The following is a 144,179-nucleotide window of genomic DNA, read 5'->3' as shown; positions in this document are numbered from 1 at the left end:
GATAAGTTGAGAACTCTCAAAGAGCATTTTTAAATGCATGATATTGACAACGCTTCTAATAACATAGCATTTGTTTGTCGAAATTTGCCCGTGACACACATGCGCGTGCGTGCGCGTGCGCGCACACACACACACATGCATGCATGCACGCATACACACATGCACGTGCATGCACATGCACACGCACACGCACATGCATACACAAATGCACACGCACACGCACATGCACATGCACATGCATACACAAACGCACACGCACGTGCACACACTTTACACACACATTCTGTACTACCTAAGTCCATGTTGGTACATAGACAACATACTCCCAAATCCATCTTATTACCCATCCTCGGGTTATGGCTTATTGTGATCACGTACCTGGGTTACCATGCGTGCAGTTTAGTGGTTGTGGAACTTGTGTCGTGTTAGTCGCTCTTGTTGTAAAGCCTTGGCACCATACAATTTTTCCTCAGTTTCAAGGTAGCCTGTATCCACCATTTGTTCAAACAGAGATATGTGGCTTGCTTCTAAGAAGATCACTCCTTGATAGAGTCGGCTTGTAATTTGAGCATCGACCCATTCATTGGGATTGAAACTGAGTGGAGGCAAATGGGTATCGAGGTAACATGGGACCTTGCTCATGTTGCTGACTTGCTTAAATCATTGTGCCTTGGATATTCCATTCTATACCAGAGTATGGCTCGATCATTGGCCAATTAATGGTGCGATCTTCATCGAAAGTGTGTATGTTGGCTTTCCATTTTTTACGTTGTGGAACTGCATAGAACTTGGGATGTGTTCTGAGACATGGAGGTGCACGTAGGTACTCTTTCAAGAATAGAGCTTGGGACGGCACTTCAAGTGTACGAGAAATTTGCTATGTTATTTGACTCTCGTATTAATGCTAGTAAAACAAACCTACTGTGGTTGTCTTGGGATCCTATTCCTTCTTGGCTATGCTTTTATGGTTTCTCCATTATTTGTCCAGGCAATGTTATTCGCTACTTTGGTTTTTTGATTGGTTTTGGTATCACACTCAAACAATGGTTTGATTGGCTTTTCCAAAGGATCGAAGGGTAGTACCACAAGTGGAGGTATAAAAGATTGTCTTTGTTGGGAAGGGTCACAGTTCTGAAGCATTTCTTATTACCTACATTGGTTTTTGTATGTTCGGTGCTACCGTTCTCTACTGCCTCTCTTGAGAAGTTTGATCGGCTGGCTAGGGATTTTTTGTGGTATGGCTGATGGCATTCCTTTTCGTGGTCCTTTGCAACTACTTCACATTTACAAGGAGGTTTGGGTCTGCCTACTGCGCATGCCTAATGTCATCGCCTTTGTTGTAAGTGGGTCCTCCGATTACATTCCCAACAACCTTGGGCCATTGTACAAATTTTTGGTGCTTTTGGGTTTAGAGGTCATTGACAGGAATTGATTTTCTGCCCCTTTCCAATCAAGGTCAAATGTTCAGCTCTTCTTAGTACAATTGAGGTTTAGAAGCATGGTTTACACCATTGTAGATGGCAGGGCGCTTCAACAATTACCGATGACTTCTCTCTTTCGCTCAGTGTTTGGATTCACAGATTTCCCTTTGACTTTTATGCTGCCTGTCACAGTAAGTCTGAAGATGTCCAAAAGGCTTTATTAGTGTGGTATGGTTACTTGGAGTGATTGGGATGTGAGTAGACAGAATTGGTTGCCTATTCACATTCTCACAGAATTGCTTGCAGCTTGCTCCTTGTGAATCTTCTTTTATGTGTTCATTCTTTGCTGCCGTTAGGGATGACTGGCCCTCCAGCTCTTCTTATAGGGTTGTTTTTTAACTTCTTTTTTGGGTTAATGACAAAGGTAAATCTGTTCATAGCTTTCTTCTTACGGATTTCCAATATCATAATCAGGCCTCTCTTGCTCTAGATGTTCGGAGAACCTTCGTCCCTAGGGATATTGTAGTTATTTGGGAGATGCGCCTACACAAAATTTGGGACTTTACGTCTTTGAATATTTTGAATTTCTCTTTGTGGTGGCTTCATGTGGGCAAGTTCCCAACGCGTGATTGGATCTCCAAATGGCGCTCGGATGTCTCGCCTCTTTGCCCACTTTGTCAAGTATTTGTGGAGTCCCACTTTCTTATGTTTTGGAGCTGTCACGTCATCCAACCTCTTTGGAGAACCTTTTTTAAGTGGTTCGCTGCTCGACAAATTTTTGTCAAACCACACTGGAAGATTGCTTTGTTGGGGGATTGTGGTCGCATGACGGAGGTTAACATGCTGTTTGGAATGTCGCTCGTGCAGTTATCATAACGCATATATGGAGGGTTCAGAATTCTATAGTTTTTGATTGTCAGCCATGCTGCCTATTTCTATCTCACTGATTGTAGAGCTCAAGTTAGAATTTTGTAGGGTGCTTACAGTTTGTAATAACAAGTATATTGACTTGCGTCTGGTGGCTTCTCTCTTCAGTGATATCTAGTATGTTGCACAATACGCTGCATTTACTTTTCTTTTTAATTTAAATATTCACTTTTTTGCTTGCAAAAAGAAACAAGGTGAATGATATTTAATCATTCATAACGCCTGCCTAAGATTTAAAAAAATTAACAAAAAGGAATCCACTGGAAATGGTGTGGAGGAAGACTGTAAGAGATAAAGGAGAGAGAGAGATGGTGTGGAGGAAGACTCTAAGAGATAAAGGGGAGAGAGAGAGAGGGAGGGGGAGAGAGAGAGAGAGGGAGAGGGGAGGGGGGGGTTTGGGGGAGGGGGAGGGAGAAAAATGGAGATGGGATGTAGGAAAACTTGAGGAGCCTGTCGTAGGAGTAGGTCTTAGTGGAGGTACCGGCCCACAAACCAAAATTATTTTCGAGAGTTTTTTTGTTGTGCCCTTTTACTACGTGTGTATCCGTGTCCATCCACATGTGTGGCTCAGGCTCCCCCTCTAGTTAAAACGCACAATTGAGAGATTTCATTGCTCAGAGCGTGCATGGCTCTCCAAGCGTTGCATGCGGGCACCTCTACGAAAGCTAGTCCTGTGGAAGATGGTTCAGAACCCCCATTTGCATACCAGTGTCTTGTCAGGGGCACAAAGTTGCAATGCGACGCTATATGCGTCAGTGAGTCCCTATTTTTATCGTCGACTCTTCCCTTCCAGATGAGCACATCGGGTTGTGACAAAGGCTGTGTTGCCCAACGTCCACTTGGTTGCATGGAAGTTGAGCTCCTCCACCATTTTGTGCCTCCTCGTAGCGATGGGCTTCGATGACAGCAGCTGCCAAACCTGCAATTTTACAAGAGAGAATTCATTTTTCCTTGGAAGATTGCATCGAACAGGTTACCACAGCAAAGAGGAAGCCCCCGTGCCCGTATGGTTCCTTCCCAATCAGGAGAGAAAAATTTCCTACCGAATGGCTATGCATCCAACAAGACTCAGATGTCCGATGGAGACGACCCCAAGGTGGAGGAGATGCATGAGAATGGCCCTTGGACATTGAATCCAAAAAAATTCCAACTGGAAATGTATGTAGCATTGGTGCTTGGAATTCTTGTTGCCCTGGTCATGATTCTGTATGGCATGTAGATGCTTTTGGAGGATTATCGAAAGCCTATTCAATGGGCGGTCCTCTGCTCTATGCCATTGAGGGAAGTTCATAGAGCAATGGTGGGGTTTTGGGAGAGACCTCTCAAGCAAGGAATGGTGCAGACCGTGTGGGCAATACCTGCTATGTTGTTCTGACATGTAAGATTAGGACTCTATTGGATGCACAATTGGGTATGCGTTACTTGCAAGGGCATGGTTCTTCTAAGCTTCGATAGAGGGTAGAATTCTCCACACTCATGCAATGGCTGGTCTCGTTTGGGAAAAATCTTTTGGCGAGCTTTTTAATGTGAGCTTTTTTACCATTTCCTTTGTTTTTGCGAGCTTTTTTTAGAAATCCATACATGTTTTTGTTATAAGAAAGCTGAGGAGTTTAGAAAGAGGGGGAGAGGATATAGGATATGTTCATTTTCATAGCATGTGGAAGGGGTGGAAGAGTGTATACTATGCACAAGGGGGGGACAGATATGAGTGGCAGTAGGAGGCAAAAAATTATGGAAGATATGTCCATATTCAAAGTAGAAGGGAGGAACTATGGGAGATATGTTCATTTTAAAAGTGTATAATTTGAAACTTTTCACCTCATATTTGGATTCCTCGTCGAATTCCGGTCATTTTGAGTACCAACATGACCATATTCCGATAAAAATTGGAAAAATGGTGTTTTTGTCATTTTGGCCTGTTTTGGGCCTATTTTGAGTCTGTGTCCCAAAACAGGCCAAAATGAGCGCAGACTCAAAATAGGCCCAAAACAGGCCAAAATGACAAAAACACCATTTTTCCAATTTTTACCGGAATATGGTCATGTTGGTACTCAAAATGACCGGAATTCGACGAGGAATCCAAATATGAGGTCAAATCTATCAAATTATACACTTTGAAAATGAATAAATTTCCCATATGCTCTCCCTTCCCCTTTACATTTAGGAGATGAACATAAGTTTCACGTTCCTCATGCTCTCTCTCCTCTTTGCATACCTTATAAGTTCCGCCTCTAACTATGATCCAACTCTCCTCCCCTCCCTTCTCCATGCCACTTTACCCATGCGACCATCCCTCCCCTTTTCCTTTATCTCCCCTCTCCCCCCTCTCTCCTCTTAACTGCAACCATAACCCAAACTTTCCACCCACCTTACTCCATGAAACCCCCCCTCCCCCTCTCTCTCTCTCTCTCTCTTGAATGAAAAGCTCACAATATTCATGAAAATTGAAAAAAAGCTCGTGACAAAAAGCTCACCAAAAAATCACACCCGTCTCGTTTGCATTTTTAATCGTTGGATTCAAAATCTTGGGCCTAACTTCGCTACCTACCGCTGCCTTCGTCGACGCGTTTCCTGATTCGCTGTCATGCACCGCATGCTTTCTTTCCAGTCTTCCCATTTTTGCAGGCCTCTACGTCTCTCTCCTTGCATATGTAGTATGAGCATGGGCACGAGGTTCGTTAACTTCTACTTTTTTACTGGACAACGCCCATACGAGTACATGCTAAGCTCGTCTTTGCCTACAAAATACCCCGTGTTGCAGCAGTCAACGTATTGTATTTGCACGTTCACCCTGTCGTAAACTCGTTCTCTCAATGCCATGTGTAGCTTTGATGATGTGCAGCCTGGATCTGATGACTCCATGGACACTAGCAGTGGTGAATTTGAGAAGGGTACTCGTGCTTCTCCTGCTCTGATTTCGTCCATGTTTGTGTTGTACGTATTCTGATTCCGTCCAGGTTTCCTAATTCGTTCTTTCAAACTTTTGAATAATTTTGCTTGTCTGCATAATGGCTTCGTGTTATCAGGCAGGAATGATGAGTATCGTAGAGTCCCGCCTAGGATGCGCACAGGAAGCAACTTCCCGTTGCCAAGGTCATCCTAGTTCTTCGCTCTCTGCGTTCGCTTGTGTTCCCTGAGACGCTATTCCTAACGAGTACTGGACATTTGCGTATCCTCTTACAAACATGACCCAAAATTCAGGCAACGAGTCAAAAACCAAATCTATCGCCACGACGGAAAGCAGAAGATCACGGACGATTTAGGCAGAGCGGAAGCACCAAACAACGAAGGTCCTCTCTGTTATTCACATCCGAGGACCGTGTGGATGGCTTGCCTGTCTGCGTAGTTTTGTTTAGGACCCATCTATTATTCGACTGAGCTTGAGATCACGACCATCTCTATAGGGATTTCGGGGACCCACGTCCCAAAAAGAGACTGAATCTTTAGAGCAAAGCCGGTTTATAATTGAAGCGTCTTTCTTCCTACTGCTCTTACTTTTGTCCGCAAACTTCATTACGTTCAACACTTCTGCTCTCACACAGCCGGAGCTGATCCATATATCATTGCACACTTACAACGTCCCAAAAAGAGATTGAATCTTTAGAGCAAAGCCGGTTTATAATTGGAGCGTCTTTCTTCCCACTACTCTTACTTTTGTCCGCAAACTTCATTACGTTCAACACTTCCCATGTCCCAAAAAGAGACTGAATCTTTAGAGCAAAGCCGGTTTATAATTGGAGCGTCTTTCTTCCCACTGCTCTTACTTTTGTCCGCAAACTTCATTACGTTCAACATTTCTGCTCTCACACAGCCGGTGCTGATCCATATATCATTGCACACTTACAACGTCTTACAAAGTTGTAACCATATTAGCATGCTGCTCCGATATTTCAGCAGTTCCTAGATCGCATGAATTACTTGCAAACCAAGGCTCACCTGTAGACATCTTTCCTTCTAAACTGTTTGCATTGAGCTTCACAATGATCAATCGGTTTTCCCTTCTACAGTGGTGGTCAACGAAAACATCCGTGCTCTTGCTAGCCAAGGATTCGTTTTGATCTCTGGCAGTTGTTTATTAAAAACGATAGCACCCAAGCCGTCCCCCACCGTCGACATACCTATTTTATTCACAGTAGCAAAAGAGTTTGTCAAGGATGGCTCCTCTTGAAGCATTCCAACATCAAGAAGAGCAGCAAGAAAACTCTTAAAACAGCCTTCCATGTGGCCGCGGAACAAGCCTACGCTGAAGGTAAATGCTCATTTGACGCAACAACATTCAGTCTACCATACTCAAGGTTTGATGGCTAAGTCTCTGCAACTTTACTCGTCCAGTCAAGAAATAGGTGCGCAAGCAAGGTTGCCTATTGAAGATGCGTCATTGCAGGATCGAGTTGGACATCGAGCCCCGTTCGAAGACGAAAGTGATTCGGAGAACACAATGAGCCACGATAGCTCCACAGTAGAAAGCTAGCTAATTCAATTTCTCGGCGAATTGACATAGTTAGTGCACGCCAGGACATTAACCATCCAATAGGACAACCCTTTTTCTTAATGCATGTTAGTCGGCCGCATTGTGAACAAAAATATTCCCTTGCTTTTGTCTGGGTATTGCTGTTCTCGCAAAGTTTTAATACAAGCACGCATTTGCATTAAACTCATACGGCTTAGGGTTTTCTCATGCAACCATACGTACAAAACAACGCATATGCACCTGCCTCGTATGGCTCCAACTTTTCTCATACGAGTATAATTTTTCGTTTTCCAGCAAGCTCCACCATTTCGTACAAGCTAGTCAAAAGCAATGAAAATCAGCAACCGGGCCATTGAACAATGCAAACGCTGAAGCCCACCAACTTGGAGCAATAGTGCCAGCAGAGCCAGCCTTGCCTTGCTCTGGTGCTCTCCCGACTCTGCTCATAAACTCGTTGTCAGAGTATGTGCCATACCGTTTTGCCTTCGAGGGCAAGGTGTTGTCAAAGTATGGAAAGTTCAAGGCACGGGACGTGTCATACCCTATCTTCATGCACGTTGACATGACAGACGTGGAATGTTGTGAGACCATAACCTTGCACGTCCCACATGCGTACGTGGTACAATTAAAAGATGTTATGCAGGTCGATGGCTTCTTTTGGGTAGAGGGCCCAGCCATTGCCAAGCGAGCACCGAGCGAAGGAGGCCCTTCTTTCTTGTCTTTGCGAGTGGATGCCACAATAGCAATAATCAAAGCTCAATCAAAGGCAAGCCGTTTGGAGGCATCATATCATATGCTTCCGAGAAGCCTATAAGAATCTATGCACCGTGGGCAATGAACCAAGTGGAGATAAGCAAGACCTCGTTCGTGTCGTTGATGGCAACCATAGCTTTTGTCATTGTAAAGGTGGACCTAGACGGACCTCCATCAGACCAAATCATTATTGTGGAGGGCCCAAATGCAGAAGACCGAGCCAAGTAAGCACCAAATTTTCTAGATGGTCAAACTCAATCAATCCTTGCTGCAAGTTTTCCTGAACAATAATCTCTTTTCTTGCAGCTAACTTTTGTGGCAAAGAGGAGGCACAAACTCACACGGTTGGTCCAAGAGTTCATAGACGAAGGCATTGTCATGTACATTGCGAAGAACATATCCTTTATGCACGCAAGGCACGCTCTTACCGTGTTTGACTTTACTATCTTAGCAACAATACCAGAGGGAAGTCTCCTTGCGGCACTGCAAGAAACTTTCATAAGCCAAGTATCTCAATTGGGCTACGGCAAAAAGGTGAGGTGCAACCTTTGCATTGAATATTCTTAAAGTAACACCATGCTGACAACGTGCTTGCCTGTTTGCTAGATCGTTGGAGTGCTGCACTTTATCGGCCTCAATGGCCCACTCCAATGTGGAGGTTATAGCGACCCACGCATGAGCAGAGATCCAGCGTGTCCTTTTTGCTACACCTGTGATTTTGTTCAGACAATCTTGCACATTCCCTCCTTGAAAGGATGCGTTGTAGACCGTGATGGCTCTCAAGTTGCCATACAAATCCACAGGAACCATGTCGATGATGTGTTGAAGCAGAATCCCTTCGTAGAGTTTCACAACCATAGTGTTGTGGCCACATGGAACATGTTGTTCGACAAGAAGCCTTCAGGGGAGTTCACTGTGAACAATGCTAGCTTTGTGACAAGTTTCGCAATGGGTGCTTGACAACTCTCCCTCAATCGTTCCATTGTAAATAGCTCTCAAGTTTTTTGCAAGCATTTTGAGTTTCTCATTTCCAAGCACTCTTCCTAGGGGACTCTGCCCTCCTTCCAACATTGGAAATTCCCATTGTAAATCTTGCTACCACACAAAATTGTACATGCCAACCAAATAAACGAGACCTACTTTCTTGGTGTAACTTCTCTTTTTGTTGTTGTGTTTGATTTAGTTTAGTGCATTATGTGGGCTCTCGGGCTTGATTTGGAGAAGACTACCATTTTATTGGGTAGCTATACGGAAATACCTTCTTGCCTTCTCTAAGTAGGTTGACACAGTGCACAAGCGATAGCAACGTACCCAAACAAAACACTTAGAAAACCAACCAACGCCCCCACAACCCTTTTTAAAAAAAAGAGAGGTCCCAACAGCAACAAGCCATGGACATACATGCCACTCTTGCACCGTACAATGTCCGTCTCGATGATGGTTTCATTGCTTCCAACCTGGGCAACACAAACATTCTTCTTTGTGTGCTAGCTCTACGCCCAATAAGCAGATACGATATACTATAGTCCATAATGGAAAATCACAACATGTGTGTTAGCGCATCTACAGAGCAAAAAAACAGTGTGGTTGGTATCAACGAATCAAGTGCCGCTGCACGACGCGAGAGATAGTGATCAGCACCCTAAGGGTTGTCCAACTTTTTTTAGGCGCCTCCTTTAGATTGTTGATGCACAATGGTAGGGAGATATTTGAAGAGTTTGTCGTTGGGTAGGAAAATGATAAAGGGGGGCATGCACTAATGTTGGATGAAACGACATCACTGACGACTATCGTCCCCGCTACTTCCCTTCAAGCAAAAGTGTCTCTACAAAACTTGGACAGCAACAGAGGATGAAGCAATACTATACAGGTGATGCAACTACATCCACGATAGCTAGCTAGAACTATTGCGGACGCTTTCGAAGAAAGAGTGGGCCATGGGACACTGGAAAAAGTGTTTCCGGCAAGATTTATAGAACATGGTCAGGCATGATCGTCACACATAGCAACGACCCAAAAAAGTTGCACGTTAACGCTGTGGATGCAGGTCATGCGGGTGTGCTACAATCCTACCCTGGCAGTAATAGGAAACGCACGCACCCTACCATGGGATCAACAAAAAAGCAAACCAATTACATGACCAAAGTCAAAGACACGCCAAGTTTTGAGTGTGTGAGTTGCCGGTGCCTCACATTCAGAACAAAGATGAAGCTCGTGAAGGACATCCACAAAGAATTCATGAACAATAATAATCTTTGGGAGCAAACTGGAACAACCGAGGAAGCATACATGTGCTCTCTTTGCTACAACCGCATCAATGCCAATACAACCTTGAAATTCTGTTGCCTCACAACAAAGCTAGCACCTAAAATAAGCATCACAGCAACTCTGAACAAGGTCGAGGAGCGCCTCATCTCTGTGAGACTACCTTTGGCTTAGATTAGGCAATTAACATATAAGGGTCAGCTTGGGCTGCACGGAAGCATTGTCAACGTGTTTGTCGATGTCAATAGGGCCCAAAAAATACTTTCGCGCTTCATCGACGATAGCGCTACAGTGGTCGTATCAATTAAGTGACGATTACAATACAGCCACAACTACGCTTGCGGGTTGGTCCGCCCAAACATTACCATGCGCGCACTGTATGAATTGCTAGGCACCCCCTTGTACAGAGAGAATAACATCCAGGTCAACACAATGTGGACACATCATATCAAAAAATTGCAAGAGAATGAGACAAGCGCAGGACTATCTGTGCCTGACAATGAAAATGAGGAGACAAATCAAATCGAGGGGATAGACACACTTGTGCATGGCATCTACACAGCACAACAAGTGGTAGATTTTGAAGACAAAACCATAAATGTTGCTCCGTCGGAGGGGTTTTCACCACCAGGGCTTCTATACGACAAGCATTGCGAGGAGCTAGGGTTCCCTACCCTTTTCTATGGGTAGAAGAGAGACTACGAACCAATGCCAACAAGAACATACCAAGGCATTGTCAAGTGGGAGCTTAGACACAAGAACCGACGGTTTGCGCTATGCATTGAGAGCTTGTTCTTTAAAACCATGAAAGTCGTGGTCCAGCAAATAGTTTCCTCGAGTTGGGTTAGAATGCGCAAGGGATAGCTCCAAGGAATATGTTTGAAAGTGTAGGCAGTGCTTGTTAATACAAAATATAGAGTAGTTGTTGCAGTCAAAAATTGGTTACCGGGACTTCGTTTGCCTGCGCACATCAGCCGATTACAAGCGATGAAACAAAACGTGTTCACGATGCTTAGGCAACGATGCTTAGGCAATTGGTTCCACCGACATTCTTTGTGACGTTCTTTGCTACAGAGAAACGTTGAGAGCCCCTAGTGTCTTGCCTGCGCAAGCTTCGTGACAGTATGGAGAACGGGGAGCACACAGAGACCACAGATGATGTTCATTCAAAACCTGGTCCGGTCAAACCCTGTCACGATCGCACAATACTATGCGCATAAATTCCAGGCCATGAAGACTTTGCTGAGGCAAGATGACATCATACCAAGCCTTGTAGATGGGTGTTTTTTCGTCACTGAATTCTAGAACAGAGGAAGCCAGCATGACGACGAACTTATATGGGTAAGAGGTGCGCCCACCTACAATGGTGACAACACAGAGGCCATCGAAAAATCTGTGGAGGACCACATTTCCACAGAGACGCCTCCCGACTACCACTTCATTTGAGAGATATTCAGACACACAAGCATAGGAAAACATGCACTAAAACAAACAAGAAGTGCCGATTTGGCTTCCCTCGTCCACCTCTTAGGGAGACACATGGGCTCCTCCCTCTACGGAGCAAGAATCATGAAGGGTGGCACAGGAAAAACTCAAAGAACATTTTCGCAATGCTAGAAAACCCCAACACGCAAGCACTCAGCCTTGACGATTTTTTGACGAAGCTAGGAATGACGGAGGATGAATACATACTGGCGCTGCGAAGTACCATTTCATAATCCTCCCTGTTTCTGCGAAGGCAACCAAAAGACATATATATACCCAAACAACTTCAATCCCATAATCTCGTCATTATGGGAAGCAAACACAGATGTGCAATTTGTAATGAACCCACATGGGGCGGCCTCCTACTGTACATCCTATATAACCACGATCGACAAAGAAACAAACAACGTTGTCAAGGAAGCAATCAAGCAAAGTGTTGAAAACAACTTGCCAACAAACGAGCGCATACGGAAAGTTGAAAATGCCATACTTGACACGCAACATATTAGCGCACAATAAGCCGTTTACCTATGCCTTTCACTACCACTCACAAGCGCCACGAGATAATTCATCTACATAAACACAAGCGCAGCGGAGGAGCAAACACTTTTACTGAAGAGACAATCCCAACTTGAGAGACTGGAGCCCGATAGCACGGACGCGTTCCTTGATGACATCATCAACAAGTACATCAAACGGTCAGATACCTTGGAAAACCTATGCCTTGCAACATTTGCAAGCGAATTCGACACAATGAAAGGGCGAGAGCGGAGAAGGAAGTGTAGCAAGATAATACGCTTCAACAAGAACACTTACACGGCATTTCAATGAGTACTAGGGTCTTAGTCATCACTCAAGAGGAATGGTAAATCACTTTAGAAGAAATAAGATCTTGGAGCTTCTTCACTTTTGGCGCTCACATTTTCTGAGTCTTGCATTGGACTTGTTATTGCTTGTGTGCAAGCGGCTTTCAGTTCGCCAACACCCCTCTTGGGCAACATCTTTCTTCATTCTGCGCCTCGCATTGCAGAGAGCAATTTTTCAATGTCGTCACTCAGCGGTGCTCCCGTAGATCGAATTGGGCACGTACCTGCTTCAGCTCGACAAGACGATCAAGGTATTTGTCTTCCCTTGTGGAATTTCGCGGGCTTGTAGACGGGGCAGAAGTTCTGCTTGTTTTATTCTTACGAGGAAGGGAGGTGCCAGCGACTAATTGCGCTAATCAACGAATTAAACGTTTGTCAAGGTACTCACGCCGGTACTGAACAATCCGTAGCGAGCAGTCGTGTTGCTAAGATTCTATAGATGCATTTTTTACCAATTACATTGTTCATTACCTTGGGCAGTCACACAAAAGGACGGACGGAACCAAAACAGTGCTTACGCGAGAGATTCCGATGGGCCAGCCATCACAGACCCCGTTGAACAGGTGAAGCTCCCTTCACCCTCGCTTGTACAGCAACAGAATAAACGCTTCGTGCGCCCTAATGTGAACATTGGCGAGGTTGTAGAGGAAAACTGTCAGGCATCATGTGAAGCAGCTTCTATGGCATCCCCTTGCAGTGGGGCTGATGTTGCAAAGGGGGGGCAACATTTAGGATCGTATGATTTGATATCTGCTGGAGCAGTTGGGTCAAACAGCGGTATTGTAGGAAGTGAGGAATTAGGAACGGGTTATGAAGAAGATTCTGAAGCTTCTGTTTGATAATATCTCGGGCTGGAGTTGCTGAAGGGAGAGGGTTCTAAGGCACATTGTGCAGATGAAATTCTCTCTCTCTCTCTCTCTCTCTTATGAATACGTCAATATGGTGCAGGATACAGAAGTGAGTAAAGTGAAAGCACCTAGTCTTTTGCAAAGGGCAAAGGAGGAAGTTGAAGCTGTATCTGAGGCAGTGCTGGAGTGTGTACGCTTGAAACATGAGCCTTAGTAATACGCCTCGGTGTATTAAGTCAGGCCTCATTTTTGTTACAGCTCAACTCTTTTTAGACAGGGATTGCTACTGTACTGAATTATTTTTCTTCTGCTTTACCTTTTATTTTGAGCGGAGAGTAGTGTGTATCCTCTAGAGTTTGAGCAAAGCTTTTACACGGTGATTGGATTTTAAAAAGAAAAAATAATTAAGCTAGGAATGAATCAATATCTTTTGTATCGTATGACTTATCATTCACTCCTTTTTATAGTCATGGATGTAAATGGTAGCTCTACATGATAAAGATAGAGAATCTCAATAGGTCCCCCAATTGAAAAGAATTAAAAAATGATAGTAATTAGTGGAAAAATAAGAAGAGGGGGTAAAGAGACAAAATAATGCACCAAGTTTGTCCAATAATGCACCAAGTTTGTGGACAAGAACAAGAGAGCACTCTACATCATTGCCTTCATTATTCAATTTTTATTAAGTGTTGGAGTATATTGATCCAGGAGGAGGATGGACATCGGACCCCTTCCCCTTCAAAACCCTTATTTTCTCAATTAGAAAAAGCTAACTTATATCAACAAGTGGTCCACTCTAAAAAGAAGATCTCAATTCAAATTGTGGCTAATGACAATGGGCCACGACACCCATAGCTCACAATGCACTGGAGTGGGATTATTTCCAAAAGAGAGAGAGACAAACATCAACAAGGCAAGAGCTTGTCAATGAGTCCTTTGCCTAAGTGATAATAATGAAATCTTGGATCATCTCTTTCAATATTGATAATAAGTCTAGTTTCAAATACTAAATAGTTTCTCACCCTCAAAATGCCACGACTGACTGTTTTGAAGAATTTAAAACCCTTTTACTATATCTTTATGAAGCTTATGATAAGACCTCGTGAGTGGATAATGGATGTCATGAGTTCAAGTCCTCCCTTTGCATGAAAATTTGAAGCTATCCCCTTGACCTTAGCTTAGTTGGGAACTCCATCTTTTCACTTAAGAAATCAATAGAATTTCTCAATTGAAAAATAAAGCCCCTATCAATTACCTTTCTTCTTAAGATAAGTTATATGCATAGAGTCATTTGTTGAGATTAAGAGCCTTTAGAATAGGTAGAGGGAAGTATAAATGACTAAACTAATGGAGGAATTAGGTGAGAGCCATTAGGGGCACATTATCATAGAATTTGCAAGATTTAGTAGAAACATTGGCTTGATTACGTTGTTTTCATCTTTCTTTAGAACAAAATGGGAAGAGTGGATCATAAAGTACTAGAAACCTCTCTCTCTCTCTCTCTCTCTCACACACACACACACACATGCGCGCCCGCGTGCGCGCACGCACGCATTTTTTGTGTGGTAATACTATATATTAATGAGTGGGAAATCTCAAACCAGGTGAAAACCCACCATGAAATACAAGAGTGTGAAGGAGCAACTCACACCTCTTCAAAAAGACAGGAGCTCAAGAATATTAAATTACACGCCAGCAGGTGGTGACATAAATATAATATCCTCCAGCGCAAGCCCCTGTCGTACTAGAAAACCATGAAGCGAAGTGGTGGTACCATCAATAAAGTGCAATTTCTTTTACCCTTGTGGTTCTTGATATGAGCACGAAGACGAAACTTTCGAATGACATGGTTAAAAACACATAGGAAGCATATTCTCAAGAGAAAAATTACCATTTGGTTCATGAGAAGGCACCTGTAGATCTAACTCTCAAAAATCCACATTTGTATCCTCATTATCAACATTAAATGTATCAGAAGGAGATATATCCACCGATAGTTGAAATAAATGTGAAGTTAGAGATGACTCCGTTCCAAGAAAATGAGACGGTTGAATCGATGAAGGCTTGCACGGACCAGAAACGTCAACACTTGAATATGTAGAGGCAGAGGAGGAAGATGGAACATTAGGAGTAGCCATTGGGGAGATCTGTGGTCTAGGTGCAGGCATACGGATATCCTTGAATGAAAGAGCCTAAAATGGATTTGACAAGGTCACTGGAGACACTGCAATAGAATATTTCTCTTGAGGATGCACCCGTCTCCATTCTTATTAATGCTTAGGATGCTCCAACTTGTCAGAATGGAGAGGAGGAGAAGCCAAAGGGAGAGATAAAGAGTCCTTCACAGTATGAGTTGGATGTGCGGGTGAAGGGCAATATCGAGCAAAATGACCAATTTGTTTACATTTGTAATACACATTGGGGAAAGAAGCAAATTGTAGGAGAATGTGAAAAGGATGCGGAAAACCATAACCAATGTGTAAACATGAAGGTATGGGCTATGCCATATCCCACAAGATGCAAACTCGGATGTCTTTGCTCAAAACTAAGAAATCTTGTTTAGGGAGATGTAGCACTCTTCCCAACAAAGATGCAATAGAAGAAATATGTGGTAGAAGAGGTGTCGGCAAGGCCTTCAGAGTAACCCAAACTAGACACGTATTCATAAGACGCCTAGCTAGTTCAAAAAGAGGATCCCAACTTCCAAGGCATAACATACAGAAAAAAACGTGCACCATGGACGCCGGTCATAATCACCAACATGTACAAAATGTCCACATTAGCACATTGCGCATAGTAAAAACCTTTGCCAAGAAAGAAAAAGGATTGAATATGATTAGTGCCAACTGCTGCAGACATCCACGCATGCAATGATGATTGACTCAAAATCTTTCCCATGAAGTATAAGCAAACTCCAAGTTGTTGCGTTCGAGAGATGCTCTGAAGAAGAGATTTTGAAGGGAGAGCCTGACACAATGGTGTCCCCAAATCTTGAACCTCGGAGATAGAATCTGCACATAAACGTTTGAGAAGCTCACGCTGCAACGTTAGGGACGAAAAATTCTCAAAATTTACTGAGAAGGCAAAAAAAAGAGAAGCCCGTTTTTTTGTGTAGAAGCTGTTGTGCTAGCAAGTGGAGCCTTAGCCGATTGGAAACAAACGGAACAAGAGATAAGTAGTAGATGAAATCAAGGACGACTGCGGCACAACGATAGAAGTCTACAACTTGGCCTCAGACGGATTGACAATAGGCTGTTGTGAATCAACGAAGGATTCCAATGGAACATTGGGCGAAGGTGGCAATGGAACGTTAAGGGAAGGTGGAAACGGAACAGACGAAGGAGGGACTAGAACCTCCAAAGGCAACGAGGAAGGAAAGCTAGAGGATGGACCGTCGAGTTACATCTCGACGCTACACCATACACAATCTCTCTCTCTCTCTTACACACACACACACACACACACACGTGCGCGCATGCTTTTTTTTTTGTTGGTAATTCCCCCAGTCATAATATTACTGTTTCAATATTTTACAAAAGAATCTCATGCACATAAAAAACACAAGAAAACTATCTCCATGCAAGAGCTATGAAGATCACCCTCCTGATAGGCATCATAAACAGATAGCCTCAAGGAGGCTCTGAAGAACTGATATGGCTGAGTAAACTGTTTGTGCAAATACGCCATGTTATGTTCAATCCACAAAGTCTAAAGAGCCCAATATCTAATCCAAAAAAGGAGCAAAGAGCCCAATATCACACACACACACTTTTTGGTGAAATCACACACACACACGGTCCATCTCGAAGCCACACCACCCTCTCTCTCTCTCTCTCTCACACACACACACACACACACACACATGCACTTTTTTTTGGGGTGAAATCACACACACACACACACGGTCCATCTCGAAGCTACACTGCTCTCTCTCTCTCTCTCTCTCTCTCTCTCTCTCTCCCAGACACACACACGCACGCACGCACGCACGCATGCACATACACTTTTTTTAGTGGAACACACACACACACACACCTACCTCTGCTTGCTTAGAAATGTAGCAATTCATTGTTATTCAAATAATCACTGACTCCCAATACACCTCTCTCAAGTAGAACAGTCATCTTTGTCTCTCTTTAATGCATGCCACAACATTATTATGGTATAAATTTTTGCTTTACTAAGAATGTCAACTATAGATATGATAATCAATCAAGAGGTGCATGCCTTGGCGTGACATAGTTGCTTTTTTACTTAAACTAGTATAGTTTTAAAAGAGCAACGACATACTTGTAAGTATGTTGAATAATATATGAGCATGTACTTCTAGTTGAAGTTATAGCTTGTGGTACAATGTTCCTAGCTTGTGCTACCGTGTTAGATTATGTAGCAAAACCTTAGACTCTGAATCTTACTTGGGATAGATAGCAAGATATGGAAACTAGAATTATCCAAGAGATAGGATCTTAAATAGATACAATGGGTGCAATCACAAACTACACTACGTGGACACCAAAGTGATATCCACTAGAGCTAGAACTAAGGCCACAAAATGTTGCTCTAAGCAGTTACTCACTCCCACTACGCACCTCTCAACGAGGTCTTCAATGGCTATGGGAGGAGCCTAAGACTCTCAATCTTTCAGCACCCTTTCTACCCTATGTAATCTGCTCATTGGGTGAGCTCTTCTCAATCGCTAAGGAGGGTTGGATCTGTTGGTGCTATTGCCTAGCATGTGCAACCAACCAAAAATGGCTAGAGGCTAGACAAAAATCTGGGAGTACCTTGTCTAAGATGTTACTCCATCCAATGTATGTGCCATGAAAGGGTCCAAGAGGAGGCCATTAACACACACACACAAGAGGCAATTAACACACTTTTTGTGGTGAAATCGATTTGTATTATATTACAAGAAATTGTGAAAACTATCCCCCAAAAAAGAGGGGACAATTACAACATCAAAAGATCTCTCACACACACACATCAAACCATTAGGATGTGACGACAAGAATATTGAAAGTTTTAAATAATGAAAAAATGTTGCTCGTTTCCCTAAAAAACGCCTTGCCTTAACTCCCTATAATCCATTCTTCAAGTAGTGGAATAGTACCATATAGATTCTTCATCACACATCATGGCATTCACTTACGCCATCATGAAATATCCTCATTGTGCGCACTTTGCTGCCACCCCCCCCCCCCAGCGCCCAAAACACACACATATGTATACATGTATATTGGCCAAGTGGCTATTTTTATGTCCAAGAAGAGGCTTTAGATGTAGGCCTACGGCACTAGAACATATTGAATGATACAAAACCAAGAATGTAAGTCCAAGACCTACGCGAAAGTAATATAAAGGTGTACAAGCGATAGTTAAAGAATCTCTCTATCCAAAGGATAGAGCTTAAGTAGAGAATCAAAATGATTTTGAATCACGTACTGTTGGTAAACAATTAAGGACACTTTCATGGTATAGCTCAAGTAGAGAATCAAAATTATTTTTAATCAAGTACAACTGGTAAACAATTAAGGACACATTTTATTTATTTATTTATTTTAAATAATTACACTTAAATGGTATTGTTGCAATTTGAATTCAGAAATTATAATGTTCTCTATATGCATAACCTTCATGATAGTAAATTGGGTTGCATGTAGCATTACTTTATCGAAGGGTTTTTACGTATGGCGTGTCCATGCAATTCACAGTCAAGACTTAATATTACTACCATGCTAAATTACAGCAAAACCAATACAATATTATGAACCATATGACCAACATGTTAAATTACGGCAAAACCATACTCAGCGCATTTTCAAAGATTCAAAATAGTGTGCATGCAACAAGTTTCTTTCAAATGAGAGGCACACATTTTTACCTACCATTTTCCCTACACATCTACCATTTCTTTAACTAGGTTGTGGTAGGCAACCTTTCCGTCATGGCTCCAACTCCAAATTGGACTTGAATCCTCACTATTATCCAATTGGAGTTTCAATAGCAAGGTCGTGAGCTTTTTCCAATAATTACACAATCAAGTGATGGCAAGAAAGAAAATATGCAATTATCTCCCTCGCTATATAATAGATTTGTGGGAAGAATGAATAAAAAAGTATGCTTTTGGGTCAAATTTGGAAGGAGTGTTTTAGTCCTTTAGATCAATCTAAAATCAAGGGCCTAAAATTGTACAAGTGGCTTAAGGAGAGGTCACAAAAGTTTTGCTTTTCTAAAAAGCTCGTTTCAAACCCTTGGATCTTCATAAAGATCAACGCCTATAATCACGCCACATGGCTTAACGAGGGCTTAGAAAAGGAAAATTTCCTTCTAGGCTGCCTACCCTAACCAGTTTTTAGTTTTTCCTGCTCTCCGACCTTGACGACAATTTAAAAAATTTCTCCAATAAGCTTTTTCATGTCTGCAGTGTTTTTTAAAAATTCTTCACTAATTTTACAATAGATTGCAGCTTTGATGCACCTCCACCAGAACTTCACTTGAGTCAAAGATTGATCCGGAAGTTTCCTTTACGCCTATCATAACCTGGCAATAGTACTCCCTGTAAACATCCTCACCAATCGCTTTAAAGATCACTTCACACAGATCTCCCAAGTTCACATCCATTACTGTATTACTCTTAGCATCTATTACACTTTTCACCTCCACAAGTGAAAAATTGATCTCCTCTACCTGGAATACTCCTTAAATGTCCAGACTAACAGAACGCTAATTTGTTTTCCCGACTCCCAGCCTATGATAGCTACATTATATCTTGCTGGCCCTTATCAGCCCAACTCGAAATCACCCTTTCTTCTGTCCAAAAACTGTCTTTTTATGCTTCTACATCTAATAGTTGGAAATCTGTCGATGCTGCAGTTTGTTCAAGCTCCAACTGCCCGAGGGCTTGAAAATAATCAAGTACAGGGTTACATACTAATTTTCCATCCTCAAGTGGCATGGGCACAACAAGGTTCTGCAAACAATATTTTCTTCCTCCTATCAAGCTGCACCAATTGTGCTTACTGCCTTATAGTCACAGCTTACTGCTAATTTAATGCTTGCTACAGCTTGTCATAGTACCTCAATACTATTGCCAGCAATGGTTTATTATTTGTTCAGTAGTAAGCCAGCATCAAAGAGCAGTGATTTTTTGCATATGGAAAACGCATTCCAGGTTGCTTCTTTACAAATGATAGATTGAGCATTATCTGCGGCTATATTCTCGAGAGGATTGATATCTTAAGTGTCAAATGTCCCATACATTGTACCGAAGAATATTAAGTATTCAGTTCATACTAATTTACAAATAAGTACCATAATCCAATCTAAACTCGTTCGGGTTAAGGGATGTTTGGATTTTAAATAGTTTCTCTACATTTTAGTCTCAATTCGTGATAGAATCTTTTTCCCTCTTTTTATTTATTTATTTATTTTTGGTCAGGACTTCACTTGCTGTTTTCTAATATATGGTTAGTCTCTACTATCAGGTTAGCTTGTCACGGGCATCTCTCAATCCGTGGCCATCTGATACATCACTGCAGGTGTCCAGCAGACCCTACAGCAGCCAGGATCCACCCAGGAGGCCATGCAAGCTGCAGGCAGCCATACGGAGCTGCCATGTTATCAGAACAGCAGGCAGAACCTGCAAACAACAACATAGCAGCACCCAACGTGGCAGGCCAGGGCTGCTCCAGGCAGATCAGAGGGTCCAGAGACCCAGCTATGTCCCCAGCAGACCCTACAGCAGCCAGGATCCACTCAGGGACCATGCAAGCTGCACACAGCCATATGGAGCTGCCACGTCATCAGAACTGCAAACATAGCAGCACCAACCTGACAGGTCAGGGCTGCTTCAAATCGGGTCCCTCCGGCAGATAGGTCAGGGTCAGCCAGACTCAGGATCAGTCGGCCAGCATCCAGGGATGGACAAAACCTATAAAAGGAAACCATTCCTCCCTCATTTCGTCATCAGCTTATTTGCCCTTCCTCCCTCATTTCGTCACCAGGAATGGCCTTTCCCTTATTAGCAAATAAGTCATCAGCCCCTCAGCCTTCAGCTCCAGCAGCCCTAGCAGGTTCAGCAGTAGCCTCAGCAGCCCATTCAGTAACCATAACCTCTCCTTACCCCATCCTACCATGTGCACAGCTCCCCACAGTTAGCCACACACCAGAGCAGCCAGCATCCTACCATGTGCACAGCTCCCCACAGTTAGCCCCTCAGCCTTCAGCTCCAGCAGCCCTAGCAGGTTCAGCAGGAGCCTCAGCAGCCCATTCAGTCACCATAACCTCTCCTTACCCCATCCTACCATGTGCACAGCTCCCCACAGTTAGCCACATACCAGAGCAGCCAGTATCGTTTAAGCCTTAGGGATCTAAGCCAAGATGAAGCATATCAGCCCTCTTGAGTGAGGACCAACAGTTGTATGGGTATCTGGTGATTGCCAGGCCCAAACATATGAATCTTTAAGATAGCAGTTACTCATCAAACTTCTATCTATATTGGAATAGTAGGGTCAATACCCCATTTGTGAGCCCCTACATGAGAGCATATCGGCTTAACATCGGTTGGAGCCTTCCATTAAGATGGGTAATCGTATTGTTGCCTTTTCACAAGCTGTCCCAAAAGTATTACGACACATGCTTTGCTTACCATTTCATCATGTCGACGCTGTTTTATAAGGATACAGTTGTTTGTTTTGAGCAAAATGCATGGCATGAACGTCCCTGTGTAAGGGCTCTCCAACTTAAATCCATAGTTTTGGACGATACTTTTGGGAATGATGTTGCTTCAAGTGAGAGCCTATTCTCATTATGTTGAGGCACCTTGATAGGGATGACCCTTGCGTTGGACAGAATGATTGAGAAAATTCAGAGTGTAGATGATTTGTACCCTTGGAGGAAGGAGGTTGAGGGTGTTGCAACAACTCTATGGATCTTGAATTTTATGGGGAAAGGGCAAGAAATAGGTGCAAATATGGGAGAGAATATAGAGAGGACTTGTCTCAAACATGGATAACTGAACGTAGATGCAAGAAGCGCTCTCATATTACATGCCAAAAAAAGGGTTGTTTAATTTAAAGAATGCATAGGAAGACAGGCTCAAGAATTCCTCCGCTCGTCAGTGGGAGGACTACGGGGCAAATGCTCAATTGCTGCAGAGATTGGCCATTCGCATACTCAACCAAGGCACCAACTCCTCACCATGCATTCGTTTGTGGGGCAATTCTAGAAACATTGCATCCAAAAAGAGAAACATACTTGGGGTTCAAAGGGAAAATGACCTTGGTATTTGTTAATGCCAACTTACGTTGGCTAAACAAGTTCAACACAAACACCCAAAGAAAATGACAGCGATGCGCAACATTGGATGATTCTAAGCATCAAGATGATGAGGCCTAGGAGGAGGGAGAGGCCTCTACACGATGCCACCTTCAAGGTTTGACTTAAGGGTTCATGGATGATGGATCATGGGCCATGGCTGATGGCAAATGCCTCTAGTTTTGTTATTTTTTGTACTCTCTTTGTTTCCAAACATGAAGTACTTGACTCTTGAGTTTTGCCTATTTTGTATTGAGGGCTGAGTGCCCGAGGCACTTATTTGTGTCAATATATTGCATGGGCTATTACATACGGGGGTTGACCTGCTCTTTTTGTGTATTGCATATTTATATGCCATATGATCTACAAAACATAATACATCATCCATGGTGTAATGCATTTCAATTTTCTATGGGTTTTTGTGTGTTTTTCTCAAAGTTTAAAGCTGTTCGGAGCTGTAAAAATTCAATTTCTCATATATTTCTGTCATACGATGAAACGTTTCATGATGTGGTGTTCTTGTTTGGGTTCCACATTCCCCCTTCTCGGAACGTTCTGTTTCCTCATAACTATGAGACTTGGCCAGCCAACTTCGATGTTCCACTAATGCACAGAACGTGTTCTTCTATGCACAATTCTTCAATCATCAAATCAGATTTCTCTAAAGCACAACTCCGCAGTCCCTCAAGCTCACACATCAGCCTCAACGCCCATAGCAAAATCTGCCTATCTTGACTGTCACTCTCCGTAACGAATTGATCCCTTGGGATAACAACAAAGAACCTCACCCTACCTACAATAACCCTTGGAATAACTACAAAGAACCTCACCCCACCTACAATTCCCCTTGGTTTTCCGTTCCAAGAACTAACAAAAGTGAACATGTACCACCTAGTTCTGCACATTCACATCCACATTCAATCATCGCCTATATCTTGGTAAGACGTACTCAAGGCCTTACAGCAGCAAATACTCTCTTCCAACTTATCCACAATTACCGTGAGATGATCGTCCGTAACATCCATGTTCATGTGATTACTATAATAACGCAGGCCGTTTGGAATAAAGACAATAAAGCTCAGCAGAATACAAAAGATGGCAGCACACCTGCAAGAGTGTACTCTGACAGGTGTGCGTCAGAATACGTGGCAAATTTCAAAGAGCCTCCATTAAGGGTCAGATTCCCAGTGGTTGCATTCATCCATGAGATGCAGTACCCGATCTGGTAAGATTCAAATACTGAACGTTAAGAAATACTTCCTTATTTTTCAATACAAAAAAGAAATACTTCCTTATTGCCGACCGAGCCCACTAAAACTTTGTTTTCAATACTCCATTCGTCCTCGGAGCCCCTTTCGGCTGTCCAATCCCTTCCAGCACGCTGTACTCCTTCCACAGTGGTATCACCCCTTCCAGATACTGCATAAACTTCCACAACCCAACCCTCATCTCCACATTCCCATACCTATCCGTCTTCTGCTCCGGGTACCCAATCCCGCATCCGAACAGACCTGGTGCGATAATACCACAGTGAGCGTTGTAGGAATGATGAGGGGGCAGTCCCTCTATCCCCCGTGCGATCTCTCTCCTGTCAAACCCTGTTGCATAGATGACTTTAGTGCAGAGGGGGAGGTAATGAGCGATGGATTCGTCATCAGAGAAGGAGCGCACGAGGCGGTCAGGTAATTCTCCGTGCAGATTCTCTCGACTCCACCTCGCTGTATCACCCTTCAACCCGGTATCATCAAACAGTATCCAATCGTCCATATACAATGCATACCGAAGAGGTTCTCTATACAGGTTGATCACCTTCTTCACAGGGGTGCTCTCTAACAGGCTTCTTATGAGGATGATGGCAGTGTGCGAGGAGCCAAAGATGGCGACGGTGTCGGAGGAATTGACGGAGGAGGAGAGTAGGGAGGGGTTGAGGGCGGTGGTGATAGGGATCACTTGAATGGAGGGGAGGGAACGGTGGAAGGGGAGGGAACGAGGGACAGCACCTGTGGCTAGGATCACGTTGGAGGCGACGAAGGAGGAGGAAGAGATGATGCATTCCCATTTAGCATCCTTCTCTCTCAGTTGTTCCACCTCTCCTTCCACACTCACCACCTTTTTCCTCAGCGTTTGCGTGATGTCCCGCAAAGGCTCTGCTGCCACATCCAACAAGCACGTCTCCTTGTCACCCATGCCCTCTATGGTATACCTTCTCCTGCTGCTCGCCTCCGGATCCTTGCCAAACTCGAAGGATCGACACTGTCGATAGAAGCGGAGGAAGAGGCCAACGGTGGTGTTGGAGGAGACGAATTTCCAATTAGTGCCGAAGTCGCCGACAGAGAAGGAGGGGTCGATCCAGAGGACGGAGGAGGGGGGGATGGAGGAGTCGAGGAGAAGGCCGACAGCGGCGATGCCGGCAGGGCCGGCGCCCAGCACACACCATTGGTACGACGACGAAGCAGCAGGGGGGGCCATGGCGGAGGAGGAGGAGCTTGTGTTGTGGGAGAGGAGGGTGCCTCGCAGGAGGGACGTCCACCTCGCTCTCATTTTGAACCTCCTCCTCACTCCCTGGTCAAAGTTCGGTCGTCTCAGGTGGAACGTGGAAGTAGAGCACTCACATAGTTGCTCACATAGAATGCGGGAAGTGTAAGGCTGTAGTGCATGATTAAAGAAGCACCACATGATTAAAGTAGTTTTTTCTTGCATCGCATAATATAAGGCATCAACACTCTATCAAAAGTCCACCAAAGGACAACCATGAATGCAAAGCACAAAGCACGATATATAGAATACTAATTAACAAACTATGGTGGCAAGAGCATCCAAGGTTTTCTTTTCTTTCTTTCTTTTTTGAGGGGGGGAGACTTGGTGGTACCCTACCCAAAGAAACAAAATTACATTCCAGTTAACAAAAATGGGCACAAAGGCTAACTTGAGCTACAAGGAGGCAAGTATAGTATAGATATGCCCATGTAGTTGAGTGTTTGCACTAAGTATCTACAGACTACAAGGTACTCTAGAATGTGGAGAAGAATACGGAATACATCTAAAAAACAATGGAGAATGGAAAGCCAAATTTATCTCTAGCATGCCTGAAGAAGAGGTGGGCAACTTGAGCTATAGTACAATAGCTAGGCAATGGGCAATCTTCATGCCCATCTTGGAAAATCTATAACGCCACAGGTATATTCAATCATGCCCACTCTTTGTTGTTGTTAGGAAAGAGATGGTTCAATGAAATGAGCTCCCAAAGCCTTGATGGGAAAGGATAAGGATGGTTGGTCATGCAATTGACAAGATATGGATTCCACTCGCCCAAAGAAGGTCGATAAGGCTATCAAATATCCTTACTCCCACCAAGATAAACAACTCTGGAGTTTCCTACAAGGGATACTACATGCGTTTCTTGGAGATCATGCTCCTTGAGCTATCCCTCTCATAGAATTCACTTTACCAAATGTTCCCCTTGAGTGGAGAGAGTTGGGCAACCTAAGGCATTTAACTAGAGGAAGTGAGATTCACGAGATGCCCCAAAATTGTTATCTCTTAATAGTGAGAACCCTTACTATGTATTTTGCATGGAAGGAGCTTGGACCTTGGCATTATGTCTTGGAAGAGACATATGGTATAACATCTAAATGCGATGGAGATACAGTTCAAGCACACAAGTCAAGAGCATTGGTGTCTGATCGACTTCAAAGCTATTGTCTTCAAGATTTCCCTTTCCAAGATATTAAATTACTCTCAAGGAAACTCAGTAGTTGACTTTATAGATCAAGATTCAAGAGAAATGGGTTCAATAGGTAATGAGTCTCAAAAGTGAGAAACAAAATAAAGTATGTGAAGGTTAAGAGGCAACAAATGATGGCACCGATTGCAAAACCCAAGAGACATGTAATGCTATCTAAGGTGAATATGAAAATGACTCTTATGCAGATTTATTGTAAGAAACTTTTTGCAGCTTTGTTGTAAGAAACTTTGCATTAGAAAAGTTATGAACGACGATTATGAGGCCATATGCCTAGTATTTGGAGTAAGACATTGCCTAATAGGAACAACCGCATTCATCAAATGTTTTCTTGGTTCCTTTGACAAGCTCAAGACTTGAATACAAGACTTTGTAAAGCTCAATTTATTCCCATGGTTAATGGGATAACCATCGATGATATCATTGTTGTGATGAATGGATTGTTTACATGAACATGATAGTAACCAAATCCATCATGAAGGCAAAATGAGAGCTCAAAGATGCAGGTCGATGTTAACCTTGGATCTTGCATATACACACTAATAAATGCTAGTTAAAAAACAAGAATAGATACATATTTGATTTGTGCTCTATGCTGGTTGGTTTTAAAAATATTGGAAGAAGTGGAAGATGGTTTTCTTCATGTAGGCTACAAACATGAAGGCATAGACCAAATATTCAATGTTATTCATGGAGAGTTAAGTCAAGGAATGTTTTGACTATGGACGATATGTTAGGTTGAACTGGATAAAAAACTAGAGGTTCTCAAAAGGAAGAATTAGAATTGGCTATCAACAGATGATGGTAGATTGGAGAGCATTTGTACATTTGCATATTAAAGAGGAGGTGGTGCACTAATATGGCAAACAAATCTTCACTACTTTTGGTTTAATATCTAGGACAACATTTTACTTATTCAATGGAAGTGCTATTTAGAGCTGGAAAGATCATTTATGGAGTGAGACATATGCTGTATTAGAATGAATAGATGTACTCGAGGAAACCGCATCTATTCTTGTGCTTTGCCATAGTAAAAGATGAAGATACATAGAAGTTCAACAGTGACCATGTAGATATACAAGTAAGTCCTCATATGAGGCCTCGCATCTCCAACAACATGTGGTGATACACGCCCTAGTGCATTTAGCTTCTCAAGTGATAGGATGCGATGCCTTGTTAGTTTTTCAAGCCCGTTCAATAGAGCATAGTATCATACTTGCACCTTTGGCTCCTGCTTTTCAAGCCCGTTCAATAGAGCATAGTATCATACTTGCACCTTCGGCTCTTGCTTTTATGACTATGTGTTCTTCTGCATCTTATTATAGATACTACTCTACTATAGCATACCTTAGGCAAAGTAGCCCTATTTGTCACAACCTTGTTTGGTGACACCCTTGTTTGTAACAACCTTCGGGATTGCATCCTCTCGCATGTACCAATTAGCATCACACCTGGATGCATATTCTACACATCAGCTTCACAATCCACAATGATTGATGACATGTTCTTTGACACGTTCAGTAATTACTTAGCCAACTACAATACATAGTCATATACTCAATCATTCACACAGTCATCGATTGATGGACCAGAATTTGATCTAAATGAACTTCCCTCTTTTTGGCATGTTTCCCTCTTCCCTTTGGCCTATTTTTTGGATTTTTATCCAAATGACAAAGGATGATCTACAACTTAAGAGGAGGAACTAAAGGTTAAGTTGTTCATGATACACACAATGTAAGGACTTTGTAGTATACACACAATGTAAGGACTTTGTAGTATAGTCACTTTGCTCACACATGCAACATTCATTACATTGTGTATATCACTTTGCATTTGTGAGCAGAATGACTATACAACAAAAGTCCTTACGCTGTATTTCCATTAGACTATAGTTTCCTTGAAATATATATTGATTTCATGCCCCGAGGTAGGAAAGTATATATTACATTCAATCACCTGGTTCAAAGAAATGTTATTGTTACCCTTTCGATCCAATGCTTGTGATTGTTGTTGATTCACATCCATCCCCATCCTCATTCTCATCATCATGTCCACTCATGTCCCTACCCTCTTCTTTAGCCTCTCTACATCATCATTCATGTGCTCAACTGAGGTGCTTGGTCGCAACAAATGCTAACACTTGAAAGTCATGGCAATAAGGTCATAATAGATTGCACCTAGAGGCTTAGTCTTTAACTCATAATATTAGGTAGAATGACTATACAAAAATGTCGCATGCCATATATGTTCAAGGGGCAATAAATATACCCTGCTGAAATATAGTTTTTCAAAAAACTTTACATGAGAAATATTGAAATGTTTTCCAAAGCAAGTTCCAAAACCTGAGCTTACATAATGAAATGTGGCATTTTAAAATCTCTATTGTTGAATGCATGTTCTAGGGTTACGTAACAAAATGTGGCATTTTAAAATCCCTATTGTTGAATGCATATCCTAGGGTTACATATTTTGTAATGAACCCCCAAGCTCTTAATCAAATGTTGGACTGTTACTAACCACTTCATAACATAGTTGAGGATCGATAAATCATAACTTAGTCAATAAAAGTCAAAATCTTCCCCATGACATGAGACAACACCTTAAAACCCTAAAAGATGTGTTGAAACTATGACTAGGAAGCTTCACTTAGTGTTGGAGTAATGTTTCTCAACCAACAACACCCTTTGACTCAAATACATGATTGGGTGGTGTTTGCATCAACCTTCCCCTATCCGAGAGAGACAAAATGCCAAGGTCCAAGCTCCTTCCTTAGATAACACATAAGTAAGGGGTGTTTACATCAATCTTCCCATATTTGGGAGGGATATAATGCCAAGATGCAAGCTCCTTCTAGAGTACCTAGCAAGGTTTATCATGATTATAAGGTTTTTATATCAATCTTCCCCTACTTTTAAAATTTAAACAACAAGTTTAGTTTCATTCCAAGGCACTTCTTGAGTAATAATTTACATGCAACACAACATAGAGACAACCTATTGCTTGGGCAAAAGTTGGTTTGCACGCAACCTCTTACTTGAATGAAGAGATTTGTTAATGTAAGCAACAAGATTAATTTCACTTCAAGGTGTTACTTGAGTAAGAGGTTCCATGAAATGTGCACAAACCTATTGCTTGAGCAACAAGGTGGTTTGCAACACAACCACTTGCTCAAATCAAGTGATTTTATTGATTTAAGAACAAGTGTAATTTCAATCCAAGGTGTTGCTTGAGCAACAGGTTGCATGAAACACAACATACAACTATTTCTCAAGCAATAGGTTGGAGTGCAACACAACCTCTTGCTCGAATCAAGAGATTTTATTGATTTAAGCAAAAAGTTGAGTTTCACTCAAGGTTTCACTCAAGGCATTTCTTAAGCAACACGTTGCATGCAGTAAAACCTCAAAAATACATAGAAACAACCTACTGCTTGAGCAACAAGTTGGGGTGCAAACAACCTCTCGCTTTGATTAAGATATTCTATTGATTTAAGCAACAAGTATTATTAAAATCCAAGGTGATTCTTGAGCAATAGGTTGCATGCAACACAAAGTAAAGATGATATGTTGCATAAGCAATAAATTGGTACAATATACACTTTTTCTTGAACCAATAGAATTTCTTGATTTGACTTTTTCAACAAGACATTGTGTTGCACCCCAAGCAACAGGTTGGGGAAAGAATTTCAAGATCATTAAAAAAAAATGCACGATTATACTTCTTCTCTTAAGATGGTTCCATTAAAAGAAAATCATAAGAATACTTATTATTAGATGGGATAGTAACTTTATAGAAGTTGTACTCGAGAGATGAGTGATGATGTCATCTAGCCATGTTCCTTTACCATTGTATGACTATTGAGATTTGCATTAACCATAAAAGATGCATAAGTTCCAAGACTATGTCCTAAAATATGTTAGCTATTCCCCTCATCTCAATCAACCTGGCATTAAGAGGCTTTATTTAGCCCATAGACCAAGTCAGTCTATAACCTTGAAAGAAAAATATACAGTGGAAATCAACTCAGATATTGCATAAAATTCTTCAAAAAGAGATACAAATCTTGTAATTTAAATAAAACTACCAATTCATATTAAGAGGTAGTCCAACTGTAAAAAAGACCTCATTAGCTGAAGAATTATAGAATTTGACTATAGTAGAAAATACATATTCTACGTATACATGAGCAATGGATTCTCTAACACTACACTTGCAGTTAAGATTTCAGCAAAACGAATCCAAGAATTTGAATGCAGTAAAGAATATCCAGGCTTTATAAACACATAAGTAGTGAGATATACCTCTTTGTTCTTGGTAAAGCTATACTTTAGCATTGGACTAATTAGTAGAGGTGATTGAAAACATACTTCTCATACTTTAGTCAAGTAGTAATCTTGAATATGGTACAAGGCAAACAAATTTTATTAGCTAAACAAAAGCATGTATTTTCATAGTCGTAAGGCTTAGAATCACAAGGAAGAATGAAACTTCATGTTAAAAAAGGGACACATTATAGTATAGGTTATACCAATAGATTTCCTCTACTGAACTAAGAATATGTACATCTTGCACATCCCAGTCCAAGTGTCCACGTTCGTCATGTACTAATTGGTTAGAGTTCACAGATCAAAATGTAGAGCCACATATATATTCTACTATCATTTATGACAACCATAGTGAAAAGAAAATTTAAAGCATAACACATTGTACACCTACTTCTGCTAGTATTTTCACCAGCAAAATAATGAGAATTTGGAAAAGGAAACCCTCTTTCCTTACGCTTTCATAGAGTGCCATATGAATAATCACACTGAAGGCAACAATCAAGACAAAAACAAACTCTTTTCATGAGCTAGTGATAGATTTGCTCTATCACATCCCATCTTAGTCAGCTAAGGAGAAAAGGCTGAGAACTATACCATGTAGGACTGTGAACTTAAAAATACATGCTATGCTAGCATTTTCAGCTAATAATCATGGTGGACAAAATGAAATGATAAACATTGCTTCAAGATAAACCACTAGGTAATATAAATAGTTTGTATACTAACTAGAGTTGTGATAGGCAGCCTTTCTATCCTCAAGCATGTAGCTACTAACTCAAAATTGAACTTGAATTCTAGCATTTTATCACATTTTTAAATGAAATAAAAGAATAAGTAAAAATATGAACATGAGACATGACACAAGGTCCATTAGGACCCAATCCTCCTTGCAAAAGTCAAGGCTGGTGATTTATTATTGACTTTGTGATGTCCATATTTTCAAAGCTGAATCCCAACAAATACATGGATAAGGTGATGCTCACAAGAGCTCAAAGCTAATCCTCATTGTAGTCTATACAATATTGTCACATGGACTACAACCATATGAATAACGGTTGGATAAATTAGAGGAAAAGAGGGGAGAGAAAATAGATGAGAGAAAGAGAGAAAAACAGACAGAGAGAGTAAAAGAGAGGAGAGTTCCTACACCCATCACTGCAGCTAGAGCTTAAGGCACTAGCTACAAGCCAATGTATGCATGAAAAGAAAAATAGGAAAGAGAGAAAGCACATTATTACCTCGAAAGAACGTGTCCTAGCACTGGATGATCCTACTTAAAAGAGGAGGTGTTTTGTGTTTATTGCCCTATAAAAGAGATGTAGACATATGTGAACACATTGATACATAAAAGACCTAGCAATTGTTTGAATCATTTACCTTTATTCTCTAACATCGCAAAATTCTTATTCAAAGGGGAGATATCATACCTCTTCTTCAAAGGAGAGATAATATTAGTAGGAGACCCTAAAGTAGGGACAATTTATGCACATGATGGGATACTTGATTGGAGAATGCCATTCTAAGGTGCACCTTGCTAAAATAACATATGATTTTATCTTGGAATATGCATGAATAGTGTGGGTGATTTGTACAAATATGGTAGTGTCCAATGGGTTGATCATATTCAACTCCCTAAGAAGTTGATTCCTCTAGGTATCCCACCTTTGTATTACATAATGCTCATTTGTATAGATAAATCATGTCGATTCAACATAGATCATACTTTTGAATGATATAAAAGATGATCATATGGACATGGAGGACAAAAGAGGAAGATTCATTACAATGCCAGTATTCTAAAAAGATCATGATATTGAAGATTGCATATTCATACTATGTCTAGGTGCATAGACATAAACATTATCCTAGGCATAAACATAATTTGTTATTTTCTCCATCTATAGATTAAGCCATCCAGCTATTTTGCAAAATCCAATGCAACACACTTTAGAATAGATGGATTTAAGGCCCTTTATACACAAGCACTCCCCTCTATCTAATGGGGTCTTGTAGATAGGATAAGTGCTAAGCCTCTCTCCATGGGTCACCACCCATTGATTCCCAACGTTTTGTTCCTTATTTCCCAAAACATTTCCCCTTGTAATTGTTACACATCCACTAGCTTGTGGAAACACATGAATGCTACTAGGTAGCTATAACTATAAAGCCCTATATAGGCAATGGAATAAGGGCATCATCCCTATATGGATAGGCATTACAAAATAAGGATTTCAATTGCCATAAGGGATGGTCGTTTCCATAAGTGCATTAGCGAAGTAGGGATTGGCATTATCATGAGCCATTTTTCATAGTCCATTTGCCCATTTGCAGGATTGGCATATAGGCATTAGCCATATAGGGTTAGGGTTTAGGGTTTAGGCTCCATAGGGAGTTATCAATGTAGGGATTGCTATTACCATGATCCTATGCACCATTGAGCCATTTGCGAAGGGATTGGCATATAGGGCATTACTCACATAGGGATAGAAGGGTTTAGGGTTTAGAGGGATAGGCATAAGGTGATTGGAATAAAGAGATTTGCATATGGGGCTAAGCATTAACAAATAGAATTGAAACAATTGATTGGATTTTAAAGATAGGCATTTGGGATAGGTATTATTGGTGTAAGGGAATTTTGTATAGGTTTTTGCATTAAGGATTTGCATATATGGATAGAAAAATAGGGATTCACATAATGGATTTAAATATCGGGATTGGCATATAGGAATACACATTATGGATTGCATATAGGCATAGGCACTAACTTATGGGGATTCACATGTACACATTAGGGATTTGCATATAGGGATAGGAACTAGTGATTTGCATATAGGGATATGCATTAACTTATACGGAGAGGCATTACCATAGGGAATAGAATTACCATAGGGAGTAGCATAACCTTAGGGAATGGCATAAGGGCATTATCCATATGGGGATAGGCGATACCATCAAGAATGGTATAAGGTCATTAGTCATATATGGATAGGCATTACCATATAGGGACTTTGCATTGTTGTATAGGAATTGACATTACCACAAGGGAGAGTATTTGTATTACTATGAGCTAGGGCATATCAAGATTAGTATTATCCATTTGCAAAGGAGTTGGCATATAGGGCATTAGCCATATAGGGATACACATTGGCACATTGGCATCACTGCACATTGATAGATATGCAGTTGACACAGGTGCATAGGCCATGGAAAAAGTGCACACAAGCAATACAAAACATTGAGAAATCAACACATTAGGCAATAGCGTAAGACAACATGCATAAACACTAGTTACTAATATTATATACATTAGCTTTAGTACAAGGCATTAGGAATTAGTAGAAGCATTTAAACATTAGCATTAGTACAAGGAATTAGGCATCAAAATTAGGAATTCAAATAATGCATTAGGCAATAGCATAATCTATTGGATAATAGCATTAGGAATTGAGATAATGCATTAGTCAATAGCATAATCCATTAGGTAATAGCATAACGCAATAAGCAAAAATCTTAGGCAATAGCGTTATGCAATAGGCAATAAATAGTTGCATAAGGCAATAGGAACAAACATGAGGCAATAACAATAGGCATTGTACAATAGCATTACATATTAGCACAAGGCATCAGGAAATAATGTTTGTACACAATAGGCAATAGCACCATTCATTAGAATAAGGCATTCAGAATTGGAATAGGATTGGAACAGGCCACTAGGCAATAGCATAAATATTAGGTAGTAGTGTTATGTGATAGGAATAGGCAATTGCATCAGTGTTTTGCATGTCATGATCACGTGGTAATGTAAACACATGATCATGAATGGTAATCATGTTCCCAAAACCTGTAATCACATAAACATTCATTTTGACAAGATGACTTGCTCGATAGTAAACATGGGTTAATCGGTAGTAAATATAACATACCATTGGTATAAGAAATAGGATTGTATGAGGAAGCTCAATTGTAAGTTAATTTAGGGCCTATTCCCACTACTAGTTTTATGAGGCACTAGTTAAGGTTCTTAATGGATGTTTACATAAGTGTGCATTCCCATTGGCATTTTAAAGAGTCTAGTTAACTTAAATCTCTTAAGATCTTGTTAAACATGCTTGTAAACTTAACCCCAAAAAAGAGGTACTTTAATGACTTCTATGAAGAGAAAAGTTAGAATGTACAAACTTAATCGTTAAGGGTGAGTTGTGGGATGCCACTTTAAGTAAGATTCTTGTTAAGAAATATTTATATAGACAAGATTAATTCAGAACTATATAATATGCATAAATGTAAGTTCATTACTCAATACAATCTATAGGTACCTGGCAACTAACGATCCTATGAGGAATTAGCAGGTTTTAGAAGCTAGAGCTTTTGAGCTTGTGTAGTCTCGATGGTGACTCACGTGTCATGGGGATCTTGAAGGAATTCCGATGGAGCCTCCACTTCTAGTTACTCCTTGTGGGAGCAATGCAAGGCACAAGCCATCTGCATGTGTCACTCAAGCGACTTCTGGATTGTTGCAGTGTGTTTCCATGACAGAAAGAGGGAAGAACGAGAAGGGAGAAGAGAGGGGAGAAGGGAGGGAGAAGGAGAAGGGAAGAGGAGAGTGAAGGGGGATGGAGTGGAAACACAAAGGCACTACAAAGGAAACAAGAGAACACCCAAAGACATGTTGAGAGTTTAGGTGCCATGAGCACATGATCAGAGGCTAAGGTATGGTATAGGAAAGAATCAAAGTAGCCACCCTAGGATGTGGACTACATGATGTGGAGATGTGGATTGAGGATATCCACAAAGAGAGATGTGGATCAGAGGATCCCACATGTGTTGACTATTCAAAGGGCTCTCTCTATATAAGAAGCCTATTATGTATTGTTGATGATATAGATTGCAATACATTGAGTGTTTGCTACCCTATGTCTCTCTCATCCTCCTTGATCCCTCACTTTCACATGTTATCAGAGCATGGTTGTACCTTTAGTTAAGGAGCCATCCTTCGTAAGAAAGATTGAGAGTGTGAGAGATTGAGAGTTTAGTCCTGAGTGATCTTCACTTCCATTCTTCACTTCCATCGAGAGGAATTTCCATTCATTTTAGTTCATCTCTTTTGAGTGTTTGGGAGAGTTCTTTGTGTGTGTGAGAGAGAGAAATCCATCCTATTCTCCTTCCTGTTTTTGAGAGATGTAGAGAGGTTTTCTATTCTGAGAGAGAGAGAGAGAGGTTTTCTATTCTATACGACTCCTCTACCATGCAACTAGCCTCTACGCGCATGACTAGCCTAGCCTATCTACAATGCAAGCAGCACCTACAATGACTCTATCTACAAGCAGCTACAAAGTCCTGAGCACAACTCACTAGCTTAGCAGTGCTACAGTGTAGCAGACTAGAAGACATCGCAATGGACCTTTATGCTGAAAGAGAAGCTCGAGCTATGGAGCTATGGCGAGCTTAGATTTGATAGCTTCGGAAGCCTTCGACTGTCAAAAACTCTCAGCGAAGAGCTTGGATGAGAAAAAAAGGTGACCTCTAGCGTTTAATCAAGAGCAACTACAACGAGCTCTATCGGGCGGCCATATCTAGACTCGACAGTAGCAGTAGCTACCACACACATACGAAAAACCCGACCTTCTGCTCCTCTTTGCAAGCGCACTCAACGCCTCTCTGCAAGCTCTAAACAAAGCCTTCAAGCCTCCTACTACTTGCTGGCACGGGCATCTTCATTGCATCAGCCTCATAAAAGAGGCGATGCCTCCAGTGCAACAGCTTCGACTCCTAGGCCCTCCATAACCAGGCAGCCATCAAAGCTCACTAACCAGCAGTAGTAGCAAGGCAATGCCAGCGCCTTGCACACAGCAATGACCTGATCCAACGATGGATTCTTCTCTAGCAAAAGCGCCTATCTCTCCCATAGCCCTCAGAGCCATAGCTCCCTGCACCAACTCCTCAAATGAATAGCGCGCTCTATCTCTAATCTACTCCTTCAGCATTGCCCAAGCCCAACCCTCCAAAGCTCTCTCTCAGTAATGCGGCTATTTCTTGCTCATAGAATTCGTGGCTCTCCATCGACCAGATCTCAAAGCTTTCCTTCCCAAGGCTTAACCTTAGGCCACATGGAAATGCCACGTGGTAGATAAGGTGGTTAGACTTACCACTGTGGTAAAGGTTCAGGTTCACCATGGTTAGGGTCAAAGTTGACTGTGGTTAGGCTCATCTACCTGGGTTAGTTGAACCATGGTAAAATTTGTGTAAACTTGGGTTAACCAAGCTAGGTTAAAAGGTCACCATACTGCCACCTAAGCACATAGTACCCTGCTAAGCACTGGTTTGTAAGCAGCATGTGACTCTCTGTGCCACCTCATCATGCCCCCTCTTAGCCACAGAATCTTCGACAAGGCAAAACTTGCAATCCAGGAGGAATTCGCACATGCTCCAAAAAGGAAAAATAACCAGTTTCTCAAGTGCTACGTGCTTGTCAACTCAAATTTTTTGTATGCAGTTAGAGACTGCCAAATTTGAAAGTATCTTCGACTGGTAAGACCTTTGCAATGGCAATACGCACCCCAACTATTGAGAAGTTCACCGGGGAAGGATTTCACACCTGGTCTACACAAATGAGGTATCTCTTCATACATCAAAAGCTTTGGAAGACTATTAAAGAAGACATGCCCAATACACAAAATGATGCCTAGAAGGACAAAGACGAAGCAACATTATCACTCATTGGTTTGCACTTGAGTCCAAACATAATTCATCATATAGACTCCAAGGATCATGCCAAGGATGCATGGGATGAGTTGAACACAGTGTTTGGTGAAAAAGCTAAAAACTAAGAAATCCATCTTAAGATTGAATTCTATGGTATGCACATGGTCTTCAATGAATCCATTGCACAATTTGTCAACAAAATCAAAAGCATTATGACCCAACTAGAGGGCATAAATGCAAAAGTCGGGGAAAAGATGCACTTGCAAATCTCCTTAAAAGCATACTTGCAGAGTACAATGCACTGACAACCACTTTAAAGAATTTGCCAGATGCAAAGTTTGAGGAATGTGTATACTCTCTTCTTGAAAAAGAAAGAGAGTTGAAGGCATCAACATCAACATCAACATGCAACAACTATAATGAAAAACAAGCACTATTCAGTAAAACATCAACAAAGTGCTACCATTGCGGAAGGATGGGTCACTATCAAAGTGACTACAGATTGAAGAACAAACCAAAGTGTCACCATTGCAAGAAGCTGGGACACAAGGAAGAAGATTGCAGATTGAAGAACCAGCAAGTCAACTACATGGAGTCATAGTCAAGCCATGAGCAGAATGACAGGAACAACATGTATTGAGAAGCAACATTCTTGCCGCCTTCAACCCATATGTTTGTAAATCAAACCTAACCACCTGAGAGTAGCCATGTAAGCACCCATGGGAGGATTTGATCTTGTAACTCACCTCTGACCACCGTGCAGTAGCCAAAGGATCATGGCGCTAAGGGGAGGTGTTGAGAGTTGTGGTGCAATGAGCACATGATTAGAGGCTAATGTATGGTATAGGAAAGAATCAAAGTAGCCACCCTAGGATGTGGACCACATGATGTGGAGATGTGGATTGAGGATATCCACAAAGAGAGATGTGGATCAGAGGATCCCACATGTGTTGACTATTCAAAGGGCTCTCTCTATATAAGAAGCCTATTATGTATTGTTGATGATATAGATTGCAATAGATTGAGTGTTTGCTACCCTATGTCTCTCTCGCGGTGCTTTGATCCTCCTTGATCCCTCACTTTCACATGTTATCAGAGCATGGTTGTACCTTTAGTTAAGGAGCCATCCTTCATAAGAAAGTTCAAGAATGTGAGAGATTAAGAGTTTATTCTTGAGTGATCTTCACTTCCGTTGAGAGGAATTTTTATTCATTTTAGTTCATCTCTTTTGAGTGTTTGGGAGAGCTCTTTGTGTGTGTGAGAGAGAGAAATCCATCCTATTCTCCTTCCTATTTTTGAGAGATGTAGAGAGGTTTTCTATTCTGAGAGACAGAGAGGTTTTCTATTCTATACGACTCCTCTACCATGCAACTAGCCTCTATGCACATGACTAGCCTAGCCTATCTACAATGCAAGCAACACCTACAATGACTCTATCTACAAGTAGCTACAGCAGCCCTGAGTGCAACGCACTAGCTTAGCAGTGCTACAGCATAGCAGACTAGAAGACATTGCAATGGACCTTCATGCCGGAAAAGAAGCTCGAGCTATTGAGCTATGGCGAGCTTAGACTTGATTGCTTCGGAAGCTTTCAATTGTCAGAAACTCTCAGCCAAAAGCTTGTATGAGAAAAAAAGGTGACTCTCCAATGTTCAATCAAGAGCAGCTCCAACGAGCTCTATCAAGTGGCCATATCTACACCCGATAGTAGCAGTAGCTACCACACATATACGAAACACCGACCTTCTGCTCCTCTTTGCAAGTGCGCTCAACGCCTCTCTGCAAGCTCTAAACAAAGCCTTCAAGCCTCCTACTAGCTGTTTGCATGGGCATCTCCATTGCATGAGCCTCATAAAAGAGGTGACCCCTCCAGCACAATAGCTTTGACTCCTAGGCCCTCCATAACCAGGCAGCCATTAAAGCTCACTGACTAGCAGCAACAACAAGGCAATGCCAGTGCCTTGCACACAGCAATGACCTACTCCAACGATGGATTCTTCTCCAACGAAAGTGTCTATCTCTCCCATAGCCCTCAGAGCCATAGCTTCCTGCACTAACTCCTTAAATGAACAACGCGCTCTATCTCCAGTCGACTCCTTCAATGACCTGCAACATCTCCATTGACTAGATCTCAAAGCTTTCCTTCCCAAGGCTTAACCTTAGGCCACATGGAAATGCCACAAGTGGTTAGACTTACCACTATGGTAAAGGTTTAGGTTCACCATGGTTATGGTCAAAGTTAACTATGGTTAGGCTCATCTACCTAGGTTAGTTGAACCATGGTAAAATCTATGTAAACTTGGGTTAACCAAGCTAGGATAAAAGGTCACCATAGTGCCACCTAAGCACATAGTACCGTGCTAAGCACTAGTTTGTAAGTAGCATGTGACTCTTTGTGCCACCTCATCATGCCCCCTCTTAGCCATAGAATATTCGACAAGGCAAAACTTGCAATCGAGGAAAAATTTGCACACGCTCCAAAAAGAAAAAATAACCAGTTTTCCAAGCTCTACACGCTTGTTAACTCAAATTTTTTGTATGCAATTAGACACTGCCACATTTGAAAGTATCTTTAACTAGTAAGACCTTTGCAATGGCAATATGCACCCCAATTGTTGAGAAGTTCACCGGGGAAGGATTTCACACCTAGTCTACACAAATGAGGTATCTCCTGATGCATCAAAAGCTTTGGAAGACTGTAAAATAAGACATAGCCACTACACAAAATGATGCCTGGAAGGCAAAAGACGAAGTAGCACTCTCACTCATTGGTTTGCACTTGGGTCCAAACATAATTCATCATATAGACTCCAAGGATCATGCCAAGGATGCATGGGATGACTTGAACACAGTGTTTGGTGCAAAAGCCAAAAACTAAGAAATCCATCTTAATATTGAATTCTATGGTATGCACATGGGCTTCAATGAATCCATGGCACAATTTGTCAACAAAATCAAAAGCATTATGACCGAACTAGAGGGCATAAATGCAAAAGTCGAGGAAAAGATGCACTTGCAAATCTCCTTAAAAGCATGCCTGCAGAGTACAGTGCACTGACAACCACTTTAAAAAATTTGCCAAATCCAAAGTTTGAGGAATGTGTATCCTCTCTTCTTGAAAAAGAAAGAGAGTTGAAGGCATCAACATCGACATCGACATCAACCTCAACATGCAACAACTATAATGAAGAACAACCACTATTCAGTAAAACATCAACAAAGTGCTATCATTGTGGAAGGATGGGTCACTATCAAAGTGACTGCAGATTGAAGAGAACAAACCAAAGTGTCACCATTGCAAGAAGCTGGGACACGAGGAAGAAGATTGCAGATCGAAGAACTAGCAAGTCAACTACATGGAGTCACAATCAAGCCATGAGCAGAATGACAGGAACAACATGTATTGAGAAGCAACATTCTTGCCACCTTCAACCCATATGTTTTTAAATCAAACCTAACCACTTGAGAGTAGCCATGTAAGCACCCATGGGAGGATTTGATCTTATAACTCACATCTGACCACCTTGTAGTAGCCAAAGGATCATGGCACCAAGGGAAGTGGTTGAGAGTTATGGTGCCATGAGCACATGATTAGAGGCTAAGTTATGGTATAGGAAAGAATCAACGTAGCCACCCTAGGATGTGGACCACATGATGTGGAGATGTGTATTAAGGATATCCACAAAGAGAGATGTGGATCAAAGGATCCCACATGTTGACTATTCAAAGGGCTCTCTCTATATAAGAAGCCTATTATGTATTCTTGATGATATAGATTGCAATAGATTGAGTGTCTGCTACCCTATGTCTCTCTCATGGTGCTTTGGTCCTCCTTGATCCCTCCCTTTCACATGTTATTAGAGCATGGTTGTATCTTTAGTTAAGGAGCCATCCTTCATGAGAAAGATCGAGAGTGTGAGAGATTGGGAGTTTATTCTTGTGTGATCTTCATTTCTATCAAGAGGAATTTCCATTCATTTTAGTTCATATCTTTTGAGTGTTTGGGAGAGCTCTTTGTGTGTGTGTGTGAGAGAGAGAAATCCATCCTATTCTCCTTCCTGTTTCGAGAGATGTAGAGAGGTTTTCCTTTCTGAGAGAGAGAGAAGTTTTCTATTCTATATGACTCCTCTACCATGCAACTAGCCTCATGCAACTAGCCTCTATGCGCATGACTAGCCTAGCCTATCCACAATGCAAGCAACACCTACAATGACTCTATCTACAAGTAGCTACAGCAGCCCTGAGCGCAACTCACTAGCTTAGCAGTGCTACAGCGTAGCAGACTAGAAGACATCGAAATAGACCTTCATGTTGAAAGAGAAGCTCAAGCTATGGAGCTATGGCAAGCTTAGATTTGATAGCTTCGGAAGCTTTTGACTATTAGAAACTCTCAGCAAAGAGCTTGGATGAGAAAAAAAGGCGACTCTCTAGCATTCAATCAAGAGCAGCTCCAACGAGCTCTATCGGGTGGCCATATCTACACCCGACAGTAGCAGTAGCTGCCACACACATATGAAACACCCGACCTTCTGCTCCTCTTTGCAAGTGCGGTCAACGCCTCTCTACAAGCTCCAAACAAAGCCTTCAAGCCTCCTACTAGCTACTGGCACAGGTGTCTCCATTTCATGAGCCTCATAAAAGAGGCGATGCCTCCAGCACAATAGCTTCAACTCCTAGGCCCTCCATAACCACGAGGCCATCAAAGCTCACTGACTAGCAGCAGTAACAAGGCAATGCTAGTGCCTTGCACACAGCAACGACCTACTCCAACATTGGATTCTTCTCTAGCAAAAGCACCTATCTCTCCCACAGCCCTCAGAGCCATAGCTCCCTGCACCAACTCCTCAAATGAACAACGTGCTCTATCTCCAGTCGACTGCTTCAGCGACCTGCAACATCTCCGTCGACCAAATCTCAAAGCTTTCCTTCCCAAGGCTTAACCTTAGGCCACATGGAAATGCCATGTGGTAGATAAGGTGGTTAGACTTACCACTATGGTAAAGGTTTAGGTTCACCATGGTTAGGGTCAAAGTTAACTGTGGTTAGGCTCATCTACCTAGGTTAGTTGAACCATGGTAAAATCTATGTAAACTTGGGTTAACCAAGCTAGGTTAAAAGGTCACCATAGTGCCACCTAAGCACATAGTACCCTGCTAAGCACTGGTTTGTAAGCAGCATGTGACTCTCTATGCCACCTCATCATGCCCCCTCTTAGCCACAGAATCTTCGACAAGGCATAACTTGCAATCCAAGAGGAATTTGCACACGCTCCAAAAAGGAAAAATAAACAATTTTTCAAGTTCTACATGCTTGTCAACTCAAATTTTCTATATGTAATTAGACACTGCTAGATTTGAAAGTATCTTCAATTGGTAAGACCTTTGCAATGGCAATACACACCCCAACTATTGAGAAGTTCACTAGGGAAGGATTTCACAGCTGGTCTACACAAATGAGGTATCTCTTGATGCATCAAAAGCTTTGGAAGACTGTAAAATAAGACAAACCCACTACACAAAATGATGCCTGGAAGACAAAAGACGAAGCAGCACTCTCACTCATTGGTTTGCACTTGGGTCCAAACATAATTCATCATATAGACTCCAAGGATCATGCCAAGGATGCATGGGATGACTTGAACACAGTGTTTGGTACAAATGCCAAAAATCAAGAAATCCATCTTAAGATTGAATTCTATGGTATGCACATGGGCTTCAATGAATCCATGGCACAATTTGTCAACAAAATCAAAAGCATTATGACCCAACTAGAGGGCATAAATGCAAAAGTCGGGGAAAATATGCACTTACAAATCTCGTTAAAAGCATGCCTGCAGAGTACAGTGCACTGACAACCACTTTAAAGAATTTGCCAGATCCAAAGTTTGAGGAATGTGTATCCTCTCTTCTTGAAAAAGAAAGAGAGTTGAAGGCATCAACATCGACATCAACATCAACATGCAAGAACTATAATGAAGAACAAGCACTATCCAGTAAAACATCAACAAAGTGCTATCATTGCGGAAGGATGGGTCACTATCAAAGTGACTGCAGATTGAAGAACAAACCAAAGTGTCACCATTACAAGAAGTTGGGACACAAGGAAGAAGACTGCAGATTGAAGAACTAGTAAGTCAACTACATGGAGTCATAATCAAGCCATGAGCAGAATGACAGGAACAACATGTACTGAGAAGCAACATTCTTGCCACCTTTAGCCCATATGTTTGTAAATCAAACCTAACCACTTGAGAGTAAGCCATGTAAGCACCCAGGGGAGGATTTGATCCTGTAACTCACATCTGACCACCTTGCAGTAGCCAAAGGATCATGGCACCAATGGGAGGTGTTGAGAGTTGTGGTGCCATGAGCACATGATTAGAGGCTAAGGTATGGTATAGGAAAGAATCAAAGTAGCCACCCTAGGATGTGGACTACATGATGTGGAGATGTGGATTGAGGATATCCACAAAGAGAGATGTGGATCAGAGGATCCCACATGTGTTGACTATTCAGAGGGCTCTCTCTATATAGGAAGCCTATTATGTATTGCTGATGATATAGATTGCAATGGATTAAGTGTTTGCTACCCTATGTTTCTCTCGTGATGCTTTGATCCTCCTTGATCCCTCACTTTCACAAGACACTCTTGAAGAGAAAAGAGAGCTTGTATTTAAAACTTGTGCATACAACAATGAAGACAAAAGTAAATCATTTGGTCTTTTAGACAAGTCACCTTTTGAAGGGAGGTCCAACCCTTTTCCTTTTAGCACTCTCTCTTTCTTTACATTTAAAAGGCTCTTGGGCCTATAGGGTGCCAAGGCATCTTTGCTGTCCTTTCCATCTCTCTTCTACTGTTCCACTCCGATGTGTTGGAAATAGCACTTGTGTTAGCCTCGTGTCTCTGAGGCTGAAGCTAGTTGGGGCTCGAACCCCTTGAGGCCCGTAGCCACTTGAGATATTTGTGGCAATTTGCGCCTTAAGCCTGTAATCACTTAATATATTTGAGGCTCAAAACCCCTGAGATCTGTAACCGCTTGAGTTATTTGCGGTTCAAACCTCGTGAATCTTGCATTGTACTCCTTCCATGGCTGCAACCATTGAAGTAAATCATGAAGCCTAAATGCCTCTAATCAATCATTACCCTGCATTCTGTGACTATACCCTGTGGATGTTAACATGCCCCCCTTCTTATTGCTGAGCCACCCTCAATCAGCCGCATCGGAGATGGTGGGTGGAGAGGACTATCTAGAGGACTGTGTATTGATCCAGTTGGCAAGGAGTGAGCCGAGTCAGGTACGAGCAAAACTTCCAAAAATGGGTGGTGTGCATGTCCTTGTACTTGCGGATGTGAGGGCCATGGAGATTGCAGACGCGGAGGTCCTGAAACTGAGTGGCATTGATGTCGAGGTTGAACACAATCTGATTATTTAGATTGTGGAGCCTATTGTCAATAGGCCGAGTGTGGGTGGGGAGATTGTGGAGGAGTAAGAGGGGAAGGCGGTTGAAATGTACCACTGCCACTATAGTTGGATTGGGGACAGAGCCATACGTGTCATTGAAGGGCTGGAAGCGAAACAAAATCCCTCCTGTGTCAAGTCTTTTGGGAAGTTGTACTTAGGAAAATTGTACAACATGTTAGGGTCCTGTTTGTTGGAGCTCACAAAATTTGGCCCACGTCCATCAACATTTTATGGGCATGTGCAAGGGGTGGATGCAGTAATCGACGTGGGCAATGCAGTAGCAATGCCAAAATTGCTCCTTTTTTAGGAAGGGGATGCACCAGCAAGGCTGTAGATCGGTGTCGGCATCAGTCAAGGGAACTAGAGCATTGGGGGCAAGGTCATAACCTCCTCATGTGCACTTTGGATGTGCGTGCCAACAGTGGTTGAAGGACTGGATGATGAATTGCATAAGGGGGCACACCTCCAGGATTTCATAGAGGTGGAGGTGGGAGCCTTTGAGCTGCTACTTCGAGTGGTGCATAAGGGCACTATCCGATAGTTGCTAGAACGATTGCAGGTCGAGTCTCCACTATACATCTTTTGGCGGGAAGGAGGGAGGAGTTTGAGGAACTTCATCATCTTTGATTGGCATTGGTTCCTCCTCTGCTATCTCTATTGGTGCCATGTCAACAGCAGGCATATGTACAAAATTGGTTGACTTAAGCAACATATTAAGGGCCTCTTCCAGGAGGTCAACCAAAGCAGTAGATGAGATGGGTCTCGTGCTGTGTGGTGTTGGTGTTAGAGGCATTGGATGAGTACTCAGGAAGAGTGGTACGAGGAAGGGGGGGTGGGGGGGGTTGGGTGGCTTGTTGGGTGGGCTGGGTAGGATCAATGGGAGGCAATTGTGGAATCTCAGCAAGTGGGGCAAAAGAATTGAATACTGTTATAGCTTCTTGGCCCTCCTCCTCAACTTCCTCAGGGTATGCTACGTGAATTGTTTAAAAATTGCTAACCAAGGGCTCAAGTGAGACTTCGAGAGCTTGTAGCACCCGATTATAGAGTATTATTATGCCAAGGGGATGGTAGGCGGTGGATTGGTAGGCCACAAGATGCCCTTACATTTGTATTGCGGAGGCATGACTGTAGGTTTGCATCCAATTGATGTCAGCTTATAGACTATCTAGAGTGCAGACCCATGGGCTGTAGAGGTAAAGGTAGAGGTGTACCATTGAGTCATTAAAGCTAACTTGATAGAGGTGCACGTGCAAATGGATGAGGGAAAGTAGCACATGTATCCATTTAGTTAAGCCTAGATATAGAATTGGTTTTTCATAGAGTATTGATGCCATGGTCTATTTTTGTAGAGCTATCATAAAACTTTGATTTTTTTAAAAATTAGTGACACCTCCATCCCTCACAATAGGTGGTTCACCTAGCAAGGTAGTGGCAAGCATGATGTGGGCAGACTTTCCCACATCAACCCTAGTTGATTGTCTCACTGGAAAGGAATTTCTAAATTGGAACATACTGTAGGTCACTCTTATGGATGCTATACCGGCCTTCGCATTCCAAGTGGTGGAAGATGGGGGGTGGTAGTGGCTAATTACCACATGCTTGCTGGACCATATGTATTATGTGTAGCAAGGGGCAATGGACAATGGATTCACACTATATTGCACCCCAGGGAGAAGGAAGAGAAAACCATTTAAGCATAAATACAATTTGAAAGAATGTTTTAGCCATGTTTGAGCACCAAGGAAGCAATGTGCCCTTCAATCGGAGATTAGCAGATAAATAACATGGGCAAGTGATTCATACGAGTGACTCAAACTAGATAAGGGATTCTCCATTCAACACCTTCAAAGTCACAAGGGATGGGTGAAGATTCTACGGGGGTGGTGTGGAGTGACAACTAGACTTGAGTAGGTGATTGTAACCAGTTCTGGTGCCTTGTGTTTCTTGCAAGCCAATAAAAACAAAATTTACAGCCCACACACATTGCTCCATAATAATAAATGTAAGCGGTCATAAGATCCACAATAATAATGATAAGTATAAGTGGTCATAAGTCTCCACAATAATAAATGCTGTGGGTCATAAGGTCCACATATATTGCACCACAACAATAAATGTAAGTGGTTAGAAGCTCCACTGACTACAAGAGTTCAAAAAAACAAAGCTCCCTTCATAGTCTCAATCCCTCTTTTTGGCATTTGGGTGAGGGTTCCCCAAAGGCTTCAAGCAAGCAGACAACATGGCATCATCTCTTTCAAGAGAGACACAATCTCTCCCTAGCTCTGCACACGCACGGGCCATGTTGCCTGTGCATGCAAATGCATCAATCACCACATCCCCCTCCCTTGTGAAGGTGTGCAAGAGAAACCTATAATGAAGAAAGACTTGTTAACTAACCATCAATAGAGTTCTAGCTCTCCAATCAATTTGGCAATTCATGGCATAGCACCAGGTCCTTTCCAATATCATCTGTTTGTCGCATATCTTTGTGGGGAGAACATAAATATGAATCTCTACCTCCTAGCAGACAACGATTAGTTTCAAGTCTACATACCCTAATGTACTTAAGAGTTGACCGTTGATTGCCCAAACTAAAGCAACACAAGTAAGGGTTAGGGGTACCTGTAGTGCTTCTCATACTTTGCTAGAGATGAAATTATGGCTCACTCCCAAATCCATGAGTGCCTCGATGCGCGCACTTGGACATTGCAATCAGACACTCAACTTAGCCAGGTTTATTATTTGTTCCTCGATCGGCCCTAGGTGTTCTACTATTGCCTTAAACAAGGTCATTTGCTTTCATTGTTTGAATTTGGCATTACATGCTTTGGCTTCTTTGATGGCTTGGCATTTCATTCGGGCTACCTCGGCCTTGAGCTCCTTTTCCCTATCTATGGCTTGGAGAATTTCTAGAGTGAGGCGGCCATAGTATCTTTTCAATTTGTTACCATTAAGATAGTCATCTATCTCCACTCCATCTAGCGTACGTATTTGCCACACGCCTTGCCGAGTAATCCAGGCACATAAAGGTTCACTAGCCAAACTTTGATCCAAATGGGTGGCTAATTGATTCGTCTACCACCCTCAAGTGCCTTCTTTGACAATATAAAAGGAGGCTCTTGTCCCCTCTACTCCAATTGAATAAATCCTTCATAGAGGCATGCAAGTGTAGAGAATAGCAACAAGTAGCCTTCACAAACTTCCTCAAATTGAGTAGATCTATGCCAGCAAAGTCTGCCATGTTTTGGCCTCCATCTGGAGCCTATTTTTCCACACTTTGTGGACAAATTTACTGAGTATTATTTGGTACAAATGTGTTGCTCTTTATCTATTTTTATTATGTTGTACATTAGTTTCCTCTTGTTGGATCTTTGAGCCATTGATGATAGCTAGTAGATGGCAGCTGAACCATTTTTTACACCTTGCCTTCTCCACTCGAAGGCAATAGGCTGCACACAATCTCATTTCATCTAGTTGTTCAAGATCGATTAAGCGCTCTGCCAAGGCATTTTTGGTAAGCCTTTCCTTGACCGTGATGTGAAGGCTAGGTACTACATATGCCATTGGCATAACTGCCTCCACCCCAAAGGCTAAGCTGAAGGGAGTGGAGCTCGTTGCCACCTTGTAAAACGTTTGATAGGCCCACAATGCTACGATGAGCTTATGCTCCCATCGGTACGACTACTTTGATTGTGCATGTCATAATCTTATAGCATGTACATCCGCCACACATGAAATGCCTTTGAAGGAGAGAAAATAAGAATGTCTGGGTTCTTGTATTATTGGTGGAAGAAATGTAAGGATGAGTTGGTTTCTTTTGTTCCCATGTTTTGTTGATTTTATTTGCTGATTGTATACAATTGAGGAAAACAAAGATAACATATACTTGCAACAGCTTAGAACCAGACTGGTTGTGTGAATTATTTGGCAAAAGATGGAGGGTGCCGGAGTGCGCTTCCTTGACATCTTTGAGGGGGACATGCCTGTTGTTGTAGGCATCTCTTGGGTAGCCAGTTACATTGAGACATCTTCCTCCGCTTACAAATCTTTAGCTAGGAACTCGGAGGGCGTCATGGCTGAGGGCATGCTCTATGAGTCGGAGGGATTGGGGGCTTGCGGGATAGGGGGTTAGGAGTGGAGGCCAAGCTCCATCTCAAACTCGAAAAACTTGTTCTCCGGGTCCATAGGGGAAAAAGATGGCAACTGAGTGTTGCCTTCAAACTTGGAGGGAGGTGCTTGTGTAACTCCCTGCATTATAGGGGTTAGTTCTTGTGTTGCTCCCTTGCTGTCTTGGGCAATCCTCATGTTGTCTTATTCATGGTACTAGGGCATGTTCGAGACTCTGGGGCTTGGTTGTCACAGTCGGTTTGATGGTAGGTTCTTGCGATACTGCATCTAGGATTGACATAGGTTCTTGTTTTTCTACCTTTGAAACCCCTGCGATTTGGGATTCGAACTTCGGTACCCATACGACCTGCTTGCCTTTGTAACTATCTTGGTCTTCCAAGAGCTTGGTGGTGACCTAGTGCTTGGGGGGATGCTGCGGTTGGGGGGGTGGATTGGGGCTTGGGAGCCGAGACGATGGATGGTATGGTGTCCTTCTCCTAGGGAGGGTTGCCTTTGGTAGAGTCACCCCTTGAGTGTTTAGGGAGTGATACCCCGCTTGGATCTTTTTGGGTCATCGATTGTTGTTGAAGTAGTGTTGAGCACAGAGAATAGCTTCTTGTACCTACTTTTCATGACCTTCCTGAGTGGAAGACATCAGTGGTAGAGTAATGGACAATTGAGGGTGCAAAAATTGTGGGCCCTGGGTCCACAAAGGTGGTTTCAATCCCTGTCTGCAATTCGGGTGCTGGTTGTTGCTGACCTTCCCTTTCCACATACATGCTGGCAAACGGGTTCTCCATGTCTGCTGAATCTATTTGGCCTAAACGTCCAAACATGTTGGTGAATGTACCTCTTAACCTAGATGCTATAGAAGGAGTAGGAGAGTTGGGGGAGCCACACTAGTGAAGGGGGCTTCGGACACCCTTGGACCTATGGGGTCTTGCATCTCCTTGTTCAAGCTCTTCGTCTCATTGGAGCTAGATGGATCCTCCTATCGGGGTCCTATTACAAAGTGGGAGCTAGGAATCAAGCTTCTGGTTTGGACCAACTGGGGCGAAAGGTGGGCTGAGCGTAGCTCAAAGCACTGTCCTCAGGCGTGGGCTCCTTGGACAAAATTCTACACAGATCGCAAGTGCATGTATAAGACCTCTAAAAGGGCACACTCTGGCTGAAACTTTGATTCTATATTTTCTGGACTACCCCAGAGTATCCCAACGGGCATGGGGAGAGGGCTATGGCAACAGTTGTAGGGATAGGCTTAGTGTGCCAGTCGATAGGATACAAGTATGGCGATGGGTGTGGGGATAGACTAAGGCATTGGTCGACAAGATGCATAGTGCCATGTGTCAATCGGATAGGACACAAGTGGTATCCCCACGGTCGTGGGGGTGAGCTAAGACTAAGGTCCGAGGGATGATGGGGTCAGCAGGATAATGGTATGGCGATGGGCATGGGGAAAGCTTAAGGTACCAGTCAGCAAGATATCTAGATTGATGAGATACTGTATGACAACGGTCGCAAGGGGTAAGCTTAAGACGTCGGTCTCGATGGGATATGAGTATGGAGATGGGCATGGGGATAAGATTATGGTGCTAGTTAGCAGGTTATGAATATGGCAACAGGCGTGGGGATGAGACGATGGTGACGATCATGGGGATAGTGCTAAGGCCGCAAGTCAACGACTACCAGTCCGATAGGATACCTGATTCTGGCACGTGGCAGGATAGCACTAAGATGTCGATCCATGGGGATAGGAATGCACTATGTCACCGACATATTTTGGTGATTCTTGACAGATTAGGAGTTTTTGTTCAAGGTTTTTTGTGATGGGGGGATGCTAAACTATCTAGTCTACCTAGTCAATGCAAAAAACAAGAAAGAAAAACAACGTTTAAGTGCAAAAGTGAGAGATTTCTTGAGGGGCGACTGTCAACACACAAAACAACTTCGATTTTCAGCTTGATTCTTCATTCTTGGTTGTTTTTTGTAAGATTTAACATCATACACACCTTACCAATCTGAGAAACTACCTTCTTATCAATTCAAAACATTGACAAACCTCAAAAACAAGCTTCCTAAACTCAAAAATGCTTTTCAACATGAAATGACAATTTTCCTTCTCCTTTCCATCCAACTCACACTTCCTTCCTCATTCCTCTACTAAAACTCCACTAACAAAGCTTCAAGTTAAGCTTGAAGCCATGTGCAATAGGTAGATTACAAAAGAAAGCAAATACAATGCAAAAGCATGCCTTGAACTCCTTGCCAGTGGTGCTAAAAATGTGTAGTCTTGACGGTGACTCACATGTCATGGGGATCTTGACGGAATGCCGATGGAGCCTCCACTCCTAGCTACTCCTTGTGGGAGCAATGCAAGGCACAAAACATCTACATGTGTCACTCAAGCGGCTTCCGGATTGTTGCAGTGTGTTTCCACAAGAGAAAGAGGAAAGGGGGAGAAGGGAGAAGAGAGGGAAGAAGGGAGGGAGAAGGAGAAGGGAAGAGGAGAGTGAAGGGGGATGGAGTGGCAAACACAAAGGCACTACAAAGGAAACAAGAAAACACCCAAAGACACTCTTAAGGAGAAGAGGGAGCTTGTATTCCAAACTTGTGCATACAACAATGAAGACCAAAGTCAATCATTTGGTCTTTTATACAAGTCAGCTTTTGAAGGGAGGGCCAACCCTTTTCCTTTTAGCACTCTCTCTTTCTTTACATTTAAAATGCTCTTGGACCCATAGGGTGCCAAGGCATCTTTGCTATCCTTTCCATCTCTCTTTTACCGTTCCACTCTGGTGTGTCAAAAATAGCACTTGTGTTAACCATATAAGAGTGCCAAATAGCACTTGTGTTAGCCTCACGCCTCCGAGGCCGAAGCTATTTGGGGCTAAAACCCCCTGAGGCCCGTAGCCACTTGAGATATTTGTGGCAATTTGAACCTTAAGCCTGTAATCACTTGGGATATTTGGGACTCAAACCCCCCTAAGACCTATAACCGCTTGAGTTATTTGCGGTTCAAACCCCGTGAATCTTGCACTGTACTCCGTCCATGGCTACAACCGTTGAAGTAAATCATGAAGCCTAATCACCTCTAATCACTAAGTACTCTGCATTCTGTGACTGTACCTTGTGTATGTTAATAGAGCTCAAGGAGTCAAAAAATCTTCTAGCTTCTATTGTTATTGTATTGGGCTTGAATCCCATAGAGTCAGCATCAAGAGTTGGTGAACAAAGGGAACAACAATCGGTGCCTAGGGAGCTATCATAGCCTAGACCTTCAAGCTCAAGCACACCAATGGTGGTGATCAATCTAGACAATATGATCCTTTGATCCTCCTCCAATGGTTCCAAAGATAAGAAGACTTCATCAAAGTAGGGATTTGATCAAATGTCTATACCAATGTTCAAGCATGAATTCCCATCTCCATCTAGGTTCCAAAGGGAGGAAGAGCCATTGTCTCTAGCCCCATGGCCATCACAGCAGGGGGAATCTAGATCAAATGTCTCATAATAATTAGCCCATTATGTGTGCATAATCTTTTGCTAGTTGCCTTGCCTTTGTCAAATTGACCTTCTACTATGAGTTTAGCCTTGATCAAGGCTAATTTTGGTAGAAGCACAACTATTTAAGAGAAATTATGTATTTGTCCCATAAAGATGTGTGGAGAAATTACAGAAGCGTTAATGGTCCATTCATTGTATGATGTCGCTTTTCTTGATAACCATAGAAGATTTTTAAGTTTATCTCTAGAAAAAAAGGATAAAGTATTAGGAAACTCAAAGAATCTAAAGAGGCAGTGAAAGATCAAGGTAGAAAAAGTTAGAGATGCTAGATCTAATGGAAGTAACAATATACATCATCTACATGTTTTGTATACTTTAGATTTTTTGCAAGGAACATGAAGTTTTCAAAAGACAATTCAAATTGATAATGCATCTCAACAAAATGCAATTGTAGAAGTGAGAATAGAAATTGACTAGGAAGTAATAGAACTATGTTGAATGAAAAGGATTTAACATTAATGTATTGGGCTTGAGCCATCAACACAACCAATTATCTATTGGATAGGTTATAAACAAAATTGATGCAACGTATGATACCATCTAAGGGTCTTTAAAGCTTCACATTTTCAAACCCAAGATTGAATGTCTCTTTAATTTTGTTAGATAGCATGTGCACACAGTTATGACGGTCTATAAGGAAGTTAGACATGAAGTCAAGGAATGTACAATGGATACAATGAGTAGAGAAGTGACTTGTGATTCAATTATTGAATGAAGAACAATGTTAATACTTAATTTCCATTCAATGAAAGTATTGTCATTTGCCAACAAAAGAAATAAGCAATGGACAAATTCAAAACCATGAGGATCAACTTGAGAAAGAATACAACCTCAAAGATTGACATATGTTTGAAAAAGTAAAGCAATTCAAGTTGAAAGCACAAGTTTGGTTTTGATGGCAATGATCGTGATTCGATCATATGTTTGGATTCTTTGGCAAGATCAATAGATGGATTATGTAACCAACTTGATTTCAAGAGCACATTTCTCAATGGAGATCTTGATGAAGAAGTTTACATGCACCACAAGGATATATTGAAAAAGGGAAAGAGAAAGAGATTTGCAAGTCGAAGGAAAGCTTGTATGGTTTTAAAGAAAGATTGTGACTAACAAAGAGAACGATTTAGAGATTTTCACAAAACCACTTAGAAATTAGCTGAAAACATCAACAAGCTATTTGTTTGACAAAGAGGCAAGGCATTCCCATTAGGGGGAGTGATAATTCTATAATGCTCAATCCTTCTTCAAATCCCTTGAGGAACAACATGTCTTCTATTATGGAATTGTTCATAAACTATAGACTTGAGTTTACAAAGGGACAAAATGGCACCTTATCCCCTCAAGGGGTGTATATAAGCCCAAGTCTTTGTTAATACAAGTTACTATATAGTTAGCCAACACATATGAGCTCTTCTCCACCTTATCTTTCCATAGTAGCTTGTGTGTGTGGTCCTTTCATTTACACTCCCAAACATCACACTTGATTTGATCACAACTTTAACATTAGTAGAAGAGAATATTCCTAATTCCAATAATCTGCCCAAACCTAGTGCAAATCAATTAGGTACAATAATAGAAAATGAATATGTCTAATTCCAATAGTATGCCCAAACCTAGTGCAAATCAATAAGGTACAATAATGCCACTAACAAGCCAAAGGAATCTTTATCTTTCAACCAAATAATCTTGATACAGAAGCTTCAACCACTAGCTGTGTTGCCAACCAACGAACTTTGCCAAAGGATCAAGGATGCTTGAGTCAACTATGTGGCCACCTACCAAGGAAAGTAAAGAAATATTGCACATCTTGACATGTGGAGAGTTTTTAAAATAATGTAACATCTTTCAAATTTCAATTACAAGTATAATTTAGTGGACAAGATGTTTTGTCCCAAGACCCCCCTATTACATACTAATCAATGACTTTAGAAAGTCAAACTAGGGGTTAATTAAATTTTCTAGGAATCAAAGCTAAGCTAGAGGTCTCATATTCAACTCAAATTCCCTCATGCTTGTATTCTATACCAACAGCAAGCACATAGAATGCAAACAATGACCAAGCAAATGCCCATGTCAACTAAATCTTACCATACCCTAAGAGTCTCAAGTTTACAAATAGACTTTGTAAATCTCACCTATTATCACTAAGGGCCAACCAAGCTACTAAAGAATCATAGTATATTACACTAGTTTGGATAGGCCTTGCATTATAATTAGAATGTTACTATAATAATATAGTGGAGTGTGTTCGCTATAATCTCTATATGAAAATGTTGACTCTCTATATGACTCTTGAGCCTAGTTAGAGCACTAAAATGCAATAGCCAAGTGCCATCCTACATGCTCTCTCTCTCTCTCTCTCTCTCTCTCTCTCTCTCTCTCTCTCTCTTTGTGATGATGGTTTGAGTTTCCTAAAAGACAAAGAAAACACCTTCAATTGTCAAAATTCTATTGGGCACAAACAATTGTAACTAAAAGGAAAATAGCTCTAGCTAGCAACACCACATTTGAGATCCACCTTGCCATGTCAAATGGGTTTGAGTTCTTTCAAAAGGCAAGCTATATATGAGCCAAAGCCCTCTCTACCTTGTATCAAGATTTAATTGCTTCAAAACTTCCCTTCCCCACCCTACAAGCATTGAACCCTTCCGCACTATATTCTAGCTTTTTTGAAAAAAAAACTATATTCCAGTTTTAACTGCTTGACTATTGATTGCTCTACTATTGATTGCTCTTACCTCTAATTTAAACTCTCTTGGTTCCCTCCTGCATGATCTCCGTACTACTTCCCTCTCACACTTTATCCCCTTCTGGCCTTTCTTTTCGTCCCTTGTTTGTCTCCATTGCAAGAAAGAACAAGGAAAAATAGAACCTGTAACCAACTCCAGCTGTTTGTGGCAGAGGGGCGAGCTCCTTCCTCGCACCTATCCTCTGTCCAGGCTCCCCGTAGGGTGCAGGTGTCTTCCAGCAATCAGGAGAAGAGAGAAATGAAGGTAGAGAGTGGAGGGTGAACAAAAAATATCTGTAGAGGAAAGATGGTCCATAGATAAATGACTGCCTCAGGATCTATGTTTGAGTCCTTTTAAGAGAGGGTGCCAAAAGTAGCAGAGAAAGTTCCTCCTAAAGCCTGCACTGGTCCAAAACAGCTCTAGAATAGCTCTAGAAGTCACCACGCAACCAGAAACATGTGCACAAGGGTCTAGCAAAGCAAAAGACAACCCTGGGCACCTGGTGGAGGCAGTTAAACATGTCTGTATAGATTTTGTACAGACGTATGGACGTCCATACTGTCTATACGAAAATTTTTAAAAAGTTCAGAAATGACTTTTGGCACTTCATTTAAGTGTGTACTAGCCTTGGAATAGTCAAAACAGACTTAAAACGGCTTAAAACAGTTGAAAACAGGCTTGAAACTACTCAAATAGCTCAAAAACTGCACAAGAACAACTGGAAACGTCCCAACACCCCTGGGAGAGTGAGGGGGGAGAGATGGAAGGTGGGGGAAGGGCATGCATACACATGCATGACAAATGGCACCTCCTCCTTGCCATTTGTCCCTTCATTAAAGTACTAACCCCCATACCAAGGACAACGTTGGTTGTCCTTGGGTCCAACTTTTAGACCCCTCTTTTAAAGCCTTTGCCTTGCCCCTAGGACCTAGTGGTGCACCTAGACTTTGCCCTTAGGAACTTCTAGGAAGTGTGCACTTCCTCTAGCCAGTCCCTCACAGCCAAACCATTACAACACTTAACCATGGTTAATCTCGGGTTAAGCGTAGGTTGAGTTACGAAGATACTTTACATCACTTTTCACGTCCTTGTGACATACCCTTCTCTTCAAATAGCAAACTACTTAGGTTGCTACTGAAAAAGTATAAATAGACAGAAATAGCCCATATTAGAATATACATCATCTATAAGATGCAACCTGCAATGATAATATGGGCTAGGAGAGCTTGAGAGTCCATCCATACATCAATGCATTCTCTATGTCGAGTGTCGCGAACACCCATTATCTCATGGCAGAAATACTGTCAGCAAGCAGCATCTCAGGTGAGACAATCGATGCCACCAAGCGATCTCCAGATATATGAGCAGTCTAAATCAAGGAAGGGGAGGTGCTACCCTCCTCTTGAGCACTCCTCTTGAGCACTAGGCAATGCTCCAGATCTCTGCTCTGCTTAACCTGTAGGAGCCTGTACCGTAGTTGGCGCAAGCTGAAACGCGTCGAGGTAGAGCTGCAAAATCTGAGGTGAGTTTGCTAGGTCATCCTCGACGCGTTTCGGCCAAACCATTACAACACTTAACCATGGTTAACCTCGAGTTAAGCGTAGGTTGAGTTACGAATATACTTTACATCACTTTTCACGTCCTCGTGACAACTCCACCTACCACCATCACTTCATCACCTTCCTTCAATCTCCTGCTTTGCATCCCTTCACCTCCCCTCTATGTTTCTCAAATTTTCTCTACGTCCCATCACCTCCCCTCTTCGTGCCTTTCTCTTCCTGTCGCATTCTCAGCTCTGCACCCATTTCTTTGGGCAGGCCCTTTGAATATCATTCACCTTGTTAATTTTGCAAAGGAATAAATATTACCTAAAATTAAAGATTGGATACCTATCATTAGTATTGTAGAGGAACAAATACAACCTTTTCAAAAAGACCTCATACTTGTCAGCTAAGTACAATCATATTCAAGATTGAAAGACGTGAAGATCTTTGCTTCAGATGACTCCTGCATGTATAGTTTCAAAGGCGGTCTTGTATTCCTTAAGAAATAGGGATCTAGTACTAACACCAAATTCAATTTGAACATGTCGTTCCTACATGGACTTACTGCTTAAGGAAAATGCTTGCTATCACAATCAAGGATAACAAAGGAAAGCCTCTTCATTGGCATTGTGTAATGAGGAATGAACATATTTGGGGATGGGAACAGTGTCAGATCAAAAGTGAATGCCTGAGTATGCCTTACCAGTGGGAATTCTAGTGGTGCACTTGGATTAGATGCCTTGAAGACGAGTAGAGGATTTGTAGAGAGGAAAAATGCAGGGTTGAACCCTTGTTGTAAAGCATTTCCATTCAGAAGCATTAAATAAATACTATAAGGGGCGCTAAGCCATTTGGGCCCAGTGGGTGCAGTGTGTACTATTTTCATTGAGCAGGGGCATTCTCGCCTCACATTTGTTGTTGTTGAAGCTTGTTTCTAAGTTGTGCTAAGTAATTGAAGTGACTGAAGCTTGCATTATGGCCATTTATGAAGTTTATGACTGAGTAGAAGAAGATCACTGCCCTTTTGTTTATCGAAGGCCGGTTTCAGTGGTTCCATTGCCGAGATCGTCACCATCTTCCTATAGAGGTGAGCCCTGGTAGTGTTGGGTGAAGGACACCTTCAGTGCAATTGTTGCTATAGCCATCAATCTTAGCAAGCCTGTCACACCATGAGAGGTCATTGACCATTTCAGAGCAGGAGGGGCAGGACGAAGACAAAGCATCAGAGAGCTTTGAAGAGGAGCACAAGACTAGCGAGGGTGATGACCAATAGGACAATGGGGCACATCCAGTCTCTCTTGAGCATGCCACGGAGGACTCATAGGATGAGGTAGATGAGGCAGAGGAGCTTGATCCCAATGCACTTTTTCAGCTACGAAAGCAAAGTGTAGCGAGAGCCCTGTCGCAATTGCAACATGCTATCATGGAGATTATGCAAGCTCCTGCCCCTATGGTTGCTTCCCCTGGAAGCAAAAAGTCATTTTAAAAGAAACATAAGAAGCATAAGAAGACTCCCAGGCATGTTTTGGACAGTCGTAAGAGAAGCCCTCAATCACCCGTGTAGCAGGTAATGCTATGGCGGGTAATGCCAATAACTTTCATTCAGTCAATCAAGGATAGCAAGCCCTCTTCCTCGGCCCATGATGCATCCAAGATATTTGAAGGGGGATCACTTTTTCAGGCAATGGTGGCACCATCCGCAGAGGCACCTGAAATGCTAGGTAGCTTTATGGGCAGCACGCAGCCGGGAATGTAGAATTTCCAGCAACCTATGATGGGTGGAATGGGTGCCCCCTACAAATGCCAATATGATGTACTCAAACATTGGGATGCAACTTAGAATGTAGACATGAATGCCTGGGACAATGGGCAATACTTGGAATATGCCACGATGCAGGGAGTGGGACCTGGAATGCCAAACCCCACCATGGGTACAGTTGGAATGGCTCAAAATGTGGGAGCAGTGATGCCCCCACCGTTTTTACAGCCCCCCATTTATGACAATCTCACCCCTAAAGGCAAGTTGAAAGATTACAAGGAGGGAGGGGCAATTGTCAAGTTTGAGACTTTCAATGGGATGTAGGACAGTTTGAAGGCTTTAACATTCGTGCAACAGTTTGATGCTACCTACTCAGGTGGACACTTCACAGAATCCTCCAAAGTCCGAAAGGCAGCCACATTTTTGAAGGGCAATGCGCCCCAATGGTGGACCAACCTCCTCTTGCAAGGCAGAGCACCTACCACTTGGGTCGAATTCAAGTAGGTCTTCTCAGCAGCATGGCTCACTACCACTTTTGAGGTGGATATCATGACCACCTGGTATAGGTTGGATGCTGCAAATTGCAAAAAATTGGAGGACTACAATAAGAAGTTTTGGGAAGCCCTACTGCCAGTGAATTCTTACAGACATGTATCGCTGTCCGAGCAAATTGAAAGATATTGTTGCGGGTTGCTAAAGGAGATTCGAGACTACTGCACGAAGACAAGGGTTTCCAATATGTCTCAGTTGGTTGAGAATGCCACTACAACTTATGCACTAATGCAAGGGAAAGTTTCTGGGTTCAAAGGAAGCTCACAGGTGACATTAAGCTCAAAGGGCAGCAAGATGGAATCCCCTAAGAAGTTCTGAAAGTTTTCGCAACCCATTAAGGCAAAGTTTGTTGGAGGACAGAGGCGAGTACCGCCGACCCGCATGTCTGATGAGGAAAAGCAAATTCTTTATGATGCCAACAAGTGTTATATTTGCAAGGAGGAAGGCCACAGGGCTTTTGAATGCCCACATAAGAAGCGGAAGTTCCCTCCTTTTGAGCAGGGTGAGCACAAGGAGGAAAGGAGGACTGATTAGAAGAATAAAAAGCCCAAGCCCATTGTTGGTCTTTTGCCAGACTTGATTGGGGCTATTCAGAATACAGATGCTACAGAGTTATGCCAGGCATGGGGCAAGATAAGAGACCAGAGAGCTCTGATGTTTTTTGATCCGAGAGCCAAGGCCAATTTCATCTCTCCAGAGCTAGCTGGAAAGTTAGGAATAAGGGCAGAAGATATGGGTCCTTTGTGAGATGCAGATATGGCTTGTCTGGGACTTAGCCAATCAGTTACTCCGGTGATAGGCAAGCTGTGGATGCATATTCAGAGCTACATGGACACATAAGAGTTCTATATTATGCCGTTGAATGGTTGTGATGTGTTACTGGGGATACCTTGGCACTTTCGTGTTGGGGCTGTTTTGGATACAAAGAATAAAACAACCACAATCACTCACCATGGCAAGACCCACGTTCTGGATGCTAAATTGAAGGGAGAATCCATATCTGTTGTATCTGCTTCTGCCATTGGCAATGCAATGAAAAAGCATCTTTCAACGTACTTAGTGTTTGCATCTGAAAAGAAGTCAGTAGTAGAAGAAGAGTCTCATTTTTCTAAGCTGGAAAAACAACGGATAAATTTTCTTTTTCAATTTAGGGACTATTTTTTTGACTCACTTCCACAGGAGTTGCCCCTTGAAAGGCCAGAAGACCACACGATAGATATAATCCCTAGTAGCAGTCCTCCTAACCAACCTCCTTACAGGGTCAGTGTAGCCCAGCAAGAGGAAATTATGAACCAAGTCAAGCACCTACTGGAGAAGGGGTTGATTCAGCCTAGCTCTTCACCTTACTGCTCACTCGTGCTCTTGGTCAAGAAGAAGGGTGGATCCTAGCGGATGTGCATTGACTATAGAGCCCTCAATAAGATTACTATTAAGAACAGATTCCTTTTACCTCAAATAGATGATATTTTGGATAGGTTGTAGGGGTCTGGAATGTTCAGCCGCATTGATCTAAAGAGTGGTTATCACCGAATCTAAATTTAGCTAGAGGATATTCAAAAAGCACGACTCAGGAAGATGAAAGGCAAGATGAAAGTGTACACAAAGCTGAAGATGCGGTATTATGGTCCTTTTCAAGTTTTTGAATGCATTAATGATGTAGCTTACAGGCTGAAGCTACCTGCCACTTGGACTATACACAATGCCTTTCATGTGAGTTTATTGAAGCCTTTCCAAGGTGATGTGCCTACTAACCTGCTGCATGAGGATTAGCCCGAGGTGGAAGAATTGGATAAAATCTTGGTTCCGAAACAGATTTTTACACATACGGAAAGAAAAGTAAAAGGTAGAGTTTCCCGTCTCTACCTGAATTATCCTACATTGGAGGTGGATGGAGGAGGATGACCTAGCAAACTTACCTCAGATTTTGCAGCTCTACCTCGACGCGTTTCAGCTTGCGCCAACTACGGTACAGGCTCCTACAGGTTCAGCAAAGCAAAGATCTGGAGCATTGCCTAGTGCTCAAGAGGAGGGTAGCACCTCCCCTTCCTTGATTTAGACTGCTCATATATCTGGAGATCTCTTGGTGGCACCGATTATCTCACTCGAGATGCTGCTTGCTGACAATATTTCTGCCATGAGGTCTCCATAATGGGTGTTCGCGACACTCGACATAGAGAATGCATTGATGTATGGATGGACTCTCAAGCTCTCCTAGCCCATATTATCATTGCAGGTATCATTGCAGGTTGCATCTTATAGATGATGTATATTCTAGTATGGGCTATTTCTGCCTATTTGTACTTTTTTAGCAGCAACCTAAGTAGTTTACTGTTTTAAGAGAAGGGTATGTCACAAGGACGTGAAAAGTGATGTAAAGTATCTTCGTAACTCAACCTACGCTTAACCCGAGATTAACCATGGTTAAGTGTTGTAATGGTTTGGCCGTGAGGGATTGGCTAGAGGAAGTGCACACTTCCTAGAAGTTCCTAAGGGCAAAGTCTAGGTGCACCACTAGGTCCTAGGGGCAAGGCAAAGGCTTTAAAAGAGGGGTCTAAAAGTTGGACCCAAGGACAACCAATGTTGTCCTTGGTATGGGGGTTAGGACTTTAATGAAGGGACAAATGGCAAGGAGGAGGTGCCATTTATTATGCATGTGTATGCATGCCCTTCCCCCACCTTCCATCTCTCTCCCCTCTCTCCCAGGAGTGTTGGACGTTCTCTCTCTCTCTCTCTCTCTCTCTCTCTCTCTCTCTCCTCCAATTAAAATGGTTCCAGTTCAATTTTCCCCTCCCTAGAATCTAAGCATCCATGAATTATAAGAGAGAGCTAGGGGGGAGTGCACATTCACATGTTTATATGTGTACAAATGTGTGTGTGCACACATACACACAGGCACATATACATGTAATAGATCTAAATAGGTAGTGTGCAAAGATTATAAATGTATGTATATTTACATTTCTGTGTGAATGCAAGAGCCATGCGAGATGTGTGAATGCGACAGCCACACACATACATAATTGAATGCCCTCACACACACACACACACACACGTGTGCGTAATTGAATCTCTCTCAATCCTCTCTCTCTCTCTCTCTCTCTCTCTCTCTCAAATGACCACATACAAAGATTCTTTAAAATGCCCTCACAAACACACATCCACCCATACATATATAATCTCTCTCTCTCTCTCTCTCTCTCTCTCTCTCTCTCTCTCTCTCTCTCTCTCTCTCACCTCCAATTAACATGGTTCCTAGTTCAGTTTTTGCCTCCCAAGAATCTAACCATCCACAAATTATAAGAGAGAGCTAGGGGGAGGTGCACATTCACATGTTTATGTGTGTACAAATGTGTGTGCGCACACATAACACATGCATAGATACATATAATTGATCTGAATAGATAGTGTGCGAAGATTATAAACATATGTATATTTACATTTCTGTGTGAATGCAAGAGCCATGCAAGATGTGTGAATGTGAGAGCCACACACACACACACACACACACGCACACGCACGTATGTAATTGAATCTCTCTCAACCCTCTCTCTCTCCTCTCTCTCTCTCAAAATGGACCACATACAAAAATTCTATAAAATGCCCACACACACACACACACACAATCTCTCTCTCTCTCTCTCTCTCTCTCTCTCTCTCTTAAAAATGCGCTCACAGTATATACGTTGGTATGTCTACTCCAATATTGTCAATCCATTCAATAAATGTTAATCATGAATTAGGTTCTATAGATTCTATTTGTGTAGTAATGATTTTGTACGTTCGTTTGTAACAATGTATGTTGTTTTGTTCCAGAGGTTCTAATATCAACGTTTGATGCAATGGAGGCTTTGGGTAGTGGAATCTTTAGGTATTGTTGTTTTTCTTATTGCATGTGGATGTGTGTTTGGATGTCTATAATATTTTTTGAGAGTAGGTCCCTATCGCATGTTATGTATTTGTCGATGAAGGAGATGGCTTGTTCAGTTTCATGAATACCATATATGGGTGCATATTCTATCCACAAAATCCCATGTTCATGTTGGCTTCCTCTATTTTGAAACTCTATGATGATGAAGTAATCCATTACATTTCCAAGTAATTCTTTGCCTTTCATCATCAAAGTTAGGAATTGTTGGAGTTTGTGCATATAATACCTTGCACATATTGGTGGATTGTCTCTTATTAGTTCTCTTACTTTCATGCTTTATTTTTGTTTTGGACGTGTTTTTCATTGTTTGAAAATGTATGTTGTAAACATTTTGTCAAAGGTATCCATAGTCTCTCTGCACATGATAGTGTTGTAAAAAAGGTTGGACACCCTAATTGTCTTGTCATCGCAAACATGTCTTTCCCTAAGTTTCTCTTTATAACATCAAATTCCAAAGATAAAAACTTCAAACATAAAAAAAGGCATTTGTAACTTACAATGTCAACACCTCACAATGGGAAGGTTAGTCTCTCTTCCATTAATTTCAGTGGCGCATATATGAGAGTCTATGTATGTACAAAATGTCACACAATTGAGCAAAGTTACACTTCACACATCAAACTGTTAATTGTATAAGTGCATGTGCATACTCATAAACTCGAAAAACCCTAATGCCCTTGGAGTTTTGTAGTACCAAGGCTTCGTTATGGGCTCACTTCTTCTTTTCCTGTGCTTTGTTGCCTCCTTTCTACCTTCAATGGAGTTTGGAGTAAGAGGATTCATTAGAAAAGGAGATTTTGCGAGGCATTTTCACAGGCAACTTTGAAACACTAGAATTTGCTTCAAATTATTGATGTAGAAGCCCTAAGTTGTTAAGGTCATGTGAGTCACTGAAGGAGTTGCTCATTCACCACACTCTTACAAAGCTTGAATATATGTAACTGCATGACAATGCGCAACTATTATTACATAAATGCTATCACTAGGGTGTAATGAGTCTCTCATTCAATGCCAACACAATGTATATGAAGTAGCTATTGTTTGCATACTCCATTTCTTATGTGAATTCTATGATTGCTAAGTGTCATTTACCATGTAAGACAAGCACGAGCTACACGCAATCAATTGAAGTTTTTCATGAATGGAAATTGGCATGGATCTATGTGCAACATAGGAATCAACCACTGACAAATCTGAAATCGAAAACATTTGAGTTACATCCTAATCGTGGGAATGCCCTATTGATAAAAGACGTACTAATAAGTTAGGTTTACCATGCCGAGCAACCGTTCCAGGTGAAAAAAAGAGGGTAAATAGATGTACACCAATGCCTACTTACTGCAACCTGCCATCTGTCAAGGAAGGGGAGTTCCATGTCCCAAGAAAAGAAGAGTACCAAGGATTTTAGGAGGCAAAAAGAGTTTTTTTAACCTTTTTTTGGAGCACTATAGAAATTTGAAATTCTTAGAAAATATAATTAGGTACCTATAGTTCATATATGAATACCATGGAGTTTATATACATATTTTTATCTCCCATTCTTTGTGTGCGCGCGTGTGCACACACAAAAATCTATATCTATGGTTGCAAATTTTCTTAAAATTCCTCAAGTTGAGATTTATAAATGAGACCTTAAATTTCTATGATCACATCTTTGAGACCCAGTGGAGTGAGTCTCTGGCCCATCTCGTAGACGGGTCAGGTTACTCGTGGTAGCAATTCGCCAAAGATAATCTGCCATAACATGCTTATTTTTTGGCCCAGCAAAGGGTCTTAGGAAAGGTTTGTGTTTTAAGGCCTTGGGATGGGGTTTCAGTTTTTGGTGAGTTTTTGGTCAATTTGATCAGGTTAGGGAAGGTTGGACTGGTAAGTGTTGGACCATCGTTAGATGAGGCTGAGATCGATGGTTGGGATTTGATCACGAAAGGCCGCCACATGTCCGGATGTAGGAGCTTAGGGATGCATGGCACGTATTAGGATTAGGCTAGGGTTCTCCAGCGTTGAGGTTAGGTTTCTCCATGCCCTTTCTGTAAACCATTTGTCGTGCTGTCGTTTGTGGTGGTTGTCATCTCTTCAGCGTCATGTGTTGGTGGTGTTTGCTTCATGCATGCTATCTTCTGTACATTCTCCTGTGTTGGTGGTTGCTTCGTCCATGCTACCTTCATCGATGTGCTTGCTAGGCGTTCTGAGCGGCGTGCATGCTATCGTGTGTAAATGATTTGTTGGGTCTCTCCAGAAGGAAACATCACGGTTCTTCTTCTTTGTAGTGCAGGTGCCCTTGAAGCTAGCAGCAAGTTCGAATGCCGCTTGTTGCAGCCCAGGGCATTTCTAGTAGAGGTCATGCCAAATGTGGGAGCTGCATGTCGATGCATGAAGTGTGCTCAAAAGAGTGTCGAATGTATGGTCATTCATGGTTTTGCAAAAGTGTTTGAACATAGCAAATGCTATGTTGATTGTCTATGCACGATTCCTTGTCCTTCATTGCATTATATAAGCAGGAGCAACACAGGTTGCTGTATAGCAATCACTTTGAGCTCCTTTGGCCATTCGTGTCGTTTGTTCTTAGCTAGCAATGAACGTTGCGGATGTGGATATATTCGATATGGGAGGTGATGTGCTTCTCGTATTTGGTTTCTGCTATGAAATGTTTTGTTTCAATGGTTCAAACTCTGTGTTGCGCATACAGAAATCCCCGACAGATTTCCCCAAAATTTCATTGCGTAAACAAGAAAAAACGAGTATGCTCTACGTGTACTTCTCGATATGGAATACTTTGTTATAGGTGGTTTCAGTATTTTGTGGCTTATCGGAGCTTGATTTCGAAAATCCCCTTAACCATGTCTCTTGTCTCACGACGATGTCTACTAAAATAGGAGTTGCTTGGTCTGATTTGAAATGCATGCTGAGTTTCCAAGAGTTCATTGAGTTTCATTCCCAAGCTTGAATAGCCCAAATAACTTGAAGTAGCTTGAAGCATTTAATGGAAGCGTGCAAACGTTGAAGGGAGAGCTAATTGGCTGGCTCACCCATCAAGCTCTATACCTCTTGAAAACATTCCCACCCGAGTCTCATTGGCTGGAGCTGAAACAAAGCGGGAGGTCACGTGCGCAATATGAACTCTCGATTGTCGTGCACATCCACAAAACGGAGCGTGCGTGTGCACTGAGCCCCACAGCCACCTCTTCAAAGTTCACATGAGTTCCTCCCTGCTCAGCGCTGTTGAGCTGAGGTGCCAGAGTCCAGTCATGTTGTCAACTACAGCTACCTCGCCTGTCACATTAGCAGCTGGACATCCAAAACCATATGTCTATCGTCCTAACCAAGACGGGTCCTGCAGGACAGCAATAGAAAGAGCAGCAGAAGCAAACGCAGTAGAAGAGGCAGGAAGAGGAGGGGGATGGACATCCCGTCGGCTTGCTGTACCCTTATTCCAACATCCTTATTCATGGCCACTTGTCTCGAACTGGGAGTGGAGTAATTGCCCGCCAGGTCGTGACGTTTCTGGTCGTCCATCAGGTGGTCAGTGGCAAATGAGTCAATTGGTCCAAGATTCTTCTGCTTCCCCTTTGCGAAGGGCCTTAATGTGTCCGAGCTCAGGTATGCTGCTTTGGGACGGCCAGACAGGCCTTCTCTTTCCTTCAATCATCGATTCAGCTGCGAGCAGGTTTTCATTGCGTTCCTCCTGGCAGATATGAAGTGCGATATACGTGCTGGGTGGATGGAGTACTTCGATGATCCCTCTGAGGGCTGTGACAAGGTAAAGAATGGCGTATGGCTCGGCAGAAAATGCTGTGGCATACGTGAAGCTATAGAATTATTTGAACATCATGGTGTCACACTACAATTGAATAGTTTGTCTAACAACTTATGGTGAGTTCTAGCAGACACGGCCAAAGGCTCCAGATTTCATCCATAAAAGTACTAACGAGGCGACAGACGAATGGTACAAACCAGGTCGGATGAAAGACATGCTTGACAAGGAGGAAAGCCAGGGAGCCAATGGGGGCAAAGCATCTGCTTGGCATGCAAAGCCAAAACAGGTGCGCTCAAAATTTTGGGACCCTGGCTTGGCAGAGGAGGTAGCAGGGTCCCGCCAGATTTGCAAGGCTAGTTTTATGCCTGGAGTGCAGGTGGGTGATCCACAGCCACTAGAGGATGGTAAGTGGCCAACCCTGAGTGTAGAGAAGGCACTCAGCATTTTGGACCGGAAGAATGAGCTACCTTCAGTTGATAACATTATCTATGTCGTGCAAAAGTGCAGGAAAGAAAAAGTTCTTGCTTATGCCAAGCGTGTGAATGCTCACATCTGCAACAATGGCCTGGAATCTTTTAAAGCTGCTGGGAATTACATTGTGCCAATGTTTGTGGAATGTGGAGGTGTGTCCAATGCTCAGCAGGCTTTTGACAGGTTGATAGATAAGAATGAGCATTCATGGACTTGCCTAATATTAGGATATACCAAGTGTGGGCAGGCGCAGCATGCCCTCAACCTATATCAGAAAATGCTAGGGCACAGTGTACGTCCTACTAGCTATACTCTTACAGCCCTACTAAAAGCTTGTGCTAGTATGAAAGATAGGGAAAGAGGCCGAGATATTCATGCTGAAATCATCCAAAAGGGATTTGAAAGAGATGTTTTTGTTGGCAGCACTTTGATCCACATGTATGCCAAATGTGCCTCACTTTCAGAGGCACGAGAAGTCTTTTACAACCTGCCTGTTCAAAATGTTGTGACATGGAATGCACTAATTGCAGGATATGCTGAACATGGATATGGTTTGGAAGCCTTGGGGTGTTATGAACGGATGCAACTAGAGTGCCTTGCTCCCGATCATATCACTTTTGCTTCCATCGTGAAAGCTTGTGGCAGCATGGGAGCCATAGGCAAGGGTCGAGAAATACATGCTGAGATCTTACAAAGGGGGTTTGAAAGAGATCTTTTGATTGGCAGCTCTTTGGTTGATATGTATTCCAAATGTAGCTCACTGTCAGAGGCCCGCGAAGTGTTTGACAAGCTGCCGATTCGAGATGTTGTGTCATGGACCTCACTGATTGCGGGATATGCAGAATATGGACCTGCACAGAAAGCACTGAAAGGTTTTGAACAGATGAAACTTGAGGGCACCTCTCCCAATGCTGTAACATACGTTTGTGTTTTAAAAGTTTGTGGCGGCATTGGAGCGATAGGCAGGGGCCGGGAAATACATGCTGAAATGGCACTAAAGGGATTTGTAAGAGATCTTTCTGTGGGCAACAGTTTGGTTGTCATGTATGCCAAATGTGGCTCAATTTTAGAGGCAAGGGCAGCCTTTGACAAGCTGCCAGTTCGAGATATATTGTCATGGACTGTCCTAATTGCAGCATATGCTGAACATGGACCTGCTCAAGAAGCGCTGGAATGCTTTGAACAGATGCAACTGGAGGGCCTGTGTCCGAATGCTATGACATGTGCTTGTGCCTTAAAAGCTTGTAGTAGCATGGGGGTGATAGACAAGGGCCAGAAAATACATGTTGAGATTGCACGAATGGGTTTTGAAAGAGACCTTATTGTCAGCAGCACTTTGGTCAGCATGTATGGCAAATGTGGTTCTCTTTCAGAGGCGTATGAAACCTTTGAGAAGCTGCCAGTTCGAAATGTGGTGTCCTGGAATGCACTAATTGCAGGATGCACTGCACATGGACAGGGTCAGGAAGCACTGAAAGGCTTTGGACAGATGCAATGGGAGGGTGTCTCTCCAGATGCTATCACATATGCTTGCGTCTTAAAAGCTTGTGGCAGCATGGGGGTCATAAACAAAGGGCGAGCCATACATGCTGAAATCACTCAAAAGGGTTTTGGAAGAGATCTTTCTGTGTGCAACACTTTGGTCGACATGTATGCCAAATGCGGCTCACTTTCGGATGCACAGGAAGTCTTTGACAAGCTGCCAGATCGAGATGTCGTGTCATGGAGTGCACTAATTGCAGGATTTTCTGACCATGGCCACGGTCAGGAAGCATTGAAATGCTTTGAACAGATGCAATGGGATTTTGTCTCTCCAAATGCTGTGACACTCGTTTGTGCCTTGAAAGCTTGTGGCAGTGTGGGAGCCATAGGCAAAGGCCATGAAATTCATGCCAAGATCTCACAGATGGACATGGCAAGACATCTTTTTGTTGGCAATGCCTTGGTTGACATGTATGCCAAATGTGGCTCACTTTTAGAAGCTCAGGAAGTCTTTGACAGGCTGCCAGTTCAAAATGCTGTGTCGTGGAATTCAGTCATTGCGGGATATGCTGAACATGGATATGGTCTTCAAGCGCTGAAATGCTTCAAACTGATGGACGTGGAGGGTGTCTCTCCAGATGTTATCACTTTTGTTTGCATCTTGAAGGCTTGTGGCAGCATTGGAGCCATAGGCAAGGGCCGTGAAATACATACTGAGATCGCACGAAAGGGGTGGGGAAGAGATCAATTTGTTGGCAGCACATTGGTAGACATGTATTTTAAATGTGACCACCTTTTAGAGGCACAGGAAGTCTTTGAGAAATTGCCAGTTCGAGATGTCGTGTCATGGAATGTACTAATTACAGGATATGCTGAGCATGGACTTTTGCAAGAAGTGATGGATTGCTTTGAAGAGATGCAACTAGAGGGTGTCTGTTCGAATTCTGCTACCTTTGTTTGTATTCTGAAACTTTGTGGCAGCATAGGAGCCCTAGGCATTGGCCGTGAAATACACTTGCAGATCTCAAAGAAAGGATTTGAACGAGATAAATTTATTGGCAACACTTTGGTTGACATGTATGTCAAATGCGGTGCACTTTCAGAGGCACGACAAGCTTTTAATAAGCTGGCAGTTCGGGATGTTGTTTCCTGGACTGTGCTGATTGCTGGATATGCTGAACATGGACCTGGTCAGGAAACACTGAAATGTTTCGAAGAAATGCTACTGGAGAGTGTCAATCCAAATGCTGTCACGTTAATTTGCGTCTTGAAAGCTTGTGGTGGCATGGGAGCCCTAAGCAAGGGCAAAGAAATACACGCTGAGATCACACAGAAGGGGTTCGGAGGAGATCTTAAAGTTGGCAATACTTTGATTGACATGTATGCCAAATGTGGCTCACTTTCAGAGGCACAGGAAGTGTTTGACAAGCTGCCAGTTCGAGATGTTGTGTCGTGGACTGCATTAATTGCAGGGTATGCGGATCACGGACCTGGTCTGGAAGCGCTGAAGTGTTTTGAGCAGATGCAACTGGAGGGGGTCTCTCCAAATGCAGCCACCTTTGTTTCTGTTCTGAAAGTTTGTCGCAGCAGGGGAGCCCTAACTTATGGTCAAGAAATACATGCTGACATTGCCCAAATGGGATTGGGAAGAAATCTCCCTCTTGGCAACACTTTGGTGGATATGTATGCCAAATGTGGTTCAATTTTAGAGGCACAGGAAGTTTTTGACAGGCTTCCAGTTCGAGATGTTGTGTCATGGACTGCAAGGATAAAAGGACATGGCATGAGCTATGAGGGCAATATGGTTGCACAGTGCTATGAGGACATGCAAGCACAAGGTGTGAAGCCGGATGCAATTACATTCACATCGCTTCTTACTGCATGCAGCCATATCAATCTGGTGGTCAAAGGTCACATGTATTTCAAAGGGATGCAAAAAGATTATGGGATTGCACCGACATTGGAGCACTGTACTTGCATGGCTGATCTTCTTGCACGATCTGGACATTCGAATGAGGCAGAGGAATTTTTGGAAATAATGTGGTATCCACCATCTGAAGGAATCTGGACAGCTTTGCTTAGTGCCTGCAAAATATATGGGGAAGTAGGACGAGGGCTGAGATGTTTTGAGCAGCTTGTCCATACAAATCCAGAATCTGCTGCTTCATATGTGCTTATGGCAAACATTTATGCAAGTGCTGGCAGGTGGGACGATGCATACAAAATAGATGAGCTAGGAAATATGCAAGGGCAAAAGAAAGGCATGCAAGCCCTTCGATAGAGGTCAAAAAGAAGGGATGACAAAATTATCAAGGTTTCAGCAATACAGACTTGTGGGGCAGGCCCAGATTTCATGAGAATTTTCAATAGGAGGGTGAAAGCGCCAAGAGTGTAATGTACGAGAACATCAAAGCTGTGCCGCTTAGCCACCCTGGACCGTCTCTTTACACCGTGCACAAAAGAGCCCATGCCAGAAGTCAAGTGAGATCACTACAGCTGTGCCATCTAGTCACCACTGGACCATCTGTTCACCCAGTGCACTAAAGGGCTCGAGAGGTTGGAGAGAGGTCAAAAGCATTGGGCCGTGATCTTATACTCAATTTGTACGTGCGCCGTATTCACTCAGCACCTATACACGTGGCAGCCACGCGCTGACCCAAGACCTTGTTTAGCACTCTCGTTTGCAGGTGTATGAGGGGTGAAAGGCACCACTCCTAGAACCCCCTCTTGGATGAAGGCCAGCTACCTCTCAAGAGCTGCCACATGATTCTCTAAATTGATAGTGTGTCCAGTCTCTGGGTCATCTACCCACTGCAGGTACCATTTAAAGCATGTCACATGCAGTTGACCGCCAGCCCAAGGAATGCCCATGGGCCCCAACCCTCACATCATCATCATGGGTGATCTACGTGAGAGGATTTGTGAAATCATGCGTCATCAAGTGCAGCCGCAGAGCTGCCATAGTTTACCAAAGAGGCAAAACTGTCCATCAGCCACTGGCTAGCGCGGGCTCTGATGAGAGTGCCACATTGAGCATGCCGGAGTCGTGGCTGTCGGATTCCCTAGACATCCTGGACCTTTCTGCATCCAATATGCAAAAGGGCCTGAGGGGTTGGAAAGAGATCAAGGCATTAGCCCTCGTATACTATCTTATTTAGATAGTCAATTGGTATCCATTAACTGCCTGTCCCATAGCAGCTACATGCTGCCGGCAGCCGAAGGCCTCTTCTAGCCACCTAATTGCATGTGTGCTAGGGGTGTAGGCCAGACCTCCAACAACGGGCATGCTCAGAAATGGCATTTGGGCTTTTTGGCCTGCCCTCTGGGTAGCCTTAGCATCAATTCATTTTCTGCAAAGCAGAAATTCCCAATTTTTTAAATAAATTTTTTTGGCTATTTTTTTATTGGTGAAGTACTACTGCTGTCAACCCTTTTGGCAGCTCTGACTACCTCCAACAAGCCTCTACCTTAAACCGCCGTCACAGCTCCCGAAACCGGCCTTCGATAAACAAAAGGGCAGTGATCTTCTTCTACTCAGTCATAAACTATATAAATGGCCACAATGCAAGCTTCAGTCACTTCAATCACTTAGCACAACTTAGAAACAAGCTTCAACAACAACAAAGGTGAGGCTAGAATGCCCTGCTCAATGAAAATAGTACATAGTGCACCCACTGGCCCCACGCCCCTTGCGGTATTTATTTAATGCTTCTAAATGGAAATGCTTTACAACAAGGGTTCAACCTTGCCTGTTCCTCTCTGCAAATCCTCTACTTGTCTTCAAGGCATCTAATCCAAGTGCACCACTAGAAGTTCCACTGGCAAGGCATACTCATCGGCTTTGTCGGCTCAAGGAAGGTGTTGAGATGGTTATCATGATAAGGTAGACGAGGAGGTTTAGTACCCACAATGCTTAAAAGATGATTTTTCATGACCGTTGCAATACCCCAATCATCAGTTACCTCAACACCATGAGGGTCCAGCAACACTGAGATACACTCCTGTGACCTCTTTTGACAAAATTTATCAAAGAAAAATTGAGAGGGTCGATCACCTAGACCTACTTGTATACGTGCTACAGCCAGACAAGAATGCTCGAAAATGCGAATATGTAATTCAATCGCCTTGAGCAAAGGTGGAACATGAGGGTCATGAGGTGAGAGTTGAATTGCTTCCAGTAAGCTACCTTGAATAACAGCGTATCTCACCTGAAAGGTCCCGTCAGGAGTTAGTGCGTTGATGCCCAAAATTCTTGCATGCAACAGTGACATTGGCTAGGGCTAGTTCCCATCTTTTGGAAGGGGAAGACTTGCTACTCGTAAAGGGCCTTTACCCTTTAAGAATATGGTTCTATATCTTGAAACAATGGTTCTATATCTTGCTTGCTTGGATTCTATAAAGTTTTCTAAGGTCTTCATTTTGAGCATGTAACTCTTGCATCTCGTGCAAACTTATCACCATTTTTCACCAATTCGGGGTCCCTATTTCTTCTTGGTAACCAATAAAACTCTTCTTTTACTCAATTCATCAATCACTCTGTTTGTGACTTTTTGTTTACTCTTAAATATATATGAGTATTCTTGTAGAAAACTCTAGTACATTGCATGCATTGCTTGTGATGCCTATGCTAAAGGTAAGCATATGTAGATACAAGGCAGAAAACTTCAGAGATGCATCATATGTAGCTTCATAGAAATGCATAGTTTGTTGGTTTTATGCCCAAGCCTAGATAAGAATTGCAAGGGTGGGAGGCTTGAAAAATGTTATCGCCATTGTCATAGACAATGCGTCAAGTTAAACTACCAGCCAAAATCATGGAGGAGAAGCATAGTAAGATTACTATAGTCTTAGGATACTATAGTCTTGGACACTATGGAAGTGTACTCCATGGAAACTATTGCTTAGGATACTATAGTCTTGGAGACTATGGAAGTGTACTCCATGGAAATGCACCATACACAATGGGGTTTGTTGTTCCAAACTTTCAATGACAATATACATTTTGTCTACTAAATTAACACCATAAGTTTGACCTCATTGATTTTGCATAGTGACTAGACTTTGTCCATGAAAGTTTCCCCTATCTTTGAGATTTCTTGTGCTAGTATATTGACAATCTTAATCATATTGCTTCTTTCTACAATCTCTTTCATAATGCATAAACTTATACTAGTTTCATTGTATGCTTGACACATTTCTTGATGAACTTCCTCTAGCTTGGAATCTCTTTTGGTTGAGAACTTTTACCTCTGTTTTCAAAACTAAACCTTGAAAATTGAGTTAGTGATTGCCTTGATTTCAATTTTGTTATTGATGCTAATTATGTTGTTGATGGTGATGTTGATGTCCACTCCTCTATTTGTTGATCTACCTCTTTCTCTACCTCTATTAGAGGCTATGAAAGCTTGTTCACTTGATTGTCCACTTTCTCTATCTCTATTAGACACGGTGAAAGCTTGTCCACCTACCTTCTTGAGTTATTACTTCTTTCTTGAATTTCAAAGGGCTTGTTTTAAAGTGTAATTCTCAAACTTTAGTAAAGCACTTCCTCGAATAGCTTTACATCTTGAAAGCATAAAGGCTACTTCACTCACTTTCTTCTAGTAGCTTTCAAGCATCTTGTATCTTGAGAGTGTTTCTCAAACACTTCAAATAGCTTTAAAGCATTCTCTAGTGCTTTAAAGGTCTACTATCCCCAACCTGTATGGATTTAAAGTGATTTTCGGAGGGTGCATAGGACATATAGATTTAAACTGCTCATGTTAGCTTTAAAATGAGTTGCGGGGTAACACTGTAAAGCATGTTCCCAATATATTTAAAGCACTCTCTAAATCTTTAAAGTCTGTGCATGCTGTCTTTGGAGTTTCTCCAAGATAGCTTTAAAGTGCTCCAAAACCTTGAAGTGGCATCTGATAGCAGTACAATTCTCCCGAAATTGCTCCTTAAATCTACAAGTGTTTTTAATCTCCACAAAGTTTCAAAGTATTCTCTTTATATTTAACGTCTCCCCTTTTTGCATGCTATTTGATGCTGTCAACAACATTGATGCAATTGGTCTGTATAATGGGAGATGACTCAATGAATTCATGTGGTATATGACGCTTATTTGAAGAGCTACATCTACATGTCAGAATCTTTCTAAGAAGCTTTGAAGGTCTAAAGCCATACTTCTTACAAAGGATGAAGGACCAGTACACATGTCATTGCATTGCACCCATGCAAATGATTTTCTTAACGGATTTAATGAATCTTGTCCAGCATCCACGATTTGCTCTTCATGGCCCTTCATGGGCATGTACTTGTTCAGTATGTGTCACTGATAAAGTGGTAGCTGCTTGCACCTCATCCCAGCATGTATGCAAGAGTGTGACAAACATGGGGGATTATGTACTTTGTGCAAAGGTGGATGGAAAAACGTATCACAAATTTGCATGCCTGCTTGGGAATGTGTCCAAGATTCAGTGTGCAAAAATTGGCACCTTGTCCAGTAGAGGCAGTTGATAATAACTTGCTAGTGGCTATCAAGGTCTTTGAGGACATAGAAATGGCTATCTATGAGGGAGGAAAGAAGAAGAGAAGAAAAAACTAAGTGCAAAAGAAGACGCCTTGTAGGGATTTACTCAATATGATGAAATAGCATCTTGCCTTCTTGGTCAAACACAACTTCATTTATAGGTGGCAGGTTGAACAATCCAAATTATGTGTCTCCCTCTTTTCCAATAATGTCATTATTTCAATCATCAATTTTGCTAAAAATTATGCTTATGCTTTCAAGAAGCAGAACAAGATTCAATCAATGGTGCTCCAGCTAGGTTACTATTTCATGCATATTAGTTGCTATTTCTCTTCTTCAAACAAAATGAAGAACATTACTAACTACTATATAGCAGATGATAAATTATTTGTCTAGCATTTCTTTTCTTTTTCACGATGCATAGTTGAAAGATGGGGGCATCAAATATAGTTGTCATGGGTCTAATCTGATGGGCCACCTTGCAATTTAAGGCTACATGGGTAGGGGAAGCTATCAAGGGAGCTCATGCAAGAGCAATTGAAGTTGGTTGGATTTAACTTGAAGTGTGTGGCTGACGTATTGCCTTTCTAAGATGTAAGTTTTGTGAATCTACCAAATCTGAATTCTTCTCAAAATTCAAGGTTGCAGATGTGCAACAAACATATAAATGGGAGTTGTAAGCCTATTTTGAATGCATGCTCCATGAATTTGTGGATGGATATTTAGCAAATGATTAGTTCCCCTTGATCTTACAGAAGGTTGATATTTAGCATTGTCATCCTTGATTCATGCATGTGGGAGAAATGGAGATGATGTAAAAACTAGTCACATACATAGAGTTGGCAATATCTCATGATAGCTCCAATGCATGAATCTGGTGCTGAGGATGACTCTAAGGATGATGAAGATGAGGAAGAAGGGGTATTTCATTGTGTTAATGGACCTGCATATGTAGAGACATCATGATGCTATTTGTAATTCTCTTTTTGTAGAAGATGATTTTGTTGTAAACTGTGAGGACTTTGTAGAAGATAACTTTGTTGTAAACTGTGAGGATGACAATGCAAAAAGCCAGGACTTTTACATTCTCCAATGTGGAGGCACCAAGGAGGTGAACTCCAAGGGAAATCAATTATGGCTAGATCTTATGTAGTCAGGGGCTATTGGTATAAATTTTCAAAATAGGATATGTATTCCTTAAAAATTGTGAGGATGACAATGCAAAAGGCTAGGACTTTTACATTCTCTAATGTGGAGGCACCAAGGAGGGGAACTCCAAGGCACAATAAGATGCATGGGGGAAATCAATTATGGCTAGATCTTATGTAGTCAAGGGCTATTGGTATAAATTTTCAAAATAGGATATGTATTCCTTACTTCCATCCCAGCTCGTTGTTCTGTTATATTCACATCTAGTATGGGCCACCAAGTTTGCAATGGAACTACTCATAGGTGCAGGGCTCATGAGTCATAGGTGCAAGCCATTACATTTTCCAATGGAAGGTCTCATAGGTGCAAGCCCTTAAGTTTCTAATGGAAGGGCTCATAGGTGCAGGCAATTGAATTTCCAATGGAAGGGCTCATAGGTTTAAGAAACAAATTCATTCTCTTGCTAGAAGTCCTTGAGCTCATTTTCAATAGTACTATGCCATTTTGAAACAAACTATGTACTATCAAAGGTATGGATTATCTTGAAGTGTTCCTCCTTTCTAGCCACTCAGCCTCGGCTACGACAATAGAGGGAACACCACTCCCATCAAAGGTATAGGTTATCTTGAAGTGTTCCTCCTTTCTAGCCACTCAGCCTTGACTATGACAATAGAGAGAACACCACACCTATCAATTCATTCATCGATGTCTAGCTCTAGCATAGCCCCCCTTTTTGCAATTGGTTCACCCCCCTTCCCCATGTTCCCTTCTATCAAGTTTGCATTAATAATCTTGAATTTGTTAGTGCTTCTAGCATCATCAGATATATTGAGTGGTGGCAATGTGAGTGATTGTTCATGTTTAAAACCAACCACTATGACCGTCAAAACTAGCCACATCAACCATGACAATGGTTGAACCTACCCATGTCCAATGCTAAGATGGCTAAAACCATTGCAAATATTTTGTCCTATCACAATTCCACTATTTCTTTTCTCTTGAATACTAGATTTGACACTAAAAGGAGAAAATTTTCATGCATTCTATGTATAACAAAAATTTATAGATTTGGTCTTTTTTTAGTGTCAAATGTACTATTCAAGAGAAAACCAATAGCCGAATCAAGACACACCAAACTAATCTATTACAATGCAAAAATTTATTTTTTAAGGTAGCTTTAGCCTAAAGAAAAATCTTTATAGATGATCCCTACGTTTGAGAAAAGAGAAAAGTGTATTACTAATACACTCTACTCTCATCTCGACAATGATTTTTTATGTTGTATTTTTATTTTTTTGAGATGGAATGAGGGCTTGGGATAGACCACCTCATGAAGGTTTTGGGGTTTTGTTGTGGAGGCTTGGATGGAGACTACTCTCCCACTTCTACTATATTGCTGGTGTTGAATGGAATATATTATGGTTTTTCTTTAAAGTCTTTCTAGTTTTCCTAAGATGTAGTGAGGCCTTGGGATCGGTTTTATCTCCCACATCATGTTTTTTTTGTGGAGGCTAGGGAGGAGGCTACTCTTCCACCTTTGCTATATTGCTAGTGTTGAATGGAATAATGTTTTTCTTTAAAGCTATGTAAAAGTAAAAGCTATAGAATGTAACAATCCTACTTAAATATTTTTCCAAACTATAAAAGTTAACAACATTGATCTTGCTAGTGTATTGTGTATGGGTATGCAATGAAGGATATACAAAGGTCAAAAGAAAATCGTAAAAACTAGTTAGGCTCGCTTTATCCAATTTTGTGATAATATTTTGAAGTAGATCTTGTATACGATCAAAAGATAGTAGCCATTGCCACATCCACACAAGTAGTGTAATGGTGGGGTACTCCCTCACCTCATGAGGGCATTGATTTTCAAGTTTTAACACTATGAAGTAGCAATTCCTTAGGTTTCCTAAAGCCATTGCGCAGAGTGTCATTGATGTTCTCTCTTGTCTCATCGTTCCCCACTCTCCATGCAGTCATGATCTGATTCTTTTTATCAACAAAAGTGATTGCATGAAGTTTTGGGCTATTTTGAGAGAGAAAGATAGCATGAGAGGAGACAAGTGATGTGCATGCATGCAAGGATTAGGGGGGGGGGAGAGAGAGAGAGAGAGAGAGAGAGAGAGCACTTAGGACTTTTGCACATGGTTACCAAAAAATGCTCATTAAAAAATAGCACCACGACAAGCGTTGGATTAGACAAGAACAATGTATTCTAATTCACATGCAATTAAAAGTCTTGAAAATATTTCATTAGTCATGTTGATGACTCATTATAAAATTGCCTCTTCACCTCTCTCAAATTCCAACAAAATAATAAACAGAGACAACATTTATCAAACAAAATCTAGCCTTTAGTTTGAATTTGAAGATGAGATACCTATATGTTAATATAAGATATTGAGCTTTGCACAAGCATTTATAGCTCTTGGCAATGCAAATTACATCCAAATGTGCATTTGTCATGAAAATCTTGTCTTTGTAATGGGGCCAAAGGTTATCTAGAAGTTTGAGCCTGACCAGATTTAACGTGTTAGGAAACTTGTCATATTTGATATGGCCTTGACGGATTACTCTAGCAGATTTTCCCCTATACTCACCAAAGTTGGCGTCTAAAATTCCAACCTAGGTGCCTTGTAGAAACTCCATTAAAAATTTGAAAAATGCTTCAATGCCCCACTGAATGATGAGGTGTGCATTGTAGCAAGCAAAAATCTTTCTTAGATCCCTGGCAATTGCCTCATCAGTTTTGTAGTGCATGTAAGCAATGTCTCATCTTGTCTAATAGTACACACTAGAAGACCGTTAACATATAAAATCATAGCCCTCTTATCAGCAAAATAGGCAAAGGTTGCAATTCCCATTCTAGGTTTGACTGACAAAAAACAAGTGGCAACTGCCTCCTATATCTTGATAGTTGTGTCTTTTATCAACCTAAGGACCCTCTATTGCTTCTTTTGATCCAAGCCTTTAATTTAAGCCTTTGCTTCTAGAGTTTTGCTAGATTCCCATGCAGACAATTAGCATCCACATGCACAATGATCCTAACAAGGGACCACAAAAATTAGAAGTACAAAGGCATGGGAATGCAAGCCGTGCTAGCATTAATATTGGTAGCAATGAAATAGACTTTCTAGCATTTATGTACAAGGACAAGATGTTGGGGCAAAACATGATAATTTATCTGCAATGATTGAGCTTGGCATCACTTGTGCAACAACAACTTCCAGCACTAAGTTGTGCAAATTTCCACATTATCAAAAATAAAAACTCAGTGTCTCATTAATTATGTGTTGTGCCCACATGGATCAATGAGAGGACCATTGTATATTCAAACCAAGGTCACACTTTTATGTCTTTTGAGATTGCACAACAATTAAAAGCAATATGGAATGGAAACACACTCTACTAGTAAATGTCTCCACATCGTAATAAATGTCCTTTGCTATAAGGACATTACTATTCAAAAGGGATTATAGCGAGTAAGCTCAACGTACCTTATTTTCTCTTACCTTGATGTGTACTTTTCAATGATTTGAACACTAAGCCATTGAAGAGATTTGTGTGAGTGAGTTTACAAGTCTAATATAAGCATCCTAATAATAAAGAGCTGATTTGTTTCTAGAGCCTTCACTTCTTTTAGAGTTGTTGCAATCTTACTTAGGAAAGGATTGATTGGAATGATGTTTAGCTTCAACATAGTGTGGCATTTATATCTTAAGGTTGTACTCAATATGTCTATTCTAGAGAGAACATAATTTTGTATCGAGGTATTAGCTTTATGCTTTATTTTAATAAAAATGTGCTCTTGTTTAAGACCCTTATAGGTAGTAGGCTTGGGGCCAAGAAAGAAGGCTAAAACTACTCGGGCCACTGGCTGTATGTCACATGGCCAAGCAAGCCAGCAAAAGACCTAGAAAGAGAGCCAAGGGGGCCATTTATAAGCCCCCAAACCTTCTAATCGTTTGGAAGGCTGCTGAGTTGGGTAGGAGGGGGTAGCAAATCAGTCAAAAGGGGGAGGAGCTTCAGCCCTATAGAAGCGAGGCCTCTAGGCCTCATTTGAACATCACTTGGAGTAGCAATCCAAGAGCAAAAAGGAGCAGCAGGAGGACCATCCTTGGGCTTATACATAGGAGGTGAAGGTGACCTACATAGGGATGTAGACTTAGCTCAAGGAGCTTCCCACCTAGGTTGGCTTTCAATATATCAAGTTGGAAGAGGATGGAGAGTCTACATAGCCCAGTAGAGCATGTAGGCTCAGAGATCTAGAGGTGCTAGAGAACCTTTTTGGTATTGTATCTCCTCCGGTTTGAGGATGGACAGAAATATATTAGAGCTACTTCCATATTGTCTTTGAGCACATTCTATTTGCTAGTTTGCACACGGATGAATGTTGTGAAGTACACATTTGGTTATGAAGCTTGGAAACACTTTTGCGTGATTCTTGGGCTAATCTATCAGTCTTTCACTATGGGATACTGTTTGGTGGGATTTCATTTTCTAACATGGTATTAGAGCCCTTATGAAAAGAAGTGACAAATTCTATTGCTTGTTTTGTATTTCCTATGCAAAGAAGCGGCAATTCTTGAACTGCTACAGCTTAGATTTCTACTGATGTAAGTTTGTGTTTGTCAAATGCTCTATTGTATTGACGCAATCCCCTAGGCTATATTTGTAATCTTTCTCATGGCATAGATGTTGCCTATGCAAGACAATGTCAATTGAATGATCTTGTTGGATGCCCTCTTGGACTGACGTTCCTTTGGATGTTCCAAGGATGACATCTTCTTGAAATGTAGTATGCAAAGCAAAAAACATTTACCGGCACGGCAAGTACCAAATCTTGAGTCTTGGTGATTTGCAAAGTCATAGCAACACCCTTCATATCATATGAAGCTTTAGGGTTAAATGTTATAGGTATCTCAACTTTTGGTTCAAAGTGAGCACAATTTACAGACTTGTCATCATACAAAATTTCCAAAGGTCTTGAAGCATGTTTTTGCCCACATTGCATGCAAATGGTTTTATTAATTCATACATATATAGGTCTCTGAAGAAGTTCAAAAAACCACAAGATAGCAAATTGATCGCCCCAAAGACTACCATGCATTGCTGGAATGGCCATTCGCTGAAGCTACTCTTTGCAAGACTGAACCCCATGCAACAAACTTATAAATTCTAAAGTCAGACATGTTTCTCGACAATTTATTGCTTGTTTTGATATCATTATTGCGTAAACATGCTATGAATTTTCAAACTGTTGCAATGCGAACCTCCTCAAATGTTATATCTCCCTGTATTAGAAATCTTATCATGTCAAACAATCACCCGATGCATATTCACAATCAACCACACAGTATAGCCGTCCTTTTCGCAACACATCATCCATTATCTTGCTTGCAACCATTGCAAACAAATTATAGATTCAAGCTTCTAGTTTGTATCCTTTGCTTATGTTTGCACTTCAATTCTTATGCTTGTAGCCACAATGAGAGATGCTCCAACTTCAAACTTCTAATTTTTATTGCCCCCTTTCTCTCTCTTAGCCAAGCAATTTTATTTTATCCTAATTAGCTCACCATACCATGCATGCAAATGCTAAGCTTGTACTAAGATTGTCCTTATCAGGAGCCATAGCACAAAGAATCAACCCAGCATTTCAAGAAATGCTTTCCTGGATTAGCCAAATAATAGGTTCCTTTATTGCATATAGATTTGCAAATTATCCTTTCTTTTTGTGGCACATCATCTCTCAAAAAAAAACTCTATGAATAGCTTCTTTCATTGCCTATAGATTTGCAATGTAGCTTTGATCTTAAAAATTACAATTTCATGGATTAGCCAAACCATGGTTTTTTTCATTGCATAAATATTTGCAAAGTTGCTTTTCTTTTTCTTAGTATATAGCTTTTCTTGAGCTTTTGCATTGAATTAGAAAACAACTTTTTGGATTGGCTTAGCAATAACTTTTCTTGTAATGTAGAGATTTGTAAAATAGCTTTTACACAAGGCAAAACACCACAATAAACTTTTCACATAGTAGGTTAGCCCTTGTTCAACGGTAAAACATGCAACATCAGGAAGCTAATGAGGCAACATATTTGCAAAGGGTTTGCCCATGCATGACTTTCCTAAAGTCTATGGGACATGGCAACGACGAATGCAGAGAAACATTTCCTAAAGGGACATGCAATGATGCATTTCGTAAAGCTTCTCGCACATGCAACAAACCTTGCAACGAATTCTACTGCCCCATTCATGGCATGCAACAAAATCGGAGAGGAAGATCTAGCATGTGATGAAATAAAAGATGAAGAACTTGACTAAGCACCAAAGACATACCTCCTTTGCACACGCTTGTTCCACTTATGTCGGCCCTTCATGCACAAGTAGCAAAAGCTAGAATCGACTTTGAAATCGGCCATGTTTTGCTTCAAATAGGGATAGCCACGGGTGTAGCACCGACATTTAGCATCTCATGATCTTCATAAGATGTTAATTGTGTAAGCAAATAAGGAACAAGTTACCAAAAGAGAAAAGATAAAAGAGAAAAAGGAAGAATCTCACACCAGTATTTTTATCTCACTTGATTGCCAAACAACAACATCAGCATTGCAAAAAGAAGTGCTCACAATTAAGCAATCATCTATTCCTATGCCATCAACAACTTTTACATAATAGCTTATGAATCTCTCATATTCATGTGTCCGAGCATCCTTTAACACCACCACAGCAATTGAACCAACTAGATATGCTTCGATGCTTTGCAATTGATTTATTCTCAAAGAATGTCAATTCAATTTACACATTGGCAACAATGTGATGATCGAGCTTCCTATCACCTTCAATGTCAATGCCAATTCTCCTTTCTTCCATTTAGGCTTTTTAATAGCAATCCAAAAGTATTCAATCTTCACATAGTTACCCGCCCTAATTATTTTCTCATGCTTTGAAGCGAGGTCTTTGTCAATTTGCAATGTAATCATTGTAAGATCATCCCTATCTATTAAATCTGCCCTTAGCTTAGGGTATGTATAGTTCTTGTTCCATTCATATGTACCAAATACTGGTTTAAAATTAACCCCTCAATATAACCCACTACATGTTTGGGATTATATCTTTTATCATAATAACTTGCAACTCGCAACTCTCTCTTTTTTGTGATTTGGTGCTTGTTACAGTGTGCCCACTCTCTATTTTTGCGCTTGCTACTCTAGCAATAGATATTTGAGAAACCTCCTTCTCGATACTAACCATCAATCTTTTTTCTGAGGGGCTTGACAATTCTTTCTTAAAAATAGACATTGTTTTCCTATTAAAAAAATGAACCTTACCTACAGCATGAAAAATCTTATAAAAGGGACAACTGATATAGACAGATAGAGGAGCACAAAAAGGATAATATCAAAGCAAAAGATAGCATGATAGAAGGCAATGCCATCTCCAAATCCGAGATGCAAAACCACACCAATGGCACTCCAATTTATCAAATGCAATTTCCTAATATAGACCACACAATGAAGCAAAAGTACCACCATTCAACTTGCAACAACAACCAAACAATGAGGTATATGACGTTGAATCTCCTAACCAATATGTACCACCATGAACCTCTGCACCTACATTAGATCTATCATAGAGACAATGCAATCTTTTAGCCCTTGAATATAGCCTATCAAATGTGCATGAATCTCATCTAAGCCCTCGGCTATTGTACTCACCAAGTAAAGCATAGGTTGAACAATGAACATGCCAAGAAGCCTACCATTCCCTTTCTTTGCATAAAACCTCGGCATCACCAAGCTTTGGATCAATGCGCTCTGCATTAAGAAATCTTCTAAGCAAAAGTTTTGCAGTGCCTTAACTAAGGTTATCAATTTTCCCCAAAGTAGTTAAATCAATCATCATGCGGATGAATCCCAAGTATTTTTGCATCCCCTTGTCTCAAAATGAGACTTAGAAATTTTTTTCTTCCAAAAGCTATAGTAAGTCAATTCTTCAAGCTTAGCCATAGAACCTGCAATTACAAAAGACAAACATTTGCTCAATAAGAGAATAGCAATATAATAGTAGCTCAAGATTCCATAAATCTCGTCAAGGCTTATCAAATAAATATCGATGAGGCACGGATGAACCCCAAAAACATAAGAATAACAAATGCCCATAACGTTTCCTTAAAGAATAACAATGTAATAAATCCTAAGTGTCATCACTATGACAACTCTACATTACAATCAATCTCTTTGATTGGTCGCATGCATCCACTAGGACCAATGCCCTTGACAAAAATAGGCGACGTGCGATATCTAGAGTCATTCATTTCATAGGATTTTCCCTAAGCATCCTAATGAAACATGATTGACAACCTTAACCTTCATGGCCCATTGTTCATGGTGTGGAGAGACATCAAAGCAAGGCATACTATTCTCTATGTAGTAACAAGTTTTATAAAACTACAACAATATCCACCCCAAAGAAAATATATATGATGCAGCAGACCAAGGCCTACTTCTTGTCCCATCAAACTCAAGCGGTAGCCAACACTTCTTGGAAATCTTCTCCCTTTCTGCCTCAGTTCTCTTGCAATACTCCAGATCTGATTCCCTGCGTGCTTAGGTAACAAGTTCCCTTTGGAATTTGCCATGCAACTTGAATGTCCCCAATCACAAATATTGGTCTGCATGTGGTTGCTAGGTGCATAGTACAGTAGAATATTTCCAATGTGCAAGTCGTTGTGAAGCCACCCCTGCATATGCAAAGCTTGCAAGCCTAAGAAAAGAGCAAAAGAAAGTTCCAACATGGAAGCCATAGTTTTGCTTATGCAATCAAAAAGGACTAGCCCCATACCCCGAGAAAAATCAAAATCCATAGTAGCCTCCTATGTTTTACAAAACATGCCATGCAATGACCCTCCATTGAAATACCTGTGTGAATGCCTAATGCGGCACACCTGCTAACATGGCAACAACCTGCACCAACACACTGTGCTTTACTTGCATAGAGGCCTATCTCATAAAACTTGTTAGCCTTTCCTCCATAGTGCCATTGAAAGTTTTTATAACAAAATATCTAGCCGCATCTATCCCAGCAACCCCTTGTATTTTTGCTAAAAAAGTTTGTCCGCTAGAATCAAAACTGATTTTCTTATCAAGAAGGACTTCATATTATCTTGTTGCAACCACGCAACATAGCTACTTGTGGAGAGCTCTATCTCAACAACATTGCCATTGCAAATTGACCCTAGAACAGTTGGTGATTCTGTAGCCATACTTACTTGGCCCTCAGGCATTACCACACCAAGATTTTTCCCAACCGCATCACGCTTCTTCTTAGCTAACACAACCAACTTTGAATACGACATGCGTGCTCTTTGCTTCAACCATGTGCCATCCCAAAGAAGTTGCTTCTCATGTGGGAACACAATGCCACTAACATTGCTTGCATGTAGCTTTATATTCCCTATGACTGTTGTGATTCGTATGCACGATTCAGCCAACCAATCCTCGTTTGTTACACTCCCTAACTGAGAGCATAGAATCATTACATATTTTATTTTTATTATTCTCTACACAATGCCTTGTTTGAAAACATCCAACAAAGTATCATCTCGCTCAAGATTTTGAATCATTCTATCGTCCATCTTGTTTTATGTGAACATAGCCCACCAATTATACAAATTGTTAGTATTCTTTGAGTGGACCGAGGAATGCCAAAAATCCTTCGAAACCCTCAAACTAGCCCTGGCCACTACATCAGTATTGAGCGCCTCGAGTTGGAATCTAATATTCCACGTTCATATAGATGCCTCCAATTTTGCTATCGGATGTGTGTTAGCCCAACTAGGGGAGCATAACTTGGACTACCCGGTGTACTTTGCGGGTCGAAAATTGAATGAGGCCAAAGTCAACTGCACAACAGAGAGGAAGGGTCTGGCCATGGTCTATGCAGTTAAGAAGTTCAGGAATTACTTGTTAGCCAACAAGTTTGTCTTCTTTATGGACCACCAAGCACTACTATACTTGGTCAACAAGTCATGCATGACGGGATGCATCACCAGGTGGATGCTAAGGATCCCAAATGGCAAAGCTCCGATGGGAGTCAAAGATGACCTCCCCAATACTTCCCTTTTCCTCATCGACATCATCCCTGAATGGGCCGCCGAGATTGGTCACTACCTGGCCAATGGTTTACCCCTAGGCCAAGCTCTCAAGAAAGATAGAGCCCACAAACTCATCAAGGATGCACCACCATATCAGCTAATTGCAAGCCAACTATACCACATGGGCAAAGACGGCATCATGCACAGATGCATATGTGAGCATGAATACATCGAGGTGCTCAAAGCAGCCCACTCTGGAATTGTAGGAGGGCATTTTGCCGCCGCTGATTAACACATCACATAAGGTGCTCTAGGATGGCCTTTAGTGGCTGACTCTCTTCGGAGACGCAACTAAATTTATCAAGCAGTGTGACCCCTGCCAGCGTGTGCAAATCATCCCAGGGGGGCCAGAGTTCTGTCTACGTGGGATTTTCTCACCTTATTGAACCCACAGTTTATGTCTACTATCTTTCATTGTTTGCCATCCTATCTTTTGTTCTCGTGTCTCCAAATCCTCGTGTCGATCGCATTTCTTTTTGCTTCTTTTTGCTTCTTATTCATTTAAGCATATGCCGACGCAACTTTGATCTTCGTCTTGCAGGCCTAAAATTGAACGCCGCTGCTAGAAGGAAAGGAATTCAGTGGAGTCTTTTCTGCATCGAGTCTCCTCGACGAGAGTCAGATCTTAGCTCATACTCTGATCTTCGTCACGCAGGCCAAGAATTGAGGAAAATCGCGAGAAGCAAGTGGAGTCTCTTCTGCATGGCGTCTCCTCGTCATGCAAACTAATCTTCTGTGAGTAAAGCCATGCGTGGACGCCACATGGAGCGAGTCGGCGAAGAGAAGGTGGGCCAGTCAGGTGAGAGCATGTGGAGAATCCTACATCCAAGCATGCACTGGCACCCCGCCAACAACGGGAAGACGTGTGGAAAATCAGGGGGGGGGAAGAAAAAAGGGATTGGAAATTACTTTTGCTTCTCCAAGCTGGGCCACCATCAATCAGGCTTCCCTGTGACAAGTGGCAGGCTAAAAAAATTAATTTTGTTTGTGTTTTAGAATTAAAATTTACCTTTTAATAGGGGCCAGGTGGTGAAATTTTCAAATTTACCTTTTAGTCTAACTTAACCCACGTAACTAACTAACATAACATTACCGTGACGTCCAGCCCTAATCTAATCCAACCCCCCTAACATAACCATAAATCAATTTGAGGGAAGAAGGTGTTTGGACACACACATAATTGCATATGCGCAGGAGCAGAAATGAGCCTGAGCCACACAGGTTTTCCCGTTGGTACGAGAAAGACGGAGTGTAAGTCATATTAAGGTGGCAATGACTTCTTTTTTGCGAGGAGCAGCTACGGGTAAAGCATTTCGTGCGCTGTTCTGTTTCCACAGAAACTTGCTTCGCTCTGCTCTTTCCCATCATTGTCTTCGTGGCCCTACTCAGCAGCCATATTCCCAACTTCAGCGAATTTCGCAGCTCCCACGTTTCCTACGAGGCACCCACATTGCGGTGCGTGATTATAGTACCACCCAGGATGATAGTTCTGGTGAGGCCGCGATTCTTCCCGATGAATCGCAGGACATTTTGGAACACGAAAATGTGTGCTCCAGGTCTTACGTTGTAGAATCTGTACGTAGACTTACGTCGGAAGATAGCGTGGATGATGAGCTCGGTGACAGCGACGACTCAATTGCCGCAGCAGAAGTAGGCACACTTATCTCGAAAGACAGCGTGGATGATGAGCCTAGTGATTGCGACGACACAGTCGATGCAGTAGACATGCGCACGCTGACCTCCGCAGAAGACTTTGGTGACAGCGATGAAGCCCTGACCACCGCAGAAATAAGCGATGTGGACAGTGAAAGCCTGTCGGCAGAAGATAACGAGGACGAGAATGGGGATGCTGTCGCTGAAGACGAGGATGAAAACGAAGACTCTGGAACTTGGATGCAATCAATTGACATTTCCAACCTGCCTGATAGCCTCGAGGTATTCTCTAACAGAGAGAAAGAGATGCCGAGTTATCAATCTCAAAATTTTATTTCTTGCCTTGAGTTTTCAATGATTCTCAACCTACAAAGTCTATCCTTAAAAGTAAGAGCCACGGAAGATGCCACCTGGTTGACACTTCAGCTGCAGTCTGATTCAAGAGATTCGAGAGAGAGGCTATTATCAAACATCTTTGCTGGGGGGTTAACAAAAAATTTGATGCGCACAATGATCTGTTGACAGCTGGAATGCTTCACGTGAGATTTGCAGTTTCAACGTACATGGTTTCCATTAAAGAAAGAGATCTAGAAATACATGCTGATTTGAATGAGTTGATAGAGACAGTTTCTTGAAAATTTTAAAGATTGCTTCTCAGATGCATTGCTAGGGGAGTTATCCCTTGAGAGACGAGAAGACCATTGTATAGAACTGATGCCTAGTAGTGAGCCACCAAATAGACCACCTTATAGGGTTAATGCCACTTAGAGAGGAGATTATGACTTAGATACAAGACTTGCTGTCCAAAGGGTTAATCAGCCCAGCTCCTCTCCTTTCTATTTCCTTGAACTTCTAGTGTAGAAGAAGGATGGTTCCTTATAGATGTGCGTTGATCATCATGCACTAAACTAAATGACTATTACGAATAGATTCCCTATTTGACACATAGATGATGTGCTACACTAGCTTTGTGGAGCTTCGGTGTTTAGCAGCATAGATCTGAAAAGTGGTTATCAAGTCCGCATACAACCACAAGATGTGCACAAGACATCATTCCACACTACTAGTCTGTATGAATACTTAGTGATGCCATTTGGGTTGACAAATGCCCTTGATACCTTTAATTAAATAATGGATCATATCTTCCGTCCTTACAGGCATGGTGAAGCTTTGGTGTTTAGCAGGATAGATATGAAAAGTGGTTATCACCAAGTCCGCATACAACCACAGGATGTGCACAAGACAACATTCCGCACTAGTTTTGGTCTGTATGAATACTTAGTAATGCCATTTGGGTTACCTCTAATCGAATGATGGATCGTATCGTCAGTCCTCACAGGTAGTTCACGAGCACCTTCTTTGATGACATCATAGTAGAGAGACTACAAGAGGATCTCAAGAGAAAACGCCACTATTGGGTGAAAACCTCTACTCAAAGATGCATTAAGGGCTCCATAAAGAGATAAGAACAATGAGGGGAGAGGGCCCCCTACCCTAGAGAACCAATTGGAAGGGGGTTGGGGATTCCTCTCGGAGAGGAAGCCACCCATCCAATCACGGATCCGGTTGTGTGGCACACTTATGCATGCTCTTTATATGATGTCCCGAGGCAGACATCGCTAGACATGTCCTCTATGCCAAGGCCCACTACCTGTCATCTATTCACTACGCAAAATGTGCGGGCTGCACTTCGCCGACTCCACAACCGGAAAGCACAGGATCACGAAGGTCTTCAGATAGAGCACTTCACACATGGCAGGAGGTCCTAGCACCGATCCTTGCACACATGTTTAACCTTGCAATTTGTCACGGCTTCCCACCAGCATGGAGCACCACTGCTATAGTACTGATACACAAAGCAGGAGACCTCATGGACATCGGGAACTATCGCACCCTCATGATTGGCCACACACTGGCCAAGATCTATGAATCGGTACTAGAGAGAGAGATCAGCAGTCATATAGAGGCACGAGGGCAACGAGCACTAGGGCAGGCAGGATTCAGGAGGCAACACTCTACTCTAGACCACATTTTCACTCTGAGGGCTATCATTGAGGAGGAGAGGTCCAGACATCAGAGAGTCTACACATGCTTCGTAGACTTTTGAAAAGCCTTCGACACTGTGCCACGATCTCGCATGATCAGGAGACTACAAGAGATGCAGATCCCAGAGATGCTGATTTGGGGTGTGATGAGCTTATATGAGTCAGTCAGAGGCAGGGTCCATGCCCCAAGCGGTCTATCAGATTGGGTCGAGAGCACCATTGGGGTGAAGCAGGGCTGCCCTCTCTCACCGACTCTCTTTGGACTCTACATTGATGAGATCGCATCTTTCATAGATCGCCTAGGTGGCGAGGGCTCATTATTAGGGGATCTCCTCATACAGATATTGTTATATGCTGATGATATAGTTCTTATATCCTCTTCAGCGGAGGGGTTGCATAGAGATTTGGAGGCATTAGAGGTGTTTCGCAGAGAAAGAGATCTGACGGTCAACCTTAGGAAAACTAAGGTTACGATCAGCAGTGACTCACTGACTTAGTTTCACCTATCGTGGTAAGCTAGTGCAGATAGTGCGGTCATACACATATTTAGGAGCAGTCTTCACAGGACCCATCTTCACGATAAAACATGCAGCCCAGGCATGGCTCACACGAGGGCGTAGTGCTTTGGTAGACTAGAGCGGCTGTGTTTCCAGGCACACTTTCAAGTTTTAGGATCCATCGACGAAGGGTTGGCTTTTCGACACACTAGTGCGGCCGACTGTCATGTATGCAGCACCTTTCTGAGGGTGCGATCTTCCAATGACAGACTGGAGGAGCTTTGAGTGGCTACAAGTGACGATGGGATCCAGGATGATCCGATGTAAGCCCTCAGTTCCACATGAGATAAAACAGGCAGAGTTCACCATGACACCTCTCCAGGTTGATGCCATCTTTCATACAGTGACTTTCATCCACAGAGTCTGGGACTTATATCTTTGGAGACTTCTAAGGTTAGCCCTAGAGTCATCCAGACGACTCGCAGAGAGCGGGGCAAACACATGGTATGCACGCATATCTACATCGCTTGCCAAGCACCTAGATGGACAGGCTTCCCCCCTTTTAGTACAGTATGGATGCACCTCCTGAGTCGATCCTGCGAGATGAGATCAACCGTATCATACGGTTAGACCTCCTTCAACTTCACACATCCCGGACTTGGGCGGGGGACCAGGAGCTCCCCACCAAGACCCAGTTTTATCGCAACCACTTCCTGAGAGTATTAGAGGAGGGATTCATTATCAGACCCTAGTATCTCGAGGATAGAGGAGTATCTCATGCACTGAGGATTGCCATTGGTCAGATGCGGGTTTCATCCCATCAGTTGAGGATTGAGGCAGGGAGAGCAACGGGTATACCTAGAGAGCAACGGGTCTGCACGCTATGTACGTTGGGGGCGGTTGAGACAGAGGAGCATTTTATTTGTGTTTGATCAGCCTACTACGAGATTCGGGGACGCTACCACTGTCTCTACCTAGAGAGGAGTGGCTTCGGTCCTTTGTCACGACTGATCCATTTCCATGACCAGGTCTGTATCGGGCTTTATCTGATGGAGATGCGACGACACATGCAGGTGCTTCTACGACAGATCAGAGAGCAGCAGGGGATGGTCAGACCACTACAGGACATAGAGGGTGATCGGGCACAACGGCACGTCACAGACTTCTATACATTTGAGTCAGCCCTCGAACACGGTGGAGTGGAGGAAGAGGAGCTAGCCGATATGAGAGCAGTCTGGATGAGCAGTAGCCGGCACAGTACCACCGAGAGAGGGACGCATAGGCCACATGTGCGACAGAGAGCCCCCTGAGTACACTCTATTGAGGTCCGACCTATCACAGCTTTCCTCAAGGGAGACCGATAGAGACGAGGGGTCACTCTAGACATAGCTCAGAGAGTCTAGAGAGCGAGGCGACCGCGCCCCCTACCGCAGCGCGAGACAGCACGACAGACATAGATACGAGACATTTTCGCAGCCCACCAGAGAGCCATCACTGTACCAGGCTTCAGTTTCGTCCCAGCGCCTGGATAGATTGATTATGATTATGATTATGATTATGATTATGATTCTGTTAGCATAGACTAGTACTCAGCAAGGGTCCTAGCATACCCTTTGCTTCAGCCCACTGAGGCTTGTATGAGTTCGCTTTTCTGTGCACTTTGTCCCATAGGCCCGCGAGGTCTGCAGTGGACGTTAATATATCTTTCTTTCTCTCTCTCTCTCTCCACTGTTGTTCAGTTCCGCTGCACTTCTCACATGGTATCAAAGCCAAAGGTTTGGCTAGAGACGTGTGCTGTGGAGAGGGCGTGGACAAGCTGTGAAGGTTTTTTTGGGTGCGGTTTGGAGCTGTTAAGAGAAGGACAAGGAGGTATATATTGTTTGGGAGTAAAGTTAAAGGGTGATTACTTTGAAAGGTGTTTTCAGATCTGAGAGGTGGTGTTTGTGAGGGCCAGACGTAGTGTTTGCTGCAAGATTTCTTTCGTCTCTTGTCAGAAGTCCTCTCCTCTCTTTCTCCTTTATATCCCTTTCTCTTATCCTCCTCTCTATCTTCTCCTTTCGTTCTACTGCCTCTTCCGTATAACATGGCTACCCTGTCAGAGATGGTGGAGAATAAGTAAAGATTCCAGTACTACCCACCTTCCCGGTAGATCATCAATTGGACAGGAATAACTACGGTGTTTGGCGTGTTATGATGGAGTCTGTTTTGCAATTATATGACTTAGCAGACATCATTTTGATGGTTGTCAAAAGGCCAAACCCCTTGCAGAAAACTTAGGGATCCTCAATCAGATGGAGGTCGAGAATTTGGCTCAACTCTGGGATAGAGTCAATTCATGGGTACGTTCTTTCATCTTTCTGAACTGTACTCGCTAAATTATAAATCATGTAAAGCATATGGAGGTAGCGAAAAGCATATGGGAGCACTTGGCATGCTTGTACAACAGGATCCCATGAAGTGCCCTCTACGGACAGCAACAATACTCCTCTCTATGACCCGACTTATACAAATATGCGCACTTGAATTGGTCGCAATTCTCCTTCTTGAGAAACTTGTTCTTACCCGTAGCTGCCTTAGTGATATAGGCCTCCTATTCATAGGGATAGATTGCATGCTGAAACTCTTCATCCAAAAAAGTAGAGAGCGTCTCATTTAAGCTAAAGTCATTGTTAACTCGAAGAATCTTCAGGAATTGTCATAGTTTGGTGACATGCTTGACAAAAGCAACGTTTTTGTATCATCTTCATCCACCCGAACTCGGAGGTGCACCAGTTGCTTGGTGATCGAATGAAGCTTGCTGATGTGGTCTTCAAGTTTGACTTCTGCTGACATAGTCAGTCCAAAAAACTCTTGCTTGAGTAAGTACCTGGGATTTTAATATGGACCCAAACAAAGTCTTTATTGTAACCCAGTCCTTGCATGTAGACTTGGACAAGTCGAGATGATGGCTGTACTTGCTTCCAAGCGCTATGCCAAGAATACGAAGAGCCTTTCATTCCTTGCTTCCCACTGAGTGTACTTCTCCGGTGTCTCTCTAGCAGCTTTCTTACTTGGCTTTTTCTCTGTTCCAGCGACAGTTGACCACCGACTCTTCTCCTTGAGATACAGGCAGACACTGAGTTGCCATGCTGGAAGGTTAGAGCCAGTAAACTTTTCGAATTTCGTCTTCCCTTCATGAGAAGACTCCACTATTTGGCTCTGATACCATATGTTGAATCAAACTCAAAAACTACTACATAAAATAGTAGAAAACGTCTCAGATGCTAGAAGCTGAGATAAAGAGAGAAGTCGACCATTCATATGAAAGCTGAAACTGTTCTATATTGCAAAGAAAGGCTGGTCTTCCTCTAGCTAACAACCAGCTTCTTTTACATTGTACTCACCATTCTCACCTCCTTTTGGAAGCTATTTTGTATGGTGTTTTTCAAGCATTAATAGAGTTTTCTTTTCTTTGGAAAGAAAAAAAAAGAAAGACAACAAAGACTCCAAGATTGAAATTTGGAAGCTATTTTAATGGTGTTTTTCAAGCATCAATAAAGTTTTCTTTTCTCTGGAAAGAAAAAAAAGAAAGACAAGAAAGACTCCAAGATTGAAAGCTCCTCATCCCTAGTGGGCTTGCTGGAGAATTACATCATTAAGATCAGTGCAGCAGCTTATTACGCATGTGCCATCATGTAGATGCCTATGAAGAAGTGGGTAGCAGCCATGATAATCACGGGCAATGCCTAACGGCGGGAGCCGAGAATAATTTAGAAGATTGTGCCACAAACTTGGGGAGCATAAACCACCAAATACTTCATATACAAAAGTTGACGCTCTCTCAAATATCTCCATGCAAAGCCATGCAACCCTCGACACTGCCATGTGGTCACAATGCTTACTCACTCCTATTATTTCAAGCTAACTCAAACTACTACTAAACCATGACGGCATACTATGAACCCTCTCAAGGTTTTTCCTTCCTAGCATACTCTCTATACATACAAGCACACGGAGGGAGTTGGCATTTGAAGTTTTTGTTATGAGATCTTGAGACATTCTTTATTCCGGTGTCGTAAGGGTTGGCTGCAGTAAGCTATCTCTTTCTCTAACAAACCTCCCTAGATCTGGCCGCCCTGCAGTTTTCATGCAGATCCAGATCAGCCGACCTGTATTGACCCACTGCCAACCTGATCAGTGCAGACCTGCCACATAGCAGGCTGAGCTGGTCTGCTGCTATCTGATGCCCTGAGCTGCTGTTGCAGGCCACTTCTCTGGACAAAATGGAACAGGCTGACCAGTTTGCTTTTGTTAGGGTCTTTTTCTTCTTTGTTCTCTCCATGAAACACATTATGCATAGAGGAAACATGAAGGCGCAAAAGGCCAGTCAGCTTGGACAAGGCTTAGCTCAAGCAACCTCTCCTACGGGAGCATGACTCCGTGGGAGTGCATGCCTGACTTGAGCACCTCCTCTTGCAGGATGGGAGATGGATGTGTTGGCCACGATGATGCAGCACATCACCCAAGGCAGGCCTGGGCATTCCATCATATTAGAGGATAGATTGACCCATAGACTTGGCAGTAGTATTGCAACATAGGGGCAAGCAACTCATTGTTGGAATGGTCACCTCCCCATCTGTAAGCCCCATATGAGGAGAGTGTGAGGGAGGGAGACCTAGGGCAGAACATGCCCAGAGAAGAGAGATGGAGGGGGCTGCCACATGGGCAGCACCTCACAGCCAAGAGAGGAGGATACGTCTCTAAGTACGGGTGATGACCCATGGTTGTACGGGACTGTGCAGATCCTTGGAGGCGATGACATGGCACTGACATCTGCAGGGTGTACGGATCTGTATGGCGCTGAAGAAAGGCCTGGCAGAGGCGCAACATGGAGGGGATTACCAGCAGCCTGGTCGGCCAGGTATAGGGCTGGTAGGGCTGGCTCCAGCCAGCCTACCATGCCTAGAAAATGGCAGGGCAGAGGGGGGTGGACCCTGTATATAGGAGGGCATCTGCCCTTGAAGTGAGGGCCAAAAACCCTAGTTTTGTGGGCCAGGGGCCCTGGTTATGAGAGATGATACCATGGTTTGCAACAGATGCCACTCTTTGATCCACATTTTCGTTCCATTTTGGCCTCCCATAGATGCATTTGGAGAAGTTAATTACATGGCACTTATACTGTGTTTTCTTTCCATTAAGGACTGCAGACATAGAAGCTGACTGCAGATCGAGAGTTCTGTCTGGCAGATGGTGTCGCCAGGGCACACTAATTTATATCTCATGTGACTTGTCTGCAGAAGGAGGGCCAATGGAGGCCGAGTTTGTTTTAGGACTTGAGATCGATTCATGTGGACTTGGGATGTGATGGACTTGAAGGTAATGAGTATCAGCTCCTCACATAAAGGCAACATGTAAGGTGCGAAAGACTCTCAAGTGCAGATGGTTACAGCAAGGCCATTGGCCACAGAGCTTACAAAGTAGAATAGCAACTCCACACATGAACAACAGTATTTGTCATTGATGAGGATATTGATGTTTGGCTGTGAAAGAGACATGGTGATAAGCGTTTGAGTTTACTTTGACAAGTCCAACAATATTTTCAGCGACTTTTATTTTGAGGAATTGCTTTTCAATATATTTGCATACTCGCTGAACTTTCTTCATGTAGTTTAGGCAGTGTTGAGGATTTATAAATAACTGTAGCTTGGAGTATTGCCATGGTCTCTATAATAGTTGCTTTTGTGATGATTCTCTATATGAGGAATTTTCCATAGGTAGAAGGCTTTTTGTAATTATTTGGAGCTTTGACAGAGAGTGCAGTTTGTATCCATGCTTTTCTAGTAGCTCACATGCCATGCACATGCTGATCCCTACCTTGTTTTGTTGACTCCTTACCCAGCTGTCTAATGGCTGCAGGTTTTTGCAGGGCGTGCTAGAAGATGATGATGGCTTTGAGAATGAAGAATTTACCACTGAAGGTGACGTGGAATTACTTACACTTGAAGAAGTAAAGGAAGTGCTGCAAAATGTTCGTGCAAGAGATGTTCAAATTTTCGACGTCCATGACCGCTGTGAATGGACAGATGTGATGGTCTTGGCAACTGGTATTTCTGATCGGCATGTTCGTGGTATTGCTGATGCTCTGGTTTATAAGGTGCAATGAGGTTTACTTGCTTCCCCAATGAATGTTGCATTTCATACATTTTCTTATTTCTCTTGTTTGGTCTTTTGCTTATAACCAATCAAAGCATTAATTCATGATTCTGCATCTGTTAGAAACATGGTGGAGAGAGAGAGAGAGAGAGAAGGTTAGGGTGTGAAACCAATCCTATGAAGGTGGAAGTGGGTCACCTACTAAAACCAATCCAGTGAACCTACTAAAACCAAATCAACACCTAAGGTCAATAAGGAGAAGTGGGTCCCCAAACCTATTAGTCCTCCTATTAATCCTCCAAGTGAACCTACTAAAACCAATCCTATGAAGGTGGAAGTGGGTCCCCAAACCTATTAGTCCTCCTATTAATCCTCCAAGTGAACCTACTAAAACCAATCCTATGAAGGGAGTCACCTACTAAAACCAATCCAGTGAACTTACTAAAACCAAATCAACACCTAAGGTCAAGGAGAATTGGGTCCCCAAACCTATTAGTCCTCCTATTAATCTTCCCAGTGGACCTACTATTTAACCTATCCTATGAAGGTGGAACCTAAAGAAGTTAAGAGGGAACCCTCCCTTACTAATATGAATCCTTTTGAAGCACTGGCCGATTAGGACAAGTGAAGTACAAGCCTTTATAGGCTACACACTTGCACCAACTGCATATGGGATAAGTCCCATAGTGACATGTGGCACTCACACATGACTCACACACATGAACTAGTATTGGAACTCCTAGTACTACACACCAACACATCACATCACCACACTCTCTGGCTATGATATCTCCAACACCCCCCTTCAGAGCAAAGATTGTGAGACCCAACACGTGAAGAGTAGACCGATCCCCCCTCCACAACAATATTGCAAAGAGCAAGTCCAACTATCAAACACCTCTTGTGTGATAGTGACTTCTCAGTCAGCTTGCAACCGGCAAGGGCATGATTTGAGCTTCAGAAAGACTTTAGAGTTGGTGATTTTATTATCAAACAATGTCTCGAGGCGATCCCAAATCTCCTTAGCTGTCGACTTGAAGTCCACATGATGGATGAGAGAGTCGGCCAAGCAAAGACCAATGAGGGGAATGGCCTTAGCATTTTGTTGCTTCCAAATCCTTTGGTGTTGTTGATCAAGTAATTCAACCTTGTCATGCTCAACAACATCCCAAACACCTTCACGCACAAGAAGCAGCTGCATCTTGGTTTGGCATGTGGGAAAACCTTCCCCTTTAAATTTCTCCACGAGCAAAGAGTTGGAAGACAATGAGGACCTTGATGAAAGGCGGACATGACAGCAAGCCGGAAATGCAAGAAGGAAGCTAAAGAGAGCCAAAGGAGCGCTCCAAAATGCACAGCAGCTGCCTAGGGCAGCCCCAAGATGAATGAGAGGCAAGGAGCAGCCCTGAAAAGGAGTGCGAAGGAGGCGGCTCTGCAACAGCAACCCTAAAACAGCTCGCACATGCAAGCAGCTGCTCCAAAATAGGTCGAAGAGGCCTCCAAATGACTCGAGAATCTGCAACCAATGTGCGTGAATGAACAGTTCTGCTGCAGCGCCTGGAAACGCTAAAAACGGGATTGTAGATGTCCTGAAATGACTCGAATCTCCACATGCGCAAGCAGCTCTTGAGAGGCGTTTGAAGATATGTTACTGCAGCAAAGATTCGATGCCCTGGTATGCTCCGAAATACACAGCCCTTGGAAAATGCTCCGAAAAACAAATGGTGGCCTCCACGTAGCATTGGCAAGAGCTTGAACTGCTTGGAGGTGGTCTGAAACACCTCAAAAAGCTCGAAAAGGTGGCCAGAAGGGGTCAGATATGCAGCTGCCTCAAGGCAGCTATGTAGCAGCAGCAAGGTGGCAGGAGGAGGTGCTCAAAATGGGTGCATACAGTAGGGAAGAGGAGGCGAAATGAGTACAAAGGAGACGGCTATGAAGAGGTAGGCTATGGTGAAGCTGAGTGGGCACAAAGGAGGGCAAATGGCTGCAGGACAGAGGTGAAAATGAGCAGGGCTGAGGTGGCTGCAGAAAGAAAGGCTAGAACAAAATTAGGGTTCCGAGTTAGGGTTAGGTCTAGGATGACGTGGCAGCTATGGCAGGGTGAACCGCTTTGATACCATGTTAGAAACATGGTGGAGAGAGAGAGAGAGAGAGAGAGAGAGAGAGAGAGAAGGTTAGGGTGTGAGGAAATGATACTCAAATGAAGACATGAAGAAGGCTTTCATTCGTTCATCAAGTATGACATGACAAGTGAAGTACAAGCCTTGATAGGCTACACACTCAGACACTTGCACCAAGTGCATATGGGATAAGTCCCATAGTGACATGTGGCATTCACACATGACACACACACACGAACTAGTACTAGAACTCCTAGTACTACACACCAACACATCACATCACCACACTCTTTGGCTATGATATCTCCAACAGATTCATTCATTTCAGATGATAGTCTTGTAATGAACTAGAATCCCTGGTTATCCTCAAATTCCTGATTTATTTGTTGAGACACGAAGACTCTATGGCTCTTTACCAGGCCCTCCTACAGCCTCAATGCTGCAGTAAGTGCCCACATGACCTCTCTATCGGGTATTTCTTTCTCTATCCTATTCAATCAATGGAAGTTTCTTAGAGTTCTAGGATAACCTAAGAGAACCTTCCATTAAAGAGTGAACAACAGAAGCCAACTCGACGATGGGGGTTCCACTCAAGGCCTTTCAATGCTTGAAACTCAGGCATAATAGGATGCTGGGAATCTGTCTACTATCCAGGTTGACGGAACAGTCCTCGTTCTTGTGTATTACATGGAATTTTCTTGTAAGAGAAAGGTGAGGATTGTCTAACAGTGATGACTTGCACCAAGTCACGGCCCCTTGGGCAACCTTGTTAGAAATCAACCAACAGAGGGTACACACAGCGGAAGACTGATAGAATAGCCCATGATCTCACACAGTGTGTGTGGGGTGTGGAATCACAAACTTCTTTACTTAATGTGCATCACTCACATAGATGTGCAGATCAGGAAATAGACAGTAAACATAGCTAGATATAGAATCCACCACAACAATATATTTCCGTCCAAAACTATGGACACAACAAAAGAGAGAGATTTAGAGTCCCACCAATGGTGTGGTCCTCTGATCTTACCAAAGGTCCTTCTCTATCTACTAGTCTCTTCTAGAAACCCTGAGTCTTCGTGCTCCACCTTGAGCGTAGTAGACTCTTTGCCCAGAATGATCCTCTCCACCTTGCTGCCTATAGATCAGCCTAGGTGGGCAACCCTTATAGCTCAGTCTGCAGCTTCTTCAGGTCTCTTGGTCCTCCAAGGTATAGGCTCCAAGATGGGTGGAAGTCTGCTCCTGCTGCTTGTGTGAAGGCTGCTCCAGAAGATGTTTTGTGAAGGCTGCTCCCTTTTATAGGCCTAGGGGCTGCTCCACCTGGTAGGTGAATATGGGCCGACCAGACTGTCCTCCCCTACCATCGACAATGTTGGACAAGTACGGGGTTTCACAATTGACCTTGAACAACAACAAAATCGAATGCAGATGTTTTCACAACCAAAATTATTTTATATCAATGTTGTCCTCCACTATACAATGAATCAAATCCTCACTCGAATCTTCCAAGTCACCCTCATGAGATTGACTCTCATCCTCTCGATCATCCATGGATAGGATTTGCACATCTTCATCATGTAAATTGAGTTCTCCTAAATCATTGTCTGAGAAACCCTTTAAGGAACTCAAACTATCTTCACATTGCAAAACTCTTGTAGAAGGTCATGGGAACTGCTTAATACATTTACTTTTTTATCTTCCATTTCATATTCAAATACATGTCGCTTTCTAAGCGACCTGGGGCGGCTCTCTTGGGCTGCTGCCAGGTCCCAAGGGCAGTCCATATTGGGCCCTACCCTTGGGTTCTTCTAGGGCTGGATGGCTGGCTATCCAAGGCCCCCATCCCTGCCACATATGCCCTGATCTACTGCAACTGTTCCACCACCAACAGGCCCTATTGCAGGCCCCAATCCTGCCCTGCCAGGTGTCCTAAGGAGGCGACTGCCTGCTGCAGCATCTCTGCCTCTGTACGGCACTCTTGCAGGACCTGTCCCTGCTTCCATGTCTGTGCCTACCTGTCCAGCAGGTCCCTTATGCTGTCGCCATCTGTCCAGTGCTCTGTTGCAGGTCATACACCTGCCCACAGGCCCTGATGACATCAGTGGGGATGTCATAGTAGCTAGCCCTTGCTATGAATGATGGAGTTTATGGTTTTCAAGTTGTGAGTGACTATCATGAGATTGAAACTGCACTATGTTGTGTTTTTAGAGGATGAGTTTGGGAATGTTCCTGGATTCATCTAGGTATACACCTGCCCACAGGCCCTGCCACATAGGCACCCATGTCCTGGGACACCTTGCCTTGATAGCTGTCCACATGGCAGCGTGTGTGCTGCCCATTTGGCAGTCTCTGCCTTTTTTTGTGTGCTGCCCATGTGGCAGCCTCAATATCCCCTGGTCTACCTCCCCCATGCTCTCCTCATTTGGGGGCTTACAGATGGGGCGGTGACCTTTCCAACAAACCTGCCATGAAAAGTCTAGACTCCCAGTCATGCATCAGACAATTGGACATTCACGTCCAACTTGTGGGCGCTGATGATGTCAGTGGGGATGCCATAGTAGCTAGTCCCTGCTATACATGATGGAGTTTATGGTTTTCAACCTTGTCCGTGACTATCGTGAGATTGAAACTGCACTATGTTGTGTTTTTAAAGGATGAGTTTGGGAATGTTCCTGGATTCATCTAGGTATACACCTGCCCATAGGCCCTGCCACATAGGCACCCATGTCCTGGGACACCCTGCCTTGATAGCTGCCCACATGGCAGCGTGTGTGCTGCCCATGTGGCAGCCTCTGCCTTTTCTGTGTGCTGCCCATGTGGCAGCCTCAATATCCCCTGGTCTACCTCCCCCATGCTCTCCTCATTTGGGGGCTTACAAATGGGGCGGTGACCTCTACAACAAACCTGCCTTGAAAAGTCTAGACTCCCAGTCATGCATCAGACAATTGGACATTCACGTCCAACTTGTTGGCCTTGCAGTGCCCCTATGCTTTCTTAAGGATTTGTTCATTGGCAATGAAAGAGAATGTAGCTCTCTACATTGGGAACAGGTACACATAGGCTTTCTTCTCTCAAGGGAGTCACACGATGGTGGCATCTAGTGAAAAAAGGTACAATGGTGAACAGTGGTTCTCACTAATGGTGAATAGTGGTTCTTACTAGTCGGTAGAAATTCAGCATGCATGTGAGATACCAAAATTTATGAACACCAAATATACTACTAGGCTCTCTCTCTCTCTTGCATGCATGCATACACGCACCCGCGCACACACGGACGCACGCACGCACACACACACACACACACGTGTTTACAGTTTCCTACTTCTGTGCTGAGTCTACACAAGATCGTCCATAAGCTTTCACAAACAAGAGGACCTTACATCTTTTGTGAGTCTAGTCTTGATAACATGAGTCAAGAGTCGACATATGGGACCCTCTCTCACTCCAAAATTAGTTGCTTGAGATACAAGCCCAAAAAGATACAACCATTCAAAAGTTTCAAATCATTGAGCATATACTTAATGTGCCCCATATGAACATAACATAAGCAGAAACTTGTCATTCCACAATGTGTGAAACCGACATTATGTGTGTTTCACCCTGAACTAGCACAAATATTGATGCCATGGTTCTTCCGCTGCTCTTTTCCTTAACAATAATGCTAAAGGAATAATAATATGTCTGACCATACACTGCTCTCCATTGGGATGCTTGATTCCATAAATTTTGGGTACAGTTACAGAATCTTTTGGTAAAAAATTGAGGCGTATGCATTTGTGCATTAGATTGCACTTAATCTCGGCAAGGGATTGCTGTGTCTATGGTTTGTGAAAGAAAGTGCAGGCCCTGTGCTCACTCAAGTTGCATTTTGATCACAAAATGACTTCCATAAGTGTCATTTTGGAGCGTGTAGCAGTTGCGCTTGTCCTAGAGATGATTTGGAGTGAAATCAGCTAAGAAATGAGGCTGAAATCACCGAAAAAGGTTGCTTGAAGAAGGTCACCAGACTGAACTGGAGCAATTGGCAGCAAATGGTACGTAAGAGGATGCACGAGGGGAGGCACCAACAGCAATGAGAGGCTCTGACACCACTATTGGGTGCGGGGAGCAATTGAATGGAGATGGAATGCAAGGGATCAAAGAACAAGATGAATTGAATGTACTTGCTAATGGATAATGAGAAAGTACAAGAGGTGGCCAATGTAGGCCTCAAAGTCAACCATAGGTAAAGTCGACCTAAAGGTTGGCTGATCCTACGAGGCACATTCCATAGCTAAGTGCTAATAAGGGCAGCTTATGGATATCATGGATCAAATTTTTTTTAGGGACCTGCCACAAGCAAGTGCCACATCATGAAGGGGTAGCTGTGGAAAAGCTAATTTTGCAATACATGTGTCTAGTGAAGTCTATTCTTGTGTGTGGCTTTCACACACTTTTTACATGCTGTCTCTTTGTGAGAAAAGTCAATAAAAGTGGGCTGATTTCTCCATTGTCTTACTTCCTTCTGTTCCCAACAAGATTGTGGGACTTTAGAACAACAAAGATATGAATTTGTACAATATATAAGAGATTGTGATCCCAAGCCACTTGTGTTTCTATTCTTGAAAGTTTGTCTATGTAATTGTCACGGGGACGTGAAGTTATGAACCGTGTGACTAACTTTGGCTTAGGGGGCTAGCCCAGGGGAAGCGACACTCCCAAGAAGTCCCTAGGTGCACACACTAGGCCTACTTGCTAGGGGCAAGGCAAGGTTTAGAGGGGTCTTAAAGTTAGGCCCAAGGAAACCAATGTTTCATTGGTTAGAAGGGGTTAGGACTTTAATGTGAGGGGCAAACCAATGTTCCATTGGTTTGGGAGGGTTAGCATTAATGAGGGGCCATGTGGCAATCCCCCATGCATGCATCTCCCCCCTTCATTCCTCTCTCACCAATCTTGAGGCGCCATTAATGCTTGTACGGGCTTTTTGACGTTGCTGGTTTTTCTCTCATTTTCACGCATCCTGAGGTCCTCTCTCTCTCTCTCTCTCTCCAAGGCGCTCTCTCTCCAAGGCTTTCGTACAGCTGTACGGAAGCATTAATCACGGATTGTTGCACGGGATTCAATATGGGCTGTACGGAAGAGGCAACATCCCAAGGCTGATTGTATGGACCCTTAATCGCTGCTGTTCGGACTGTTTCACGACTCCCAATGTTGGCTGTACGGGACGTCATTAATGCTGCTGTTGGCTGTACGGGCGTCATTAATGCTGCTGGCTGTACGGACACTAAAGGCTGCTGTACGGACAGCTTGGGCACTCTCTTCAAAGGCTTCTCCATGCATTTCAAGGATAGGCTGCGTGTTGCGGGTGGACCTTGCCATGGCAGACTAGCTCTTTCTCTCTTGCCCTGGCCTCTTCACCAGTGAGCCTTGCTCTTCTCACATTTCTCAGCTCCCAGCTTTCCTCTCTCTTCCTTCCCCTCTTCTAGTTGCTAGTTCCTCTTGCTAGCCTCCACACTGGATCTGTTGTTGTTTCGGAGCTGGATTGAAGTCAGTTGAAGCTGCTTTGAGTTCTTGTCGCTATCCCTTTCATGTGATTGCATTTGGTGATTTTTGGAAGCTTGTTGTTGCTCCATTTGTTGTTTGGAGCTTCCTCTGGACCTTACAGGCTTAAGCAGACACTCAGTTACAGAGGGTGTGCCTGGGAGAGTGCCAGAGGGGCAGCGTATTGCATTTTGGAAGCCTTGAGGCTGCTTGAGCATTTTGGGAAGTGTATGGATGCCTGGTCATTAACAGTTGGTTACAGTCTTTGTGGAATGCTTGGATACCTTTACAGTTGGTCATGGACAAATGCTCAAGCAGCCTCAAGGCTTCCAAAATGCAATACGCTGCCCCTCTGGCACTCTCCCAGGCACACCCTCTGTAACTGAGCATTTTGGGAAGTGTATGGATGACTGGTCATTAACAGTTGGTTACAGTCTTTGTGGAATGCTTGGATACCTTTATAGTTGGTCATGGACAAATGGTGAATGCCTTAGCTTTGCGTTGGCACTTTGGGTACTAGTGTGTGCACTAGGATGGAATGCAGGTTATAGCCAAGGTTTGGCTTGGACAGTGAGTGGAATAGCTAGTGGGGCTGAGCACAAGGGTGAGCCCTTGTTGTATGTACCAATTTCATTCCTAAAGAATAAATAAATACCGGAAGGGGTGCCAAGTGTTTGGGGCCAGTGTGGTGTCTTGTACTTGCTTTCATTGAGCAGGGGCACTCTAGCGTGTGAGAAAATGTGAGAGAGCAAGAGTGAGCAAGATGGAGAGTGAGCTGAACGTAGTTCACTCCCAAATGTCAATTGAACTGAAGTGAATGAAATATGAGTACAAGGAAAGAGATAAGGGTTTTGTCTAAGTGACAAAACCCTATCTAATCACTAACCGTATTTAGAGATTGGACCGTGGTTAGGGGGAAAAACCTCTAAGAGGGAAAAGTGCCCTAACTCACTTATTATATTACATTGGCCACTGCCCAGAATATATTAATAATTCTAACACTCCCTTGCAGTGTCAATGTGGTGTACATGTAGGATCAATTACCAAAAGGAGATAAGTTTAGGGCACTGCGAAATGCCTCAAACTTCTCATGTGGAAGTGCTTTGGTGAAGATGTCTGCAACATTGTCATGTGTTGACACATAGGTCATACTGATCTCCCCTGCATGCAACTTCTCTCTGACATAATGATAATGAACCTCAATGTGCTTTGTGCGAGAATGAAACACAGGATTCTTTGCTACTGCAATAGCACTCTGACTATTAGTGAGAATAGGAGAAGGACCCTCCAATATGAGACGAAGATCAGCGAACAAACGTCGCAGCCAAACACACTCAACTGTTGCTGTGAAAGCTGCCTTGTACTCAGCTTCACATGAGGAAGTAGCCACTGTAGATTGCTTCTTGCTCAGCCAAGAAATGCAAGCGTTGCCCAAAAAGAAACAATTACCACTAGTGGACTGCCTGGTATCATAGTCTTCAGCCCCCCAATTTGCATCACTGTAAGCATGCATCTGCAAGTCACCCCCCTTGGGAAACATCAGGCCAAAAGACTTTGTGCCTTGCAAATATCTGAAGATGCGTTTTACAGCTTGCCATCCACTGAAGGCTTTCTCCCATGCCATGCCTCATAGGGAGTGATTGTCTTCAAAGCCTTTGTAGGATCCCAATTCAAAATATAGTTGGCACACATGAGGCAACTTCTTGTTGGGGTATGTCAATGTCCTGCCTCTCCATAGGCACACTTGTGATCCTATGTGTGTGCTAGAGGGGCAGTTAGGTGTGTTAGGTGGAGCTAGATGCCTCTAGAGGATAGGGGAGAGATTCTAGGAGCTTGGTGGCCTTTGGTATGAGGTCATCTATGATGTCAGTATGGATGTAGAGGTAGCCTACATATGGCCCTCATTTCTCTTCATTCTTAGAGACAGTTCTTCATTTGTGTCCATCTTCTTGTCTCCATTTTGCTCAGCTTGCTTGTTTCCAACACTTCTTACTTGTAAGCATGCATCTATCCATCTCCATGGCAGTGCGATTCTTCCGCTCATCTTTGCCATTCTGTTGAGGTGTAAGCCTCATTGTAAGTTGATGCATGATGCCTTTCTCCTTAAAAAATGCCTCAAATTCATGAGACATATACTCTCCACCTCGATCTGTGCGAAGTGTTTGCACCTTGAGTCTTGTCTCATTCTCAACCATAGCCAAAAAGTGTTTGAAATGCATAAACACTTCTGATTTTGCCTTGAGACCATAGACCCAAGTGTAGTTGGTGAAGTCATCTATGAATGTAACAAAATAGAGAGAACCCCCAAAAGCAGGTGTCCTCATGGGATTGCAGACATCACCGTGAATAAGCTGTAATTTCCGTGTAGCTTTCACTGCACCATCCTTCTTGAAGGGAAGTCTATGCATCTTGCCAAGGATGCAGCCTTCACATGCATGAGGAGGAGGCGACTCCAAAGGAGGCAATGCATCAACCATATCATGCCTCTGAAGTGTCATTAACCTGCCATCGCTCATGTGCCCATACCTGGCATGCCATAACTCCGTATTCTGCGTTGTAGCAGTGGGAGTGCTCACTGATAATGCAAGATCGGATCTTTTTTCATATAGATCAAGCTAAAAAAGACCCTGATACAAAGTGCCAGACAACATCAAAGCATAGTATTTCTCTTTGTCTTTGACTGCGCACTTGTCTTCATAAAAAACAACCTGAAATCCTCCTCTATTGAGTGAGGACACTGAAAGCAAATTCTTCTTTATGCCTGGCACATAGAGAACATCTGAAATTCTGAAATCTGTGCCATGAGTGGATGTGAGAATATCCACACACTGAATAAGAAGAATTATTTGCACAAGTCACCTTCTTTTTGGTAGGTGGAGGATGCAGAGACACAAACAGACTCTTCTTGGAAGTGATGTGCTTTGAAGCACCACTGTCAAAATACCAAGTATGAAGTGTCTCATTGACACTAAGAGAGCATGCATCCTTTGAAGGATCATAGCTGCAAGTCAAAAAAGCATATGGGTCATCGTCATTAGTGGCTGTAGCATCTGAACTACCCACTGAAAAATCTGAAGTGCATGACAAAAAGGCATAGTGCTCTTCCACAAGGAGTAGTTGGTGCCATCCAACTTATCCTCCTGTGTGAGAACTCCGAACACCTCATTGGGGTTGTTCAGAGCCATTTTCACTAGATAATCTCAAAAAACACAGCAAATTGACCAAGTAAAATCCCTTTCTGGGATGTCAAATGCACAAGTAAAATCTGCAAAGAAAATCTGCCCACAGTGACAAACACTGTCACAGCCTATCAAAGGCTCAAAATGAACTTCGATGCTTTGTTGAATGCCCAAAAATCTGCAAATAGAATCTGCAAAAAGTGGCAAAAGTCTGCAAATGAACTCGTACCGAGTCCAGAACTGCTTGCAAACTTCCAAAATGCTCTTTTACCTGCAAAATTGCAACCCAAATGCAAAATCCCCAATTTCTTGTGGGAAATTGCATACAAAAGAGGGAAAATGATCTGAAAGCCCCAAATGTTGCACAAATTGCATGCTCCTGCAAAAGCCCCAAATTTCACTGCCAAATTGCAGTGTGTTGCAAAAAGCCCCAAAATTCTCCAAAACTTGCAGATCTACTGCAATGTCTACTATAGCTTCAAATGTGCTCCCAAAAGCAAAGCCAAACAATGGCTGATGCACAACTCAGCCAGCCCCAAATGTTGCACAAATTGCACGCTTCTGCAAAAGCCCCAAATTTCACTGCCAGATTGCAGCGTAATTGCAAAAAGCCCCAAAATTCTCCAAAACTCGCAGATCTACTGCAATGTCTGCTACAGCTTCAAATGTGCTCCCAAAAGCAAAGCCAAACAATGGCTGATGCACAGCCGAGCCTGCAAATGAACTCTGCTTGCAAATGAACGGACACCGAACTCTGCCTGCAAATGACGGACATGGAACACCTTCAGCCTGTAAAAAATTCTGCAAGTACAGAGCTGTACGGAATTATATGGACATACTGTATGGACTGTATGGATGTAACTGACGCAAAAGTACGGACGGCTATACGGAAGTGTATGGACGAAATTGACGAGCATTACAGAAATGTACGGACGGCCGTACGGAAATGTACGGACGAAACTGATGCACAGTACGAAAATCCGTGCAATCATATAGACTGTACGGATAGAATGCGCAGGTGTGCAGACGGGATGTGCATGTGTACAGAATCTGTACAGTTGTACGGACTGTATGGACACAATGGAGCTGTACGGACGTCCGGGGGCTGAAGCTTGGCGATGGAGCAAAAATGCGGGAGCTGGAAGCAAGAGGCTGGGAGCAGGGAGCATGTCCGGGAAGGAAGTGCTCTGATACCAAATGTGAGAAAATGCAAGAGAGCAAGAGTGAGCAAGATGGAGAGTGAGCTGAACGTAGTTCACTCCCAAATGTCAACTGCACTGAAGTGAATGAAGTGTGAGTACAAGGAAAGAGATAAGGGTTTTGTCTAAGTGACAAAACCCTATCTAATCACTAACCGTAGTTAGAGATTAGACTGTGGTTAGGGGGAAAAACCTCTAAGAGGGAAAAGTGCCCCTAACTCACTTATCACATTACATTGGCCACTGCCTAGAATATATTAATAATTCTAACATAGCCTCCATCCAGTTGCTTCTAAGTGATATTGTTTAAAGTTAAGTGGTTGGAAATGATGCAATGTGGCTGTGAATAATGAATATGCAATGCAAATTATGGTCTACTGCCCTTTAGGAAACTGAAGGCTGGTTACAGTGATTTTGTGTGATTTGATATGAATTTGCAAAGTGTGCAAATTGAGGTTCAAGGCAACTTTCTTTGTATGGGGCCAGATGGCAAAGGAACCATGTTGCTTAAGACCTTTGAGTCTAGGCCGAATTCAAACTATTGATAGTTGGGGTGATGAATTGGTTGGATGAAAGAGCAAGAGCTTTGTAACCCACAAGAGAAAAGAGATCAAAACCTTCAAAGCTTGGGAACTGCACAGAGGACCAAGGGAAGAAAAGATATAAATTTTGTTTTCATCTTCAGATCACAAGTTTCTCAATACACCTTGGTCTTGATCGAGTCTTCTCATGGAGCTCTATGAATCCAAACCAAAGACATCTGAAAGAGTCAAGCTGGGAAACAACTGCTTAAAAGTCCAAAAATAATATTGGAGAGTGCATCCTACAATTGATACGCTTTTTTCAATCGTTTATGATTCTACTTTCAGCACATAGGTGTTTAGACAGTCGTGAACATTTATTCATAAGAGACAAAAGGGGCCTTATTGATAGGTTACTCTAGGCCACCATTTATGTGCAATTGGTATATGTAACGGTAAGAAGTAATTTATTCCATTTAAAACAAATTAAACCAAAAGTGGGAGAGTGAGTTGGCCTCTACTTGTTCGATGTACTCTTTGGCGGGATGATTGGGGTTGTCGGTCTCTTCGTGGGACAGTTGAAGGTGTCAGGGAGGAATGGTCGGGTATGGAGAACCCTTGTGGATGTGCGAAGTGTCATTAGTCTCGTACGGCATGTTGGTAATTTAATACCAGGTGGAGGGTGATCCAGTAAGGTAGTCAATCAACTTGTAACTTCACTGGTGTGAAGTCCACCCCATGCACTAGCTTCCAACTTCCTGTCATTGAATGTGACTGATGGATACTGAAGATCCATGGCCATGCTGAAGATGGCAGAGAACCATATTGAAGATGGTGCATGAAGCTAGCCTTTACTAATCAAAGGGTGGTGAGATCCACTTTAACCACAGCATACACAGTAAATAATCAAATTATTAATCACCACAAATTAAATCACAGGGAGCTAGAGCGCTCCTACTCATAAACAAAGACACCAATTGGCCCCAAACACTGGCACCCCTTGCTGTATTTCTTTAATATTCATATAAATCCAAAAGGCTGATTACAAGGTCTCCTAAAAGCTGCACCACAAGCAAATCACTGCCCATAGACTTCCAACAGCCCTGGAGCAGTCCAAAGGTAGCTCCAAAACAAGTCGTCCCACCTGAAAAAGGTCCAAAATCAGCAGCAACTGGCAGGAATCAGCCAGAAAGCATTTCACCCCATCTTCTGTAGCCTGTCTACAGCCCGGGAAGCAAGCCCGGGAAGCAATCATATGAATCGCTTCTCCTTCTGGAGACCAGAAATCAGTGAAATCTGCCTGTAGGAGAAATCGCCATGCTCCTGGAACCCAGGAAGCATTTCACCCCATCTTCTGTAGCCTGTCTACAGCCCGGGAAGAAATCATATGAATCGCTTCTCCTTCTGGAGACCAGAAATCAGTGAAATCTGCCTGTAGGAGAAATCGCCATGCTCCTGGAACCCAGAAACAGCAAAATCCAGCCTGTGGAGAAATCACAATTCTTCCTGGAAGCTTTCAGCAGCAGAAACAGCATCCAAACAAGTCGCCCACCAGCCCTGAGGTCACCAGCAGCAGCAAAAGTCCAAAATCCAGCCTTGAAACAGGTTGCCTAGCTCCAGATCCCCTCCAGGGAAAATTGCAATGGATTTTCTCTATTTTGGCTTGCTTTTTGGCCTCCTGCATGCCAAACAGGTGTCCTGAGCTGATTTTGGAGCCCCGTGCAAAAAATAGCAATTTTTAATTGCACCATTCTTTTGCCCCTTTGTTGCACACACTGGTCGTAGGAATTAATTGCCTGGTAATTGGCCTGCACATTCACAATTTCCAAGGGTCCGCTAGGAATTTTAATTCCCCAAGTCCCGCACACGTGGCCAGACTTCCGCGCCCCAGAGACCCAAGGCAATCACACGTAATTTATAGTAGTCGCAAATCAAAAATCCCATAAATTCACGTCCTTGTGACAGTGCATCACACTGAAGGTATTGGTCGCGCTGAAGGCGAAAGCAATAAGAGCTCTGAAGTCTGGAAAAAGGTCACACTGGAGGTGACAAGTGCTATATTGAAGATAGCATGCATGGTGATCAGCCATGAAAGAGAGTACTCCAGCAGAAGGTGCTTGGCTAGGATGTGAATCCTGCAATCAGAACTCACATAGAAGAATACACGTGTGATTAGTAATAAGAGATCTCAATAATGGAAAATAGAAAATGTGGCCAGAAGAAAGAACCATGGTCACAGTCAAGGGTCGAGAGAGAGGGCGAGAGTGTGTCCGGTTATAGTCTCAAATGTGGAAAATGATTTTAATGGCGAATATGTGCATTGCTGCTTAATTCTGGCTGTACTTTAGACTTCCAAGTCCCACAATTCTTATTCATAAACCTCAGAACAACTAAGAATGAAAGCGAGATATGTGCATTGTTCATCATTGATGGGTGTTTTCATAACTTTGGAGTCTCCTAATTTCTTATGCATAACCACAAAACAAGGACTATGAATTAAAGCTCAAATCTCAGGACTGAATGGTCAATGTTCAAATCATTGCAGTTTGCTCAAGATTAAAAACAGAAACCATCATGAAGACCTTAGTATATGCAAAAAAAGGCAATGTTTGATTACAGTCGATCATGCATCCAGTCACACTTTTTGGTATGAAGTAGGTGTAAAAGTTCATAATCATAAGATTGTTTTTTTTTTTTGGGTAGTTATAAAATGCCCAAATTGTTCTGATATCTGCCTTTGTATTTTGGATGGTGTAAAGGAACAGAGAGACCATTGTATCTTATAACTCAATGTATTATGCCATTGCTATCTTGTTTGAATAAAAAATATTATTTATAATGGTTTTTTTGCTGTGGATGTATCTTGATACAGATTAAGAAAAAATCACACATTGGATAAACCACAGAACAACTAAGAATGAAAGCCAGATATGTGCATTGTTCATCATTGATGGGTGTTTTCATAACTTTGGAGTCTCCTAATTTCTTATGCATAACCACAAAACAAGTGTCAAGGACTATGAATTAAAGCTCAAATCTCAGGACTGAACGGTCAATGTTCAAATCATTGCAGTTTGCTCAAGATTAGAAACAGAAACCATCATGAAGACCTTAGTATATGCAAAAAAAGGCAATGTTTGATTACAGTCGATCATGCATCCAGTCACACACTTTTTTGTATGAAGTAGGTATAAAAGTTCATAATCATAAGATTGTTTTTTTTTTTTGGTAGTTATAAAATGCCCAAATTGTTCTGATATCTGCCTTTGTATTTTGGATGGTGTAGAGGAACAGAGAGACCATTGTATCTTATAACTCAATCTATTATGCCATTGCTATCTTGTTTGAATAAAAAATATTATTTATAATGGTTTTTTTGCTGTGGATGTATCTTGACACAGATTAAGAAAAAACCACACATTGATCCAACACTATATCCAACTATTGAGGGGCAAGTAGGAGGAAGATGGCTTATAGTGGACTGCGGTAAGACAAGTTCTCATCTATAATTTGTGACTTTCGCAGTTTGGTTAGATGAGATGTGATCAGAGATTTGAACAATTTTCTTGAGGACAATGTTTGACAAGTCTGTACTTACGTTCCTTTAACAGGAAATATCGTTGTCCATACTCTCAACGAAGAATCAAGGGCTTACTACAAGCTAGAGAATTTATGGACACAGGATGTGAAACCTACAGCGGCTGATCAGGTAGTATAATTTATTTATTTTTTTGGGGTTACTCCCTCTGTCTCTGTGCCTTGTTCTCACAAGAGCATAAGTTATGCTTTGCCTTGGGTGGCTTTGCTTAAACCAGAGCATAAGTTATGTACGTGCTGCCAGTTTGTCTTCTGCTTGGCTATTTCATCTACCTTATACTTGGTAGATATTTTGTTGCATGTTCCATCTTTTGCTTTATATTGGCAGTGTCACAGTCTGGTTTGCAATATGCAAGTACCTATAGATTTTGCAATTTCCATTATGCTCACATTATTTTTAATGTATGTATCTTTCTTGATTGTGCACAGTACTTGCTATCCTCACACTCTTTGTTAGGTTTAATATTTATAAACCAGCCAACAACATATTTTGAGAAACAAGTAGCAGTCTCATACCTCACATGTTAGAGTAGCGTGGAGGGAGATACGCAGAGCATTTCTTATTCACGTGTCATCTCTAGCTACTCCATGGAAGTCTCCTAATGTTGTGAAATTCTTTTATTATTATTATTATTTGTTTTTGGGGGGGGCGGGGGAAGATCCAAACAGCAGGTTGTGAGCCCTTATGGAATGGACAGAGGTGGGTCTCATGCCTTGCATGTCGGGTAGTAGAGGGCCACATGTAGGTAGGGTGCATGGATATGGCAGTCGGCAGCAGCAGTCAGCAGCTGTCCTTGTGGGGCAGCACGCAGTCTATCAGGCCTGGCTCAGTGCACAGGAGCAGCAGCTAGTGGGAGCAGGACAGGGGGTATGTATAGCCTCCTGCAGGTTGGTGAGATGAGCAGCAGGTTGGCTGACCTGTAGGGGTTCCCTGCCTATAAAGGCCATTGAGGACAGATCTGCAGCAGTCTACATTGAGGGAAACTGTCTGCTGTAAGGCCTTTGTGCTGTGGGCAACAGTTCCTGCTCATGGGTTTAGGCACTGGTCAGTACATAGAGATCAGGTTTCCAGCAATCAGACAGAAGCAGTGATCATTCCACAAGCACCGCATGATGCTTTCTCTGTTCAGCCCTGGAATGATGAAGCTACAACGCTGCCAGGATCAGCAAAATGCAGGAACGCGACTACCTCATTCATGAGTCCGACCGCCAAGCGACATCAATCCAATAATGGCTTACCTTGAGAAGGTCTGTTTCCAGTGCTATGAGGGCAAGACAGACTCATTGACCTACCACCCGGATCAGTCAGTTTGACAGCGACATTATGGTTCAATGAAGGATGATAAGCAGGGGTCTCTACTCGCATCTATGCACTTGCTTGGCTAGGCAGTGATTGTTGATAATTGGCGCGGTCACTTTTATAAGTGCCACCTGCATTAGGAGCCGGTGTTCTGAGGGAGCCCCATCCCTCAGTCATATAACAGCCTCATCCCTAGAATGGATCCGAGGTATTGAAATCTCCGTTCTCCAAGGCTTTATATGCCTTGACATCGGCTACCCACTTTTAGGCCCTTGTGGACATTGCCACATGTCCTTCCAAGGGTGAGGTTTTTTAGCCCCTTTTTAGCACTGGCAGCTCATCCACGCTCATGATTGCACATATTTCAACAGCCCCCCATGAGTCGGGTTCTAACTCTCCATTAACTTTGTCCTCATGTGCTCCCTTTGCGATACGTGGGCTCCAATTTTGTTATCAGCTTCATGCTGCAGCGCATGCATTTGCACATGCTCTATTTCAGAGACATGCTGCTTCTTGATCCTCCAGCTTTCAATTTGTTTGAATGTTCTTGGTTGCATGCTGGCATATGTTTGGGTTCACGATTCTCTTGTGTGGGCAACGGGCTTCTTTGGAAGACTTTGGGTTTCACACTTTAGTTATGTGTGAATTGTTGGATGCGGGAAGCAATGGAAACAGAGTGGAATGCAAGTGAGCAAACAACAAGTTGAAGGGACACGAAGTACTTGCAAATGGATAATGAGAAACTACAAAGGGGTGGTCTGTATGGCCCCAAAGTCAACCATATGGTTGACCATTGAAGTCAACCTGAGGGTTGACTGAGTCCTAAGACTCGCCTACAAGGCCATACCAAGGCTAAGTGCTAACAAACCCCCCTCCGTGGTATGGCTGAAGTATCCTAGATACATCTTAGGTAAACCTAGAAACTATATCATGGTTGCACATAGTCGTCCAAAAATATAGCAACCTATGATCGTACAGGGAGATCAACATCACGTTATAAATGGTGCCAAGTGTAAGGCATGCTGAAAAGCCTCAAACTTGGGCTGTGATAGAGTCTTTGTGAAGAGATATGCTAAGTTGTCCTCCGTGGGAACATAGGAGAACTGTATTTCTCCAGCTGACAGTCGCTCTCGAACATAATGATAATGAACCTCAATGTGCTTTGTGCCCGCTTGAAATATTGGGTTTCTTGCAATAGCCAAAGTACTCCGATTGTCAGTGTAGATGGTAGTAGAAGCTGGCTGGCTAATGTTAAGATCTGCGAGTAGCTTATGGAGCCAGACACTCTCTACTGTGGCTGTAAAGGCTGCCTTGTATTCAGCTTCACAACTAGAAGTAGCCACTCTAGGCTGCTTTTGAACTATGAAATGCATGAGGATCCAAGCATGAAACAAATTGCCACTGTGTGACACTCTCGTTTAGTGCTAGCCTTCGTCATGGCTGAGTTTTCCCTTCACCTCCGGAGTGCCGACAGAAACTCAGTACGAAGACTTTGTATAAATGGGTGCTCAAGTATGTGTGGGTGTGTGGATTTGTATCTGTGAGAGCATACTTTTATACTATGGTCTACACCCACTGTTGGGCGCTGATGACGTCAGTGGGGATGTCATAGTAGCTAGTCCCTGCTATGCGTGATGGAGTTTATGGTTTTCAATCTTATGAGTGACTATCGTGAGATTGAAACTGCACTATGTTGTGTTTTTAGAGGATGAGTTTGGGAATGTTCCTGGATTCATCTAGGTATACACTCTCGTGTCATAACAACCTTGCCAGTCACTGTCCATGAAAGCATCCAAGATTAGTGGAGAATCTGTTACGTCAACTATAATACCGTGTGACCACGGTATAAGGCGGGAAGCCAGAGGGCTTGACAGCACTTGCATTAATAGGGCCTAAAGGGCTTAGATCTAGGGTCACGCCTAGGTCTAGGCATTTATGAGGTGGTGCATAAGAAGTCCTAGAGAGGGCTATAAAGAGAGGAGTCCCTTGTGGGACATGTGGCACCAAAGTTGGAGGCCAAGTGGCAAGTGCTGGGCTAGGAGGGAGGATTCTAGAGGGAGCTAAAAAAAGAAAGGAGGTTTAGGGGGCTCCAAGAGAAGGGAATACGTGGTCGGGTGGATTATCACAGTAGAAGCCCTCGAGGTTTGAGGACCCGCAACATTGGTATCAGAGCCCATTTTCAAAATCCGTAGAGCCTCAACTACTGATAGTCTGCTATGACGCTGAATTGAAGCACTCTGTTGGATGTTGGAGGGCTACGCCATCGTCGCTGAGCAGGGCTATGGAGCCGTCGCACGCTGTTGTGAGTTTATCAAGGAATCGTGAGAGACAAGTGCGACTCGGTTCGGTTGTTAGTTGTTGCAGCGATTCAGCCCTCGATTACTCTAAGAGTTAGAGCTCTAGACTCCCGAGGACTAATCAAAGCCACTATTTACACCATAATTGAGACTCGGGAGTATCTTGTACGTGCCGCGCAGCGCTTGAACAAAAGCCAAGGGACTAAAGGGAGAGCGGATTGCCATCATTATTACTATGGGACCAGAGTGTCAGAGTTTCATAGAAGCGAAAACATGTAGTGCGCAGGCGGCAGAAGCAAGGCAGCGTAGGCTTACGGAGAAGGAGCAGGAGCAAGGCAGTGTAGGCTCTATAATTACGATGACTTGAAGCTGCTTGAAGGACATTGGAGAACTGCGAGGTGAAGAAGCGGCTTAATACACATTGCACAAGTTAAGTCGACTTCTCGGAAGAAGGATTTGGTATCTTCATCGACCTGCAGAGTAGCAGCAGTACAGAGAAGATAGCCACGTCATTTTTTCTAAAGGTCCAAAGCTTGGGGGGGGGGGGGGGGACGCATCTTCTAAGGCTATTTTAGCCTTTAAAGAAAGCCACCTCAACCCTCTCTTTTTATCCCTCTTCCTCAAGGTCCAAAAAATTTTGTTTTCTCACCTCCTCTTTCTCCCAACCTTCTAAGATCCTCTTCATCCCTTTCTCCAATCTCTTGAACCTTGTCATAATCAAAACAAGAATGCGGGATTAAGAAGTTCGAGATCGAGGGAAACGGAAGAAGCGCGATCGAAGAATTGTGAATTGAAAGAAAGTGAGAAAGCACGAATCAAAGAAAGTGAGACGACTTCAAAGACAAAATCCAGCGCCTCGAACAAATACCAGGAAAGTGGACATCACATTCTTCTCTATGATATAAAGTGCTTTGCTTTATACTTTCTGAAAAATATACATTTTTAAAATAACAACTCCAGAAAGGGATGGTATGAATAGGGAGGCCGAGGAAAGGGCTAGAAAGGGAAAAGCAATAGTTAGAGAGAAAATACATGAGGAGGTACAAACTGAAACTCAAGAGAATAATGTAAAAATGGAGGATATTGATTATGGTGATTATGGAATTCCGTATGCGGAATTCACTAAACTTGAAACTCGAACGCACAATATAGAAACACAGTTAGGGATTATCAGTGAAACATTAAAAACCCTAGCTGAAGCTATAACTAAGATAGCCGATTCTCAATCGGTATCTATTACTAAAAAATCACCGATTCCTCCTAATCAAGTTGAGAGGTCTACCTCTCGACTTAGAGAAACCTCGAACATCCTTAAGGACTTAAAACCGCCAATTTTCAATGGGGAAGAAAAGGAGCGTAATAAAGATGCGATTAATACGTTCTTGCAAAAATGGCAAGACTTTCATCGACTCAGGAATACACCTCCTGAAAATCAAGTCGTGGAAGCAAGTCTTTCCCTTGGAAATAAAGCCTATAAATGATGGATGAGCCTCAGGGAGAGTGATAAAATTCCTAGATATTGGACTGAGTTTGAACAAGCCTTCCTAAAAGAGTTTTTACCGGAAAATGAATTAGAAAGAGGGTGGGAGGCTTGGGACAATTGTACTATACACTCTAGTCTAGTACATAGCGAATTATAGGGAGGCAGTCCTTAAGCTGAAGGGAATTGATGAATTCCAAAAGATAAGGGGTTTCGTGAGAGGTCTCAAAGACACTTATAAGGTTGAGGTGAAAAGAAATTCTCCAAAAACCTTTGAGGAAGCCATTAAGTATGCCCAAATATATGATGATACGATGGGGAAATTCAGAATTGGAACTTCGGAGCAAACAGGTTTTGTTCCAAAGTTCAATAAATTTTCCAATTTGAAAAGGAAGGGGCACTTTAAGAAGGAGGTTCCTCAGGCACCACCTACGAAATGGATAGGTTTCGAATTGATACTTAATCTATATCCTTATAGGGACAAAAAGATATGTAATATTTAAGTTAGAGTGAATAAAGAGAAATATAAGTCAAGATACTAAAAGGAAATTCAAAACATAAACATCTTGGATTCTTAAAAAAACGGGGCAAAAACGCTTATTTTGATTTGGGCGAAACAAAGGTTTCGTTGAGAGTGTTTTGTCCTATTTTAAAACGTTTCATTTGTTTCGCGTTTCGAGGTTTCGAATAGGACGAAACGGGTTTTCATGTGACTATGACTTGGTCACACGAACGTCCTCCTAAATGCTTGTCAGGCTCCATAACGCTTGGGTTTTCAGTCCCACTTGATACTTGCAATTAACAACTAAAACGCACAACCATGGTACCCATTAATGGTTACCGCTTTTGCATGCAATTAGACCATAGAGTAATCCTAGTCACTGATGGGTGTCCCCACTGAACAAAAACACATGAACAAAACATAGAACACAATTCTTGGTCGACCAAGGTCAACCCTCTTGGTCGACCAAGGTCAACCCTCTTGGTCGTAATTAAGGGGCTTGATCATTAATTAGAGCGCCTTAATTATGGCCAAGTCTCTCCAACCTGCCGCACCTTGGTTAACGAGGTTAACCCTCTTGGGGTGAGCCAAGTCTCCTTTACCAAAGTCAACACTCTGTGATCGAAGTCAACACTTTAATTGCTTGGTTAACCGTAGTTAACCATCTTGGTCGAAGCCAGATCTTCCTAACCAAGGTTAAGTATCTTTGACCAGAGTCAAGAATTTGACCAAATGAAAGTAACTCTTTGAACATAATTAAATAAAAGAAAAGAACTCATTAATTATGATCAATAAAAGGTCAACTTATGCTTTGACTTTGGAATATTTACATTACCAATGCAAAAACTCTGAAGAAGACGGGGGACTTCAAATCCTTTAAGGGGACTGAAAATCCTGAAAGTTGTAGTAGCCAATTAGAGTGTGATGAAACTGTGCCACGAGAGCCCAAAGCCTTTATGATGCAAAAACTCAGCCTTTATGCAAAAGCTCCTTTTCATGGAAATTCCTGTGCTTTAACGTTTTTCTTCACTGCTCCATACTTCTACAATGAGTCTCTTGCTCTGTCTCTCACTTCCTCTCTCTACACAGCACTAGGGCCCAGGACAACATGTCGGGCTGGAACCCCCCCGAAGCTCTTTATTACTTGAGAGAAAACTAACGTGAAGTGATTACATGAGCTCTCGGGCTCTCTTTCTTGGCAACATGCCACTTGTCAAATTTCCTAACAAAAAACTAGTTATATGCCACTAAAGGGCAATTTTTGGAGTCCTCAAAGCACTTTGTCACGGGAACGTCCTCCTAGATGCTTGTTAGGCTCCATAGTGCTTGGGTTTTCAGTCCCACTTGATACTTGCAATTAACAACTAAAGCGCACAACCATGGTATCCATTAACGGTTAGCGCTTTTGCATGCAATTAGACCATAGAGTAATCCTAGTCACTTGTGGGCGTCCCCATTAAACAAAAACACATGAACAAAACATAGAACACAATTCTTAGTCGACTGAGGTCAACCCTCTTGGTCGTAATTAAGGGCTAAGTCTCTCCAACTGAAGTTGGCACACTTTGGTTAACGAGGTTAACCCTCCTGGCGTGAGCCAAGTCTCGTTTACCGGAGTTGGTACTCTAATTGCTTGGTTAACCGTGATTAACCATCTTGGCCGAAGACAGATCTTCCTAGCCGAGGTTAGGCTTACTTAACCGAGGTTAAGTATCTTTGACCGGAGTCAAGACTTTGACCCAATGAAAGTAACTCTTTGAACATAATTAAATAAAACAAGAACTCATGAATTATGATCAATAAATGGTCAACTTATGCTTTACAGCTTGGTGAGAGTTCAGCTCTCATTGCCTGCATCCATTCATGACTTTCAAATGCATCTTTATTACATAAAGGCTCCTCATTACAGGTAGTGGCAATCAATGCAACATTCAGCTCAAGCAAATTGCCATGCGTCTGTTTTTGTTCCCCTGTCAACATTCAGCTCAAGTAATTCGCCATGCATCTGTTTTTGTTCCCCTCTGGTGCGGACAACCAAGGGTGCATCTTGCTTGTTGTCCCCGAGGGTATCCAAAAGCCAATGAGGGACTGATTTTTGACAGCCTCTCCTCTTCAACTGCTTGCTCGATAGCATGGCCATCTGATGGTGGAAAATCAGGCTGAGCAGGAGCAACAAGAGGAGGATTGGAGCTGCTAGAAGCATGTTGCACTGTTTCTTTTGTATCTGTGAAAGGCAGAATAGAATCAAATACATCAGAGGCTTCCACTGAAGGCTGTGTTTTACAGTTCCGCCAAGGTAAAGGGGCATGCTCATCAAAAACCACGTCCCTACTGACAATCACCTTGCATGTGCTAGGCTGAAACAACTTGTAACCTTTGCTGTGTGAGCTGTAGCCAATGAAGATGCATTTGACAGCCTTATCATCAAGCTTATGCCTTAACTAAGAGGGTAACATGCACATACGCAAGAGACCCAAACACCCACATGTGAGAAATGACGGGCTTACAACCTATCCATGCTTCATAGGAAGTCATGGTCTTCAATGCCCGAGTGGGTGCTCGGTTGAGCACATAGTTGGCACACATAATTGCATCCAACCAGAATTTATTGGGCAAAGACTTTCCCTTAAGCATGCACCTGTACATTTCTGTTTCTGTTCTATTCTTGCACTCGGCAAGTCTATTTTGTTGCGGAGTGTAGGTCACTGTGCACTGATGAATGAAACCCCGGGGCTTTCAAAAAATAAAAAAGTTCTTGGGACACGTACTCACCCCCTTGTCAGTGCCGAAGGTCAAGAGTTTCTCCCCACTGTCATTCTTTGCCTAGGCAATCCAATGCTTGAAGCAAGAGAAGACATCTGACTTCAGCTTCATGGGATATATTAAAGTGAACCTGGTGAAGTCATCTATAAAAGTAACAAAGTAATAGTACCCCCCAAGTAATGCCGTCCGCATCAGTCCACACACATCACTATGTACGAGATGCAACTTCCGGGATCCACCAAGGGTCCCGTCCTTGGGAAATGGAATTTGCTAAACTAGCAGCCTTCACATACATGTTTTTTAAGTGCATGCATGGGTGGAAGATCTACAACCATGTCATGTGAATGCTTCTTCACCAAACTGTTGAAGTTGAGATGTCCCAATCTTTCATGCCATAGATGTGCATCAGAAATTACAGATTTAGCCACGGCATTAGCTTCTATAGCAGCCTGTTGTGCATATATGTCAAGATGATATAGTCCTCTATCAAGTGTTCCAGTAAGTACAATATAGTTGTCATACCGATTATCATAAACGGCACATCGATAACCATAAAAAAGAACTCTGAAGGCATGTGTGCAGATGGTTGAGATAGAAATCAGATTCTTTTTATACCTGAACATATAAAGCTTCCACAAGTGGAGTGGTATCACCTGACGTAGTGACAATCACTTGACCAATCCCTTTCACCGGATATGCTACATTGTTTGCCCAAGTGACAATGCCCCCCTTTGGAACACCACTCAATGTGTGAAAGAGATTTTTGCAAGAAGTGATGTGCTTGGAAGCACCACTATCAAAGTACCAGTCTAATGCAAAATCTGAGGCTGAAAAAGCTGAATCATGCAGAGTAGGATTATAATGACACTCTACAATAAATGCCCACTCATCATGAGCAAGATTGGCTGCCTCTTTATTTGTGACATTAGCAGTTGGAGTATTTGTGACAACAAGACCTTGCTGTCCTGGCTGTCTTTGCTTCTTCTTCTTCTTGCTCCTCCTTGCAAAAGTAGGGAAACAAGCTGATCGAAAGAATAGTGGTTGGGGTTACCCATGGCCACTAGTCTAAGTGGTGTAGCAAATCCTTGATATGAGTTAGGGAGTCCATCGAGTTTGGTACAATCTCATCAACATTGATGAGCTGCTCTCTGAAGTCTTTTGACTTGTGTAAAATAGGCATCCATGCTGCCCCCTTCATTCATCTTAACACTGTATAGTTGCCTTCGCAAATAAGCAACTCTGGCCTCATTGCATATCTGATATAGATTGGTCAAAGTGTCCCATGCTGTGAAGATCCACACTTTTCGAAAATGCAAATGTGTGCGATGCATGCAGAATTTGAATGCCGATTGGCCCTCCAATGGGGAAGAGCGCCCTCGTGAGAGTACTTGTTTCTTTTTCGACCTACATGCAAGGTGGGAGAGAGATGACGGATGAATGCAATGTGGTAGAGAGAATGCTACGTGAGATTCACAATGAAAGGGTGATACCCTTTCATTAATGTCCCTTGAGATCACTCAAGTTCCATCTTCCCATTTACACCTACCCTTATCCTATGACCCATGCACCTACCATTCAATGCACTCTAATGCACCCTTTCCCTTTCCTATTGCCCCTAGGACCTAGACACGTGTGTGCACATCTTTATTACTAATCATTGGCCAATGCAACATAGTTTTGGCGGTATTGTTTACACCGCTTGATCGATCATAAATACAAACATATAACCACACCATCAAATTGGTGCCTAATAATAATAAGGTTCTAATGACTATTAATTAACTAAATAATCATTTCTCTTGTCATGACACTCCCTCCTACTTGAATGAGCAGAAGTCCTCTTCTGGATTATTGCTCGTCTCTTCCTCTTACGTGCACTTTCTCTTGTTACTTCTGCCATTGCATCGCCTCTTTGTAGTCTACGAGTATCTGTGGAAAATCTGTAAAGAACTCTTCTTCCATCCATTGTGCATCACTAGCTGGCTGGTTTTTAAACTTCAGTAAATACATATATCTCTTCTTTCCATGAGTACTCTTCTCTTTATGGTACACGATCTGTTCCGGAGTAAGAACTTCAGTCCCATCTTCAAGTTCAGGTTCTTCTTGATGCTGAGTATCCAAAAACGCAGAAGTATCGCCATGGTATCTCTTCACATGAAAGATGTTCTTCATACGCCAGTGGGCTGGTAACTTCAGCTCATACGCTCTGGATCCTTCTTCTGGATATAAAGCTGCTGAAATCTGAAATGGACCATAAAACTTCGGTGCTAGCTTGACATGTTTTGTACTTCCTCTCACTGACTTGATTCTTCTTTTATCAATCTTCAATAAAACCCAATCATCCTCCTTGTAATAAACTTCTTTTCTTTTTTTATTGGCTGCCTTGGATTGTTGAACCTGGGCCTTCTTAATATGTTCTTTTACCTGCTCAATAACCTGTGACATATCCTCAGCAAACTGGTCAGCAGCAAAAATTCGCTCCCCCAAGTGTGTTATTGGAGTGGGTAAACATTGCCCATAGATGATTTCAAATGGGGCTTTCTTGGTGGAAGTATGTACAGTGTTATTATAAGCAAACTCTAACATGGGTAAGAACTCTGGCCACCTTCTAGGTTGGTTATGGACATAAGCTCGAAGTAAAGTAATTATGGTTTGATTGGCATTCTCACTTTGTCCATCTCCTTGAGGATGGAAGGCTGTAGTAAATTTCAGTTTGGTTCCGAGATTCTCTAATAGGGCTGTCCAAAAGTTGCTAATAAAACGGCCATCATTATCGGATACAATGGATTTTGGTAACCCATGTAACCTAAAGATTTCCTTAATGAATAACCTTGCTGTTTCAGGAGCAGACAACTCTTTTTTACAGGGAATAAAATGAGCTTGTTTACTCAGCCTATCTATAACAGTGAAAATCTGCACAAACTGACCAACCTTGGGGAAACCGGACACAAAATCCATTGTGATGTGTGTTGGGATATCTCAAGGCGTATGCCTCAGGCACACCTTGGTTTCTATGTGTGAGTGCTAGAGGCACAGTTAGGTGCCCATAAGCACAGTTAGGTGGTGGAAAGCCACATAGGATGATTGAGAGAATCTAGGAGCAGATTGAGGAGATGATTGTGGAGCTCTGAAGTCATCAGTGATGTCAGTGAGCATGTAAGAGGTGCCTACATAAGGACCTCTCTCTTCTTCATTCCATAATGCAAGTATTCTGAATTTGTGTCCACTCTACTCTTTCCTTTCAGTTTACCAACATGGTATCAAAGCCATTTGATCCCCCTTGATCCATTTCTGCCACATCATCATCTTCTTCTCCATCTTCTTCTTCACCATCTCTTCCTCTTCTTCCCAAAATTTGCTTAAGCCTATTCTCCTCCGTTTCTCTACCATTCTCCAGGCCCTTCCTGTTGGAGATCCACCTTGAAGGGGCGAACCCCTGGCTGCAAGGAATTGAAGAATATCTGCCTCGTTTTGTCGCCATTTCACGCAGTTCGTCGACCTTTCTTCCTGCGTTTTCTCTCAGCATGCTCCATGCTTCTCTAATTCCTTTCAAAGGGAGCTTGTCCTTACCTAGAGCTATCCTGTGCTGAAATCTGAGCAGCAATGGCTGCATATTCAAGCTGAAAACAGAGAAAAACCAGTCGAAAATGGAGAGACAAGCTATGGCGCCCTGACGTGTTTTTGCGCCCCTTCTCCTCAGTGGACCTTCTGTGGTATATAAGCTCTCTTTTGCCTCAGAAACCCCCTTTTCCTTTGCTCTGAAGAGTGAGATACAAGTCCTCCAAGTTCAGTCTTTTGATTTTGACAGTTTTGACAAGTTTTTGAAGATGATACTACATAAAATGGTACTCTAGCATTTCTGAGTTTTTGAAGTTTTCAATAACATCAGTACAACTGTGGCTTCAGTTTTGCTCTGAGTTGATATACCTGGTTTTGATTGGAAAGCTTTCATTTTAGCCACCTCTATGAAGCATGTAAGAAAAAGCATCATTGTTTGATTTTTGGTCACTAGTCTTTGCTACATTAAATGCTTATATTTGGAAGCCTTTCAGTTGTTATTCTAGCCTTGTAAGAGAGAAGACATTGCCCAATATCTGGGTTAGACCCTCTCATGGCTACCATATTGAATATAGATAAGTTCAATGGAAAGGGCTTCCACACATGGCAGATGAAGGTGAAATTTGCATTGATGGGGGAAAACCTCTGGGGACTTGTCAAACCGACTTCAACTTCTTCTTCTACAGCCTCCAATGCTGGAGAATCCTCAGCTCCGACACGCCCGGCAAGGGATCCCACTAGAGAGGAGAAAGCATATGGTATCATTGCTCTTGCTTTAGGAGATGATTATATTCATCATATCTCTGCCTTAGAGTCTCCTTCAGAAGCTTGGCAGAAGCTTGACATGGTTTTTGGTGCTAGCTCTCACATCTCTAAATTATCACTTAAAATCTCTTTCTTTGAATTGAAGATGGTTAGTGGCACTCCTTTGGCAGCACATGTCAATTACATGCGGAGTCTTATGACTCAACTTGCTTCTATTAACTCTCCTATCACTACAGATGATGCTATGGCAGTGTTACTTAAGAGTATGCCTGAAGATTATGATCATATTGTTACCACTTTGAAAAATCTTCCTAATCCTAAGTTATTCTAGCCTTGTAAGAGAGAAGACACTGTCCAATATCTGGGTTAGACCCTCTCATGGCTACCATATTGAATATAGATAAGTTCAATGGAAAGGGCTTCCACACATGGCAGATGAAGGTGAAATTTGCATTGATGAGGGAAAACCTCTGGGGACTTGTCAAACCGACTTTAACTTCTTCTTCTACAGCCTCCAATGCTGGAGAATCCTCAGCTCCGACACGCCCGGCAAGGGATCCCACTAGAGAGGAGAAAGCATATGGTATCATTGCTCTTGCTTTAGGAGATGATTATATTCATCATATCTCTGCCTTAGAGTCTCCTTCAGAAGCTTGGCAGAAGCTTGACATGGTTTTTGGTGCTAGCTCTCACATCTCTAAATTATCACTTAAAATCTCTTTCTTTGAATTGAAGATGGTTAGTGGCACTCCTTTGGCAGCACATGTCAATTACATGCGGAGTCTTATGACTCAACTTGCTTCTATTAACTCTCCTATCACTACAGATGATGCTATGGCAGTGTTACTTAAGAGTATGCCTAAAGATTATGATCATATTGTTACCACTTTGAAAAATCTTCCTAATCCTAATCTTGAAGGTATTATCTCTGCTCTCCAAGAAGAAAAAAGGCACATGGAGCTCAGGAAAGGCAATGACACAGTTTATGCTGTAAAAATCCAGAAGGGCAAGTTTACACCTTGCAATCATTGTGGGAAGACAAATCACCTTTCAAAGGACTGCTTCAAAATCAACCCATGCAAACACTGTGGCAAAAACAATCATCATGAGAAGTTTTGCAGAGCCAAAGCAAAGACAGAAAATTCCAATCTACTTTCAGTTGATGTGCCTGCACAAGATGAGGCATCCTTTGAAGATTATGCATTTTAAATCATCTCTATGTATGCTCCAGATCTCTCTTTTTATGTTGAGTCAAGGTACTCAGCCTGGATAGTCCTCCAAAATGAATGAAATAAACTATTGTGTTTTGTGTGTTTTGTAAACACCTCTGGTCTCCTTATGATATAGGCCATGTGTATGTGTTTTGCTCCATGGTAACTCCTGCAGACATTGTGTGCATGTACATGCAGGGGAGATAACCATTGGAAGGTCTTTTTGTATTCCTTTTGTTTACCTTACACCCATGGGAACCCTTGCTAGCTTGAGATCCTAGCCGTTGATAGATCATGACCACCATGAGATGGCATGAGACACCTTGTGCTAGCTGTATCCTTGACATAGCCTGAGGCATTCCCTTGAGGGGGGGTTTGTTGGGATATCTAAAGGTGTATGCCTCAGGCACACCTTGGTTTCTATGTGTGAGTGCTAGAGGCACAGTTAGGTGCCCATAAGCACAGTTAGGTGGTGGAAAGTCACATAGGATGATTGAGAGAATCTAGGAGCAGATTGAGGAGATGATTGTGGAGCTCTGAAGTCATCAGTGATGTTAGTGAGCATGTAAGAGGTGCCTACATAAGGACCTCACTCTTCTTCATTCCATTCTCACCTTTCCGAGGGAATAGGCAAAGGCTGCAAAAGACCAGCAGTCTTACTTGTGTCAATTTTAATGCGCTGACATACGTCACATTGTTGAATAAAGGTCGAAACTTCTTTGCGAAGTTTAGGCCAATGGAAGTATCTCTCAATATTGTCAATGGTCCCTCTAATGCCTCTATGTCTAGAATATGGACTCGCATGTAACTCACTCATGACTAGATACCAAAATGTTTTGGGTACACATATGGCATGTCCCAAAAATAAGTATCCATCCACGATGGAATAAGCCTCTAAATCCCTGACCTCATTACGCTAAATCTTCCCATAAATGTCAGCGAAGTCCTCATCTAAAGGATAAGCTTCAACCATTGCTCCTAATGATTTCTCCTTAATCACAGAAACGTGATTAACTTGGGGACGTCTACTCAAAGCATCAGCTACTAAATTCTCCTTTCCTGGCTGATATTCGATATTTGGTTGCCCAAAGGATTGAATATATTCAGCCCATTTGATTTGCCTTGAAGAGACAATGGGTTGAGAAAACAAGTGCTTGATACTTTGATGGCGAGTCTTAATCTTGAAAGCAGAACCATATAAATAATGCTTCCATAACTTTAGAGCATGAATGACTGCCAATAACTCCTTCTCATACATGATATATTTCAATTCAGCCCCTTGAAGTTTTCTACTCTCATAAGCAATGGGATGCCCTCCTTGCATCAACACTGCTCCAATCGAGGTACCACTCGCATCCGTACATACAACAAAGAACTCTTTGTCCATGTCCGGAAGTGTTAACACTGGTGCAGTCACCAATGTTCTCTTAAGCTCCTCAAAAGCTACTTGGTGAACCTCTCCCCACTCATACAAAGAATGCTTCTTCAGCAAATCTGTTAGTGGGGAAGCCAGACGTGCAAAATTCTTAATGAATCTGCGATAATAACTACACATCCCTAGGAAGGATCTCAGCTCATGTATGTTTTTGGGTATTGGCCATTCAATTATGGCCTTGACCTTTTTAGGGTCAACCCGAATTCCCTCAGCAGACACAATGTGTCCCAAATACTCTATTTCTGTCTTGAAGAACTCACTCTTCTTGGTATTTAGGAACAATTGATGCTTCCTTAGAAGCTCCATCACCTTAGCAAGGTGATCCTTAGCTCTTCCTCATTTTGACTGAACACTAAAATGTCGTCAAAAAAGACTATGACAAATTTTCCCAAGTAGGGTCGCAAAACCCTTCTCATCAGCCTACTAAAAGTGATTAGTTAGGCCAAAAGGGATGACCAAAAACTCATAATGTCCAGTGAGAGTGCGAAAAGCAGTCTTATGTTCATCCCTAGCTTTCATATGAAGTTGATGATAACCAGATTTCAAATCCAATATGCTAAAAACTTTAGCACCTTTAAGCATATCCAATAAATCATCCACTCTTGGAATCGGATACCGGTTCTTAATCGTAAGTTTATTCAAAGCATGGTAATCTATACACATACGATATGATTCATTCTTCTTCTTAACCAATAATATAGGTGCTCCAAATGGAGAACTGCTTGGTCGAATCAGGCCTTTTTGCAACAGGTCTTCAATTTGTTTTTCTACCTCCTCCATTTCTATCCTGTTCATCCTATATGGGGCTCTACATGGAGGAGAAGCTCCTGGCTCTAAGTCTATGGCATGATCATCTTCTCTCTCCTTAGGCAATTCGAATGAGTCATCTCTTGAAAATCGATCCTCATAAGCTCTAAGGAACTCATTTCTCTTCCGATCTTCTTTTGAGATATGAAGATCTCATGAATCCCGTATATACACAAGACTACAATCTACCCCTCTTTTTACCAATCTTTTCGCTTGGGTAGGAGTAATCAATGGAATTGTATACACGTCCCGATCCCCTACGATCCTTATGTTTTCATCCTTATGTACAAAGCAACAATGATGAGTATGAGGATGAATAGCAGGGTTAAAATCATACCGCCATGGTTTACCTAGAATCATGTCAACGTCTTGTAAAGGGGCTACTAGAAAATCTCTTCGATCTCTATATTTTTGTATACGAAAAGGAATATTCCGTACTATGGATGTGTCTTCTTCATGGTGTCCTCTAAAAGCTACTGAAAGCGACATGTTTTTTATAGGTGCTGGTTTAAGATGGAGTAATTTTGCCAATCTATCACTTACTAGGTCATAATTACATGCATGATCTAGGAGAACCACTATTCTCTGTCCATTCACGAATCCATACACCTTAAAAAGATCATGAGGCCCAAAGGTATTGGCTGAATGGACAGCATTCACTATTGGCTCAATAGTCACAGTAGATTTCGAGGGTGACAAGGTAGAAGCCTCACCCTCCTACTTGGATGCCTTGTCTTTCCCTTTTACTGAATTCGTCTTGGCAATCTTAGCCAAGAGAACGGGACACTTATGCCATACGTGCCCTGGCTTATGTTTCTTACACCCGAAACATTTTCCTTCCTTAATCAACTGCCTCTTCTCTTCGTCAGTCATAGAAGAAAATGGCACCCATCTAGGACGTGATTGGCTGTTCACATTCCTTACAAGAGCTTTACCCTTCCCTTAATTATTCTTAAACCGGTTTGGCTTCCTAAAAGTGGGTATATTGTTGGTCTTAGATGATGACCCATCCTCCTTATTGAAGGGTTTACGAGGATTCAATTTCCTCTCGGCTATTTCAGCCAGCTTAGTGAGGTCCTTAAGCGTGGTCGGGTTAAACATTTCAACCTCGTACCTTACTTTTGGGTTTAAAGCTGCTAAATACTTCTTTCTCCTATCTTCCTCACTCTTTTCGGGTAACTCTAGAGAGTTTCAAAAATCTGGCTGTAAAATCTGCATTACTCTCATTAGCGAACTACCTAAACCTCTCCCAACGAAAGGTTAGGTTCTCTTCATGCCTCGGTGGCATGAAAGTGGCTTTCAGTTGCTCCACGAATTTAGCCCATTCATGAATAGGCTCTTTTCCTGTTTGTGACAAGGACCACCACATTAGAGCATCCTTCTGCAGATGCAATGTGGCAAGAGCAAGCTTCTCTTGCTTGGTCTTGTCTTGATGGGCAAAGTATAGCGAATCCAATTGAGGATTTTGTCAGCCTCCCTTGCCCCATCATATTTGGGGAACTCAATTCTCTCTCGCGGTTGGAATTTGGACCTCTTAGAAGGGTTACTCAACTCTTCATCCCCGAAGTTTAAAGTCCTCTTAGTTCCTAATCTTGTCATAATGGACTGCTCAATCATATTGCTAAGCTGGAAAACCAGCTTATCAACAGGAGTCTCCTCTCTTCCTCTTGCACTTGGATTATAATCCATGTGTATTGGGTTTTGAGTTGAAGGCGTGAACTCATCCCCTTGTTCTTGGCTGGTGTCATTTCTTCTTTCATTACGAAAGGAGAACTCCCTATCAAGAGGTTCTTGAAGGAGAGACTGCTGTAAATCTATTTGTGGGTTATCATACTCAAGATGTGTATAACTCTCACCTAATCCATCCTCCTCAAGAGGGGGTGAAGGTGTTCTTTCTCTCTCTCCTTGGGGTAATGGAGGAAAAGGAATAAGTTCATTGTTATACGTCCCTTCCCCTTCCATTCTTTCCTTTTAGTAATACAAGAGAGAAAATGTCTTGCTGTAGTTTCAAAAAAAAAGGTTTATTTTACAGCAAACGTCAAGTGTTGTAGAGTTGGTGGTACTTATCCGACTCCCGCTTCGTTTGTGTTGAGAAGACATTTAAAATGACCTCCTTTCCCTTCTCTTTCAAGCTTTTCTTCTTGTATTTCTGCTGTAAACAGGTACGCTCCGTTTGGGCCACTTGTTTTGAGCGGATTGGAGCTCTAGATACCGTTATAGGGCGTACTTGATGGGTGGATCACTCCCTTAAAATCTTATTCCTATTCGACTTTCCGTTGGGGAGAACGGGGGATCCCTTTTCCTCACGGTTTAAGGATTTTAAGGGTACATTCACGCCGGGGGGGGGGGGGGGAAATTCACCTCGTGAGGACACCCCGTTCACCGTTGAAGACCAGAAATTTTCAGAAAAATCCCTTGTCTCAGAACCTCGAGATCGGTCAGTCGTGATCCTTTTCCGCAAACCTCTCTTGCGACTTCCGTCGTCCGCAAGTGTCGCCCTCTTCTCGTCCCGCTCGTGGATCGTCACCACTCTGATACCAAATGTGAAGATCCACACTTTTTGAAAATGCAAATGTGTGCGATGCATGCAGAATTAAAATGCCGATTGGCCCTCCAATGGGGAAGAGCGCCCTCGTGAGAGTACTTGTTTCTTTTTCGACCTACATGCAAGGTGGGAGAGAGATGATGGATGAATGCAATGTGGTAGAGAGAATGCTACATGAGATTCACAATGAAAGGGTGATACCCTTTCATTAATGTCCCTTGAGATCACTCAAGTTCCATCTTCCCATTTACACCTACCCTTATCCTATGACCCATGCACCTATCATTAAATGCACTCTAATGCACCCTTTCCCTTTCCTATTGCCCCTAGGACCTAGACACGTGTGTGCACATCTTTATTACTAATCATTGGCCAATGTTACATAGTTTTGGCGGTACTGTTTACACCGCTTGATCGATCATAAATACAAACATCAAATTGGCACCTAACAATAATAAGGTTCTAATGACTATTAATTAACTAAATAATCATTTCTCTTGTCATGACACATGCAGCCTTGGTTGTTTTGCGAGACCAAATGTGAGGTATAACAACTCTCTTGCATTCATGGTAATCATTGCATGTGCCTGTGCATCTCACTGATCCCAACGAATCTATTCTTGTGTTGGAGGGTCGACGGCAGGCACAAAGGGGGAGTAGTGGTAGATGAACCAGAAGCGCGGCAGAAGTGGTTGTGGTGGTAGTAGGTGCGTGTGATGAAGAGACAGGTCTAGTCTCCGATCCAGATACAATTCCCCAAAAGTTCGTGGACACCAATAGGTGGCACACCAAGTACGACCACATGGGATAATTGGTGCCATCAAGCTTGTCCTTAGCAGCAAGCATCCCAAAGGATTCATGGTTTGCCATTGCAAATTAAAATCCCCAAAAAATTAAAAATAAAAGTGCCCTGCAAATGTCTGCAAGTGTCAATGCCAAGATGGCTGCTCAAACACTGAGAAAATGCAAAAGCTGTCCCCAAAAAATGACCTGCACAAGACTGTACTAGAGCAAGATGCCAAGTAGGAGCAATGGGAGGCTGAGTAATGAGCACGGGGGGAGGCAAGTAGGAATAAGAAAACCCGCTCTGACACCACTGTTGGGTGCAGGAAGCAATGGAAACCAAGTGGAACGCAAGGGAGCAAAGAACAAGCTGAAGGAACAGGAAGTATTTGCAAATGGATAATGAGAAAGTACAAAGGGGTGTCCTATATGGCCTCGAGGTCAACCTATGCTTGACAAGTGAAGTCAACCTAAGGGTTGATGAGTCCTAAGACTAGCCTACAACGCCATACAAGGGCTAAGTGCTAACATGAATTACTCCTTAGGAAGCGGCCTTGAAAGACATATAGACGTAGGCTTCTCTTTGACTTGTCAATCCATATCCATTTCCATGTGTTGTCCTTGCTTGGCTGTCCCCACGTGTTGCTTCGACTATGCACATCTGGCCTTTGCTTGGCTGAGTTACCTTAGTGTGCTTTGCTAGTCTTTTCGAATCTGGCCTCTACTACATTTGGTCCATGGTGCCAGGTTGCATCAATAGGTTGGCTATCTTGTCTACCCGTGCCACCTTTCTACCCACATGATTTGTGCTGCAGTCCAGGTCTATCGCAGCTCACTGATAGGGCATTCGCTGCATTTCGCATGTGTGGCCTAGCTCTGTGGGTACTATTGTCAGTGTGCATCAGTTGTTTGTCAATCTATGTTGCTAGCTATCGGCTTTAGTGTTGAGTCCAAACATCACTCCAGATGCTTTTTCCGAAGATCAGAAGTCTCGTACCTTGTTTTGTCTGACATTGGATTGATGTGATAGTCTACGTGACTAACAAGTTGTAAGCCAGGGTTGCAATGATGGCCACACGGGATCATAGTTCACCCCATGAGGGGATTGCTGACATTGATAGGGTCAGGCAGTAAGAGGGCATGCAGCTTGATAAAGAAAATTCCTATAGGGCGTTGCTTGCATAGCTAGCACAAGCAAGAAGGGATCCTTTGTTTTGCAGATTAGAACATCCTCTTGTAGAGGAAGGGCCCAAAAAAGCTCCTTCTGGAGCAACCTAGAAGGAGATAAGAAGGAAGAGATCTCTAAGTTCATCTTCTTCTCCTTCTTCTTCCTTAGATGATGCCTCTAGGAAGAGTAAGAAGCCTCACCACGAGGGCAAGAAAAAGAGGAAAGAGATAACCATGAAGACAGATCTCATTCCAGGAAGAGGAGGACCAAGCATCATCATAGATCCTCAAGTTCTTTTCCTCTTCAAGTTCTACCTCTTTATCTTCATCCACTTCTTCTAGGTCACCTGTGCCCACAGCTAAAAAGAAAGGGGTGATTAAGCATAAGCGAGCTGCAGCGAAGGCCTCTAAGCCTAATGAGTTCAAAGAAGTGATAGAGAGTGAGGGAGAGATCCCGAGTAGGGAGTAGAGAGACACACTCACAGTAGTCACACACCAGTGGGTGGGGATAAAGGAATGAGTGGTACCTCCCCAAGTACACACACTAGTATATATGGATAAGACTAGGGCCACTAAGTACCTAAGTACAATGTGTACTTAGTGTACTTAGTAGTACTAGATTACAAGGGTGGCCAGTGCCTTTACCCCAACAACCTCCCACTTAAAGGCAGTGTGCCCATAAGAGAGAGTAAAAGAAAAACAGCAATATACATCATCATGTACAGGACCAGTTGGTCTGCTTATCCTATACCCATAAGCCGTCTGCAGTGTGCAAACCGCTCAGCAGCCAATCCTTTTGTCAACAGATCTGCTGGATTGTCATCAGTGTGAACTTTCACAAGCTGAAGTTGCTTGTTCTCAAGCACCTCCCTGATAAAATGATACTTAACGTCGATGTGCTTCGTCTTTGCATGAAAAACAGGATTTCGTGCCAACTGTATGGCACTCTGACTGTCACAATGCAACAATGGAGTATCACTAGAGTAGCCCAAATCTGCCACTAGCCGAGATAGCCATATAGCTTCCTTGCACGCCTCAGTGGCTGCAATATATTCAGCTTCTGTAGTAGACAAAGCAACGCATTGCTGCATTCTAGATACCCACGACACTGCACCTCCAGTGAAAGTGAAAACATAGCCGGTAGTAGACTTCCGGGTATCAGGGTGACCGGCATAATCAGAGTCTGTATAACCCTGCACTTTTGCATCTTGACTGCCGAAACATATACACAAGTCCTGTGTACCCTTTAGGTATCTCATGACACCTTTCACTGCATTCCAATGCTTCTTGCCAGGTTTAGCCATGTATCTGCTAACCACTCCCACTGCAAACGCAATATCGGGCCTGGTTGCAACCATAGCATACATGAGACTGCCACAAGCTGATGCATACGGAATCTTTGACATCTCAGCTCTCTCAGCATCTGTCTGAGGGCTGTCCAAAGCGCTGATTTTCACATAAGGAGGTAATGGAGTACCAATACTCTTCCCCCCCTCCATGTGAAATCTCTGCAAGACCTTGCCAATGTATTCCTGCTGAGACAAATATAGCAACCGCTTTTCCCTATCCCGAAGTATGCGCATACCCAATATATGGTTGGCATCACCAAGATCCTTCATATCAAAGGTCTGGTGCAATCTCTTTTTCAAGGCATTCATTTCCTTATGAGATTTTCCAGCAATTAACATGTCATCCACATACAAAATGAGGATAAGTAAACTGCCATCTGAAGCTTTCTTGGTATATAAGCAGTGATCAATGTCACTTCTCCTGTAACCCTGGGTTCGCATGAATGTATCAAACTTATGATACCATTCCCTGGGTGCCTGCTTTAGACCATAAAGACTTTTCTTCAGTCTGCATACAAGCTTCTCTTTGCCCTTCACTGTAAAACCCTCTGGCTGCTGCATAAAAATTTCCTCATGTAAATCACCATGAAGAAATGCTGTTTTGACATCCATTTGGACCAAATCCATATCTGCATGTGCAACCAATGCTAATACAGTTCTGAGTGTTGTCATCTTGACAACGGGAGAGAATATCTCCTCAAAGTCAACACCATATTCCTGCTTGAACCCTTTGGCAACCAGTCTGGCTTTATGCCTTGGTTTTTCACCAGGTGTGACTTTAAGTCTATAAACCCATTTGCATGGCAGTACCTTCTTACCAGTAGGCAAGGGTACCAATTCCCAAGTGCCATTCTTGTGAAGACTGTCCATTTCAGACTTCATAGCAAGATCCCATTGAACCTTGTCTGCCCTCTGCCTAGCCTCTCTGTAGCATGAAGGCTCTCCACAATCAGTGAGCATCAAATAATCAATGCCTGGAACAAATCTTTCTGGCTGCCGCGTCTGTCTGGTTGACCTTCTAACCCAAAGACCATCATCCTGAGCTGGCTGTCCAGCCTGTTCATCACCCAGATAAGGTGGCTGTTCCATGATTCCTGGCTGCATTTGCATGTCAGGAAGATCACCTAACTGTGCCTCATCCATTGGGATGTTTTCTGCCATAACTGGCTGTCCATTAGGATCTGCTGCAGCATCATTTAATGGCTGATTATGCTGCTGTTGTGGCTGATTTACAGCCTGTCTGTGTTGCCCATGATGCCTGTCATCATCAATAGTTACTTTTAAAGGTTCCTGCTGTACAACAGGTTCCTTGAACATGATGGTTTCATCAAACACGACATCATTGCTGCGTATAAGTTTTCTGTTCTTGGGATCCCAAATCCTGTAGCCCATCTCACCTTTGTCACCATAACCTAGGAATATGCATTTAAGAGACTTTGGATCCAGTTTAGTTCTGTCCTCCCTGCGTACATGCACATACGCGACACAACCAAAGACCCGTAGGTGTTTGTAAGACGGAGGCTTGCCCGTCCATGCTTGTTCAGGCACACCACCACATAGTCTCTTGTTTGGTGACCTGTTAATAAGGTGCACAGCTGTCTTTACAGCTTCAGCCCAAAATGTGTGGGGCAATGCAGCATGTGACAACATGGATCTGACTTTCTCTTGAATGGTCCTGAACATTTTTTCAGCTGTACCATTCTGTGGAGGATCATATGGTGCAGACAAAACCCTTTGGATACCCTTTGCCTCACAGAATTCTTGAAATTCTTTGGACAAGTACTCTCCACCATTGTCAGATCGTAAGGCTTTCAGTTTTTTGCCTGTCTCATTTTCAACTAGTGCAACAAACTTAGTGAAAGCCTTGAACGTATCACTCTTCTTTCTGAGAGTGTAAACCCACACTTTGCGGGTGGCGTCATCTATGAATGACAGTATGTACTTTGAACCTCCTAAAGAGAGTGTAGGCATCTCACACACATCTGTATGTACTAGCTCCAAGAGCTGTAATTTCTGATTTGACCTTCTCTTATGAGGTATTTGTACTTGACGACCGTAGAGACAAAATTCACATTTCTGCAAATCTGAATATTTTAGACTCGGCAAGTAACCAAAATGAGCCAATTGCTCCATTCCCTTAATACTCATATGGCCAAGCCGGCTATGCCACAATGAAATCTTTGGCAGCTCGGTGGCATTTACATCAGAATGCGGACAATGTCCAGCATGAAGTGAGTACAAAGTATCAACCTTAGGACCCCTGGCAATAGCCATTGCCCCTTTGCTGATTTTCCATTTCTGATTACCAAAGGTGGTAAGATAACCATCATCATCCAACAACCCTGTGGAAATCAAGTTCTTCTTCACCTCAGGAACATGCCTGACCCCTTTAAGCATTAACTGCTGGCCATTTTCAAGAACAAGCCTGACATCACCTATACCAATGATAGAACATGCATGGTTATCACCAAGAAAGACAACTCCCTTCTGCCCTCCTGCATATCTGACAAACAGATCTCTGTAGGATGTCACATGAAAGGAAGCACCTGAATCTATAATCCAGGAAAACATATCTGATCCATCACCAGCATGAAGTGTATGAGCCTCCAGTGAAGAGGTGAAACATATTTCATGTCCACTGTCACTGTCACTAACATAAGTAACATTCAGCTCCTCTTTTTCTTTGCCCTTAGACTTGCCTTGAGCCTTGCCTTCTTTGGCTCTCTGGTCATTCTTCTTTTGAAAACACTTTTTCTCAATATGTCCCTTCTTGCCACAATAGTTGCATACAAGATCACTCTTAGAGCGGGACTTGCTCCTCTCTCTTTCTTTGTCTTTACCACGTGTTTTGGACCTGCTGCGTGCATTCAAAGCATTTGACTTCCCAATAGCATTGTTCTTTCTGTTCATCTCTTCCTGTAGAAGAGCACTCTCCACATCTGCAAATAACAGAATGACATTTGAGTTGCTGGTAGAAGTCCTGAATGTGTCCCATGACTCAGGTAGAGAACATAAGATGAGTGTAGCTTTCAGCTCATCATCGAGCTTCAACCCCTGGTTGATCACCTGGCTGAATATGCTGTTAAACTCAATAATATGAGTGGACATAGCTGTCCCCTCCTTCATTTGAAGACCAACAAGCTTTTTCAGCCAGTAAGCTTTTCCCGTGGCACTTTTCTTGGCATAAGTATCCTCAAGGCGTTGCCACATTTTCCACGCAGTAGGTTCATCCCTGATGCCTACAACCAGTGAATCAACAACTGTAAGCATAATGGTCGACCTGGCCAAGCCGTCCATCTTCTCCCACTGCTCATCAGTAATGTTGGAGGGCTTAACACCCTTCTCCTTTATAGGTTTGTACTGGTCCTTCTGCATCAACACATTGTAGCATTGTGTCCTCCATATGTCGTAATTTTTAGCTCCTTCGAGCTTCTTTATCTGAAACAAGGACGACACATCGCTGCCGGAACTCATGGTAAAGAAAATAGAGTTTGACTCCCTGTAGTCGTGCAATTAAGCACTAGTTACTCCAAGAAAATTCCCCCGCAGCGGAAGTACGATCAGAAAATGAACTTGGTACTGTTTCAGTGGCATAAAACCGACTGAAAGTCTTTCTCCCACTTGCTGCAGAAACAGTACAGCAATCTGTTCCTGTCTTTTTTTGCTGGCGAAAGTGCGGTACAGCTCCTTCAAAGTGCTCCAGAAAAAATCCCAGAACTGTTTTCTGAAAAAGTAGCAGTACTTTTTGACCTTTTTGACAGTGAAATCTGGTCAAACTTGCTGGTTGACAGTCCCGGACTGTCAAAAAACAGTGAATCTCAGATTGTGGATGAAGATCTCTGATTTTAGACCTCCATATGCTTCAGAAACTTCCCCCCCAACTGAATTCACAGTTTGGAAGTGAGATTGCTCAAAAGCCCTTTGAATGCATGAAGAAAATCAGAGATTTGACCTCCAATTAAAAAGATTGACCTTTGACCAAAAAAAAAAAACTGTAAGTCAAATTTGCACTTTCAAAGCATAGTAGTGCTTTACGAGATAGCCTGATGCATGTAGAGTGCTCCCACTTGACAGATTTCCGGTCAGGCTACAAAAGCCCCAAATTTGACTAAAGTCAAACTTGGTCAAAATCGACCAAATCTGTACCAAAAGTGATTGTACTTTTAGCAACAAGCTAAAGCATTTGTCCTGTGAAATTTCGTTCACAATCTTCCAAAGAAATCATGCAACTGCCTGCAATCACTGCATGTGAGAGTACACACTGACAAAAGCATAAACCTCTGTCCAAGTGTCAAGCATACACACTGCAAATCTGACAATGCATACACTGTGTCAACCCTCACTGGCCAAGTGAATAACCTGTCTCAACTCTGTTTGCGGCATAAGCTAAGCCTCAGAGTTGAGTGATGCCCTGCCACAGTAGCACCTGCATACCTTTGCTGCCCGGAGACCTTGTAGAACTACACGTATGTGCAGCTGTCTCAGCCACGGGGAGACACGCGAGAAATGCAGCCTATGTTGCTATTCGAAGAGCAGCGTAGAAGAGGTCGGGGGAACGCGGGGCAGAGAAAGAAGAGGCTGGCGAGGCTTGGCAGTACGGCCGACTCCTGTCGGCCGGCTTGGCTATGGCCGACCTGTTGGTCGTCGCCCACTGTGTCGGCTGTCGGCCGACTTGTGTCGTCGACGGTTGCTGTGTCGGCCCTGTCGGCCGACCTATGTCGTCGCCTTGCTTGCAGCCGCTCCAGCTACGCCGCCCGCGCCTTGCTTGCAGCCGCTCCAGCTACGCCGCAGCTACCACGCCCGCGCCTCGCCTTGGCCTGGCTATCGCGATCCGTCGACGAATGCTTGGGACAAATCGCGATCCGTCGACTTGGAAGGCTCCTTTGGCTTGAACTCACAAGGCCTGTGAGCCGTGAAACCAGCGACGTGCAGCCACGCCCTGAGCCCTGTCAGCCGCTCCGATGCAGATGCGCCGTTTACGATCGTTGCCTGCCGTTGCAGCCGCCGTTTGCGTTCCGTCAGTATGACCCGCGCTTGCAGCCGCCCTTCGCGATCCGTCCGTACGGTTGTACGGACGTCGTACGGCCGTACGGATCGGTCCGTACGGATCAGTCCGTACGGAAGGGGTAGGATAGGGAGAGGAGGTAGTGGTAGTGTAGGGAGAGAGCCCGTTGGCTCTGATACCAGTTGATAGAGAGTGAGGGAGAGATCCCGAGTAGGGAGTAGAGAGACACACTCACAGTAGTCACACACCAGTGGGTGGGGATAAAGGAATGAGTGGTACCTCCCCAAGTACACACACTAGTATATATGGATAAGACTAGGGCCACTAAGTACCTAAGTACAATGTGTACTCAGTGTACTTAGTAGTACTAGATTAATACTGTTACAAGGGTGGCTAGTGCCTTTACCCCAACAAGAAGGTGGTAAGTCTATCAAATTTGTCACCTATAATGGCCAGTATGGTCATACTGAGATGTCTATGTAGTTTAGAAGGCAGTTTAATGGCGCATTTGTACAGAGAACTTCTCCGAGTCTTCAAAGTTGCACATGATTAGCTTGCATTTGACAGGGACAGAAGGTGCATGGTGGAGTGCCCAAACTACAGGGGGCTCTGCGCCAAAGAAAACCATCTCCAGGGGAGCAAACAAATGGATCGCCCTCAGGACGGCCTCAGACACCACAAGACGAGATCTTCAATCTCCCAGTAAAGTTGTTGGAACCAGTGGTCCGGAGTGCATAGGCTTATGCACAGAGGCAGGCCTCAAGAGAGCCCTGTCTGCTCCCCTCGACACCTTCGGATCTCCCCCCGCTCCTCCTCCCTCTCCGCCTTCCTTTGTACCCTGACTTCCACCTATCCCGCCCGTAACAATCACCCTCACCACCAGCCCACCAGCCCTCCACCCACCTCCTTTAAAAATAAATAAATGAGGGTTTATATTTATATTATATCAGAAGATACAGAGTTTACATCAGTATATACGAAACGGGAAGAAGACTTGATCATTTGGCAGAACCCAAAAGGTCACCGTTGCTGCAGCTCAATCTTATCACCTTTTTCCTCCTCCTTGAGCTTACAAACATCCTTGAGCATGACTGTCCCCGGGACAGCAGGGGGAGTCCAAGGCACCATTTGGCTCTAGCCGTTCGTTGTAGAATAGGTGATTGCAGCTTGGCAGCTCCACCCACATTCCGGGGAGGTTCAGAAGTAGCAGGCACCTTAGTTGATTCGTGTCGCACTTTGTACGTTGCCCTTGCAGGATCATTGCGGGAAACAGGTCTTTTGTATTGAACTTGGGGCTTCCCACTTTCAGTGAAGTAGGTAGCACCATGGGAGTTGCGGGTGACTCCAGCCGGAAGCCACTAGGAGAGAAAAGAACCCGGGATTCTCTGTTTTTGTATAACTGCAGGAGTCTTCTGCATGACCTTTTAACCACTAACGATTTCTGTTCTAAGAGAGAGTGTTAACGATTTCTGTTCTAAGAGAGAGTGTATCAGCACATACATATCACATGTGATTTTCAATAAAGATTTGGATTTTGAGTCAGCTCTCACTCAGCAAGTTAAATGTTTGGCAAGTGTTGGATCTTCACATTTGTTGTCGTCTCAATGTATCATCCTTAGGTAACATACTATTAGTTCTCATATTTTTTGGGCTTGTTTTGAGATGACAGGATTTGGAAAGGATGCTCAAAACAGCTGGTCTGGCAGTTAGTCGATAGGATTACTTTGTTATTGAAGTTGTCAGTCTGCTGCAGGGCTGTATACAAGACAGGAGGTAGGTGTGGATGTTTTATTGTCTTCAGTATCTCTGAGAGCAGAGTGTAGCAAAGTCACCTACAATTGTTGATGAATGCTAAAGGCTACCTTGGGACCTCTATTTGTTTAATTTCTGCTAGGGTGTTAATGTTTTTTGGAGGGGGAGGCTCTTGGGCATGCAAATATTTGAAGTAAATTTAAGATTGTAGAAAAGTGAAGTTTTCTGCTCGAGGGTTGGACTCTCTCTCTCTCTCTCTCTCTTTTTCGTGCACTTGCCGCCATGCCGGTGTGCTTATATAGTTTGCTGGGATTTTTTGGATATTATTATATGCAAATAGCTTGCTTGGAGCTGTGAGTATCACATTTCCTTTGAACATTTATCAAATTAAGAGTCCTAGAGCTCATGTGGCAATGAGATTGGTCATATAAATTGTGTTCATGTCTCATATGTGTTTGATTGCTTGCACATTTTATGATTAAAGCCCATTGAAATCAACCCAAGGGTGATTTCCGTCAAATGAGTCGAAATATTTCTTATGCAGTGACATTGAGGTGTGGCATGAGATTGGTCATATAAATTCTGGTCATGTCTCCCATGTGTTTGATTGCTTGCACATTTTACGATTAAAGCCCACTTAAGTCAACCAAAGGAGGATGTCTGTCAAATGAGTCGAAATATTTCTTATGCAGTGACATTGAGCATTTTGCAAGTACAGGTGAAGGATGCTCTCTTATGGCGGCTCACTGCCAGGAACTCCAGCTCTTAGCCTAAGTACAGTGAAAAAGCATGTTCCAGATCTCTACTACTTCGCTGTGTAATTTCAGATACTGTGTAGAAGTGAGCACACAGCTCACACACTTTACTCGCACAATGAAGAGAAAGACATACATACAGCAGCCCTGGCAATGCGAATTTCTTCTATTACAAACATGAATATAATACAATATATATGAACCCTATGTGTGCTTTGCCCCAAGTTCACACATGACTCAGGTTCCCTTTTAGAGTTCTTTATAATCCTAATCTTGTACCCATGTACTTAGCATATACACACATGTTCCACCATATGTACAGCATGTGATAGACTTCTACTACTATACTGTGTAATTCATCATTTTTATGATAATATTTCACCATATGACAGTGATGACTTCTACTAATATATTGTGTCATCCACCATATGTCCCGTCCTTAACAATTTCTACTACCATACTGTGCAATTCCATATCTAAGTGCTCGGTTTGGAGCAGAGTGAGATTCTTTATCACCGAGGATTTTGCTCTCTCGTCAGTGCCCCCCCCCCCCCCCCCCCCCCCTCCCCCCTCCCTCTCATATGGTTAGGATTTTGCTCTTTTGCAACGTTATGAGAGTTGGTTGTGGGTTTTTTTGCATTTCTTCTTCTGATTTTTTTCTTAATCATGGTGAAATACAATTTACAAGATGTGCACAGGGGACTAAGCAAAAGACATGAAGATTATTATCCTCTTTTTCTTACATAGAAATAAATTTGGTTGGGACTTTAGACCCAACAAAATGTAAATGTTGAGCAGGTCTTGCAAGGCATTGCAAATATTAATACTAAGATAGCAAGGTTATGGGGATGCAAAAATGGAGTGGAGATCAAATTTGCATAAGAAAAACTTAGGGGGAGGGGGTTTGTAGGACTTAGGGATGAGGTTATTCTTCTAGTAAGTATTTAATTAGCTTAGTTCCCCTTAAATTTTTGGAGTAATAGAAAGAATAGACAAAGCACAACTTCGAAAAAGTATGAGATGTGCTCGCTTAAGATTTATAAGCTCATGAAGTGGACATGGAAGAAATCATGATATGCTCAATGTTTGAATTGATATCATTACCTCAACTTCGTATAATTGAACTATAGGAAACTAGATATATTTTATATGAGAGAGAGAGAGAGAGAGATTTTATTCCTGTTTTTTGGATGATTCCGTTTGTTGATTTGCTTGTTTAGTTTTGCTTAGTCTCTTTCTTCCTTTCTTGTTTTCTTTCTCTCTTCTGTATTTGACATATTCTAGTAAGCACTGGGTTTGCCCAAGATACTCTGCGGGTCTTTAGAAACCCAATGTAGCTACTTATGCTTGGGCACTAATGGATGACATAAGTGTTGCTTTGCTTGCCAAGTATGAATTCCTTTTGTTTTTCGAAAAAGTTTTTCTTACCTCCTTTTTCTTCTCTTTCGTTCTCTCTTTTGTTTTCTGTGTAGATTTTTGGACTTTAGAATATCAAAAAATCTAGCTATATATAACTAGATATGCTCAAAATAAAGAGATGCTTAGTTGAAGCACAATTAGATGCCTTATGTTTACAATAGAGTTGCAAATTTTAAGAAAAAGATAGTGCTTGTCTTTCCATATTATTATGCCTTTGTAATTCAATTATAAAGAACATATGTATACATAGTAGTCCAAAGAGATGCATCACAATTTTTTTGACATGCACACTTTTGGTATTAGCTTTGAACGTTCTATGTGCATAAGAATGTTCAAATTTTGATAACATGATGCTTTTATTATGGATTTAAGGTTCCAAATACATAAACATGTTCAAAACGTCAAAGGAGAGATTGTAGTTAAATGCTTAGCTCCAAGTATATTTCAATCTCACATACGATAGGGTCGATAAAATTTGTGATCAAATTCTACTTTTAATGTCTAACCACATGTGCTATAGAGTTTC

The 144,179-nt window shown here is 42.7% G+C and overlaps 4 protein-coding genes across 5 annotated transcripts; 3 read left to right on the top strand and 1 right to left on the bottom strand.

The window, feature by feature from the left end:
• Window positions 1–12,286: 12,286 nt before the first annotated feature.
• Window positions 12,287–13,371, top strand: LOC147880790 (uncharacterized). Of its 2 annotated transcripts, XM_087371198.1 has the most exons (3): window positions 12,287–12,439; window positions 12,669–12,751; window positions 13,137–13,371. In XM_087371198.1, exons 1-3 carry the CDS (start codon window positions 12,367–12,369, stop codon window positions 13,248–13,250), a joined length of 270 nt encoding a protein of 89 aa, XP_087227324.1. In that variant the 5' UTR covers window positions 12,287–12,366; the 3' UTR covers window positions 13,251–13,371. The 2 variants fall into 2 exon arrangements, with proteins under 2 accessions (XP_087227324.1, XP_087227323.1); XM_087371197.1 differs by having other exon boundaries at window positions 12,669–13,371.
• A 9,989-nt stretch (window positions 13,372–23,360) lies between these two features.
• Window positions 23,361–24,946, bottom strand: LOC147880789 (monooxygenase AgnR1-like). The gene has a single exon (XM_087370330.1). The coding sequence runs from the start codon at window positions 24,890–24,892 to the stop codon at window positions 23,663–23,665; it is 1,230 nt and encodes a 409-aa protein (XP_087226456.1). The 5' UTR covers window positions 24,893–24,946; the 3' UTR covers window positions 23,361–23,662.
• A 40,911-nt stretch (window positions 24,947–65,857) lies between these two features.
• Window positions 65,858–71,845, top strand: LOC147880788 (pentatricopeptide repeat-containing protein At3g09040, mitochondrial-like). The gene is made up of 3 exons (XM_087370790.1): window positions 65,858–66,365; window positions 66,458–66,525; window positions 66,653–71,845. Exons 1-3 carry the CDS (start codon window positions 65,963–65,965, stop codon window positions 70,754–70,756), a joined length of 4,575 nt encoding a protein of 1,524 aa, XP_087226916.1. The 5' UTR covers window positions 65,858–65,962; the 3' UTR covers window positions 70,757–71,845.
• Window positions 71,846–87,464: 15,619 nt separating this feature from the next.
• On the top strand, window positions 87,465–141,808 carry LOC147880787 (Lojap-related protein). The gene is made up of 5 exons (XM_087370879.1): window positions 87,465–88,232; window positions 96,398–96,625; window positions 112,565–112,649; window positions 112,775–112,872; window positions 141,397–141,808. Exons 1-5 carry the CDS (start codon window positions 87,570–87,572, stop codon window positions 141,442–141,444), a joined length of 1,122 nt encoding a protein of 373 aa, XP_087227005.1. The 5' UTR covers window positions 87,465–87,569; the 3' UTR covers window positions 141,445–141,808.
• The last annotated feature ends 2,371 nt before the right edge of the window (window positions 141,809–144,179 follow it).

This window comes from Dipteris shenzhenensis, chromosome 32 (genome assembly GCF_047967505.1).
Source record: "Dipteris shenzhenensis isolate YYH24624 ecotype China chromosome 32, Dip_SZ_1.0, whole genome shotgun sequence".
Lineage (NCBI taxonomy): Eukaryota > Viridiplantae > Streptophyta > Polypodiopsida > Gleicheniales > Dipteridaceae > Dipteris > Dipteris shenzhenensis.
This window is presented reverse-complemented; position numbering and strand designations above follow the sequence as displayed.

Coding starts and splice junctions, on each gene's coding strand:
- LOC147880787 (XM_087370879.1), top strand. CDS start 87,570: ATGACTTCTTTTTTGCGAGGAGCAGCTACGGGTAAAGCATTTCGTGCG. Junction 88,233..96,397: donor ACCTGCCTGATAGCCTCGAG/GTATTCTCTAAC, acceptor AGGTTTTTGCAG/GGCGTGCTAGAAGATGATGA. Junction 96,626..112,564: donor CTGATGCTCTGGTTTATAAG/GTGCAATGAGGT, acceptor ATCTTGACACAG/ATTAAGAAAAAACCACACAT.
- LOC147880789 (XM_087370330.1), bottom strand. CDS start 24,892: ATGAGAGCGAGGTGGACGTCCCTCCTGCGAGGCACCCTCCTCTCCCAC.
- LOC147880788 (XM_087370790.1), top strand. CDS start 65,963: ATGAGTTCCTCCCTGCTCAGCGCTGTTGAGCTGAGGTGCCAGAGTCCA. Junction 66,366..66,457: donor CTTAATGTGTCCGAGCTCAG/GTATGCTGCTTT, acceptor TCCTCCTGGCAG/ATATGAAGTGCGATATACGT. Junction 66,526..66,652: donor CCTCTGAGGGCTGTGACAAG/GTAAAGAATGGC, acceptor GAGTTCTAGCAG/ACACGGCCAAAGGCTCCAGA.
- LOC147880790 (XM_087371197.1), top strand. CDS start 12,367: ATGTCGTCACTCAGCGGTGCTCCCGTAGATCGAATTGGGCACGTACCT. Junction 12,440..12,668: donor AGCTCGACAAGACGATCAAG/GTATTTGTCTTC, acceptor TACCTTGGGCAG/TCACACAAAAGGACGGACGG.